The sequence below is a fragment of the Canis lupus genome, chromosome X (assembly GCF_003254725.2).
Source record: "Canis lupus dingo isolate Sandy chromosome X, ASM325472v2, whole genome shotgun sequence".
In the NCBI taxonomy this organism is placed as follows: domain Eukaryota; kingdom Metazoa; phylum Chordata; class Mammalia; order Carnivora; family Canidae; genus Canis; species Canis lupus.
This window is the reverse complement of record NC_064281.1, coordinates 83,164,083-83,308,261: the sequence shown is the minus strand read 5'-3', so window position 1 is coordinate 83,308,261 and position 144,179 is coordinate 83,164,083. Positions and strand designations below refer to the sequence as shown.

General features: G+C 40.9%; 2 protein-coding genes and 2 pseudogenes across 5 annotated transcripts; 3 read left to right on the top strand and 1 right to left on the bottom strand.

The window, feature by feature from the left end:
• The first annotated feature begins 32,736 nt into the window (after window positions 1-32,736).
• On the top strand, window positions 32,737-112,328 carry ACSL4 (acyl-CoA synthetase long chain family member 4). 4 transcript variants are annotated; one of them, XM_025431460.3, is made up of 16 exons: window positions 32,737-32,954; window positions 60,165-60,215; window positions 72,273-72,512; window positions 72,761-72,938; window positions 74,111-74,220; window positions 74,341-74,479; window positions 79,596-79,746; window positions 79,901-80,024; window positions 84,007-84,078; window positions 88,357-88,496; window positions 89,411-89,583; window positions 91,831-91,905; window positions 94,680-94,871; window positions 96,099-96,213; window positions 100,221-100,378; window positions 109,397-112,328. In XM_025431460.3, exons 3-16 carry the CDS (start codon window positions 72,285-72,287, stop codon window positions 109,552-109,554), a joined length of 2,013 nt encoding a protein of 670 aa, XP_025287245.1. In that variant the 5' UTR covers window positions 32,737-32,954; window positions 60,165-60,215; window positions 72,273-72,284; the 3' UTR covers window positions 109,555-112,328. The 4 variants fall into 4 exon arrangements, with proteins under 4 accessions (XP_025287245.1, XP_025287246.1, XP_035567432.1 ...); XM_025431461.3 differs by lacking the exon at window positions 32,737-32,954 and having other exon boundaries at window positions 72,276-72,512; XM_035711539.2 differs by lacking the exon at window positions 32,737-32,954 and having other exon boundaries at window positions 71,982-72,512.
• A 17,062-nt stretch (window positions 112,329-129,390) lies between these two features.
• On the top strand, window positions 129,391-130,416 carry LOC112649513 (N-acetyl-D-glucosamine kinase-like; annotated as a pseudogene).
• An 866-nt stretch (window positions 130,417-131,282) lies between these two features.
• KCNE5 (potassium voltage-gated channel subfamily E regulatory subunit 5) lies at window positions 131,283-132,745 on the top strand. The gene has a single exon (XM_025431378.3). The coding sequence runs from the start codon at window positions 131,442-131,444 to the stop codon at window positions 131,856-131,858; it is 417 nt and encodes a 138-aa protein (XP_025287163.1). The 5' UTR covers window positions 131,283-131,441; the 3' UTR covers window positions 131,859-132,745.
• A 4,479-nt stretch (window positions 132,746-137,224) lies between these two features.
• On the bottom strand, window positions 137,225-138,001 carry LOC118353783 (40S ribosomal protein S6-like; annotated as a pseudogene).
• Between the last annotated feature and the right edge of the window lie 6,178 nt (window positions 138,002-144,179).

The following is a 144,179-nucleotide window of genomic DNA, read 5'->3' as shown; positions in this document are numbered from 1 at the left end:
AGAGAGAGAAAAAAAGAGTACAGGGGCGAGGCAGGGGGAGAGGCAGAAGAAGAGACGGAGAGAGTCCCAAGCACACTCTGCACTAAACTGGTGGGCGGGGAGGAGCAGAAGGAGAGAGAGAATATTAAGCAGGTTCCACATCCAGCACAGAACCCAATGTGGGATTTGATCCCCTGACCATAATATCACAACCTGAGCCAAAACCAGGAGTCAGATGACCAACCAACTCTTGGGCCACCTTGACACACCTCACAGGTTGTTTTTGTAAATAAATTTTTATTGGAACACAGCTATGCCCATTTATTTACATATTGCCTGAAATATATAAATGTCTCACAGCAGCAGAGTTGAATAGTTGCAACAAAAACTGTCTGTCCTGTGAAGCCTCAAATACCTTCCATCTGCCCCTTTATAGAGAAATTTTTGCCAACCCCCTTTTTTACAGCAATGCATGGGCTTTTTTTAAAGTTCAGTACTGAGTTTAACTTACTTATTGCTGGATTTCCTACTTATACATTTTTTAAAAGATTTTGTCTGTCTATTCATGAGACACACAGAGATAATGAACTTAAAATAACCAGTGTGTTGTTGGTGTTCAATTAGTTCTTTTCTCCTTTCCAAATGTACAAGAAATCTCATTTACAAATTCATTTTTTTAAAGATTTATTTATCCATGAGAGACACACACACACAGAGGCAGAGACATAGGCAGAGGGAGAAGCAGGCTCCCTGCAGGGAGTCTGATGAAGAAGGAACTCGATCCTAGGACCTCAGGATCACCCCCCAAGACAAAGGCAAATGCTCAACCACTGAGCTACCCAGGTGCCCTCTAGTTACACATTTATAATGACCACTGTGTATGAGGCTTGACACATGGATTTCAGGCAACTAATAGTCTTACTAATCTTCACAAAAGAAGATACTCATTGATTTGTAGCCAGAGTTGCCCCTTCTAGACTCTCTAAATTTTGAGATTTTTGCATAATAACAGTTAACATTTATTGAGTGCTTTCGATGAACCAGACTCAGTTCTAAGCACCTTACACGGGGTTATCTCATTTATTCCTCTCAACAACTCTATTATGCACAGATTATTATTGTTCCTGCTTTACAGATGAGGACAATAAAGCCCAGGGAAGTCACACAACATGCCTATGTCACACAGCTTATGGAAGTACCTGAGCAAGATTTGGATTTGGAGGACTCTGACTCCAGACAGGACCTGTGCTTTTAACTACTCTGCCATCCTGCCTGTCTGGATCTTTCACTCCAAAGAGTCATAGTTTCTGATTTCTAAATATGAAGACAGTTTATGTGCTGTTGTTTCCACTTATAATTTTGAGGTTGGAAGGCAAGACATGGAAAGGCTTTTAAAATTCCAGTGCTTGCTTGGCGGGATGAGCACTGGGTGTTATGCTATATGTTGGCAAATTGAACTCCAATTAAAAAAAATAAAAATAAAATTGAAAAAAAAATTCCAGTGCTTGGCAGAGTACTAGACACATAAAATTCAATCAATAAATGTCTCTGTTTTTGTTGAGCATGAGACGATGTTGAAGAGGAAAAGGATGAAGACAAAGAATTTTCTAGTAGGAGTTTCACTCCATCCTAGGTCATGGTCAGTGGGTGAAGATATAGTTTTAGGTACTGGAGTCACTGCTTAGGGATCTGGCTACCTCAGAGCATGTAAGAGGAAGTAGAAATATTAGCTCTTTATTGTCGACAAAATGGAAAACAGAAGCAAACAGTAATCACAGTACTGAGTCATTAAGTCATACTCTATAAAATTTAAAAATAAAGAGAACATAGATACAGAGAACAGATTGGTGGTTCCCAGAGGAATTGGGGAGGTAGAAGAAATGGGTGAAGGCATCAAAAGTTACATACTTTTAGTTATAAATAAGTCATGAGGGTATAATATATAGCATGATGACTATAGTAAATAATACTGTATTGCATATTTGAAAGTCGCTGAGTGGACCTTACAAGTTCTCATCAGAAGGAAAAGATTTTGTAGCTGTGTATGGTAACAGATATTAACTAGACATTATGGTGCTCATTTTGCAATATATACAAACATCGAATCATTCTGTTATAGATCTGAAACTAATATAATGTTATGTTAATTACACCTCAATTAAAAAGAAAGAACACGCTTGACTAAATTAAATGTGACAGCAAATTCTCACCTATTTTGTTCAGTTTTCTTTTTTTAAAAGATTTTATTTATTTATTTATTCATGAGAGACACAGAGAGAGAGGCAGAGACATAGGCAGAGGGAGAAGCAGGCTCCACACAGGAAGCCCGATGCAGGACTCGATCTCAGGACCCTGGGATCACGACCTGAGCTGAAGGCAGCTGCTCAACCACTGAGTCACCCAGGTGCCCCTCATTCAGTTTTCTGACATGATTTAACAGACTTTCTCAAAATAGTTCTGTCATGACCACCTCCACAATGCATATCTCTAATTTTTTTCTTTCTAAATCTTGTTCATTGTTCTGATGATTGCTGGTTAGTTCTGTGATATACTCTGGCAGACTATCCCCTCCTTTATATGCACTTTATATGTAAAGTGCTCATATGATCCCAGACATGGGATCATTTAAAGAACAGATGCCCAAGTTCCAACAAAATTGAGATTCACCCCATCAACTGATAGACCATCTTGTGCTTCAGCTCATGCACAAAGTTTGCCTCTGCCTTCTGTGATAAATGCACCATTTGGAGTGAGCATTGGCAGCAGTACATATCTTCTCTGGTTTGTGTTAACGATGAACTAAGACTGTTTCAATGCCAGTAGTCTGATAGTATTCCAGGACTTGGTTATTGGTGGTTCTATCCTGACCATTAATGCTAATTATAGTTCATAGCTGACCCCAACACACTTTATTTGATAAGGTAATAAACTGAGGGGACACTTCTGTGGGCCCCCACACTGTTTCAGTGATGGGGAACTTCTGAACCCACAGGAATTTTCAAGGCAACCAGGTTATTCAAAAGCTGCCATAGCTCAGTACTTTTGATGCCATCACGGGCTTCTGTTAGGTCCAAATAATATAACACGGGAGATATTGATGTTTCTTTCTATATTTTTCACAATCAGCCAAATGGTCATGCGCACAGAAGTATCCTGCTGCTTCACATCCCATTCTAATTCCTTGAGTCCATGATGGTGAGGTACTACATTACAAAGGATTTTGCCAGCCAGAGGAGCAGTAGATACATGGTTTTTTCATTCCTTCAATTCAACAGCTCTCTATCGTGTGCCTTCTATGTGTCAGACTATGTTCCAAGCACTAAGGATACAGCAGTGGATCAAACCAGACAAGAATTCCCTACTCTCATGGAGCTTACATTTTTGTTGGGAGGAAAACAGAAAAGCAAACACAGGATGTCAGGTCATTGTAAGTGATGTGAAGCATAATAAAGCAAGTTGAGAAGAAGGAGAAAGAGAGACGTGGGTGATATGTGATAGGGCTATGTGCTACTTTAGGTAGGGTGCTTTAGCCAGTTAAATAGGGTTGTGGGGAAGGCCTCCCCATTCACTGAGACCTGAATGAAATGAGGGATGTCACAGGGAATTGCTTTCTGAGTCACAGCACTGCAAAGGCCTTGGGGCAAGATAGTGCTCGGATTATTCAAGGAATGGCAAGGAGGCCTTTGCTAAAGGGCTAAACCAGAGTGAGGGAAGGTGGAAGTGGTATAAGATGAAGTCACAGAGATAGGTAGGAGCTAGATAATGTAAGGTCTGGTAGGCTAAGTCAAGGACTTTCAACTCGTATTATGATAAAAACTAACCTTCCTTTTGCATTTTTTTTGTTTTAGAGTTTTAATTTGTAAACTGGAATTTTGATGAACACAACCATGTTTCATTTAGGTTATTTTGATATTTTGTTGTGGCAGTAGAAGCAGCTAGCATATATCTCAATAGCTCAGAAGCCCTTCTTTTCAAAGGAAACATGATTTGGACATAAGACGGTTAGAACAGAAATTGATATATGGATGATGTAACAAAGTTGTATCTTATGCAAGGACTAGCTTTTGGGGTTGATGGCTTACTTTTTGGCATGATAATGTCTGACATTTTCAAAATGCTTTCAGATCTGTGATTTCATCAGACTCTAATAACAACCCCAAGAGATAGGAGGAGCAGGTGGTATTACTGATAAGGAAATGGAGGGAATTGATATGGTTTACCCCACAATCATCCAGCATATGAGTCAGTATCAGAGCCACAGACTCCTGACCCTGAATACACCCCCCTCATCACCCACTGTAAGGATTATTATTTTTTGAGGAGGGTAAGAATTATTGAGTAACTGCTTGACTCAGAGGGCAGAATGTTAAATCAACCAAGTTATTAGCTTGTTCTTCCCTCCCAGCTCCCAGGGGCATAAAAATACATACTACAGAACTGAGCAAGGTCTGGGGGGGGCAGTCTTTGTTTTTTCTCTCTTTCAATCTCTCTCTGTGTCTCTGTTTCTCTTGGAGCAGGGTCATTGAAAAGAAGCCCATGCACTTTGAAGGTCTAGCTCTACTCTCAGAAAATGGCTACGCATGTAGGACCCGACCACCTTGAAGATCATAATAGTACAGACAGGAATAGGGCTCAGTACTCTACCAAGTTCAACTTCTGCCATCATATTCTCTTTTTTAAAAAAGATTTTATTCATTTATTCATGAGAGACACAGAGAGAAGAGAGGCAGAGACAGAGGCAGAGGGAGAAGCAGGCTCCATGCAGGGAGCCATGTGGGACTCAATCCCGGGACAATGGGATCAGGGGATCACGCCCTGAGCTGAAGGCAGACGTCCAACCGCTGAGCCATCCAGGCATGCCATCTGCCATCATATTCTCAGTTGAACAATAAATTTACCAACATCGTCCTAATGGTATTTGTTAAAAAGTAAAAATGTTCCCTCACAAAATTGGTCTAATCCCCTTCAGCGGATGGAATACTGATTCAAAGGGGAGAGGAGTTATTTTTTTGGAGTTATCAAGTAATGAAGTGGCAAAGCCAAAGGAAGAAACTGGGATTTCGGAATTCTGGAAATAGATAACTCATGTATTTCACAGCTACTTTTTCATTACAAATGTTGACTTTTGCTGAGGCTCAGCGCTCAGCTGCCTTCCATCTCACTCTTTTCTCTCTGTGTGCAAGCTCACCCACATCCACAGCTATCATGTGCTCCCCAATTTCAATGTCCAGCCCAGGCCTCTCATCTGACTTTCAGACCAATATATCCAAATATTCACTGGATCTCTCCTCTAGGGTGTACCATAGGCCCCCTCAAAACTCAGCTTGCTCCCCATACCTGGTCTGCTTCTAGCCTTCCCTATCTCTGTGGATTGTGGCCCCCAATTCTGTCCAGTTGTACTTAGAAATCTTTTGATACCTCCCTGTTCCTTTTTGACTTTGAAATCTGGTTTGTTCTGGGTTTTTTGTTTGTTTGTTTTGGTCAAATTTTGTTTATTTTATCCCCTAAAAATCTCCAGAATCCATCCACTTCTTTCTGGCTCCATTAGCACCATCTTTCTGTCTATCTCTTCTTTCCTAGACTATTGTGATAGCTCCTAATCTACCCACGTATACTCTGGGTCCCTTCTATTTGTTCGTTTTTTTAAGAGATTTATTTATTTATTTTAGAGGGAGGGAGGAGCAGAGGGAGAAGGAGAATCACAAGCAGACTCCATGCTGACTGCAGAGCTTGACGCGAGGCTTGATCTCACGACCCTGAAATCATGACCTGAGCACAACCAAGAGCTGGACTGCTGACTGTGCCAGCCAGGTACCCCCTAATTTGTTCTTTTGGTTGCAGAGAATGGTCTTGGCATAAGGAATGCCATATCACCCCCATGTTTAAAAGCTTTTATCGCTTGCTATCGCTCTTAGGATATACACAAAACTTCTTAATGTAGCCTACAAGGCCCTGTGTGGCCCATAGTTATCTCTCCAGGCTTATCTCAACCCCTCTCTCTCTCCACTCTATAACCACATTGGTCTACACTCTCCATGTCACCCTGCTCCCTCCTGTGGTGGGGCCTCTGCATATTTTGTTTTGTTTATTTGATTTCTTTATTGTTCCTTCCTTTCTCACCTCTTATTCATCCTTCAGATTTCATTTGGAATAAGTCCCTGGGAGTAGCCTTCCTCGATTGCCCTGACTATTGCTGCTATAAGGTGTCACAGCACTGGGTACTTGCCTTTACCATACTTCTCATGGTTCCTTTTGACATTTGTTAGCATGGTTACTTGTCTATCTCTCCACTAGATTATTAGTTCCTTGAGAGTGAGAGCTTACCATAGTACTCTTGGCACCTAGAACGCGCTGTGTGCCTGGCACATAGCAGACACTTAATAAATACGTGTTGAATGAATAAGTATGTTTAAGCACATTGGGTGATACTTCTTTTCCCTGGAGAAAACATACCAGACCTTCTCAGTTTTTTACATTCTTTGAACTACTGACTAGATTCTGTAGCCATGCCAAGTTCGGAGGTCACTTATGTTTTGTTAACAGTACATTCAAGGGTGGCAAAGAATAGAACTAGTTATGGTCCTTAAGAAGATACATGCCAGTGAGATAAAAGGGATCGAGTCTTGCACCTGGAATTTCTGATGTTAACCATTGAAAAGAATGCCACCTTATTGGTGCTACTAGAATAATTAATTCCCTTTTAACATTTTGTCCATTATGATTTTCTCCCCTTTGAAATAGATGATTTTTTTAGAGCAATTTTAGGTTCGTAGCAATATTGAGTTCCCATATACTCCCCGCCCCCATGCATGCACTGCCTCCCCCACTATCATCATACTGAACCAGAGTGGTACATTGGATACAATTGATGAACCTACATTGTCACACTATAATCACCCAAAGCCCATAGGTTACATTAGGGTTCACTCTTGGCATTGTACATTTTTTGGGTTTTGACAAATGTATGGTGACAAATATCTGCCATTGCGGTACCATGCAGAGTATTTTCACTGCCCTAAAAAGCCTCTGTGTTCTGCTTATTCATCCCTCCCTCCTCTGCCACTCCTGGCAATCCCTGGCATTTCTACTGTCTACAGTTTTGCCCTTTCCCGACCATCACAGAGCTGAAATCATACAGTATGCAGGCTTTTCAGATGGGCTTCTTGCACTTAGCAATATGCAGTTAAGTTTCATCCACATATTTTCATGGCTTGATAGCTCCTTTCTTTTTAGCATTGAATAATAATTCCATTGCCTGGATGTACCATAGTTTATGTACCCATTCATCTACTAAAGAACATTATTTTAAAAATATTTTATTTATTCATTCATGAGAGACACAAAGAGGCAGAGATGTTGGCAGAGGGAGAAGCAGGCACCATTTGGGGAGCCCAATGTAGAACTCGATCCCAGGACCCCACGATCACAACCTGAGCTGAAGGCAGATGCTCAACCATTGAGCCACCCAGGTGCCCCTACTGAAGGACATCTTGATTGTTTCCAGGTTTTGGCAATCATGAATATAGCTGCTATAAACATCCATGTGAAGTTCTTGTGTGGACGCAAGTTTTCAACTCATCTAGATATATATCAAGGAGGGCAAATGCTCCATCTTATGTTAAGAATAAGTTTAGTTTTGCAAGAAACTGCCAAGCTATCTTGCAAAGTGGCCATATCATTTTGCATTCCCACCAGCAATAAATAAGAACTCCTATTGCTTCACATCCTCACTAGCATTTGGTATAATCAGGGCTCTGAATTTTAGTCATTCTATTAGGTGTATGTGGTATCTCATTGTTGTTTTAACTTTTATTTCCTTAATAATACATGGTGTTGTGGCACCTGGGTGGCTCAGTTGGTTAAGCGTCTACCTTTTGCTCAGGTCATGATCCCAGGATCCTGGGATCCAGCTGGCATCTGGGCCCCCTGCTCATCTGGGAACCTGCTTTTCCCTCTCCCTCTGCCCCACTCCGTGCTTGTGTGCACTCTCTCTCTCTTTCTCTCTCTCTTGCTCACTCTCTCTCACAAATAAATAAATAAATCTTTATTTATTTTTAAAGAGATTTTATTTATTCATGAGAAACACACAAGAGAGAGGTTAGAGATACAGGCAGAGGAAGAAGTAGGCTCCTTGTGGGGAGCCCAATGTGGGACTTGATCCTGGAACTGCAGGATTACACCCTGAATTGAAGGCAGAGGCCCAAATGCTGAGCCATCCAGGCATCCCAATAAATAAATCTTAAAAAAATAATAATATAATACATGATGTGGAGTATCTTTTCTTTTTTAAAAAGCCTTTCTTTCTTTCTTTCTTTCTTTCTTTCTTTCTTTCTTTCTTTCTTTCTTCTTTCTTTCTTTCTTTCTTTCTTTCTTTCTTTCTTTCTTTCTTTCTTTCTTTCTTTCATAATCTCTACACCCAATGTGGGTCTCAAACTCATGACTCTGAGATCAAGAGCTACATTCTCTTCCAACTGGGCCAGCTAGGTGCCTCTGGAGCATCTTTTCATATGCTTATTTGCCATCTGTGTATCTTGTTTGGTGAGGTGTCTGTTCAGATCTTTTGTCCTTTTTTTTTAATTGAGTAGTTCATTTTCATGTTATTGAATTGTAAGAGTTCTTTGTATATTTTGAACAGTTCAAAATATACAAAATATACAAAGTTTAACCCTATTAATAATAGTTTAACCTAATAGTTTAACCCTATTAAATAGGGTTTTTTTTTTGAACAAATACTTTCTCCCAATCTGTAGCTTGTCTTCTTATTTTCTTGACATTGTCTTTCACAGACTGAAGCTTTTCATTTTTTAAAGACTATATTTATTCATGAAAGACACAAAGAGAGAGGCAGAGATATAGGCAGAGGGAGAAGCAGGCTCCCTGAAGGGAGCCCGATGCAGGGCTTGATCCCAGGACCCTGGGATCACGATCTGAGCCGAAGGCAGCTGCTCAACCACTGAGCCACCCAGGTGCCCCTGAAGCTTTTCATTTTAATGAAGGCAAGCCTATCAATTATTTCTTTTCTGGATGTTGACTTTGGTATTTTATCTTAAAAAAATCATCACTATACCCAACATCCTCTAGGTTTTCTTATATGTTATCTTCTAGGATTTTTACAATTTTGCATTTTACATTTAGGTTTGTTATCCATTTTTTTTGTTATGTTATCCATTTTTAGTTAATTTTTGTGGAGATTGTAACTAGATTAATTTTTTTGTTTTTTGTATATAGATGTCCAATAGACCCAGTGCCATTTGTTAAAAGGATTATCTTTGCTCCATTTTATTGCCTTGCCTTCTATGTCAAAGATCAGTTGACAATATTTTTGTGGGTCTATTTCTGGATTCTTTATTCTGTTTTATTGATTGATTTGTCTCTTCTTTTGCCAATACTATACTGCCTAGATGCCCGTAGCTTTAAAGTCTGGTAGTATCAGTTCTCCAACTTTGTTCTTCTTTAATATTTTGTTGGCTATTCTGGGTCTTTTGCCTTTCTTTAAAAACTTTAGAATCTATTTGTTGATAGGCACAAAATAGCTCACTCGATTTTGATCGGTAGTGTGTTGAATCTATAGATCAATTTGGAAAGAACTGACATTTTGACAATATCAAGTCTTTCTATCTATCGAGTCTTTCTGAATATGGAATATCTCCATTTATTTAGTTCTTCCTTGATTTCTTTTATCAGTTTTATAGTCTTCCTGAAAGATTTTATACATATTTGATTAGATTTAAACTTAAGTATTTCATTTTTTTAGGTTATAATGTAAATGGTATTATGTTGGGTTATTTTTTAAGATTTTATTTATTTATTTGAGGAGAAAGAGCACGAGCAGGAACAGAGGGAGAAGCATACTCCCCACTGAGCAGGGAGCCTGATGTGGGGCTCTATCCTAGGATTCTGGGATCATGACCTGAACCAAAGGCAGATGCTTAACAGACTGAACCACCCAGACACCGCTCATGCATTAATTTTGTTTTTTTTTTTAAGATATCATCTATTTATTCATGAGAGACACACAGAGAGAAGCACAGACATAGGCAGAGGGAGAAGCAGGCTCCCCACAGTGAGCCCGATGTGGGACTAGATCCTAGGATCCTGGGATCACGACCTGAGCCAAAGGCAGGCACTCAACCACTGAGCCACACAAGTGTCCTGCCCTGGTATTAGTTTTAAATTTTACTTTCCAAAAAATAAATAAAAAATAAATTTTACTTTCCACTTGTTCATTGTTAACATATAGGAAAGTCATTGACTTCTGTATATTATCCTAGTATCCTGCAATCTTATTAGTTGTAGGATAATTGCTTGTAAGTTCCAGGAGGGTTCTCTTTTTGTCAAATCAGATTTTCTACATAGACAATCATGTCATCTTCAAACAAAGACAGTTTTGTTTCTTTTTCCCAACGTGTATACATTTTATTTACTTTTCTTGTCTTAGTGCATTAATTTGGATTCTAATACAATGCTGAAAAGGAGTGGTGAGAGTAGACATCCTTGCCTTACTTCTGATGTTAGTGGGAAAGCTTCTAGTTTCTTACCATTAAGTATGATAGTAGATGTAAGATTTTTGCAGATGTTCTTTATCAAGTTGAGGAAGTTCCTCTCTATTCTTAGTTTGCTGAGAGTTTTTACCAGGAATTTACTTTGGATTTTGTCTTATGCTTTTTTTGGGTATCTATTGATATGATCATGTTATTTTTCTTCTTTAGTCTATTAATGTGATAGATTCCATTAATTTATTTTCAAGTGTTGAACCAGCCTTGCATGACTGGGATAAATATCACCTGGTCATGGTGTAGAATTGTTTTTATACATTGTTAGATTCAATTTGCCAGTGTTTTGTTAAGGACTTTTGCTTACATGTTCCTGAAAGATATTGACCTGTAGTTGTCTTTTCTAATAATATCTCTGCCTAGCCTTGGTATTACAGTAATGCTGGCCTCATGGAATGAGTTAGGGAATATTCTCTTTGTTTCTATCTTCTGAGACTGTAGAGAATTAATGTGATTTTTTTCCTTAAATGCTTGGTAGAAGTCATCAGTGAATCTATCTGGCCCCAACACTTTCTGTTTCAGAAGGTTATTAATTATTGCATCAATTTTTAAAATAGATGTGGGCCTATTCAGATTGCCAATTTTCCTTGTGTCAGTTTTGGTAGACTGCATCTTTCAAGGATTGGTCCATTTCTTCTAGGTTATGAAATTTATGGGCATAGTGTTGTTCATATTATTCCTTTATTATCCTCTTAATATCCATAGGATCTGTATTGATGTCCTTTATTTCATTTTTTTCCTTATTTCATTTTTAATATTAGTAATGTATGGCATCTTTCTTTTTTTCTTAGCCTAGCAAGAGGCTTACTGATTTTATTGGTCTTTTCAAAGAACTTTTTATTTTCTTTGTTGGTATCATGTTTTCAATTTCAATTTCTGTTCTAATTTTTATTGTTTTCCTCCTTATGCTTGCTTTGGGTTTATTTTGCTTTTTAGTTTTGTAGGTTTCTATTGTCATGTCATCAAGCTCAGAGATTCTTTCCTCAGCCATGTCCAGTCTACTATTGAGCCCATCAATACCATGCTTCATTTCTGTTACAGTGTTTTTGATGTCTAGAGTTTATCTTTTATGCTTTTTTGGAATCTCCATCTCCTTGCTCAACATTATGTATCTGTTCTTACATGTTGTTGACTTTTTCATTAGAGCCTTTAGCATATTAATTATAGTTGTTTTAAATTAATAGTCTGGGGGGGGCACCTGGGAGGCTCAGTGGTTGAGCGTCTGCCTTTGACTCAGGTTGTGAACCCAGGGTCCTGAGATGGAGTCCCACATCAGGTTCCCCATGGGGACTCTGCTTCTCCCTCTGCCTATGTCTCTGCCTCTCTCTGTGTGTCTCTCATTAATAAATAATAAAATCTTAAAAAATAAATAGTATAATCCCAATATTCCTGCCATATCTGAGTCTGATTCTGACGTTTACTTTGTCTCTTCAAACTGTATTTCTGAAATTTAGCCTGTCTTATAATTTTTTGTTGAAAGCCAAACATGATGTACCAAATGAAAAGATTTCCAGTAAGTAGAACTTTAGTGATATGCTGGTAAGGTGTGGAGCAGAGAAAGTCTGATGATTTATAGTCTGATTATTAAGTTTCAGTCTTTTAATGAGCCTGTGCCCATGAACCATAAACTTTACCAGTGTTTCTCAGTCCTTTTCCCTCATCTTAGCTATAACAAGATGGCTGGGGTTGGGGGGGGGTGCTGGTGTTGGGTACTTCCCTTCCCCTAAGTGGAAGGCAAGAACAAACTGAAATGGAATATTTTCTTTCTCCCAAGTCAGTCAGGATCTGATAAAACCCTAATGGGCTAGGCTCTAGTAAAATAGATTCTTAGAAGGCAGGCATTGTTAAGAGGAACAGAATGTTCTGGCCTATTTAGAAATGGTTACATTTCCCTTCCCCCTACTGGAAGCCTAAAGGGCTTTTCCTCTTTTCTTCACTTTAAGAACTGGGTAGAGCAGGACACCTGGGTGGCTCAGTGGTTGGGTGTCTGCCTTCGTCTCAGGGTGTCATCCTGGAGTCCTGAGATCGTCCAGCATCGAGTTCCCTGCAGGGAGCCTGCTTCTATCTCTACCAATGTCTCTGTGTCTTTCATGAAAAAATAAATAAAATCTAAAAGAGAGAGAGAGAGAGAGAGAACTGAGTAGATCTCCAGGAGGTAAAACTCATAAAAGTGTAGGATCCCCTCTGGGATTTTTAACTCTCAGACTTGTCCATACACTAAGCCTCCGGTTATTCATTAATTGCAATTCAGGTCTTTCTACCCCAACACTGGTTCCTGTGGAGGTTTCTGCTTTGCATATCTGTTAGGTAAATCATGATTCTCTGTATCTGCCTATCTGTCTCTCCAATTTGGAGGGCAGCATTTTGCCTTGAGATCTCACTTCTTTTGTGCATCTAAGAATTGTGGATTTTTCAGTTTGTTCAGCTTTTTACTTTTTGTTAGAATGGAGTGGTGACTTCTGAGCTCTTACATGCTGGACTGGAAACCAGAAGTGCCTGTTGTGGTTTTAATGCCACCTTCAGTGTAGGTATTATCTCTGCAGTGTGTAGATAAAATTTTAAAGACAAATGAAAGTAATCTGATTTGCATTAAAGAGTGAATTGCTTACTGAAATATGGGCAGGGTAAAGAGATAGGCATTTCACTGGTATTAACTGTACAATTGATCAAGTAGCTATCATTCTCCCCAGGCAAAGGTTAAGTTTTCTGTACAAAAATGACTTCAACTTTATTTGATGACACTGTTGGCAGAGTCTTCCATGTGTGGAAGGGTGACCAAAGAGTCTCATACGTGATACAGTCCTCTCTACACTCATATGTGTCAGGAAATCTATCTGCCATTTCTGGGGGCATCCACAGCTCATAGCTCTAAAAGTCTATCCCACTTTGCATCCATCCTTCCAAAACTTCCTTCCAAACTCTTCCCCAACATGAATCTTCTGCTCCCATCAGGCCAGTCTCCAGACTCTCCTTGACATACCATGTTCATTTTCAGTTTCTGCGGGCACTCATATTGACTCTGCTTCCAAGGAGGCACTCTGCTATACTCTCTGCCCTCCTTTAGTGTCTGTCTTACTCAAATCCAGACTTCTTAAAAGTCTCCATTATGCTGGCCTTTCTGGACTTGTTCTGACACCACTGCATTTAGCCCATCTGTTTTCTTTTATAGTTTCCTCTGCTTTATGTATGCAAGTCTTGTCTCCACAATAAGGGATCAGATATCCTATCTCTTTCACACCCTCCATAGCACCTAGTACTGTGAAAGGCACATAGCAGCTTCTGCTCATTGATGACTTGCTTGTCATTTTCCACATTGGCGTGCCTAGTGCTGTGGATATCTGAAATTCTATAGTAATGGGAAGGTCCTGAGAGCTCCGTTTTATTTTGACTTTATGGCATTTTCTTGGGGAGAGGGGCTGCCTACAACTTGCACTTGCTATGTGGAAACTGTTGGAATGTGCATTGGGTTTAGTATAATTCCACTTACTTTCATTCTATGACCTCTTTTTTTTCGTGACCTTGGTGTTTCATCTGACTTAAGGACAATGATGTTAAGGCGTCTGCATGACTCAGTTGGTTAAGTGTCTGCCCTCCGCTCAGGTCATGATCTCAGGGACCTGGGATGGAGCCCGGCATCAAGCTCCCTGCTCAGCAGGAAGTCTGCTTCTCCCTCTCACTCTGCCTGCTGCTCTCCCTGGTTGTGCTCTCTCTCTCTCTGTCAAATAAATAAATAAAATAAAATAAAGACAACTGTGCTATAGTTTATTAAAGAAAGCGTAGACCCTGGACTCATCTAAAGACTGATGTTTCTTTACCACCATTTCGGCTTACGTAATCTCCCAAGATATCAATTTTAAAATCTTCATTTTCTGCTTTCTCTAGATAGCAGAATTTGTCATTAGTTTTTGCTTGTCTATCACCACAGATGTCTTAGGATGTTTTGTAACATGTCTGTGATAAAGTCTGGTATATGACCTCAGTACTGTTCCTATTTTCTTCATGCTTTGCATGTCGTCTTGTGAATATTTTCCAGTTTGCACCCACAGACTTGGATTTTGGATGAATTACACGTTAATTGAGAAACAGATTAAAAAGTTATTCCAAAGACATGTTTTGAAATTCCTCATTGGGTTGTTAGTCCTGGTTGCAAAAAAATAAATGTGAACCCACTACACAGCCTTTCATATCCTTAGTGATAGAGGAAAATTGTCAGAATACCAAAATCTACAATATAACCGACCATAGTATTATGAAACCTTAAATGGATCTTACATGAATCAGCAACAAGATATGTGGCTAGGGTCCAGGAAATTTGTGCTAAATCTTTGGTCAGTTAATAACATAGTCTAGAAATCTTGATGTTCACTTAAATTTTTTCTGCATCTGCCACAATGCAAAGAGCATGAATACTTCTATTCCATGTTAACTAAACAGTTTTCAAAAATGAAACAAAGAGGGACACCTGCGTGGCTCAGTGGTTGAGCATTTGCATTCAGCTCAGGTTGTGATCCCAGGGTCCTGGGATCAAGTCCTGCATAAGGCTCCTTGCAGGGAGCCTGCTTCTCCCTCTGCCTCTGCCTCTGCCTCTGCCTCTGCCTCTGTGTGTGTGTGTGTGTTTCATGAATGAATAAGTAAATAAAATATTTTTTAAAAATTATATGAAGAGCAAATAATGTCATAGTTATCCAAGAGTTACAAAAGTGTTTTTTATAAGTCTTTTTTTAAATTTTATTTATTTATGATAGTCACAGAGAGAGAGAGAGAGAGAGAGAGAGAAGCAGGCTCCATGCCGGGAGTCCGACGTGAGACTCGATCCCGGGTCCCCAGGATAGCGCCCTGGGCCAAAGGCAGGCGCCAAACCGCTGCGCCACCCAGGGATCCCAAGAGTTACAAAAGTTTAGATTTTCAGTAAAGTAGTGGTTTGATGAGACACAGTTTCATAGAAAGGATCACTGGTCATTGAAAGAAGCAGGTGGCTCCCTGTGGGAAGTGTTTATAAAGGGATATTTAGAGCTTACCAAGGTGGATAAAGCTAAATGACTCTTCTGAAGGAGTATCCATACTGACTTAAGACAATCTCAGGAAGACTAACTCCAGGGAATTTACAGAGGATGAGAGCTATAGCCAGTTACTATGATGTTAGATAAGACAGCTTTAAGGACTCAGTAGAAACCTCAGTAGAATTCTTTTAGATCTGAGAGAAGACTGATAGCTGAGGCATGGAGCAGTGTTCTTCTATAATGGAGGTAGGCTTAAGAAGTCCCAGTTCTTATTAGAAGCGAGCTCTAGAAAACAGGAATTATGTAACATTCATATGGCAGACTTTTCCAGCTGGTGAAATGAGATCACATGAACTCTACTATCCAAACTTCATCAGCTGCAAGGCTCCACCTGCTCGCAAAGGAATTTAACCCCATTCCAAAGACTGTCCAGTTATTTCTGACCATTCTCAGTAGGGTGGCAGGGAGTAGGAGGGGTTACCACATGTGCCTATAAAAATCTCCCTCACATTGTTATAGTCAGGACTACTAGTCAAGGCACCTCATCATTGCCTCCATTGCTAATGCCCTTTGTGCAAATAGCACAGAAGTTCTAGTCCTCATGGTATTGAGATCTGGGCCCTTCACCCAACTTTATATAAATTTTGTCACTTTGGCTCGAAACAGCAGAATTTGAGCCCAGAGTCACAGAGGGGCCTTCATGAAAATGGTGCCTTCAGCTTTTGGCTCTCCCTTTCCGACTGGGCCTTGAACCCAAAGGGCTAGCCAAAGCATCCACAATCTACTTTCCCTCTATTCTTTCCATATCTTTCTCTTTTCTGTGTGCCCCAGAAAAAAAGAAAAAAAATCCAACTTACTATTCTTCCTTCAACCCAAATTCTAAAGTCTCCATGCATTGGAGCACCTGGGTGGCTCAGTGGTTGAGTGTCTGCCTTGGCTTAAGTCGTGATCCCGGGGTCCTGGGATCAAGTCCCACGTCAGGTTCCCTGCATGGAGCCTGCTCCTTCCTCTGCCTATGTCTCTGCCTCTCTCTGTGTCTTTCATGAATAAATAAATAAAATCATTTAAAAAATTAAGTCCCCATGCATACAGACTTATGCCAATAGGTAAAGGAAAGGGGGGAGGCAGCCTGGGTGGCTCAGCGGTTTAGCGCCCCTTCATCCCAGGGTGTGATCTTGGGGACCCGGGGTCGAGTCCCTCGTCAGGCTCCCTGCATGGAACCTGCTTCTCCCTCTGCCTCTCTCTCTCTCTCTCATTCTGCCCTCTGTGTCTCTCATGAATAACTAAATAAAATCTTTTTTAAAAAAAAGGAAAGGAGAGGGGAAACAATCACCTAGTCTCTTTCAGATGAAGTTCTAGCACCAGCTTGAGCCCAGCCAAGATACTCTTTTATGCATATAATAAAAACATAGGCTATATTTCCATCATGGCCTGAGTGGGAAGGGGAAGAGCATATTGGAGGAAGGAAACAGTGATATTAAAGGATCCACCAGGGCACCTTGATGGCTCAGTGGTTGAGTGTCTGCTTTCCGCTCAGGTTATGATCCCGGGGTCCTGGGACCGAGTCCTGCATCGGGCTCTCAGCAGGGAGTCTGCTTCTCCCTCTGCCTATGTCTCTGCCTCTCTCTGAGTGTCTCAGATGAATAAATATAAACATTTTTTTTTAAAAAAGGATCCACCATTTTGGAAAGAGAATTAAACTTTGGAAGAGTCGCTGACTTTCTTTGTCATCCTTTCTTACTGCTCTTTTTCATTTTCTCAGGCTTAATTTCAATATTGAGCCCAAGTCTTTTGCTCCTTCGTCTTTAGATCCAAAAGAGGACAGCAATTAATTAGTCTTCATGGCAGAATAAACACTAAGGTGAGTTCTCATCACCAAATACTATGAAAAGTGATTGATGATGTTAAGTTTGGCAGAACCCTTTATCTTAAATTAATACTATTTCATAGCCAAAGCTGAAGCCTTTTGTTCCATAAATCAGTGGGATATCTCACCAGGTGAAGCAGCCTTAAAAGGAACACAATATCACTTCCAAACTACAGTTATGACAATGGCGAAGACGTGCAAGTCACCCTTTTTAATTAGTCATTTCACAATGAAGATTTTCAAACAGTGAAAACCATTAAAAAATAATCAAATAGGCCAACTATTGAAGGAGAAGAATTTATAGACCTGATTTATTAGATACTGTCACCCATGAGGAAAATTAAAACGAACCCGACTTCAATTGGTGTGCCATGAATTGCCAGACAAAATTAGAGACGAGGAAATTTTTGGAGGCTGTGGGTGGCAACTCAGGAGATCTTGACATCATAAGAAAATTCCTTGATCCTCAAGAGTTGCTGACACCATGGCAAAGAACCTGGAGTTGGTAAAATATAAAGGCTGGAAAGTGCTGTACTGAGAAAGCAAACGGGTTTCATTGACCTAGAACAGTGGCTCTCAACTGGGGGGAGATTTTGCCACCTAGGGGACATATGGCAATATCCGCAAGCATTCTTAACAATAATCTTTTTAATTTTCATAGTTTTAGAACTATAAAAAGTTGCAAACTCAGTACAGAGACTTCCAAATACCTGACCTCTATTCTCTCTATTGTTAACATCTCACATCAGCACCATATATTGTTATAACCAAAGAAACAACATTGATACATTATTACTAACTGAAGTTTATGCTTTATTCAAATTTCCTTAGTCATTACCTAAGATCCTTTTCTGTTTCGAGATCTCATCAAAGAAACCATATTGTATTTAGCCATCCTGACTCCCGAGGCTTCTCTTGGCTGTGCCAGTTTCTCAGACTTTCCTTGCTTTTGATTACCTTGACAGTTTGCAGGAATATAGGTCCAAACTTTTGTAGAATGTTCCTGAATTGGGATTTGTCTGATGTTATTCTCTATTCTCATGATTAGAATGTGGCTATGGGTTATTAAGAGGAAGGATAATAGAGGTCAAGTGCTGTCCTCATCGCATCATATCTAGTGCTATCAACATGACTTATCACTGATGGTGTTAATCTTGACCACCTGTCCAAGAGAGTGTTTATAATGTTTCTTTGCTCTAAAGTTATTTTTTCCCCATTCCATACTCTCCTCTTTGGAAGCAAGCCACCACACGCAGCCTTTATTTGCAGGGTGAGTAGTTATGCTCCATCTCATCGAGGGGGGGGATACATACATAAATTATTTGGAATTCTATGCGGAAGATTTGTCTCTTCTCCCATACTGATTTATTCATCTTTTTTTTTTTAAAAAAAAACTGTATTTAGCATTCATTTACACTAATATGAATGCCTAAATATTTATTGCAGATCTTTTAATTTGTTTAAGGTTTTATTTTTTTAAATGATCTCTACACCCAGGGTGGAGCTTGAACTCATAACCCCGAGATCAAGAGTCATATGCTCCACTGACTGAGCCAGCCAGGCACCTTCCCACCCCCATTTTAATTTTTATAATCGGGTCTGGGGAGGGTGATTATGGCATCTAGTTGGCAGAGACCGGGGATACTGGTCCCATAATCTGCCGGATAGATCATCTGACCCCAAATGTCAATGGCACCAAAGTTGAGAAACCCTGCTCTAGAGCCTCTGATGTTCTACTCTGTTAGATGTTGCATATGGAAATACAATTCTAAGTTTATAATTGAAGTCAGTGAATAAAAGTTGTGTTTTCAGAAAACTTTATTGGAATGCATAAAAAGAGTAATTCTTTTGGTGTCATATAAACATAAAGCAAAAGATTTAGACCCTCTGAGGCTCCACATAAACAAAATGAGCTGAAAGTTGAGGCAGTGACCCAGATTATTCAAATGCAGTGGTATCCTCTCCTTACCACTGTGCCGTTGAAGAAAAAAATTTGTTCAATGTGTATGTATTGGTAGTCTGCATTGAATGAATTCACTGAATATTTACTTAGTGCCAGTGCATGAGTTCAGGGAATCAAGAGAGGCTTTGGAATGAGTCTGGAGGTAGTGGGAAATGTGAAATAAAAAAGAAAGTGCCATTTTCTTCAAAATCTGCCTTCTCTGTACATGGTACCTTTTCACTTCCTTGTCCTGTACTAGAACAATGGTACTCAACCAACACCAATGTCACTATTTCACACACACACACACACCCTAGACACTTATCAACATCTGAAGATTTTTAGGAGCAGTCACCACCTTGGGGAAGAGAGGGGTGCTACTGGCATCTAATGGGTAAAGACCAGCTATGCTGTTAAAGATGCTATAATACACAGGACAGCTCCTCAAATAAAGAATTCTCCAGCCCCAAATGCCAATAGTGCCAAGGTTGAGAAAACCCTGGACTAGATGGGAAGAAAACAGTCTTCCAGGTTGATCGCATTAATTTCTTACAACCAGAGAGAGGCATAGTTGTCTTGGTATATCCCCTTTTAAGGTGTGTGTGTGTGTGTGTGTGTGTGTGTATGTGTGTGTTTCAACAACCCCTTTTAGCTACTGTTTTGGCCAAGTTACTATTGGTGTTGAAAGACATTTCTTATCATAGGTGTACCTGAGTGAAATTAAACTTTTTACCCTAGCCTATAAAACTCTGAAAAATCAGGCCTTCCCTACCTTTCCATCTTCTTCCCATGCCCCTCTGCCCTTGGTTCTCTTGACCGATCCAGCTGCCCGAGGCCCACGGCCAGATTGGTTTTGTGTCCTTTGCATGTGATGATCTCTGTCTGGACTACTCATCCTCCAGCTGGGTGGGCAAGGCTGGCTCTTTTTCATCATTCTTATCTCAGCTCAAACATCATCTTCTCAGCAAAGCTTATCACCTAAATCTAAAGTACAGTCCCTTCCCCCGCCACACACATACCTACTCTTGATGTCATAGTTTTATGTTGCCCATAGCACTTAACACTTCCTGAAATTATCTTGTTTGTCTTCTATATTACCATGTAAGCTTCCTAGGGGCAGGGACTTTGTCTCTTTAGCTCAGCTTGAATCTGTGCGCCCACACCCAGTCTGGCACAGAGTCCGACTAAATAAATATTTGTTGAATGACTGAATGGATGAAGGCAAGAGTGGGGAATAAATATTTAAAATTTCTGGAAATTCTGAATTTATAGGGAATGTTTTACATTCCATTAATCTCGTAATATAAAATGGAAATCAGGGAGTAAAACTTCAAAATACAGAATTTTTAAAAAGATTTTATTAATTTATTCATGAGAGACTCACAGAGAGGCAGAGACAGAGACAGAGGGAGAAAGGAGCCTGATGTGGGACTCGATTACAGGACCCCAGGATCATGACCTGATCCGAAGGAAGTCTGCTCAACCACTGAGCCACCCAGAACACAGAATGTTTTAAAAGAGCCATTTGTAGGGGATCCCTGGGTGGTTCAGTGGTTGAGCGCCTGCCTTCGGCCTGGGGCGTGATCCTGGAGTCCCGGGATCGAGTCCCGCATCGGGCTCCCTGTGTGGAGCCTGCTTCTCCCTCTGCCTGTGTCTCTGCCTCTCTGTGTGTGTGTCTCTCATGAATAAATAAATAAAATCTTAAAAAAAGAACCATTTGTAGTTTGAATGCCCCCTTAATTAGGAACGCACTACATAGTATATTAATGTCATCAAATCATAAAATGGTTATAACTTGCTATATTGCATGTCAATGAAGATTTTATTCAAGTAGTTCTGAATGTGGTGTTGCAGTAAAACCTAATTTAAATTTTCTTCCTAGATTTCTTTCCTATTTAAGAGAACCAGAAAAACTCATGAGGACGGGTGAAAACACCTCTGCTAAAGCTGTTAGGTTTTAGGACTTAGGCTTTCAGGCAGATATAGAAAACATTAAGTCTTAGGAAACAAGCCAAAATGGGATGAACAAGAAAAACACCCTGCAACTCACTGAACATAAATTTTACCTCCAGGGAGCTTTGTGTACTCAATTTTATTTCCAGAGATATTACTATCAGCAGTGTCTTCTCCAATGCTTCATTTCATGAACTTTTAAAAACAGAAAGCTCATAGGCTTTGGCTTGGTTCTTTCAATACCATGTTCTTTGGTTCTTGGTTCTTTCAATACTACATGGAAAAGAAGATTTTCCATGATTTATGGAGGTGAAATTTACATAGAATGAACCATTTTAAAGTATATGATTCAGGAGGCACTTAGTATGTTCACAATATTGTGCAGCCATCACCTCTGTCTAGGTTCAAAACATTTCCATGACTTTGAAGTAAAATCCTGTACCCGTTAAGCAGTGTCCTCTCACTCAGCCTCTGGCATCCAGTATTCTGCATTCTGCCTCTATAGATTTATCAATTCTGGATGTTTTGTACAATGGAATCATCTCATATGTGGCCTTTTGTGTATGGCCTTTTTGACGTGTACCAGTGTTTCATTATTTTTATGGCCAGATAATATTCCATTGTATGGGTGTGCCACATTTTGTTTGTCCATTCATAAATGGATGGGCATTTGGGTTATTTTCAGTTTTTTAAGCTATTATAAATAATGTTGTTATGAACATGGGTGTACATGTGTTTGTTTGAGTACCTGTCTTCAGTTATTCTAGATCTACACCTTTGGAGTGGAATTGCTGAATTATATGGTAACTCCATGGTTCATTTTTTGAGGAACAGCTGAACTGTTTTCCACAGCACCTGTACCATTTTGCATCCCAGCTGGCAGTGTGAAAGATTCCCATTTTTTCCCATATCCTTGTCAACACTTGGGATTTTTCTTTTTTTTAAAGAGCTTTTCTAGTGGATGGGAAATGGTACTTCATTGTGGTTTTGATTTACGTTACCCCAAAGACTAATGATGCTGAGCATCTTTTCATGTATTTATTGGTCATTTTCAATGTAGACTATTTCCGACTTCAGAATATTTCTGAACTTTTATGGTTTCTTTTAGACAGTGTGGAAGATAGAAAGATCAGAAGCAGACAGGAATGAGAGAGCTAGCGTCACAAGATTCTATTTGGCAGATGCCCCAAATGCCTTCCTGGCCCCCACCCCTGAGAATGTCACATTTTCCACAACAACGGAAAGTTCCTTTCTGATAGCAAGTCTCACAGACCTTGAATATTTGCTGATACAGTTAAATAAAAGAGTGGGAATGTCATAAAAGTAGTGGACAGGAAATAAGGAAAGCAATCATAGACAGGACAAGTTGACTATCAACTTCATATGTCCACTAGGTAAGGAGGACATTCCAACCCGGAAGGGACGTTTCTAGAGTGGGCTGAACACATGCAGGTAATTAACAAATATATTAGAAAAGTTTGTGGGGTTTTTTTTCTTTAACAAAATAAGTAAAGGAGAAAAAAAACCCACCTTTCTCATCAAAATTTCTGCTTGCTTTCTCAGATATGTTCCACAAAAATTAAACAGATCATATTTTCCTGTTTTCTTTAGTTATTCCTGACTTTTTTTTTTAATCCAAGCAACTCAGAGCCCTTTAATAGGTGTGGTTTGGGTAACTGTGCTACAGTTAGATTATCAAACTGCTGGGAAACGGATATGAGGTAGACAATGTGGCAAAGTAGGATGAGCTCTGAGCTGATAGTCAGGAGGTTGGTGACCCAACCCTCTTGCACTGAAATGACTAGTTTTGTAACCTTGAATAAATGTCTTAACCTCTTGGAGACCACAGTGTCCTCATTTGTAAATACGTGAATGACTGGACTCTCAGTGATCTTCCCAGTCCTTTACAGCTCTGAACTTCTATTTGAGAAGTTCATGTGTTATGTACTTTAAATTTCAAAGGCAGATGCGTACCCTTACTTTGTTTGTGCGTATAGAAATGAAAACTGTTGCCTCAGTTCAAACCTTTGTATCAACAGAACAAGTTTAAAAAGGAACAAAGAAAAAAAGGCCCAGGGACACAGGCTTCTAAGTTCTGAAGCCAGGCTTCTCTTTGTGTATTGGCTGAGTGCCTCCGTACACTCGTATGTGTGATGATCTGCCCTCTGCCCTGAGGTTTCTTAATCTCCGTTTTGCAATGTGTGTCCTAGATGTTTGTTTATCAAACTGTGTAACTGACTCAGACAGGGCATTGCACTGTTTCCTAGTCAATGGCCCAAACATTTCTCATCAGAACTTTTTCAGTCTTTGGTTCTGTAACTTTTGTGAGTTCACATGAGGGTACCTTGACTTTCACTTAGTCTGATGGTGCATTTTATTTTCTGCCAGAGGATACTGGGTTTTGAAACTTTCCCCCCTCTTTACTTGTCGGGAATATTGTTGTAAATGGTTAAGGTGATTCTGTCCTGCCAGCACAGGGGCCTCCCTCCAGCCTGTCTAACACAGGTTCCGAGGGAGCTCTGGGTCATCTCATTGTCAGGAGAGTACAATTCACTACTTCAGTCCCTGATGAGGAGTCAAGAATTTAAGATCTATCTGAGAAGGGTTATGTTACATTTAGGTACCACACAGCATGAGCTGGTTTATAATCTTCGGATTAAAATCCAGAGGCAGAGGCAGAGGCAGTGCACTTGTGATGAGCACCAGGCATTGCATGGAACTATTGAATCACCATATTGTATACCTGAAACTAATATTACACTGTTAACTGGAATTTAAATAATGATTTTTAAAAAAAAAGTAAAATACGGACATCTGGGTGGCTTAGTGGTTTGCCTTTGGCTCAGGGCGTGATCTTGGAGTCCCAGGATCGAGTTCCACATAGGGCTCCCTGCATTGAGCTTGCTTCTCCCTCTGCCTGTGTCTCTGCCTCTTTCTTTCTGTGTCTCTCATGAATAAATAAATTAAAATCTTAAAAAAATAAAAAATAAAATACATACATACAGAGCCAGTGGAAACAATGAAGGCATGGTCTTTGCATTAATATTTATCTCCAATGCTAGAGGTTTTTCAGGTTAAAAACAGTAGTAGGTAAGATAAAGGTCTTATTAAAATTTATGATCACAGAACTCAATCAGGGAACTGATCTGATCTGCATTATCTGAAGACCTGCTTTTGATATTTTTATTACCTTTTGGCTATTTCTTTTCTGTTAATTTACAGGCATACTTTCCTTTTGTGCTTTCCTGGGGTTTCTGTGTTTTGTGTCTTTCTCTCAGCCCTGGGTCAGCTTGTTTATTTCCAAAAAGCAGCCGCTTCTGCAAAAGGCTGGCAACAGGGGGTCTGAGCGAGGGAGATGTCATTGCAGCTGAAGAGACTCTTATCTTAGGTTGGTGTGTTCTCTTCAATTAAACGCTCCATCTCCGACATTTTTTTCTCCAGTAGGAGGTCAGAATATTGTACTCCTGCCAAAAAACTCCCCAAACTTGAATCCTAAACAAAAGAAATAACCCCTCTACCCTGAATAAAACACTATTTTGTGTTGGTGACCTATTTCAAAAATCATTATATTTAATTTGATTCAAAATTACTTTTACAATTTTACAGCATTATCAGTACATGCATTTGTTTTCTTACTGGGGTCTATTTATCAATGGGACTATCACTACAAATTATTCTTCTCAGCGTCTATCAAAAATCAGAGGAAAACTGTTTTGGCAATATGAGACAATTACCTTTAAATGGATCATTTGATTCAGCAAGTCAACATCTAAGAGCTATTTAAGAAACTAATTAGAGAGACGTGCAAATTTATATTCATAACAGCATCACTTATAGTACTAGAAAAATTTAGAAACCAACCTAAATGCCCCACAAACAATAGGGCACTGGTTACATAAATTATGTACTATCTATATGCTGGAATATTATGCAGCTCTAAACATGGTTTTAAAATAATTTTTAGGGACACCTGAGTGGCTCAGCAGTTAAGTGCCTGCCTTCTGCCCAGGGTGTGGTCCTAGAGTCCTGGGATAGAGTCCCATATTGGGCTTCCTGCATGGAGCCTGCTTCTCCCTCTGCCTGTGTCTCTGCCTCTCTCTCCGTGTGTCTCTCATGAATAAATAAATAAAAATCTTTAAAAAATAAAATGATTTTTAATAACATAGGGGAGAGCCCACTTTAAATGTCAAGTGAAGAGAAGCACACAATACTATACTATTGAGCCCTGAACAACATGGGTTTGAACTGTGTGGGTCCACTTATAAATGGAATTTTTTCGATCAATATGGCAGAGCACTATAAATGTATTTTCTCTTCTGTGATTTTCTTAATAATGCTTAATTTTCTCTAGCTTTATTGTAAAAATATAGATGTAATACATGTAACATACAAAATATGTGCCAACTGTGTTATCTGCAAAGCTTCTGGTCAGCAACAGGCTGTTAGTAGTTAAGTTTCTGGGGCATGAAAAGCTATTTGTGGATTTTTGACTGCATGGGGCATCAGCCCTCCTACCCCCCCCATACTGCTCAAGAGTCAACTAGATGTATAGAATGGTTCCAATTTTGGAAAATATATGCAAAATAAAGAACTGGTAAGAAATACATCAAAATATTCATAGTACCTCACTCAAGGCAGTAGAATTGTGGATTGAAAGAGCACTCTTCAGGGGTGCCTGGCTGGCTAAATCGGTGGAGCACATGACTTTTTTTTTTTTTTTTTTGAGCACATGACTCAATCTCAGGGTCGTGAGTTCAAGCCCCGTGTTGGGTGGAGAGTCTACTTAAACTTAAAAAAAAATAAAGAGCATTCTTTATATATTTTTGGTGCTTTCTATGTTTTCTATAGTGAATAGTTATTACTTTTAGAAAAAATGTAAAATTATCAAACATTTTAATGAAAGGAAATGAAACAATAATGAGAGTATTGTTTGCCTATTGGATTGGCAAGATTTTTAAATATTGATAATATTCAATGTTTTCAAGGATATGAGGAAAATGGCACTCTTACATATTCTAAGTAGGAGTATGCATTGGTTTAGTCCTTTTAAAAGACAACTTGACAGTGTCTTTTAAAATTTCAAATGCACATAGCCTTTGACCCAGCATCATTTTCACTTACAGGGCTTAGCTACATAGAGATGCTAGAGTAAATACGCAAAGATACATGCAGAGGGATATTAATTGGAGTATTGTGAAGAATTAGGGGAAAATCCTGAATGTTCATTAATAGGGATATGATGAATACATCATGATACATCCATGCTATGGAATATAGGGTAGCAGTAAAAAAGAAAGGATGGAGCTTAATTACTTAGCTACCTACATACAAACATAATACCATGGAATGAAGTTTGTGATATATTATTAAGTGGATAAAGTGATTTTAGAGCAATATGTATAATATATTCTCATTTTGAAAAATAAGTATATATGGAGCACTTGGGTGGCTCAGTCAGTTAAGCGTCTGCCTTTGGCTCAGGTCATGATCCTGGGGTCCTCCTTGCTCAGCAGGGAACCTGCTTCTCTCTCTCCCTCTGCCTTCTACACCCCAGGCTTGTGCTCTGTCTCTGTCAAATAAATAAATAAAATCTTTAAATAAAGAAAAATAAGTATAGTGACCATATATGTGCATGGCAAACATTTGGGAAGATGTGTATCATTGTCTACAGCTGTCATTATCTGTGTAGAGCAGAATCAGAGACTCTTTTACTTCATATACTTCTATTTGAACAAAATAAGTGAACATGTGCTTCTTTCGTAAGAAAAATAATAATAGAGATAAGCTTACCATATGAAAATTTGCTTAAAAATAGTCTTCCAGGAACGTATTAATCCATAGACAGTGATGCATAGTTACAAAGAGTTTGGACAATTTTATATAAGGCCTAATTTGCATCATGGCTCAATTAAGAGAGAAAACTGTTTCATAAACTGATCTGGATCACCATATGTAATGTTTTGCCCAGAGGCAACAAAATCCAAGTTGTTGAACTCTTTCATAAATACTTGCATGAGCTTGCAGAAAGTTGAGGTTAGGCGTACCTGGGTGGCTCAGTCAGTTAAGTGTTGGCTTTCAGCTCAGGTCATGATCTCAGGGTCCTGGGATTGTGTCCCACATAGGGCTCCCTGCTTACCCGGGAGTCTACTTCTCCCTCTCCCTCTGCCCCTCTCCCAGCTTGTGCTCTTTCTCTCTCTCTCAAATAAATAAATAAATAAATAAATAAATAAATAAATAAATAAATAAATAAAATCTTTAATAACAATTGAGGTTAGACCCTGATTCTGAAAGCTACCCATATAGATGGTCTGGATTAGATACATAGCTAAAAGTGACTCAAAATCTATGAGTTCACCTTCCAGGTATTCGCTTTAAATGTCTTTTTATAGGAAGGGTTCCCTCTGTGTCTAATATAGAAGTAGGATATTCCAAAATGAGAATCTGTTTCTATTTTAGATGGGCTTATGTGATAATGAGATTGATATGTGAAATATTACTTGTTCAGCCATACACACGTTTTCCTCTGAAATAATAATAGTATCTACCTTGTAAGCTTACTGTGTGGGTAAAATGAAATAATGCAGGTAAAGTGTTTGGGGCAGTGTCTGGCACAGAGTGAGTATTTAAAGCTGGTGGTCATTGTTATTTAAGCACATTGCTAAAGACTTTCCATTTGAATGACAATAAATTGGCCTAGACCCGGTGCCACATACATCCAAGTGAAGTAGACAGTTTTATTACAGCATTTTAGTTGGGAGAAGGATTGCTTTGAATAAATGTTCCAGGCTTAAGCAGAGTGAATATGTAGGTATAATGAAGGGGTTTGTCCATTTCACAGAAGGCATTAGCAAAGGGCATATTTAGAGGATTGAAGGGAATGGAGGTTAGCGGGCAGGTCAGAGTGATTTAGTAAATGAAAGTGAATGTGGTGGTTGTAGAACACTTAAGGAATTTAGCCATTGGCTTTAAAGAAAGTCATTCCATAAACAGGAGAATCTGAAGAAAGGTTGATGTGGTGCAAATGGAAGGATGAGAATTTTGGTACCGGCTTCCTTTTTTTCTCATCTGTAAAATGAGGAGGTCGAAGTTGGTAATTAACGGCCACTGTTTTCTCCACACTTATCATAAACCAGGCTTTTTACAAGCATGGTTTCATATAATCCTCCCTCAGAAGAGCCCTGTGAAGGAGGGACCATTATTAGCTCCAATTTACAGATGAGGAGGCTGAGGCTTCGAAAAGATTATGTAACTTTGTGTAGGGTGGTCCGTGTCCAAAGTCCACATGGTTTCCATGATGCTAGTCTGCGCTCTGAGGGGCCTCCCGGCTCTAGTAGTCAGAGATTCCTAATAAGGGACATTTGAAAATGTTGTCTCTATTTGCTTTGTCTTTTAAGAATGGGAGATGAGGAGTGCCTGGGTGGCTCAGTTGGTCATCTGCTTTGGCTCAGGTCAAGATCTCAGGGTCCTGGCATTGAGCCCCACATGAGGCTCCCTGCTCAGCAGGGAGGCTGCTTTTCAGTCCCCCTGGCTCCCCTTTCTCTCTCTCTCAAATAAGCAAATAAAGTCTTAAAAAAAAAAGAATGGGAGATGAATTAAATATTCTTGTATGTGAAACGGCAAGGAAAATGAAGAGAGGTCAAATATGAGTTATGATACTAATGACCTTTCTTTTCCCCTGACATTATTGGGCTAGAATCACTGCAGAAAGTGTGCAAAAATACACTAAAGGTAATGTCCACTCAGATCTGATGACACCCACAGCCCATTTCATTTGCCTTTGGCGTTACAGATAATCTGAATACTTTGTTCTTTCTGTCCCTTTTGGGAATGTTGCTAAAGCAATTTGCAAGGACACTGTGAAGGATTTTATTTAGAGGGGACAAGAGTTCACTTTGAAAAGACCCAAGAAAGAATTAGTAAGAGATACTGAAGTCAAGTTCCATTAAAAAAAACCCTGCTGGGATTCTGATTTGGACTGTACCAGCTTTATCGATTCATTCAGGAAGAATTGAGTCTTTACAACACTATCCCCTTCCATTCAGACATGTTGGGGGACTTTCCCTTTATTTTGGTCTTTAGATTAATATAAAAATCTGGCAAATGTGCTAGACTGAAAAGAAATAGTTGTTTGAAATGATAAAAGGATCATTTCTCAAATGACATTTAGATCTAGATACTATGCCTCTGAACAGTTTTGAATGGGGTAGCTTGGGTTATTATTTATGTTCACAGTAAGATCATCTCCTGTCTAGGTTTCTGATTTCACTAGTTGTTTCAAACACGCCATCAAAGACAGTATTTGGCCTGGTGATCAGGCCTGAAAAAAAAATAAGGCCTTGCTAATGGCAAAACATAACATAGCTTGTCTGTGCAAATATTATTGTAAAGTCCTGCTGCTTATAGTTGGACCACAGGGGGAAGTCATTATTTCACAAACCTGTGAAGTATGTTTAACACACAAAAGCTCGTTACACGGTCAATGAAGAACAGTTGTTTTCTGCCCTTCCATAAATAACTAATGCCAGGAGAAGCTTGGCTATCTGTTTCAGCTTCTTGTTACAGGAGAATAAAATGAGCAAGGCCTAAGTATCAGTACCTACAAACAGAGCTGTCACGTTCAATGCTACTTGGTTTCAGACAGCTTCATTTTCATGCTTTTAGTGCTTTTTATGTCGTAATTTGAATCTGTCGACCACACTGTATATGTTTCCGTTTTCCATTTCCATATGTTTATCTATTCTGTTTCTTTTTTTTTTTTTTAATTTTTATTTATTTATGATAGTTACAGAGAGAGAGAGAGGCAGAGACACAGGCAGAGGGAGAAGCAGGCTCCACGCACTGGGAGCCCGACGTGGGATTCGATCCCGGGTCTCCAGGATCGCGCCCTGGGCCAAAGGCAGGCGCCAAACCGCTGCGCCACCCAGGGATCCCTCTATTCTGTTTCTAATTGGGTTGGCAGTCCTGGGTAGGACTTAGGACCAAGGACGCCTGATGTCGTGGCAAATGCTGTAGTCCAGGAGTCACGAGAACTGTGGTAGGCGATCCAAGCTCTAGTTAGTTGTGGGACACGGAAAAGTCATTTCACCTGAATCTACTTCTCCACCTGTAAAATAGGGATAATTATCCCTTGTCTTCCTAATTAGTAAACAATTGTGGAAGTGTTCTCCTTAAAATGTCAGGCAGCTGGCTGGGGGAATGTTTTGTTCCTGGGTAGGAGTGCTGGAGGGTTTCTGATGACAAGAAGTTTGACAAGGTTTGTTTTGGCCTTGAAAAGATGAGAAAGCAAAGTTAGAAATTGTATGGATCCATTTGGTTTCCTTTTTGGAAATGTAGCTCTTCTTCCATCTTCGTCCTGGGTGTGGTTAACTATAGAGCAAAGGGGAGATGGAGTATATGATTAAGGTAGCCAGGACCATCTGCGTTAATGAATAACTTAAGTGATAAAGATTTTAAACAACTGAAGTAGTTTCTGGGTCTGATAACTCAGTCTATGTCATTAGTACATATATATATGTATGTGCATAGTATACAGAGTCATACATACCAATAAAAGCTGAAAGCTTTGGGCTCTTTATACCTTGTAAAGTTGGAACAACTTCACTAAGCTAAGGAGATTACGTAGTTGAAGAGGTCTGGGCTAAATGACAGATTTGGTAGAGATGGACAAAAGTACCATTTATTTATTCATCCATTCATTTAGAGAGGGAGAGGGGACTGAGAGAGAATCCTCAAGTAGACTCCAAGCCCAGGGGCCATCAACAGGCTCTATATCATGACCCTGAGATCAGGACCTGATCTGAAATCGAGTGGGAGGCTTAACAGGCTGAGCCACCCCAGGGAGGGGGGCCCCCTGACAAAAGTACTCTCTAATGACAAGTGCTTCCTGGTCCAACAGATTGACTTACATGCTACACGGGGTCTGTCCCGAGTCTGTGTTTTAATTCCCTGACTAAACAGTAAATTTGTTGAGGGCCGGGATGATCATTCCTCCAATTTTATTTGTGTTAACACTGCGGTGGATGACAGTGTTCTGTACCCTGCAGGTACCCAGTGAATTATATATCTGACAAATGATTACTTATTTCTAGTATTACAACAAGATCTCATAAAATAAACACGACGAACTTGTTGTTTGAAGTCCCGAACTTTCTAGGTCAATCTCGAAAAAGGAAGTTCATGAGTGCTATAGTAACATTTGTAGATATATTATATGTAAGTGGGTGAGCCTGTTGTAAATTGGCTAAGTAATCCCAGTTCAGAGTAAGTAACACTCAAGAGCTGTCTGTAGCACTATGCTCTCTAATTGTGGGCCCCTGACCACGCATAGTGTCACCTGGGATGTTTATTTAAAAATCAAATTTTTCAGCCCCACTCAGATCCTAATCATGGTATCTGGAGGCTGTTTGGAATCTTGCAGTCACCCATATTTTAACAAGCACCCCAGATGCTCTGGATGCATAATAAAGCTTAAGAATGACTCTCGTCTATAATCTGGAGGGGTGACAGACACGTGTACTTCTATGGGAAGATGGAAAACAGCAGGAGAAATGAAATGTCCACCACCAGCAGGAAGAGGAAGTTAGTCCTCCATTATGCATCAGGGAACTTGGAAGAACGTCGGTGTTTTACTTCTTCTGGTGATAAATTCTTGGCAGTTTGTCGCGGCTCATTTACAATTGTGGTCTATCCGTTTGGCAGTCCAGAGACAGGTCACCAGAATCTTAACTTTTAACAGCAATTTCTCAAATCTCTTGGGAACGGTCTTTGTAGGACTTGCCCCTAGGCTACGATCATGGCCAGGAAAATGTCATCGTGCTGCAGTGACTTCTCCTTATCAATTGTGGGTCTTTGGCCATGTCACCGCGGTGGAAAGAAAAGGCAGCCAGTGAAACACAAGCGGGAGGGAGCGGGTGGGGCGGGGGTCTTTTAACGCGGCGAGAGGCGAGGTTAAAGGAAAGGAGGCAGTAGCTCCGGCTTGGAGGAGCAGGATGCCTTTAATCAAAGAACAGGATCTTCGTCTGCAGAAAGAGCAGCAGTCCAGAGATGAGTATCTCTAAAGGGCAGCTGGAAGATGACCCGAGGGGAACTTTCCTCCCGGGGCTGAGTCCTAGGAAGCGAGCACAGGTGCGGGCGTGGGCGCGCTCCAAGCCTCGCTGTAATCAGATAGTTGCTGGGCCCTTCCGAAAACGCAGTAGATAACGCGGCTGGCCCGCCCGCCCAGCGGCTCGGAAGCCGGAGCGCGAGGCTGCGGCGAGCCAGCAAGGAGCCGTTAGCCGACTCGGGGAGCCGGCAGCGCCCCTCCCCTCGCCTTGGGAAGCCCGCTGGGCCCCGCCTCCGCGGCTGACGTCCGGAGCGAGCGGAGGCGGGAGCGTGGGTGGGCCGAGACGTCGGCCGCCCGCGATTCGGCCGGCTCAGCCACACCACCGCGCGCCCCCGCTCCGCCCGCCCCTCCGGGCGCGTCTTTTCCGGGCTCGCGCCGCGGCGCCTCGTCCTGCCTCAGCCGGCTGTCCGGGTACGCGCGCGCCGCTGCGGCTTTTTCTCCGGCCTCCGCGGCGCGCCCCTCTCGTCCCAGCCAGCGCTAGCGGGCACGCGGCTCTTCCGTGGGCTTCCCGAGTGCCAGGCGCCGGCCGGCTGCGAAGACACCGCGGGCCGCGTCTCGGGTGAGTAGCCCTCGCTGCTGACCCCCCGTCGTAATTAGCACCCGAGCTCCGGCCGCCCTACTGTCCCACACCTGAGCCCTGCCGGTGAGGTGGAGGGGATGTCCCAGTTCCCGGAATACGCTCGCTTTTTTCTGGAGCCGGGCCGAACTATCGGCCCGCCTCCTCCCCGCCCCAACCCCAGTCACGGGGCCCGGAAAGATTTCCTAGGGTCTCTGCATCTTCTCCGCAGAGGTCCAGGGGCCTTGAGAACCCGGCCTGCCTCTCTTCCTGCCGCCCACCGCTCCCCACCCTGCGAGGGCCAGAAGCATCCTCCCGACAGGGCTCCGGTGCTTTGCCCTGATCCTTTCCGAAAGAGCACCTCAAGTACTTGCCAGACCTCCAAACGACCTTTAGGGCGCCTCTAGACTTCAACACCATCTTGTCCCCGCTGCGTTGCTCTGGCTCCGAGGGCTAGGGAACCTATCTGGCCTTAGCAGCATCCGCCCTTCGGATTTGAGGGATGCCCTGGCTTCTGATCTCCCTTTAGCTTCCGTATCTTTAGGTATGTTGGAACACGGCTGAATTCTAGCAGAAGCACGCTCATATTTCTTCCTGCTTTTTTTTCTATCTACATCCCTGTCCTCATGAACGCTGTATATTTAGCATTAGCTTTAATCACTTCCTCTTCCTCTCCTTTGAGTACCCTACAGAAAGAATTGCGGCCGATGTCTATAGCACAGAGAAAAATCGAGGAGAATATGATTCATTGCCTAACCCCCATTAAGGGGTTACATATTTTAAATAGGACGTCATTTCTCCTCCGCACTCCAGCATCTCCTCCTTCAAAGGCATTTTTCCACCCTCTTGAAGTGGGTTTTGCTCTAGCGTCTCACCTTAAAAATAATCAGCCATCGCTCCCAGAAACGACGGTGAGATGCAGAATAAGGGCAAAATGGCATTTGAAAAATGAATCTCTTTGAAAGAGCAAGCAGTCTGCTTTATTGGTAAATGGCTTAACCGAAGCCTCAGTTCATCTACTAAAATGAGGATGTTAGACTGGAGCACAATAAGGTTTCTCTAGTGTTTTGATTCTAGGACTTGACAAATTCATGCTCAGTCCCATATTACTGCATAATGGAGGTTTAACCTAATTAAAGCCCCATTTCCTGGTAGTTGCTGGTCACTTTAGTTTTCCTTGGATTTTGCCTCTTAACAGTTTTTACTATCCTTCATACATAGGCTGCGTGCAAGTGGAGATTCAATTACAGGACCATCATCAAACATATCGGTCAAGCTTTTTATGGCATAATACCTTCTTCCTTGAATTGTAAAATAGCTTTTTCAATTGGAGCCATTAAAGTGCAAGACATATAAGTCTCCTGTTGGAATTAACACCATCTCCACCATTTAGGTGGAGGATGAAACATCAGACCGTTAGTATACTTGCACCATAGAATAAAGTACCATTTGTTCTGATGTGGGAAGAAATTTGACACCTAAAAGTTCATGGGAAGGTGTAATGCAACAATTAAAAGCTTTCCCCCTCCCTGAAAACCCTATTAAAACAAGTGATTCAGATGAACATTTTTGTTTGGGTTTCAGGTAGCGGTGGGATGGGTGGAGGAGAAAGGAGAGTCTTGCCCAATTCAGTAAAAGGAGAAATGGGACCCTGGAGAGGCTCTGGATCCAGCTGTAGTGAATTGTATGACCCTGAACAAGTCACTTAACCTCTCTTCATTTTTGCATCTGTCAAAGCATTGTGATGATTGGCAGACTGAGCCATAAGCCCCCTAATTTGAATTCTTTGTTCTTATACTGAAAAAAATTACATAATGAATCTGTTATGTGATAATATGATATAAATTGCATTAACGCTCTGCCATAAGTCCTTAGTTTTACTGCTTGTTTAGAATGTTTTCCTCAAAGATCTGCATATACTTATTCTAACATATGTGTGCATAATTCTTAATTCATCCTTATCCAATGAGTGAAGATGATATGTGGAAGTCTGTAAATCGGGAAGCATTTAACAAAGTCAGGTATTGTTAGCTTCTGCTTGCAAGTGAAATGTGTGCATACCACACTTTTTTTTTTCTTAACGTTCATGGCTTTTAGAAGTTGGAAAGTGATTGTGTACATACCGCCTACTGCCTTGTAACTGTAATTGACTAGGAATTTTAAAGAATATGCTGGCATCCCATTCATTCATTGTATCACTCATTGAATTTATCTCATTCCTTCAGCTGTCACTTATTTTGTGCCAGGCCACCAGGATACAATAGTTAAGAAAACCATCTTATGACTTTATAGTCTGGGATGGTTCTGGCGGGAGTTGTGAAGATATATATATATATATTTTGTATTAATTAATTATATGATTATATTAATTGTAGCCTATAGCTTCTTTTCCTGGCATTACTTTTTCTCCCCCTTCCTTGACTTTCAATCCCTGAGATGGTAGCAAAAATAAGAGCTTTATTTTTCCATTCTTATCACTGGCTGGTGTTCTATACTCTATTTGTCTTTTAACTCTTCATTTTGAGGTAGCTATATATATTTTTTAAAGATTTTATTTACTTATTCATGAGAGACACAGAGAGAGAGGCAGAAACACAGGCAGAGGGAGCAGCAGGCTCCATGCAGGGAGCCCTATGTGGGACCCAATCCCCGGTCTCCAGGATCACGCCCCAGGCTGCAGGTGGCGCCAAACTGCTGCGCCACTGGGGCTGCCCTTGAGGTAGCTATAGATCTCCTCCACTTCTAAGAAACAATACCCTTTATCTAATTTTCCCCAGTGGTGACATCTGCATAGCTGTGGTATAATATCACAATAAAGAAATGGAAATAGATACAATCCATCCACCTGATTCAGAGATCACCAATTTTACATGCACTCATTTGCGTTTGTGTATTTAGTTCTGTGCAGTGTTATCACATGCATAAATTCATGTAACCACCTCCAGGGTGAAGATACAGTTGCATCACCACTAAGATCCCTGGTGTTGCCCTTTTATAGCCACAGCTGTCTCCCTCCCTTGCTGACCCCAGGCAGCTGCTAATCTGTTTTCCAAGTCTATAATTTCATCATTTCAAGAAAGCTATATAGATGGAACCCTACATTATGTAATTTTTTTATATGGGCTTTTTTTTTTTTTTCACTCAGGGGAGGTCCCTGGAAATTCTTGTGGGGAGAATATCTTGTATCCAGTTAGTTCCTTTTCATTGCTGAATCCTATTCCATAGTGTGGACCTACCCCAGTTTGTTTCAGCATTTACTGATTGAAGGACATCTGTCGTTTCCTGTTTTTTGTTCTGAACCAATTATAAATAAAGCTCCTATGAATGATTGTGTACTGATTTTTGTGTGAACATAAATTTCCATTTCTCTGGGATGATATACTGGTTGTAAGGTAGTTGCATGTTTCATTTTAAAAGCAACTGCCAAACTGTTTTCCAGAGCGCTGGTACCATTTTACATTCCACCAGCGATGTATGAATGCTCTTCACCCTTGCCAGCATTTGCTGTTGTTACTATTTTCTGTTTTAACCATTCTGATTGGTGTCTATTGATATCAATGACTTGTCATCTCTATGTCTCCGTAAGTGACATGTAAGTTCATGTATTTTGTCCATTTTCTAGTTAGATTTTTTTTTTCTGTTCTGAGACTTCTTTATATATTCTAAATACTAGTCCTTTGTTAGGTATGTGGTTTGCAAATATGTTCTAGTCTGTAGCTTATCTTCATCCTCTTCATAGGGAGTTTCAAAGAACAAAAAGTCTTTTTGCTCTCAAGAGGTCTTATATGCCTTTGTTATTTAATTTTATTCCTTGCTATTCTGTATAAAATTCAATATTTCTGTAAGCAGTTGAACAGTTTTTTCAACAATCCTGGAGCTCAAATGTATTCTGTGAACAAATGGCCTTGATGGCTGAGTGTGAATACGTACTCACATGTGCTCTCACTATATTAAAATGGCTGCCATCTTTTGTGCCTTAAAAATATAATTTCTGCCTTACCAGGCTGTGAAATGTTAATATTTTAAAATTAAGTAGCTACGATGTGCCAAGGAGATTTTTGGTTTCACTTTCTAAATTTAAACTATTTTTGCAAAACTGTATAGTTTTTTTAAATCAGGTTTTTGGTAAGTGATCCAGAGAACAAATTTGTGTTCTCATTTTAAATGTACTTTAAAAGTTCCTTCTCTGTTTCGAGTAGTGAGCTCATGAATCATGACTGTATTTAATTTACTAGGCTATTTACACTCCGTGTCGATTACCAGAATAATGAATAAAAGACTTGAATTTGTACATCTAAACTGTATGTTTTCCTTTTATAGTACTTAGTGTTCATTTTCTTTAAAAATAAGCATTAGCTCTGAGGGGACTTAAAATTTTATATTTTGAAAAATGGATGTGTTCCTTTTATGAGAAGAACTTACAGGAAAAGGTTAGTGATTAATTTTGAGAATATTCATTTCTGTAAGATGGTACTGAAATGATTACCTGTCCCTTCAGTGTCACCACATTTGCTCAAATAAGTGTACAGCTAGGGTAGTGGATTCCTGTTTGATGAAGATCAATCATCGGTATAAGGCAAGGGCTGGCAAAATACTGCTGGTTTCTAAACTGCCCACCACCTGTTTTTGTGTGGCTGCATTCAAAATACATTATTAGAGTTAAAACAGAGAATGTATGGCTCCAAAAGCCTATTTACTCTTGATTCTTGACAGAGAGAGTTTACCCAGAGATAAAGCAACCTCATAAATTATTGAGTCTCTGTGTTATAAAGGAAATTTAACAAACTTTACCTTGACTTTTAGGACCTTTTAGTTATATTTCCATGGGAAATTGTGGTTCAGAAGAGAATATTCATTTTGTTTACTAAGTCTGCAAGGCGCTGTGGTCTAGGAACAGCATTAAGGAATAGACGGAGGGTTGGAAAGTTGATTTTGTTAAGTGTGGGCTATTTCAGCATGATGTAAATTTTCAGGTATGGCAACTGGTGAGATTCAGAAAGTGGTCTACGCATTTGTGATGTCCTTCGGAGATCCTAATTGTAAGCTAGAGTGCTAATGATAGAGCCAGATACGGCAGTGTTATTGCTCCTGCTCCCAACACTATTCTCCAAACTCTAAATACATAGTAGTCTAAGCCTTATGAAGCTGCAATTAGACTTTTGGTTTACTGTTTTGTTTGCATAGCTTTGTTTTGTTAGTTCAAAGTTGACACTTCAGTTTTCTTAAATGTCCTATGGGTGATGTTGAAAATGGAAATTGAGGGGATGCCTAGGTGGCTCAGTGGTTGAGCGTTTGCCTTTGGCTCAGGGCATGATTCTGGAGTCCTGGAATTGAGTCCCACATTGGGCTTCCTGCATGGAGCCTGCTTCTCCCTCTGCCTGTGTCTCTGCCTCTCTCTCTCTCTCTGTGTGTATCTCCTGAATAAATAAATAAAATCTTAAAAAAATGGAAATTGAATTGGGACAGTTGGCTCTACAATGAGGAAAAAATAGACCCTGCCTCCCATCATATACAAAAAGAAATTAAGGGTGTATTTTAAATATTTAGGTATATATTTAAAGAACTTCTAGGAGGCATAAGACCACCATAGCAGAGTTAAAATGGAAGTGACAGACTAGGGGAAAATACCATTTACCTATGCAGTAGAAACTTTAACTGGCTCACTATATTACATGATATTCTTTGTTTCCTTTGTGAAATAAACTGCACTAAACATTTGCTATTAGTAGGTTGGTCTCCAGTATGCTAGTATGCTTGGGGACCCACCATTAGAACAGATGCTTTTGGTACTTAACCTATAAAAATTTTCAGATGAAATGACACATTGTCTGGGATTTACTTCAAATTTTATGGGGACGGGGAGGAGTTGCGGAATGCATAGAGATATAAAAATTTAAAATTAGCACATGTGAATAATTGTTGAACTGGGTGATAGTTACATTCAAGTAATTAAAACAAATCGAGTGTCTTGGAGTTGATGAAAGCAAGTGACTACTGTCCAGGTAGGTGTGGGTAAGATGATAAAAGATTTGTACAAATAAGAATAAAAATCTAAAGTTTTCTTCACTTATAGTGCTTAGTGTCTTAGTCCTACATCTTCTAAGAGTTCAGCTCAAATTTCTTCACAATCAGTGGGCCTGGAGTTAAAGGTCTTGGTCTCTTGGTCCTCTATCAGAAGTTTGAAGAACATGTGCACATTGTCCACTGATGAAATGAAGGTAAAATGAAACGTTTGTCATGTGAATGCTTTTTATGATTGTTTACCTTAATTGACCTTTTCAATTAATCAACTGTTCCAAATAACATTATCTACTATATACTCTGTTTTTTTTCTTCAGATCGCATAAATCTTATGCCTTTTATGAAAAAGGCTTCTACTATATATAATATCCATGATATATAAAGAGCTGCTACACATCAATAAGAAAAAGGCACACATTAGAGAAAGTAGCAGAGGGTTGTGAATTGGCATTTCCCAGAAAAGAAAAATGATGAATAAGAGGAGATGCTCAAGTTCCCTATAGTAATCTGGGAAATAAAAACCATTTTTCACCAAATAATTGGCTACACTAAATATAATATCCACTTTTAGCAAAGAAATGGGTACTATCATACCCTGTTACTGTGAGTGCAGATTGTATAGCTTCTTGATAAAAAATACTCAAATCCTCTCATTTTAAAATGTACATATATTTTGACCCAGGAAACCTATTCAGAAACTAGGGAAATATCTGTGCATGTATAAAGATACCTATAAGGCTTCACTAAAGTGAAACTGGTCATAACAGTGAAAACTTCACAGCAACCTGAATGTCCATCAATACGGGAATGATTTAAATAATAATATGCTGTTCTATGGCATACCATAGGGCTATTAAAGAAACCCTCAGATTGACCTAGACAAACTGACATAGGAGTTCTAAAGTACACTGTTGAGAGAGGAGGGAATCAATACTGACCACATCCCATGATTCCACTTAACCTAAAAACAACGGCAGAACCTTACTGTATGTATGGATAATACAAAAAGGTCTAATTGATACACACCACGCGTAGTTATCTCTGGGGGGAAGAGAGTGTTGTTTTACCCAGTACAGATCCATGGTGAGTTTCTAAATATGTGATTGCTATTTTGACAGTAATTATACAGATTAATAGTATGAAACATTAACACACTGGAGGATATTTATAATACGATCCTGATATTATGAATTACATGATGACACACTGCTAGAAATGTAGTGCCTTCGTTTAGTGAGTGCTTGGGTATTTTTTTTTTTTTGGTAATTTCTCTCTTTGTTAAAGTACTATTTGTATTTCTTAGATTTTCTACACTAAAAATATAAGTATAAAGAAGTATAAGGGCATTGTAATTCCATACCCAGAGAGATCTGTTGCCAACTTTTGGGTATATATGTTTGTTTACACATGTATGAGCATTTGCATATACACATATGCACAAGTGCAAACATGTATCATTCTACAAAAATGGGTTCTTTTTGTTTATATCGATTTGTAACTTGCTTCCTTCAACTTGGCATTATATTGGGGCATCTTTCAGGATTGGTAACTGAATAAGTGAAAAAGACCTCCTGGTGGGAAAGGAAACACACTGCCATGTAAATACAGTGTTCTAGTTAAAATAACTGGTTTCTAGGGCAAACTGTAATCTTACAAAAAAGAAAAGTCATGGCCACCAAAAGTAAATAACGAAGGAATTTAAAAATTCTCAATGGTGAACCAGTTCAGGTCTGTTTTGAATTTAACAATGAGCACGTTCTTTAAATTGTAGTTACTAGTAATGATGTATAAGTGCAATATATCAAAATGTCATTAGCAATCTGTTTTGAATTAGGTTTTTTGTGTTTGTTTCTTTTAGAGGAGGACTGAGGGATGCGGGGCAGGCACAGAGATAGGGGGAGAGACTGACTCTTAAGCAGGCTCTATACCCAGCATGGAGCCCGAAGCCCAAAACAGGGTTCAGTCTCCCAACCCTGAGTTCATGGCCTGAGCCAAAATCAAGAGTTGGATGCTTAACTGACTGGACCACCCAAGCGCCCCAAGGAGTTTGGTTTTAATAAGGGTTTTAAAGCTGAACTTGAACAGTTGCTTTGATTCAGAGAACAACCAACTGTTCTAATTTTTGGTAAAGGTGTGAGCATAATTGTATGATTTTACAAGTTCTAAAAGTGAAGAAAATCTAGGTTATAGCCACATGGCTCTTTGTCTATGGTATCTTCATCTGTAGTATATAAAATTGAATATTAGAACTGTGTTGGAGGATCAAATTTGATTTGGGCAAGTATGTGTGCATTCTGCTCTCTCATGTCTTCTAGAAGCATTTTTAAAAATTTATTAAAGTAATCTCTACACCCAACATGGGGTTTGAACTCACAACCTGGAGATATCAAGAGTTGCATGCTCTTCCAACTGAGCCAGCCACGATCCTGTCTACAAAGCATTTATTAAGCACATCCACTGAAGGTTCATTATAACCTCTTCTGGGTTTATGCTGTGAACTTGGAGGTGAAAATTTTACCTTACTTTATGTTACACTGAATACATTTTGATACTGTAACCATTTTTAATAAATTCAGTAGAGTACCAAAAGAAGAGTCTACTTTGCAGACAATGGTGTGAATGTGAAGACCCATTGTAGCTGCTTGTGTTTTTTGCTACGGTAATTGATACATCATTCATTTTCTCCAAAGCTGTGCACCTTAGGTTATTGGGAGCTGATTTTGCAGCATGAGGATTTTTCTCTCATGGGTTCTGTCAAGGCAGCAGATTTTACAGAGGAGTCAGGATAGAGGTTCTGTATTTCCCACTTGATTAGTGAGAAGGGCATGTGAGATTTACTGAGGAAGCATTGAAAACATTACTGGTAGATTCTAGTGGTTGTGAAGTTAATGCAGTGGAATGCTGGTGAAACACCTGTTTTCTTTTAGGGATTCTGTTTATTGCCTTCCATATGTGGTTAAAGGATTTTAATACAGTAAAATGATAGGGTTTTCGAAGGACCTCTCCCTGGAGGTACCTGAGTGATGAGTCGTCAAAGAAAATCTGTAGAAATGAGCAGAGCTGCTACCGTTGAGATGGTGTTCATTCACTCTGTTCATGATATGTTAGTTTCTGCTTCGCAGATGAACTGAAAGCTGAGCATTTCCCTCAGACAGGAAACAGGAACTTGGTGAATGAACTTAAAATTCAGTTGTGGCTTTGAAAACCAAAGAAGACAGAAGCAGCACTAATATCTCATGGGATAAAGCCAAGTAAAAGACACTATGTTCCACATGACCACCGAAGATACCGAGAAGTTGCTTAAAACAATAGTTGAAAAATCATAACTTGACTGAGGGGTCAAACTGGACAGAGCTAGCTATAAAGAATGGTCAGATGAATGTGTTTCAGGCAAAATAGAGCAGGAAAGAGAAAAGCAGGCCCGGGAAAATGGCATTCTTATACCTAGAACCACAGAAGCCTTTAGGATTTGGCCAATTAAAAGATTGGTCTAGTTTGGCTTAAAATCTTTGGTAAAATATTTGGGATTCCCTTGGTGGCTAGGCAGTGCCTTATAAGAGTAGGTTAGAGTTTCTGTGAAGTAAGTCATTTCCATAATCAGGAAACTAGAAAAGGAGTAGAGTTTAGACTCATTGTTGGTGAATTATAGCAATCCACAGAAGGGAAGCTATGTGGTGTTTATTTCCCCAAATAGAAATGTAATCATTAACATATTCATTCAAATACAGTTAAATTACACATTTTTAAAATATTTTATTTATTCATAAGAGAGGCAGAGACATAGGCAGAAGGAGAAGCAGGCTCCCCATGGCGAGCCCAATGGGGAACTCGATCCCAGGACCCCGGGATCACGCCCTGAGCTGAAGGCAGACGTCTGCTCAACTCAAATTCTCCCCCAGAAATTTTTGGATTCCTAGGTTTTGTCATTAGTGTCAAGTATAAAGGCCAGGAGTTTTATGTGGAAGCAGATTTTTAATTTATATACATATTTACATTAATTTTAATGTTCGCTTGACCACTGACAGATTGTTGAGTATTAAAATGTTTGTAGGTTAGTTGTTTTCTTTGGGAACTACCAGAGAATTTATTCTTTACAGGTGGTATCCCTTAAAGTAGTTGGAGAAGACTTCTTCCCCCCGCCCCCCCCCAAAAAAAGTAGTTGGAGAAGAGACAGCTGCAAAATGGAAACCCTCTCGAACCCCCTGCTGTTGTTTTTATTCCTGTTTTGAAATGGAGTTCCCCCACCTCACTCTCACGGCATGTATTTTGGGACCACATGAGTAGAAGTGAATGGGGGATGATCCTTGACCCCAGGCGTACAGAATATTCACTGGGTTTAGAATGACACTTGCACCAGTCCTGCTCGCTGTCTGGAATCCTAGCTGGGTGGGGCCTACCCTGGATCTGCCATAAGCCTAAGTGCGTGGCCAGGGCGCCACGGTGGAAAGAACATGGATCAGTGCCCAGATAGCTCCCCAGTCCCTGTTGCCTCTCACCGGTGGCCTGCATTTACATCCTGGTTCTTTGCTAACCTGAAACTTTTGTGTGGAGTGAGATTGACCTACGGTTGTTGCAGTGATAACATTTGGTGAAATGAGAGAGCTGTCTCTCACACAACTCTCGGTTGATCTTGTTCTCAGAAAGCCTCTAACCCTAAAGATGGCAGGTTTTCAAATCTCTTAGGGAGAAAGTGCTTGCGTACCATCTTGTTCTCAAATGAGGAAGACTGATCACCTCCCTCTCTGCCTTTGATTGAAGGGATGTGTTGCTTAAGGCACAACAGGCAGGAAAGAGGAAGTGGATGCTATACTGGGGCATTACCAAAGGAGTAGGAGGTGGCAGTGAATATATGATCTGTACCATCTGTACCCAGAACATACCTTAAAGTTTGAAAACCTGGAATCTCACCTCCAGTTTGTGCTATAAAGACATATTTTAACAACAGAATGTAGCCTATGAGGTTCCTTAAGCTAAGAATATATATATATATATATATATAGTATACTATATATATACTTTACCGGTGCTGCCCAATTGCTTATAATATATATAAGCTAAGAATATATATATATATGTGTGTGTGTGTATATATATGTATATATATGTGTGTGTGTATATATATATATATATATATAGAGAGAGAGAGAGAGAGAGAGAGAAGCCCTGCCGTGTTTAATTCAGTGATATCCGCAGTCTCCAGTGGACATCTGCAAAACTGAGTCAAAACTCTTATCTTTTTCAAAGGTAGGATTGTTACATAACATGTGTTGCTTTACTGATCTTGAGATGGAAGCAACTCATTTTTATTGAATGGGTAATTAACCAAAGACTTATCCTTTATTTTGTTGCTTTTGTTTTTCTATTGAAGTATAGCTGACAACATTATATTAGTTTCAAGTGTACAACATAGTGATTCAACATTTATATGCATTGCAAAATGATCACCACGATGTCTAGTCACCATCTGTCACCATGCATAGGCAACTCTTTCTGAAGCAGGTAATTTTGGTTGAAAGAACTGTTTTTCAACCTAGAGTTAATTTCTCTAACTTTGTACCCCTCCAAGCTAATGTAACACTGCAGTAACTTTCTGTGTACCTTCTCTTCTAGATGTTACAACATTTTGTCATGAGATCATGAGAAAAAGTTTTTGCATTGCATAGAGCAATTCAAAATTTGCTTAGGATGCAAAATTGCTTCTTAGATTTGTTGCCTCTGATGCTGACCTCCACCTCTGGTGTGAAAAAAAAGCAGTGATGTTTCAAAGTAGCACAGTTACATATTTGGCTTGCATAAAATTGTTCTGTGGGATGGTCATCTAAACTGTGGGAATTTGTGTTGAGTTTGGTACTTGGCCAAGTCTGGGGCTGTGTCCTGCTATTGCTAGACCTTTAAAATCATTTTTTTTCTCTTGCCTTTACCGGTGCTGCCCAATTGCTGCTGAAAGATCAGGACGTTGCCTGGGCTTGGTACCAGGCACTGACCCTCAGTGCCCCTCTCTTCTACTCGCTGGCACAGCAGTCCTGGGAACCCTAGGATGGAGATGTTTGAAATGTTTTGATAATACCTTTTCTAATTCTTTAAAAATCTGGCCGGTAAACCACTGCCCCATAACCATCAGTCCTGAAGATGTATAGTAAGTAAACAGAGAATTTTGGCTTTAAAACCTTCCACTGGATTCGCCTTGGTTTTGCTTTTGAGGAAGAGTAAGAAGCAGATTATCCCATATACCTCTAAAATCAAAGCGCCTTCTTAACCTTTTACTGCTCCTCACCTGGTTGCAGATGCTTCAAGGAGGATTGAATTGCAACCTACTTTATTTTTTTTTGTAACCTACTTTAAAGGTGATATATTTTAGATTGAACGTTGACAGAAATAATTGCAAAGGGGCATCTTCTAGGCAAATTACATTGCCGTAGCTGCAGAAGTTCAGTGCTTCGGGGATACATGGGCAATATCTGCTAGTAGTAAATAGCACAGTGTTGACATTGTAGCAAGTTTCTTGGCTGACCTTTGTATGGTGCTTACTCCTCCTCCCTTAAACAGCAGTGGTTCATGGCTGTGGGAAGAAGACTCCAGCTCTGCTTGGAAGTTTCTAGTGCTCTGGTGCTTCTCTTTGAATCAATTTTTTGAAATTCTTTTTGTGGGTCTCATCCTGTGCAAAACTGTCTTATGTTGAGGCATTTTAAATACTGAAGTAACAAAACCTCTAATTAATAAAAGCTCTGTTGGAGAGGCACCTGGGTGGCTCAGGGGTTGAGCGTCTGCCTTTGGCTCAGGGTGTGATCCCAGGATCAGGGATCAAGTCCTGCATCCGGCTCCCTGCGAGGAGCCTGCTTCTCCTTCTGCCTATGTCTCTGCCCCTCTCTCTATGTGTCTCTCATGAATAGATACATCTTAAAAAACCCACCTCTGTTGGGTATGTTCTGCAATGGAACTAGCATATTCCAAATTTATGCTTGCCATGGTAGTGGTGTAACCCAAAGGCAATGCTACTTGTAATACCTGGCTAGTGGTCTGCAGGTGAAATTAATTGTGATATTTTCGCTCTGGGTTTGTCTTCCAGCTCTGCACTAGTACTTTATTGTTTTTTAGAGACTCACTTTCATTCTTTGGCTTTGGAGACTTTGCCTAAGTATTTGAAGGAAGTTTTTAAAAAGTACATTTTAGACAAGCCAACTAAGACCTAAGCAGTAACAGGTATATAAATGGGTAATCTCAGAGGGTAGCTGTTGTTTGTAGCTTTTAAAAAAGTATATACTTGTCTGGTTGGGCTGTTATTATAGGGTTGAGGGCTGCCTCATGGGTGACCCTCCTTTCCTATTCTACCTATATGTCTGTTCTTTGTGTTAGTCCACTTAAATATTATTTACTGAATAGTAAGCTCCACAAAGACAGGGCATAGTATGTGCTCACTGAATATTTTTTGAACAAATGCATGCACACACACCTGTAATGGCCCAGGATTTGGGAGGCTAGGTTTTAAAATATATGACAAAGGGGATCTCTGGGTGGCGCAGCAGTTTGGCGCCTGCCTTTGGCCCAGGGCGCGATCCTGGAGACCCGGGATCGAATCCCACGTCAGGCTCCCGGTGCATGGAGCCTGCTTCTCCCTCTGCCTGTGTCTCTGCCTCATTCTCTCTCTCTCTCTGTGACTATCACAAATAAATAAAAATTTAAAAAAAATATTAAAAAAAAAAAATAAAAAAAATAAAATATATGACAAAGGAAATGAGTTGTTACGGGCTGTACTTATTTTTAATTCCTTTCTTCAAATAGAAATGTTAGTATGGTGGTGAGTCTTCAGCAATGATGATATTTTTTTAAGATTTTATTTATTTATTCATGAGAATACACAGGAGAGAGAAGCGGAGAGGCAGGCTCCATGCAGGGAGCCCAATGTGGGACTCGATCCCGGGTCTCCAGGATCACGCCCTGGGCTGAAGGCTGCGCTAAACCGCTGAGCCACCGGGGCTGCCCCAGCAATGATGATATAAAACCAAAAAGAAGAGAGACTTAACCATTTGTTTCCTGCTTCTATGCCCAATAGGGTGACATCACTTTTACATTTAGGGGAGGCCATATTATATGACAGTCTTTACACCTTTCTGTTGTCATGCTAGAGGGCACAGGAACTTCCTGTCAAAGTTGTTTTATTTCAGCATGTTCTCATTTATATGTAGGGCTCTTTTTAACCAAATATATTCCTTGTTCTAGAGTTTTCAGATGTGATCTTAATATGGCTTATTTTGCAAAATAAATGCTTCAGTTTGTAATAATTTTAGATTTGCAGCAAATTTGTAAAGATAGCTCTTACATCCTGTACATCTTTTCCCAGGTCCCATTTAATGTTAACATTTTATGTAACAGTATAGTACTAAAACTATACTTATGGTTTATGGTTTAAACCATAAAATTTATTTTGATTTCTCAAGGTTTTCTACCAGTCTTTTTTTTTCTGTTCCAGAATGCAAAATTGTTATACATGTTTCTTTCTTTTTTTACTTACTTATTTATTTATTTGACACAGAGACAGAGCGAGCAAGCAAGAGAGCAAGCACAAGCAGGGGGAGTGACAGGCAGAGGGAGAGGGAGAAGCAGGCTCCCCGCCCAGCAAAGAGCCCGACTTGGGGCTTGATCCCAGGACCATGAGATCATGACTTGAGCCAAAGGCAGATGCTTAATCAACTGAAACACCCAGGTGCCCCTATACGTGTTTATTTCAGAAAAGACAAAAAGATAAAAAAAGACAAAGTATGGATAATTCCCCTAAACGGAGCCAGCTACTGATATTTTTAATACATATCCTTCCACATTTTTTTTTCTGTAGAGAATAGAAATCCATTCCCCCTCCAAATAAACCTTTGGATTTCCCTAAAAGACAGGTCACAAAATGTGTTTTATATACTGTTTTATAATTTGATTTTTTATACACTTAATAGAGCATTTTTTACATGTACATCTTCCATTGTCTGATATTTTTAATATAGATTAATCTGTTCCCTTAAGACATTTTGTTGATTCCATTCCTGAACTTAGTTAATTCTTCATAACTTAAGACCAAACTATGCATGTGTTCTCAAACCGCCTCCCCCCATAAACCTGAGAAGAATTTTTCTCAGTAACAGTGGCTCATTAAGCCTGTGATTCCAAATACCTGTATATTAGGTTGGACCATTTGAAATTGCTGTTTTCTGGCATGTAACAGGATTTTGACTATTGGCAATTTTGTATAGGTCATCCTAATAGTTTGAAAAAGCCTTCTAGATTATTCTGATCCCTTTCCTCACCATTCTCATTCCGTTGAGAATCCCTGGCCTCTCACTGTACTGCGTATCTTGGCATTTAGAATGGTTAGCTAACACAAACATTTTGTCAGGCAAAAATGTTGACAAACTCCCCTTCCAGGTGTTGCTGATTAACAGGATCCTTAAGACCTATGCCCGTGTTAATAACATATGCCGAAAACTTGAACTCCAGTGAATTGCATCTGCCCATCTGTATAAGGAAAATAGACTTCTGAACTTTTAACTCAAGCTATATGTAAGATCACCCGATGGCTTGGTCTCCTAGTTCCATATCTGTATTGGATAGCCAGGGACACTGGTGCCACCCAGTGGTACCTTATAGAGGAGCAGCTAATGATGCTTTACCACTCTCCAACATATCAAATTCTTTCATTTTTTCCCCTCTTTCTTTTATGAATTTCTATGTTCATGGTCTCTCCTTTTCTTCCCTTCACCTATGCCAGGGCACTTATGGGTTTCATTTACCCCAGCTGATAATACTCAGGGAGCTACACTAGCCATGTAATTTGCTGTGATAATCCTTATTTAAATAAAGGCTTTGGAATACGAGACATGAAATAATAAGTAACACACCAAACAGTTATTTGCTCTGTTTATGAAGTCGTGGTTCCTATCCAAAAAGGGCATCGAGTTTGTATTCTGTCAGAATATGGCACTTGTTTAATTTCAAGTTTCTCCACTGTGTGAGAGGGAAACATGTTTATATAGCTCAGATGGGAGGAGGCATACACGTCTACCTAAGAGTGAAAGATTTAACTTGGAAATCACTCTTTGGCTTCCTTTCTGCTTAGTATGACTGGTTAATTCACTTCAAACCTGTTGGGTAAGCACCTACAGTGTCTCTGTACTGTGCTAGGTTCTGGGGAGTAGAGCAGGAACCCAGATAGACATGGCCTCTGCCTTTAAGGAGCCCACTGGCCCAGCAAGGGAGCAGGAACCTGAACAAGTTTAAGTGCTGTGCTACATGGGTGCTCACAGAGCAAAAAGTGGAGGCACCTGCTCTAACGTGGGGGAGGTCAAGGAAGGCTCTTTAGAAGTGTCATTTTAACTTTAAGACCTAAAGGAAGCCAGGGAAAGGGAGAAGAGAATGTTCTTGGCAGAAGGAATAGCATGTGCTAGACCCAGAGGTGAGAGATTAAGCTTGGTGCTTTTGAGAAACTAAAAGAAGTTTATAATGGCTAGAGCCAGGAGATCAGCTCCACTGAAGCTTCACAAAAGTCCTCACAACAGGAGTAATAGTATTCCCTCCATTTTAGAATTGTGGCAAATGAGGTAAAGAGGGTAAATAACTTGCCTGAGGTCACCCAGTGCTGGTAAGGGGCATAGCCAAGAGCTGGACCTAGGCCATCTGGCTCCAGCATTTTGGCTCCTAACTACCACGGCCAACTGCCTCTCAGCAGGGCACTGTGTTATATTGGAGCTTCATTGTCTGTTTCTTTAGCCTTATCTGGTTAATCTGTGGTCTTTTCTTCAGATTGGCCAAGTTAAACAGTTTTTCTTAGCAAACTGAATGTTAGGCTGTCCTAGGCACAGACTATTCCAAGAGCTAAAGCTAATAAATATGTAAAAAACTCCTTAAGCTTACAGCATCTGGGGTAGCCCAAGAAACTCTGCAGTTTCCTTTGGTCTTTTGTCATTGATTGGAAATCAAATGCTTCATTTGATCTGCAACTCTAAGGTTGCTAACCCGTATTTTCCAGAAACATCATAGATGGGAAGTTATAGTTGTATATTTTTTTTTGTTAAAAAATGAGTAATATGTATTCCCTGCAAAACTGGAGTTTTTCCCTGATTGCTAAAGTTAATTTGGCAATTATCTGTTTCTCTGACTTTTAAATTAGTTAAAAGGTAAACACAACTTTTTAAAAACTATTTATTTATTTAGAGAGGGTGCGTGCATGCAAGTGGAGAGGGTAAGGGGAGGCAGAGAGAGAGAGAGGGAGAGAGAATCTCAAGCAGACTCTTCACTAAGCATGGAGCCTCACTCGGGGCTCAGTCTCATGACCTGAGCCGAAATCAAGAATTGGTTGCTTAACAACTGAGCCACCCAGGCACCCTGGGTAAACACAACTTTTTATTTTTTTAAATTTTTTTAAAAAGATTTTTATTCATTTGTTCATGAGAGACAGAGAGAGAGACAGGCAGGCAGGCAAGCAGAGATATAGGCAGAGGGAGAAGCGGGCTCCATGCAGGGAGCCCGATGTGGGACTCGATCCCAGGATTCCAGGGTCACGCCCTGAGCCAAAGGTAGATGCTCAACTCCTGAGCCATCGAGGCATCCAGTAAATACAACTTTTTAAACAGAATAATAGTCTTTAAAAGTTTTATAAATTGAGAGCCTGTAATGGAGATCTTTTCTTACAGGGGATCTGATTTATCCTTTTATGTACTTAAAATGTATAAATGTGTTTTGTAAGATGAGGAATTGACCTCAATTTGAATTTATCAGTTAAGGCTTTTTAAAGTTTATTTATTTTAGAGAGAGAGTGTGTGTGAGTGGGGGTAGGGATAGAGGGAGAAAATCTTTAAGCAGACTCACTGTTAGGTGCGGAGCCCAACACTGGGCTGCATCTCACAACTGGTGAGATCATGACCTGAGCCAAAACCAAGAGTCTGATGTTTAACCTACTGAGCCACCCAGATACCCCTCAATTATGGTTTTAATCTAGATTTTAGAAGTTGGATTATGAAGACTCAGTTGTACGTAAACTAAAATTGTCATATTTTGCATTGTTGAAACACTTGGAATAAAGAATTGTGTGTGTGTGTGTGTATCTGTATGTATGTTTAATGACACAAAGCTGGTACTTTCATTTACTTGCCCATTTGTATATGACAGTGGATTCAGTCAAGAGTTAATGTTTCTCACCAGGGTGAAGGTTGGATTTGCCAATGTAGCCAGCCATACGTTCGTGCCTTGTTCTCTTGTGGGACTAGAGTTAGGGTTATTACTGGAGTCCTCACTAGAGATGTTTTGCCAAAAAAGGGATGGAGACTTTGACAATAATTACACCAGGCCAAAAGGTAAACCAGGGGACAGACTTTGTCTAACTGGCAAGTGTAATCACTGTCATTTTAACCAGTTCATACAGGAATCAAATTTGTGAGCTTAGCTTCCGAAGCACTGGCTCAACCCAGCTGAATTAACCAGCACCCACAGATGGATTTCCCTTCACTTTGGAGTTAAAAAATTGATTTTCAAGTGGATGTATTATTGTATGTTGCAGTGGAATCGCATGAAATCAGCTGTATTCTTTCAGTAATTTTTAGTACTGTGAACTCTGTGCTGCTGGGCCCTTTCAAGGTTATTACAGGACACGCTCATAGCTGTCTGGAATTTACAGGAAGTAGATTACTTAATGATACTTTACTGTTACCCGAAGCATTTTGAAATGAAAACTTGGAGGGAAAGAAATGAATCAACCTTTCCTGCCCACTCCTTTCTGAAGTTAGTACACATTTGTAATGTGATATCACAGTTGATTGGAATGTCTGAAGCAAGACACTCTTAGTCTTAGGTAAGATGATATGCTCTGAAGTTCAGAGTCATTGGTCCCAAAGTTGAGGTTGTAAACAAGTGGATATTGATGGAGAATTTACTTCTGAAATGCACTCCCTTTAAAATCCTTCTTACCACCTGGGTGGAAGGCAGAGAGATGATACCCATTAGGTGCCTTTTGCTTGTGATACTCTTTCTGAAGGAAGGCCTTGATTCCCACCCCCCGCCCCGGGTTGCTGATTCTGGTCTTTTTCCTTGTGGGACAGAAGCATTGGTGAGTATGACCGATGAGGTGCCTATTAAATCTTAGGCAGATATCATCTGGCATTTGAGTTCCTGTTTGTTGTAATCGGGTGAGTGGAACTCCAGGCTTTAAATAAATTATTTGTATTTTAATCTGTGTAGAACCCCTCATGATTGTCCAGCTTTTTGATATCATCTATTCAGTTTCCAATAGTAGTCAATTTTTCTTAGTCACATTTTGGCAGAGGAGACAGCAAAGACAATTGTTAGTTTTAGGAAACCTTTAACATTGAAGTTATAGCAAGAAAAAAAACTGTTTTATTTTGCTTTGGAGATTATATTGCATTAGCAAAAGAAGTTTCTTTTACTTTGAGTCTAATTTAGAAATAGAAGTGTCTGATCTTTACATAGTGCAGGTAAAGTCAACTTTTGGATTCTTTTACAGTGTCACTTTGTCACTTAAGTAGTGTTGAAAGCCTTAGGGGTGATGTTCATTGTCACTTATCAACACACACAAACACACACTAGAATGAACTGAAAGCCTCGTGCTGTATTTTCTACTTAATTATTAATTGATGGTCACTGCATCAGCTTTAGGAAGCATAGGAAAAATAGAAGGATAAAATTAAAAATTACCAGTAATTCTACAACCTAAGGGCTACCCATTTCAGCTTATAGCCTGCATATATTTGAAGAAGTTGATATTCTTTAAGTTACCTCTTCAGCCAATTAAGCTGTGCGCATCTTGAACATTTTCTTGCATCCTTGAATATTCTTTGACATTGCTGCATTTGATGACGGTGTAGCATTTGATCATACGGATGCATCGTTATTTTACCAGTCTCCATTTGGGCATTTGAAATTAGTTCTATGTCTTCTGTTCTCTTTGTAACAGTGATGACTCTTATCTCTGTGTGTGTGTGTGTGTGTGTGTGCGTGCGCGCGCACGCTGCTTTGTTTCTTAGGATATTCTAGAAGTAGAAAATGGAATTACTGGGCTGGGAGGTATGACATAAGAACTCTTGATGCATATTGCCAAATTGCTTTCTAGGAGGCTTGGACCAATTTACACTTCTGTCAATAGTATATAAAGTGCCTTTTTGTATATATTTGGCAACACTAATTTCTTGATTCTTTTTTTTTTTTTAATTTCTTGATTCTTAATTGGCACTACTTTTGATGGAACTTCCACGCATTGCCATTGTAGTAAATAAAACATTCCTGGTAAATGAAAGCGGGAATGTAATATTAACAGTAGCACTGCAGGGAACTGGTGGGCCTGGATACTTCAAGAACCATCAAAACAGTTTTAGCTCTGGGAGTCTGTGCTTCTCAAAATATATTTTTCCTTTCTCGAGCAGTTTATTAATCTCAACTTTAGGGGTAAGCGCTAGTTTGTTTTTTCTCCTAAAATCATTGCTCCATGAGAGCTTAATGTTTATGACTCGGGCCTTTCTGTGCATTTATTAAGACTCATGCTTTTATTGTTTTTAAAAACAAAATTAACTTTTGGCAAAGAATACCTGAATTTTGGAAAGTTTTGGTAGTTACACAGGGTACTTTCTGGTGAGGATTACTCAAAGTAACAAGCACTTGTTTGATTTTTGTTCAGGTCTTTAGTATTATAATAAAAGCCCTATAATTTCAGAATCATCCACATATTAATGTGTTTTTTGAGTAAATTTGGAAAGAAGACAATTTGGTAAGTCCAGTATTTGATATGATGCAAACTATTTGGCCAAAATGTTTAAAACTCAGTGTCCTATGGGCACCTGTGTGGCTCAGTGTTAGTGTCTGCCTTTGGCTCAGGTTGTGATATACCAGGGTCCTAGGATTGAGTCCCATGTCAGGCTCACTGCAGGAAGCCTGCTTCTCCCTCTGCTTATGTCTATACCTCTCTCTGTGTCTCTCATGAATAAATAAATAAAATCTTAAAAAAATCAGTGCCCTAAGATTGTTGGTCCCAAATCAAGAATTACCAGTGTGGCAGCAATATTCATCTGTTAAAACTTTCTTCCACCCAGTGATTGTTTCATAATAGCAAAGCTATACCTTAAGCAGACCTTACAAGTAGGATATATTGATGTTTGTGACTTGAGAACTTTAAAAGAAAATGTGGGGACACCTGGGTGGCTCAGCGGTTGAGCATCTGCCTTTGGCTCAGGGCATGATCCCGGAGAGTCCTAGGATCGAGTCCCACATTGGGCTCCCTGCATGGATCCTGCTTCTCCCTCTGCCTGTGCCTTTGCCTCTTTCTGTGTCTGTCATAAATAAATAAATAAAATCTTTTTAAAAAAAAAGAAAATGTGTTTTTTCCCTCTTGATGCTGTTTTTAATTTAATCCTGGGTAACAGAAAAAACAGCAGTAGTGTACTTTTTTGCTGTTTTCTAATATTCTTTTTCTTTAAGTTTTTTTTTTTTTAAGTAATCTCTATACCCAGCATGGAGTTGCTCTTTTGACTGAGCCAGCCAGGTGTCCCTGTTTTCTGATATCCTCATAATTACTCATCTTAAGAGTAAAACTGATCAATACAGATTAGGAAGAAATTTTTTTTTATTGGAGTTCAATTTGCCAACATTTAGCATAACACCCAGTGCCCATCCCACCAAGTGCCCATCACCCAGTCACCCCAACCCCCCACCCACCTCCCTTTCCACTACCGCTTGTTTGTTTCCCAGAGTTAGGTGTCTCTCATGTTTTGTCACCCTCACTGATATTTTCACTCATTTTCTCTCCTTTCCCTTTATTCCCTTCCATTAATTTTTATATTCCCCAAATGAGACCATATAATGTTTGTCCTTCTCCGATTGACTTATTTCACTCAGCATAATACCCTCCAGTTCCATCCACGTCAAAGCAAATGGTGGGTATTTGTCGTTTCTAATGGCTGAGTAGTATTCCATTGTATACATAAACCACATCATCTTTATCCATTCATCTTTCAGTGGACACCAAGGCTCCTTCCACAGTTTGGCTATCGTGGACATTGCTGCTATAAACATTGGGGTACAGGTGTTCCGGCACTTCACTGCATCTGAATCTTTGGGGTAAATCCCCAGCAGTACAATTGCTGGGTCGTAGGGCAGATCTATTTTTAACTCTTTGAGGAACCTCCACACAGTTTTCCAGAGTGGCTGCACCAGTTCACATTCCCACCAACAGTGCAAGAGGGTTCCCCTTTCTCCACATCCTCTTTAGCATTTGTTGTTTCTTGTCTTGTTAATGTTCACCATTCTCACTGGTGTGAGGTGGTATCTCATTGTGGTTTTTATTTGTATTTCCCTGATGGCCAGTGATGTGGAGCATTTTCTCATGTGCTTGTTGGCCATGTCTATGTCTTAGGAAGAAATTCTTAATTCTACCATATAGGGAAGCACATAAGATGCTTTCCTAATGTTCTAGAAAGTAGAACCTATTATAGCTCCTGTGGTCATTCGGAGGGGAGAGAGGGAGAAGAGTTTCCTTTTAGAAACAAGTTAACGACACCCATTTTAAACTCTATTTTTTGGCTCTGAAAGTGTACGACTTTATAAGTAAAGAGTGGAATTTATATACATCTAGTTTATTTTCCCATCCCAAGTGAAACCTAGTACTTACATCGTAGGTTAGGTACTTGTTATTTTTACATACACTGTTTATATATATATATATATAACTATACTAATGGTAATATTAAATGTGTATGTGTATAAAGATATTAATTACAGGGGAGAGTTTATATAACAAAATGGGTGGTGAGATAATTCTAGAGTTAGGATTATTTTTGTTGGCACTGAAACTAGACTATGTCTTTGAGCTTTGGTAAAGACAATGGGTGTAGCATAATGGTGTATGTAATTTGGGCCAGAATACCTTATGTATTTAGCATAAGCAGGCTCTTACATTACATTTAGTTATCATGTCTCCTTAGTCTCTTTTTGTAACTTTATTTTTATATTTAAATTCCAGTTAACATTAGAGTTGTATTAGTTTCAGGTGTACAATATAGTGATTCAAAATTCCATACATCACCCAGTGCTCATCATTACAAGTGCCCTCCTGAATCCCCATCACCTATTTCCCCCAACCCCCCACTCCCCTCTCTCTGGTAACCATCAGTGTGTTCTCTAGACTTAAGAGTGTTGACTTGTTTGTCTCTCCCCTTACCCCCACCTTTGCTTGCTTGTTTTGTTTCTTCATTTCCACATGAGTGTTATCCTACCATGTAACAATAGCTAGCATTAATATTTGGTGCATATATTGCTAATTTTTCTATGAATATGTACCCACTCAAATATATGTATATATAATAGAGTCATCCCTACTGTTTTGTACCTGTGTTGTTTCTTGATTTCAACATTTTTTGACCTTTGGACTGTATTATATAGTTTGGCAGTTTTCATCTACTAGTCAATATGTGACATACGTACATTTATCGGAAGCAAGACCTGTAAAAAGATCATTGCTTAGGAGATTGTTTTATATTGGACTCACCAGAACTGACTTTGAGATTTGCACACTAAGTGCTCAGGACTTTAATATTTCCCACTCTTTTTGAAACATTCTCTTTTAAACATACGAAGCTTGGTCCTTGAGACATTAATTACAGGAGGAAGATTGATCATGCTTTAAACCTTTCTAGCAGATGCTATCACAAGTTCAGTATTGACTTTACTTCCGGAAGAATGTTTTCAAAATACTGGTGGCTAACCAGTTAGCAGACTAACTTATTTGCAAGAGGGCAAAACTTCATTGTTTTGAAGTAGGTCTCAGAACATGAGGGTTGTCTGAAGTTGAACAGCCCTGCCTCATATTTGTGGTTGCCTTGTCCTTAATCACCATCCTGCTAGCTGCCTGGACACTGGTTTGCTCCCTGGTGTTCAGTGAGCGAGGCTTTCTCAGGGCTGGCTCATTCCCTAATGGAAAGATGATAAACTCTAGATGCTGTATTCTTTTTTTTTTTTTCATGCCACCAGTTGATCATTAAGTAGAAACAAACTATGTCATATGCTTCAGTCTATTAAAAATTTGCCTTGTGAAGGATTTCCAACTTCCTTGCTTTAACAGAAACTTGCATATACGCATGAAAGGGTGAAAAATGTGTCCCAAATTTGCAGTTCTCATTTCAGCATTTGTGTTTCCCTGATGGCCAGTGATGCGGAGCATTTTCTCATGTGCTTGTTGGCCATGTCTATGTCTTAGATCATCCCTAGTCGTAGCCATTTGTAAATCTGAAGCTTCATGGTGATAATCTGCTTAGTTCTTTAATATGAAATTATTTCTTTGATTTATTGTAATAGAATGACCTTAAGAGGGCCTATTTTATAGGGGGGAGACTAGGGGAGAAGTTAAATTAAGGTTCAGTTATTCTGTTGTATAGGAAAAAATTAGGCTAGGAAATGTGATTTAGTTCCTTTTATCTGGTGGGCTGTGCTTTTTGTTGTTTTTGGTTTTTCAAACAATTAAAGTGAGAGGCGCTGAAAAAGAATCATGTCTGTTTCTTGTATTTAAGAACCTGTGAGAGTTGTTTTGTCTTAACTGATTGATGGAGGGCTGTGAGAGTGGAAATGAGTAGAAGGTTGAAGCTGGGGCTCTCATCCAGCTGAGAGAATTCTCTTGACACTTTGGATTCTCCTCCCCAGTTTCTCCCTCCGTAGTACCAACAACCCAAGTGTAAACTATCCTTCACAAATATCTACTGATGAAATTATTTTCCAAATTAAGCAAACTAGTGGATAGTTTTATGTTTTTCCCTGCCACCCACAGGTCTTCAAATGACTTTGTTGAAAGTTGGTCTTTGTTGCTTATCAGTTACCTGAAATAAACTGGGGGAAATCTGTGTGTGTGTGTGTGTATGGATGGACGGATAGATAGATAGATAGATAGATAGATATAAATATATAAATATGAAGTCTTTTTTCCCCAGCATTCGCTTTTTGAGCTCTTTGGACTTTATTGGAACATGTATATGCAGAGATTTACTTTGCCTATGTTAATATCAAATGTTAGCTCTTTGGGAGAAAAAGAAGAAAATGTTAAGTAGCGTGCCTTCTGTTTTTAAGAACTCTTAACCGCCTGTGTTCATGCATGTACTGACACTGCCCCCAGCACCCTAGTCCCCAAAAGTAGATTGTGGATATTCATTTGAAGTGGAAAAGTAGTTCAATTTAAAAAAATAACACAAAAGGCATGCTCTGTTAATTATCAGTCTGGGTAAAAATCATTATTTCCTTCATCGTTCTGATAGTAGCAAAATAGAATGAACTTAGTTAATACCAGGTAGTTAGGGTAGTCATTAATCATATGGATGATTGTAACTTCCACTGGGGTGTCTAGATTTTTAAAAAAAAAAAAAGCAGTTTGAAGGGTTTTTCTCCTAGTTATTTGCAAGTAGTACCTGATTATTGCTGCATGGAAATAAGAATTCATTTCTTCTTCAAAATCATAGTCGTGTCCAGGACATCCCTACAGTGTTGAAATGTAAGCAAGCAATGTTAAGTTATGGAAGGGCCTTATTTTACCATTCTGAGCATTCAAATGCTAAGTCGTTTTCTCCTGCAGTGTACAAAATAGGTTAATCCTCAGCTGTAAACTGACCCTAAGCCTTCATAGCATATGTTATCTTGAAGAACATCACAAAACTGATCTGTGTATTCATTGAGGGAAGATGAAAATATCTCTAGGTTTTTGCCTAGAGAAGTGCTGTATTTTAATTTGGAAAGAATCTTGCAGTGTTTAAGGGACATTATTCATTTTGGGTTTTGATGGGAAAGTCACTAGGCGCCTGCAGGCACTTGGGGTGAGGATGTCTGGGTAGATCGATTGGTTTCCTCTGGTTAGACTTTGTCCCTGAACTTGGCTCCTGTCCTGGCGGGTTTGGGGGGTGAAGAGGTACAGATAAAACGAGTAAGAGCATGACTCCTGCTTCTTGCCATTTTCTTTTTATTTTTACTTTAAAATTTTTTTATTGAGAAATAATTGACATATAACATGTGCAAGGTGTACAACAGATTGATTTGATACATTTATATATTGTTATGATTACCACCATACCTTTAGCTAATGCCTCTATTGCATCACGTAATTATCATTTCTTTTTTTGTGGTAAGAACATTTAAGATCTAGTTTCTTAGCAGTTTTGAAGTATATGACACAGTATTTCAACTGTGATCACCGTGCTGTGTATTTGATCTCCAGAACTTCCTCATTTTCTAGTTGTAGTCTGTACCCTTTAACAACATCTCCCTGGTTCCTCCTACTAGCCCCTGTTAACCACCATTCAACTCTGGTCCTATGAGTTTTAGCTGTTTTACATTCCCCATATGAGTGACATCCTGCAACATTTGTCTTTCTCTGCCTGGCTCATCTGACAAAGCATAGCATCCTCAAGGTACATCCACGTTGTTGCAAATGGCAGGCTTTCCTCCTTTCTCATGCTGAATATATTCCACTATATGTATATACCACATGTTCTTTATCCATTCATCCATTGGTAGACACTTAGGTTGTTTCCATATCTTGGCTATTGTGAATACTGCAGCAAACATGGGAGTGTGGATATCTTTTTGATAACCTGTTTTCATGTCCTTTGACTATGTTTCCAGAAGCGGGATTGCTGGATCATATGATAGTTGTATTTTTAATTTTTTATGCAACCCCCATACTGTTTTCCATAGTGGCTACACCGATTTACATTCCCACCAACACTGTGCAAAGCTTTCCTTTTCTCCACATCCTCGCCAATGCTTGTTATCTCTGGTCTTTTTGATGACAGCCATCCTGACAGGTGTGAGGCGATATCTCATTGTGGTTTTGATTTGCATTTCCCTGATGATGAGTGATGTTGCGCACCTTTCCATGTGCCTGTTGGCCATCTGGATAACTTCTTCAGAGAAATTCAGCTCCTCTGCCCATTTTTCCAATCTTGCCATTTTCGCACAGTTTTGACTGCTGTTTCTTAGGCTGAGTTACTTTTCTGTGATCCCAATAGCATTACTTCTAGCCATCCAGTTATCTCTAGTCACATCTTTGTTTTCCTGTGATACCTGGCTCATTATGAGCTAAGGTGCATAGGTGTAATGTGAAACAGCATTTGAGTTTTTTTTTTTAAAGGGGTTATTTTTTCATGTCCATGTACCCATAAATGTTGTCTTTTATTACAGATTGAAATCACAAAAGATATACGTGCTCTTCTTAAGAGGAAAAGGGAATCTGTAAGTATTCTTTGAAAGTTCTAAGTTTGTAATTTTATCAGCTCTCGGAGGAAATGAAGTTTTAACCATACTAACAGTCACCCTGATTCTGTTTGTAGTGGGAAAACCCTGCCAATCTCCATGTTTGTATTAAAAACGCAATATCCAGATAAGTAAAATGGGAAAACTTTTTACTCTGCACAACCTATAAAATTTAAACCATCACCACTAATTTAATAAAAGGGGGAGTGATCATTGAAATCTAAGTAAAATCTTTTTCCTTGAGCGGTGACCAAAATCAGAATCCCAGTGTTCGCATCTTGGGCCTTCAAAATTACTTCGTCCAGTGTTTCCCAAACATTGATTTTTTAGACCAATGGTGGTCAGTCAGGAGGTTTTAGTGGTCCAGGGTGAAGTGAGGACAGCAGGCCATGAGTTTTTAAGGCTAAATTCTTCCCATTTAAATGATTAGTTGTTATTATAAGATTTGTCCATCTAATTTGGGGGTATTAAATACCTTCTATATCTTATGAGATGATGGTGATAGCAAATGGTAGGGTTTTTGGTTTTTTTTTTTAATGTCTATACCCCTTTACCCGCCCCCCCCAAAGGCCGCTGTGTCCATCCCTTCACTATTCTTCTTTGCTTTTAAAACTTTTACTGGCCTGTGTTCTCTTAAAATAAGAATCCACTTTTCTCATTTTGCAGATGAGGAAATAGACAAGAGGTTATTTGTTCTAGAACCAAAACCCTGCATACAATGCTGTCTCTCTAGTATTTCTGGTCTTCTGAGAGTCACCTTAATTATAATAGGTTATAAACTTGAAACAGAAGATCTAATTCTTTTGAGCTAATAACTATTTTTGAATTCCAAGCATAAAGAAATTCGAGACTTAATGTTCTTATGTAGCTCAGGGCTAAGTTCTCCTGATTAGCCTGTGTTAGAAAAATCTTAAACCAGAAATTTTCATCAGCAGGCCCAAATTAGCCATCCTGAATTCAGCTGCTTAGCACACTATCCCATGATTGATAACCGAGGTAAGGGTTCTATCAGTGAGGTTAGTGTTTCCTTTGGGAAATAGGCGGTGGTGCCATCCTGAGGGCAGTAGTATTCAGGCTTCTACAGTTGATTTATTGATCCACAGAGTCTGTTTCCTCCCTGCTTCCCACTTGGCATCCCTTCTCTCTCTCTCTCTCTCTCTTACACACACACACACACACACACACACACACACATACCCTACAAATATAAACATTTATAGCAGTTGGCCTACAGCCCATCTAGATATGTAAGAGAAAAAACAACCAAGGCAAAGAATCAGAGTTGCCAAATGCATTGGCAGAAACATATGGCCAGTTGTGTTCAAAAGTTTACAGATACTTTGGAGTGCCTTTGACACTTCAGAGGGTCCTCCTAGATTGGCATAGCTGGGCCTCGGCTATCCCAAAATACACTTCAAAGCAGAAATACCTAATTTCTTTATTCCCCTCCTTCCCTGCCTCCCTCACCTTAGTGAAGCCTACGTGGGCCAGGGAAACGAATGAACGTGAAGAGAACAGAATGGAAAGTAATCCTCATCCCTAGTATGGGGACATGAACTCTAGGAGTGCTTTTCCACGGCTTCGTGTATTTAGTGTCATGTGGCTTCCTCCTTTAGTGAAGAACTCTTTAATTTCTAAAAAAGTCAGGCACGCCTATAATGAAATGCTAAGAATTGAAAAAATAACTTTTTGAGTCTTCTGCAGTCTTCTGAATGTGTGTACCCTTCTCTTTACTAGTGCTAATATTTGAGAGTTGACTGTATGGCTACAGGATGTCAATCTTAGACAGATTTATCAGTCTTTGAGTTCTTATATTAGTCTCACTTATAAAGGTATATTTAATACTGAAGAGCAGAGTGGTTTTTTTTTTTTTTAAACGAACAAAAAAAACCCCCCATAACTCAGTTTCACATGGTGGCCATTTGGGTGAATTGTAGTGACTTATTTGGCCATTTTGTAAGAAATGACATAAGACTACATTGTTGCATAATTTGTAACAATATAAAGTACTGGGAAACAACATTAGCAAAGAACTAACCTGTTGGACTGGCTCCTCCTCTAGCAAATGTGGAGGGTAGGTCATGTGGCAGAAAAAGGTATAGTTGCAAAATTCTCCCTGTTACACAAAGTTGTACTTGGGGAAGTATTACTGCTGGTCACAGTTATTTTTTTTAGACCTATACTCCTGATTGGCAGCCTGCAATTTGTGTTACTTTGTTATTTATAGGTAACATGACAGGAAAGAGATACAGTCTCTCGGACAAAATACATTTATTATAACTAATTTAATTTGAAAGTTAAGTTCTGTAACCCAATTAGTTTTGATTAGCTTATATTAAAACCATAACTGTGTTCCCATAGAGAAAACATACTTAGGAAACAGGAGGCTTTACAGACAAAATTAAAGTTTAAACCATGGCACAATGTGCCCTCCCATTGAGCAGCGGCAGTTAATCCTCAGCAGTAGCCTAGGATGTTGAATTTGGCATTGTGCTATCTACTCCCCTTTTACGGCACCAAACCCTTTTTTATTTCTCTCCAAATACATGCCTCCCAGAACTTATTTTTTTCTCCCTTCCTCCTGATGTCTATTAAAGTTGGATCATAATATGCTTTGTCAGTAGGTGCCATTTCTAGCATGGTCTGTCCCCAAAGTCTATACACCCGTTTCCCAACATTTGGAAGCTTCAAATTTAAAAATCAAGTGTGTTGTGAGGACTTAAAATGAGGAATAGGTACCTAATTATACACAGTGTATGTGAAGTGTGTAGGCAGCAGCATTGGCTCCTAGATCTCCTCATTTCAACACATATAGATAGGATCCCAATTATAAGATCCTATGACCTAGAAAAAACATTATCTGATGCATGCTGGGGGATGTTCTTAAGGCATTATGGGAGGGGACTCTAGCTACAGTGTGAAAGAGCATCTTCAACATGGCAGCTGAGGTGCTTTCTTTGCTGGGAAAAGCTGGGAAGAGACTGGCAGGATGGCGACTTCAGGGGTTAATACCTCTCCAGGTGATGAAGTAGACAGGCTTGGTTAAGCTTGTTAGAGACGCACCCAAAGATCAGTCCTAGTTGTGAGACGCTTCTAGTCAAAATAGCTATGAGCTCATTACAGGTGCAGTGTGCGGAGAGAGGGCATTGTATGTGTTCACCCAAGGTTTTTGCTTTGTTTTGCTTTTTTAAGTTTTCAAATGTATTTAGTATAATTACTGTGGTTTGGGTTTAAAGTTTGTACAAACTATACCATATTGATTAGATTGGTTTGTCAGTTTGAATCAGAGGAGACTTACAAAGGGCAGGTGAATATATATTTCACATGATTATTCAGTCTTGCAAACTAACCACAAAAATCCTATTTCTAATGCCTTTTATTTTCTTAAAATAATGACATTTTTAAAGTCTTAATATGAAAATGTGAAGTATGTTATATTATAAATATATCTCCTACAAAGTTTGATTTCACTAAACAAATGCAACCATTCTGTTACGGTCATATTTGAGCTTCCTCCTGTATATTTTAAAATCATTTGGAATTTTTTAATAGTGTGTGAGAGAAAGTAAGATTTTAAAAAAAGCACTCCACCCCTTTCCAAAAATCTTAGTGATGCAACATCTATGTAGAAATATGATCTTTTAAAGTGCCACAGGTATGTTATCTCTTTCATCTCTTGGAACTTTTATAATTGTTTTCTGATTTGATGTTGAATAGATACAGCTAACCCCTTTCAGAAGGCAAATTGTCTCTTTATTTGGTATTTAAATCACCCTTAAATGATGTGTGACTTGAAAATGCAATTTCTTGAAGTATCACGCAGTTAATCATTGATTTTCAAATTGATTCCTTTTACATTTTCATAAGGTTGTTTGTTAGGGACAGATGACATCAATCTGTCCTTATGTGTTTCAACTTGGCAAGTGCATGGATCCTTGCTTGATATAGTCTGTTTTCTCAGACGTTGGGGAGAAAAAGTCTTGGACTTCAGTTTATCAGTTCTTTTTCATTGACAAATTGATGTTGCTGTGTGCTTCTGGGGGAGATGATTCCTTCTTTTAAATTCAGACTAGTCAATATGTAGTGTTTGTTTACTTTGTGTACTAGAGCTTAAATGTATCACTAATGCTTTTTGTGTTTAACCTAACTGTCTCAGAGCATTTGAAGTAACTGGAATGAAATACTTCACATTAAACTTGACCTCAAGACAGAAAGTAAAAGAAAATTTTATCTGATTTCCCATTAAGATTGCTAGGACTTACTAGATACCTAAAGGGTTTTTTTTTCCCACCTATAAAAATGCCTTAGGACACAGGAAGGATCAGTGCTCGAAATTCCTGCCAGTATTTCTTCATACATGGAGTTTGTCACTGTCACCTATTTACTTATTTATTCACCTATTTAGATGATACCAGTATGACCAGGGTCACAGACAATAGAGCGGGAAGCATAGCTTTAAAATCTATTTAAATCTATTACAGTCTGTTTAAAGTCTATTAGCCTTGGATCAAAATTCTGATTTCACTGTGTCACCTTGGGGGAATTGCCTCTCTGAGACTGGTTATATCATCAGTGAAATGAGGGTACTACTTCAAAGGGGTTTCCTGAAGGATTCAATGAGATAATGTGTCTAGAGGACTGAGCATGGTGCCTAGCTCAGAGTAAATGCTCAATGGGTGGTTATTAATCTGATCTCCATGCAGAAGGGTAAACTGCAACAGGAACCGAGAACTGTTTTATGACCAAAGATGATGGCCTGCCCCTTCCTGGCAGCCCTACAAATAAATTCCTTCCTTGATTTCAAAGAAGCACAATGTAGAGTTCATGTCCTCCTAATGGGTAGAGCAGCAGGTATCACTCTTCATTCAAAGGACAGCATACTTTTACAAGAGGCATGGGTGAAAAAGCATGTAGTACCAACTACGTAGCCTTTGTGCTTTTAGAAGAGCAGTCTTATACTTCTGGGCAACAGGTAGTTTTTCCAGTTTTATATTTTCTGTTAAGCAACTAAAAACAGGTTCAAACTTATTTTAGGGATTTTAAGACCGTACCCTGTTCCAGAATGTTGACACGGACAAATGACTTTTTTTTTTAAAGAAGCCACCTTAGTTGGTGGCTTCCAGGCTGTTGTACTTGCATACATTTTTACTTTATTGTTCAGAGCAATGCTTTATCTGTTCTTATTTCAGTCACCAGGTTTACTGCACTGCAAATGGGTGGAGGGACTGTTGTCATTGCTGAGTGTTCTGCAGCAAACTGTAAACTCTGTCTCATGGAGCTTATGTTCCAATGGGGCCATCGATAACAAATATGAAAAGGAAAGCAGGTGTTGTATTGGCGATAAGTGCTCAGGAGCAAAACAGAGCAAGAAAGGGCCTGGGTGCCATTTTAGGATTGCTGGAGAAGGTGATATTTGAATAAAGACAAAAAAGGAGGTGGAGGAATAGGCTCTGCCTGTGTCTTGGAAGAACATTCCAGGCAGAGAGGAAAACATGTACAAAGGCCCTGAGGCAGGATCCTGCCTGGTGTCTTCCAGAAACAGTAAAGAACAGGTTGAACTAAAGCAGAATGAACCAGGGCAAAGCCTGGGAGATAAAGTCAGAAATTTCAGAGAGAGTGGAAAGATCCCGTAGTCTCATAGGGCAGAGTGAGGACTAACTTCTGAGTGGGGCGTACAGGGATCCTTTGAAAGGTTTTGAGCAGACGACTAATATAATCTACCTTACCTTTTCACTGGAGCAGTCTGGCTGCCAAGTTTTGAATTGGTTATAAAAGTGAAAGCAGGGAAATCAGACTGGTAATTGCATCTATTTAGGTGAGAGATGGTAGCGGCTTATACCAGGATAGTAGCAGTGGAGGTGGTGAGAAGCAGTTGAATTTGGCCTGTGTTTTGTAAGTAGAGCTGGTAGGATTTGTTGCTATGAAGTTGGGTGTGGAATGTGTGAGGAAAAGGATGCAAAGGAGGGAATCTCTAAGGTTTTTGGTCAGAGCAGCTGGAATTACAGAGCCAGGCAAAACTGGGTGGGATAGGTGTATGGCAGGACAGTCAGTGGCTCAGCTTTGACCATTCTAAGTCTGAGGTACTTGACTGAGGGATCTGTTGAGGAAGAAGTTGGATCTACAAATCTGGTGTTTGAGGAAGACTTCCAGGGTAAGGGGGAGAAATCTGGGAGACCTCACCATGTACATGCCATCTAAAGCCATGGAACTAAATGAGATCACCATGTAAGTGAGTGAGAGAAAGCCAAGAGGGGGTTCAATGACTGAGGGCTGTTGCATTTAGAGGTCAGGAAGATAAGGAAGAAGCAGCAGAGAAGACTGAGAAGGAACAGCTCGAGAAGTCAGAAGAAAACAGGAAGAAGTGCAGGTTCCTGGAAGCCAAGTGAAGAAGTTTCAGTCAGGAACAGAGCGTCAGCTGGGTCAAAGGCTGATGATGAGTCAAGGGAGATCAGGGAACCTTAACTGACCTTGGGACGTGAAGACATGGAAGTCACCTTGATCAGAGCAATTTGTGGAGGAGAGTGTAAAAGCCTGATTAGTAGGTTCAAGGGGAAATAGGGGGAGAGAACTGAGAGAGGAAGAACACAGGTGATTCTCAAGGAGTCCCCAAGAGAAGAAGAAATGGAGCTGTGGCCAGAGAACATATAAGAGAGGGAGTGGTTTTTAAGGTGAGAGAAATAATAGCCTGTTATGCTAATGGACATGATTCAGTGGAGCAGGGAAAGTTAATGGAGTGTGAGAGGGAAGAGTCCATGGAGGAGCATCACCAAGTGGGGAGGGGGGGACACGACAGGGCCGTGGAGCACCAGTGGAGGGGTTAGCCCTAGCCGGGAGAGGCACTGGTCCGTGTACATAGTCTTGGGAGAGAAAAGAGCACGTGGCCACAGATGCAAGAAGGTGGGTGGGTACAGTGGTGGGAGCATGTGCAAGTTCTCAGACTGTTGCAATTTTCTCAGCAAAACAATAAGCCAGCTCAGCAGCTGAGAATGGGGATGGAGGAGGAGCAAGTGTTGGTGGTCAGAAGAGCGAGGAACCAGCACGAAACACAGGAGGAGAGCAAGCCAGTGAATGGAGTGGTATGGTGCAGTGGTTTCCTCGCAGCATTGAGGGCTGTCGTGGGTATAAAGCAGGTGGAGGGGGGGGGAGCAGTACTCCGCACAGTCCAGTTTTTCTCCAGCCAAATTCAGTTGCATGGGTGCAGGTGCAGACTCCAGAGGAGAATTGGATTTAACCAGGTTGTAGTTTTGCCCAATAAGGACAACAAAGTGAAAGGGGGCAGGACGGTTGAGAGTGTATTCCAGGGACTGATAATTATCACCTGTGGAATGTAAGCTGGCTGTGGGGAAGGATTCTGCCAACAGTGCCACAAAGTAGATAATGCAGGTAATATTCCTGTGTTTATACATGATGCCACTGACTGAGAGCTTTTATGTTAGAGGTCATAAGACTTGTTCGGAGTCCCACTTAACAGCACATGTGAGGTTGGACCCAGACCTCCTACCATTTCCCACCCAGGAAATCAGATTTTCTCTTCTGTAGAGAACAATTCACTCCCCCTTAATATAATAGGCAGGTGTTGAATCTTGAGTTGCTAAATCATCATACACATGTGTCTGTTATAGAACTGCATGCTAGTAAATCTGGCTCTCAAAAATTCAATTTTCCCACTAACTTAGATCCCGAAAGTGGAGCAGCACTTGACATGGAAAGCATTAAAGCATCTGCTACACTACTTGCTGCTTCTCACGTCCATCCTGCACTCTTTGGCCTCCATCTGTTCATTCATCACTTTGTTCTCTCTTTTAGGACTGTCCTCTTGTTCCAGTCATTTTCTTTGTCTTTTGAAAACATACTATCCTTCATGCCTACCTCAAGTACTATGTTTTTTTTGTGAAACCTTTCTGGATGGTTCCACTTCCTCCTTCATCTCTTTTTTTTATCCCTCCCAAACTGGATGCAGTATCCCCCCTCTTTTGAATATGTTTAGCATTTTGTTCTTAAGAGAGATATATAGCTTATTTTTTTTCAGTAATCTCTACACCCAACATGGGGCTCAAACTCAGGACCCTGAGACCAAGAATTGCATGCTCTTCCAACTGAGCCAGCCAGGCACTCCTTTTATGGCATATATTATATTCTATATATTTGTGAACTGATCTCCCTGTCCTCTACCACACATATGAACACATGTGTACATGCATATAAAATATTGGGGGCATGCTTTACTCATCTTCGTATCAAGTGCTCAAAACTTACACACGGTAGGTGTTCTCATCTTTAAAAAAATGAATTTATCAATGGATGTGAGTATAACCCTGGAAAACCTTTGGCAAGGAAAGATTTTCAAATGACAAGCAAAACTGGGCAGAGGCTGGCCAGTGGGCTTGCAAGAGTACCGGATTTATGGACGGGCCTTGGTTACAACGTGCACTCTGCTATTCATTCACCAATATCAGTGGTTCAAACATTCAGCTGAACTGGGGGCTCCAAGAAGTCCTGTCAGGGGCTGCCAATCCTCTCCCACCAAAGCAGCTCTGCTTTTGGCTTTTGTCTCTCTATATTTGTGTTTTCCATATTCGCATAAGATTTTATTCCAATGGATTACCCATGCCCCCCTTGCCACTACCAGAAAGAATTTCAGAATGGCTGGAGTAAATAATGTCTCTGATCTCTCCTCACCTAAATGTTCTTCTCGGCTTGCCTATTGTGTGTGTGTGTGTGTGTGTGTGTGTGTGTGTGTGTGTATCTGTATCTCTATATTAGGATTAAGTGGAAGATGTTTCCTGACCTCCAAGGCTTAAGGCAAATATGTGTAAAAGAGTAAGTGTATATACCATGAATGGCTAAAAAAATGTATAATACAGTTAATCGAATTAGGTTATAAGCCCTTTGAAAACTGTCTTCTTTATATATCTTCAGCCCCAAGTCTGACAATTTCTCAATTGAAGGCAAGACTTTTTTTGATCTTCTGGTATTGTCTTTGAGAATTTATATATTGAAATAAACATTATTTTGTCTTGAATTATTTTCCTTTTGGTACTCCTTTCTATCACTAGTAGGGAATTATTTTTTAGAATTATGCACATAAGTAGGTTATCATATGTGACTACTCTTTAAGATTGTAAGAGCATTACAGAATAAATGTTCTGAGAAAGGTGTGGAGTTTGATAGGGTTGAGAACTACTGGTCTCTGCCATATACTTAGGTGCTTAGATGTTTGGTAATATAATCAAGGATCAAAATGAGTGGTAGACATTTCAAGTGATGTAGCAAGTTAGAAAAAGGAAGGATTATTGTGAATTTGGGTTGTAATGAAATGGGTGACAGAGAGAGGTTAGAGGGGACCTGGCATACTGAGGACTTGGACACCATGATAGACAATTGACATACCTTATCTTGAAGAAATGAATGGCCAGAGTTGTCAGACTGAGGAAACAATTTCTACCTAGGGTAAATCACAAAATTTAAAGTTGGAAGGACCCCGAGAAATCATCTAAGCCAGCAGTTCTTACTTCAGGGTTGGTATCACCCTCTGCGGTTTGTGGAGGGATTTTCAGGAACCCCCCCTCCAATTATATATACCATTTTGCATAGCTTGGGTATATAGGTCTCATTGGATTCTTTTTTTTTTAAGATTTTAAAAAAATTTTTTTTAAAGAATATGAGGTTTATTTTTTTAGAAGATTTTATTTATTCATGAGAGACAGAGAGAGAGAGAGAGAGAGAGATGCAGATATGCAGAGACACAGGCAGAGGGAGAAGCAGACTCCATGCCATGCAAGGAGCCTGATGTGGGACTCCATACCCGGTCTCCAGGATCACACCTTGGGCTGCAGGCGGCGCTAAACTGCTGCGCCACCGGGGCTGCCCCAAGATTTATTTATTTATTAATGAGAGACACAGAGAGGCAGAGTTATAGGCAGAGGGAGAAACAGGCTCCTCGCAGGGAGCCTGACGCGGGACTCGATCCTGAATTCTGGGATCATGACCTGAGCTGAAGGCAGGCATCCCCTCATTGGATTCTAAAAGGGTCCATCACCTCTGTAGCAAAGGGCTACTGATCTAGTCTGATATTAAGCTCCATTAGATTGTTTGGCTCAAGCTTACACAGCGAGTTTTAGTGACAGAGATGGAGATCGAAACCCAGGTCTTTCCACTAGTAGTTTCTTGCTTATTTTACCCCCACTGAGTTTAAGGACATGCACAAAACCTGAGGCAGGATTAAGCTACCACTTTATGGTAATTGGTGTAAAAACAACTGCCCTGGGTTCAATAGTCTATTCCCACAAGAGTTGCAGAAGGATGGGCTTCAATTTGTCTCTTCAAAGTGAACTATTATTTTAATTTTTATAGTTGAAATACGCCGCCATTCACCAAAATAGCTTTCTCAGTTGAAGGAAGGCCCAGCCCCCTGTGAATTATTATTACCCCTAAGGCCATTGCTGTCCAGTTGGCACTATTTCTCTGACCTGCAATAGCCCCTGGTTTTGTGCCCAATCAAATCAAAATTACTTTGTCTGATCTGTCAGATCCTGTACTACCATAAGCTCTTTAGTCAATGTGCATGCACTTTGTGCCCCATTCAGGCTAGTGAGTGCCTCCTTATTGGCACTCTCCAGCCCCTCAAAGCCCTTTCACTCCTACCTCTGTGTCTCTCCATGTGGCTTCCCTGCCTGGAATGCTCTCCATTCTTTCTCTCCTTTTCTGGGGCCAGTTTAATAAGTCTCCTCTCCACAGAGCCTGCTTGCCCTCCCTCTGAATGCCTGTTGCATTTATTGCATGTACCACACACCATTGCACTTCACTCTTTCTGCAAGGCTCTTCCCTGGAAATGTTTCAGCGGTGGTTGCTCTGGGAGTGGGGTTCCTGGCAGTCCAGGGTGGGGCCCTGGACACCCCCAGGCCCCAATTAAGCCAGAGCAGTTCTGCTTTAGTCACCTAGGTGGGAAGTCTGCATGAATTTTTATTTGAAGAAGTGGTTTAGCTGCCCCCCCCAGCCCCTGCCCCACCAAAAACAGTTTGAAAAACACTGGATCTGACTTGTGTGCTGATTGCCTCATAAAGTGCTGACTGGTCATGAGCAAGGGCTGGGGATGACACTAGTTTGGACCCATGCTTCTGCTGTTCCCAGGCACTGGGTGCAATTCTGAGCACAAAACGAACACTTAGGAAATGACTTGGCCATTATACTGCTTAACAGTTGGGGACGGATAGGAGCTAGTGAACAGCATTACCTCAGAAATTGACCTTAACGAGAGCTCAGAATAGCATTTCTGGGTTGATGGTTGGGAAAAAAGCATAAATCGGGGGGGGGGGGGAAGGGGAGGTATTTCTCCCATTTCAGGTACAAAACCTAACCCTACTTAAATCTACCCAGTTTATCTACATATTTAAGAGAAACCTCATTATTGGCATTCCCAAGGTTCAACCAAACTTTACTATCCCTGCCATATGTTTGTATAAGCATGAAAGTAGTGTCACTCAAGTGACTTGCAGAGTGATGTTCAGAGTAGAGTATCCCTAAAAACCCAGACAAAATTAAATTCAGAAGTTTATGGCAATGCTTAAAAATGGAAAGTGCCAGTCTTTCAGACCAGTTATTTCAACTTTCTGTATCAGATCAATGATATAAACTACTGAAGACCTGAGTATTTAAATCAATATTGCTATCAACTTGTTAATGCTCTTGTTTTGTTTTGTCTTTTTTTTTCCTGCTCTCTGCCTGGTTCATTGTCTTCACCTACAGGTGTACTTTATTGTCAGCTTCCAAAGATTACTAACTTTTATCTGTATCATTAAAATTGAACTGCCTTGGCTATACTGCTACTCTTACTGCTGCTTCCGTTATTGCCTTCTTCAGCAAAATAAGGCTTTCTGCAGCCAAAGAATAACAAGAAATAAACACCACTGTAGAAGCCTTGCCACTATGAAACTTAGGCTAAACGTGCTCACCATTATTTTGCTGCCTGTCCACTTGTTAATAACAATATACAGTGCCCTTATATTTATTCCATGGTATTTTCTTACCAATGCCAAGAAGAAAAACGCTATGGCAAAGAGAATAAAAGCTAAGCCCACTTCAGACAAACCTGGAAGTCCATATCGCTCTGTCACGCACTTCGACTCACTAGCTGTCATAGACATCCCCGGAGCTGACACTCTGGATAAGTTATTTGATCATGCCGTGTCCAAGTTTGGGAAGAAGGACAGCCTCGGGACCAGAGAAATCCTAAGTGAAGAAAATGAAATGCAGCCGAATGGAAAGGTTTTTAAGAAGGTATGGCATCTTTGTGCTTTATAATTTTTCTTTGAAGGGGAAGGTATGCTTCCCTGTAGCATACATCAAACGCATTTTTAAATATGCTGCTATTCCATGTAAATATGCTGTGTAACCAATTCACAGAAGGTGCTCACAGCTTCTGTATATTTACTTAAAGGCAGTTTTAGAGTTCTATACTTTGAATAGCCTTTTAATTGCTTGTTTGAATAAATATACTCATATTAGAGCATGTCTCCATTTAACAGTTAATTCTTGGGAGTTATAAATGGATGAGCTATCTTGAAGTGAACTGCAGAGTGAATAATTTTGGTAGTGGACTCACTGCACTGGGACTGAAACCAAAGAACACTATTGCCATTTTCTGTGAGACCAGGGCCGAATGGATGATTGCAGCTCAGACCTGCTTTAAGTACAACTTCCCTCGTAAGTGCCTTACATTTTTGGAAGGGGAGGAAAGAGGTTTTTAGTAACATGTGAAATTGTCCTGCAATCCTATTGTTTTCATGGTAGGTGGTCTTTAGCAATTTTTCTGCATAAGTTCTATACATAAAACAGTACATGCTGAGGTGAAAAGCTCTCTGATGATTCCTGTTAAAGAAAGTTAATTTCTTAGAGCCAGTATGGGAATTGGCAGCTTAATGGACACAATTTAGAATTTTACTTTTCAATTGGAAGTGAATTATACCTGAAAGATTTGGGATTTGGGGGTATGATTTAGGAAGCGACACACAAAATAATGATTAAAACAAACAATCATTGCTTAGGATTATTCTAGTTCACTGCTTCATTTCGAGGCCTCCTCTTTGACTTATTCCATTTTACATGTGAAATGAGCACATAACAGCTTGAACTGACATTAGATATGATTGCCAAATTTTTATCATCCCTATACTTACTTTTACAGTTTTCTGGGTTTGCAAAGTCATTTATCCAACTCCAAAGTGGAAATTATTATCTCCCACAGGACAAGGGTAGAGCTGAATTTCCAATCTGATCTAAGTTTAGCAGATGTCCCTTGATTCTAACTGATCTTGGTTTCAGCTTAGGTTTCCTTTGTCTGGTAGCTCCAAAATATAGGCCCACCCACTTACAGCTTGAAGGTCACCAATCAACTTGGACACTGGGCCCACTAAAAAAAACTCCCTAAAAGGAATGATAACATGATTCTGACTTAAGATCCTCAGTCTGAAGATTCTCAAGGACTTACCCATTTTTTGGTGCTATGACCAAGGAAAGCGCTTGTCACAGGGTAGTTCTAGGTGGGCTTGGTCTGACCTAAGTTAAGAGTTCAGCCAGAAACTTATGGGCCTTGAGAATCTTGATTGACTAATTTTTGAACAGTTGTAGCACTTCCAGTATTGCTGCATTTCTTCAGGTTTAGGATGTTAGAATCCTGAGAATTTATTTGTAAGGAGAAATTGGGGCTACCAGGAAGTTTCAGGCAATATTTAAAGGTAATAGTGGAGACTATGAAATCTAATGACATTATAAAATGTTTTTGCATCCATGAGTGTACCCATCACAAAAGGCTGACTTAAACAATGTACCTCATAAATGAGTATCAGTTAACATGTGTTTTATTTTTTGTTATGTAGTTGTGACTTTATATGCCACACTTGGCAAAGAAGCTGTAGTTCATGGGTTAAATGAATCTGAGGCTACCTACCTGATTACTAGTGTTGAACTTCTAGAAAGTAAACTTAAGGTAAATAAAATTTTTTCTTTGAATTCATGGTAGTGTTCTCTGACAGGACATGAAAATGCCCAATAATTGAGTTTATTACAGGCCTGCATTTAATAGCTGAATCTTTTTTCTGCTCAACAGACAGCATTATTAGATATCAATTGTGTTAAACACATCATTTATGTGGACAATAAGACTATCAATAAAGTAGAATACCCTGAAGGATTTGAGATTCACAGCATGCAATCAGTAGAAGAGTTGGGATCCAAGCCAGAAAACTGTAAGTAAAGCAATGAAACCAAAATGTATTAGTCTACTTGAGGTTTATCTCAGTAGATTAGGAAAAGGAGTAATCGAAGTGGAAACTAAACTTCTTTGATTTAAAAAAAATTTTCTTAAATGTTTATCAAGGCCATATATGATTAAAGTTTTCTCTTCTTTTCTCCTCAAAGGTAAACAGTCTTTTAAAATTTACTAAATAGGAATAACCTGGGTGGCTTAGTTGGTTAAGCATCTGCCTTTGGGTCAGGCCATGATCCCGGAGTCCTGGGATCGAGCCCTGCATTGGCTCCCCCCCAGCCCATGCTTGCTCTTTTTCTGTCAAATAAATAAAATCTTAATAAAATAAAGTTTACTAGATAGTTAATGTATTCAGTGGTTCAGACTTTATGGCAGTTGCTGCCAAACTTCTTTTTTCCAAGTAACCCACTAACTTTCCAACTTGGACCTCACGTAAAGAAAAGATCTCAGGCCTTCCACTCAATAGCCTTTCTTCTTTTGAATTGCTTAATGCTAGTGATTTTTTAATGATGTATCAGAGGACACAAAGCTGTTTGCCAAGCTCATGCTCAGATTTATGCCACCACTGAGATGGCATTTGATACTTCATTTGAAACAAGTAGATGTGCCTTGTGGCAAAATGTCAATTGGTCATCAGGACAGAGGGTTGAGGAAATTAAAGACTCCGTTTATTTATTTTTTAAAAGATTTTATTTGTTTGAGATAGGGTGAGAGAGAGAGCACAAGCAGAGGGAGAGAGAAAGGGAGAATCAGATTTCTCACTGAGCAGAGAGTCCAACATGGGGCTTGATCCCAGGACCACAGGATCATGACCTGAGCCAAAGGCAGACACATAACCAACTGAGCCACCCAGGCATCCCTAAAGACTTCATTTAAATAGTTTCTTTCCTTATGTTTAATGTGAAGATCACAATAGTCTACTAGTTGAGAAAAGGATTCATTTTGATAGGAAAAAATGTTGGTTGAACCCCTCTTTACCTTCTGAGTATATGACCACTAGGGACCGAACATGTTTGCAATAACAGAGAGAGACTCTAGCTTTTTACCCAGTGTGGAGAATAGCATGGAGGCTGAGGCTCTACCCTACTTTGCAAGCAAACGAGTGAGCCAGCCACAGCTTCTTGGAGGTCCAACATTCCTGAGTCAGAGATGAAGGACAGTTTTTTAATTCACAGCAAAAGCAGTAGCCAGACTGTCAGCATTTGTGTTGCTTCCCCACATTCCAGTTTTCATACAGCAGTGTGAAGAGGGTGGGATGATACCCATACCCGCAGTCAGTCGTGCTACAGGAGAACAACCATGAGATCAGGGAGCCCAAATATTTTATAGAGGGCAGTATGACTGCCCTTTGCCCTAGAGAGAGAGATTATTTTTATTGTACTGGGCAGGAAGCACATCTACTCTTTGGCTCTGCAGGGAGACACGGTCTCCATTTTCCAAAGCTGTTTATTCTGCACATATCCTTGAAAAGATAGTCTGGCACCCAGTCACTGTCTCTGTTCACAAGATACGCAGAAACTCAAGAGACCCATAGAGAATTGTCTATCAACACCAGACTGACCCTGCAAGATTGAGGTCAACTGGGAGGTCCTTATTGATACAGATCTGTTGCCAGTTCTGTTGATTCACCAAAGGATTTTGGTACGAAATATAAGGGGTATTGGTCCTTTTTTTTATGATAGAGAGAGAGAGAGAGAGAGAGAGAGAGAGGGGGAGAGGCAGAGGACACAGGCAGAGGGAGAAGCAGGCTCCATGCACCGGGAGCCCAAAGTGGGATTTGATCCCGGGTCTCCAGGATCACGCCCTGGGCCAAAGGCAGGCACTAAACCGCTGCGCCACCCAGGGATCCTGGGTATTGGTCCTTATAATTTTATGTAAGAAATAACCTGATAGACTACATATCCCACCTAGTTCTGTTTCTCTCTTTAGTAATGAGACACATGTATTTTTTGGTGATACTTCACCTTAGTAGGTTATTATGATAACAGGAAATGAAGTGTCACATGTCTTGAGAGTGAGAAGCCTATCTACTGCTATGGCTTCCATTAGTCATCAGAGAAAGGCGGCGATTCTTATTTGCTTGATTTTTATAAACTGACAGTAGAGATATTTTTTTAAGTTTTATTTATTTAAATCACCTCTATACCCAACATGGGGCTCAAACTCACAAGCTCAAGAGTCATGTGCTCTTCCTACTGAGCCAGCCAGGCACTCCGACAGTAGATATCTTTAAGGATATTAGCATTACCCAATTTAAGTAAAACTTTATCTTTGGTTATTGTGGTGGTAAATCACACTTTAAATTTTTAAAGTTAACTGGTACATAAAAATGTAATTCATTTTTGTTAACGGATTTTTAAAAAATAGAGTTTATTTTGTAGAGCGGTTTTAGGTTCATGGCAAAAGTGGGGAGAAGATACAGAGGTTTCCCATACACTCCCTGCCTCTACAATGCATAGGCTCCTCCATTTTACCAGCATCTCTCATCAGAGTGGTACATTTCTTACGATTGATGGATCTACTCTGACACATCATTATCATCCAAAGCCCATAGGTTACATTGGAGTTTACTCTTTGTGCTGTACTTTCTGTGGATTTGGACAAATGTATAATCTTTGGTATCACCATTTTAGCACCACCACTACAGGATCACCATTATAGTACCACAAAGAATATAAGCTGATTTTTATTTTATTTTTTTAAAGATTTAATTTATTTATTCATGAGAGAGACACAGAGAAAGAGAGAGACAGACAGACAGACAGAGACAGAGACACAGGCAGAGGGAGAAGCAGGCTCCAAGCAGGTAGCCTGACATGGGACTTGATCCCAGGTCTCCAGGATCATGCCCTGGGCTGAAGGCAGCACTAAACTGCTGAGCCACCCAGGCTGCCCTATAAGCTGATTTTTAAAAATCTACCAATCTTATAAAATGTTTATTTAATTTTGATAATGTGACTGTGGATTCTTGGCCATTTTGGTGTATCCTGCAATTGAAAGGAGGTTAAAAGCTTACTACAATATACTACCTTGAAAGTGGAAGGCTCAGTGTGCTGTTTAAAATTAGCATGTTAGAATTGTGGAGTTGAAGTCACCTGACAGATCAAGTCAACAACAACAATGGAACACAAGGAAATGGAGGGAAGTGATGGATGGAGAGGTCTGTTATCCTGATCATGGAGATGGTAGCACAGGTGTTTGCATATGTCCAGATACCAAATTGTATGTGTTAAATATGTGCAGTTCTTTGTGTATCAAATATACTTCAATAAAGCTATTTTTAAAACATAGAAGCAGTTTAGATAAACATTCTCATCCACATAACACTTGTCAGCCCATAGTAGATAAATTAACAGCAAGAAACAAATTTATGTCACATTACAGTTTTAAAATACTGACATATCCAGCATTTGCTTAGAGTGTGCATCTAGGCACTTAATAAACAGGGAGTTTCAATTTTACTCAACTGTTAGTATCGTAGAATGACAAAAATGTAATGTTGATAATATCAGTTCTCTTTACTGGTAGGCTAGAAGATACTTTCAAGCAATATTTAGTTTTTCTAATTCACTTTCTCTGTGTATGACTATTCTAATTGTATTTATTGAAATGTAATGTGTTGTCTGTTTTTTTTTAATCTAACCTTTTTAAGTGCGTATGTTATCTTAATTTCCTTTTCCCAATAACACATTTTTATTGTATTTTCCAAAAGCATCCATCCATAAATTATTGGGGGGGGAGGTCCTCACAACACATAGTTTGAGAAGCACAACTTTAGCATAGAGGTCAGTAAATTACAGCCTGCTGTCTGTTTCTGTAAATAAAGTTGGACTGGAACACCATCATGACTATTTAACAAGTGTCTATGGCTGGGTAGTTTTGGCAGAGTCTGTATGGCCCTCAAAGCCTAAAATATTTACTGTCTGGTCCTTTGCAAAAAGAGTCTGCTGACCCCTGTTCAAGATGGCTGTGTCTAATAAAGACCTCTCTATTTTCCTCTTCCAGTCATTCAGTAAGCAAAGATAGCACTGGAGCTCAGGACTTCTAAGATGATTAAACACCCCTGCTTTCAGACAGAATGAAGCTTAGATACTATCTAGATATTACCTTTGGTAGGGAGTGAAGTGCTTATAAACCCCTCCACATGGTCTCTCTCTCCCTTTCTCTCTCAGTATCTGAAAATTCCCATCTAATTTTGATTAAACAGAATCAAAGTATAATCCAATCCCGATAGGGCAATAGGCACTAAATCTGGAAGACCCAAAAGAGTCCCAAAGCCAGGCACATGACAAGTGTTCTAACTAGAGGCATGAGTGAGCGAGTGAGTCAGAGAGAAAGGACCTCTTATACCATTCTTTTCATCTAACTGCACATTCAGTACTTTGCAAAAATGATTTCCTATAGAGATTTCAAGAAGCAATGATAAAAACAGTAGAAAAGGTTAATTTTGGTTTGGTGTTCTTTGGATTTTACTTGTTGCTTGGAAGCTAATCTTAAAATAATCTGTTAAATGTATAATGATTATCTAACTCAGTGTCCATGGTTCAGTTTTTTAATAAAATACAATTATTTTTATAACCAGGTAAAAAAAAGATCAGGTCCAGTGGTTTCCAATCAGGCATGTGTATGTCACCTGTGGAGCCTTCACCCCATTCCAGACACAGAGTTTTCAGAGCTAGGGACCAGAGATAGAGAGTGTTTTTGTTTAAGTTCCATGGGTGATTCTCATGCCCACCAGTAGTTAAGAGTCACAATCAGGTCCAGCCATCACATTTTAAAGATGAGAAGACTGAGGCCTGAGGAGTTTGCACACAATACTCTATCCTCCCGATTCTTCAAAGTCCTGGATAGCTTTCCTCAACACAGTGGAAAGGCAGGAGTAGACAGGAATTGGGTTGAGCATCCAGAAAATGGGCCAAATTGAGTTTGAAATTCTCATTGCAGGTAACCACAGTTTGATCGGTACTTTGTGTGATTATCAGGAGAGAGTATTCTACGTAGTTTATCATGATGCAAAAAATCTTAAAAATCTTCATCTTTGTTTAGCAATCTAACTTTTAAACTGAAGAAAATATGGTTCTCTTTCATTTGTTTAGTGAGCGTCCCTCCAAATAGACCAACTCCTTCGGACATGGCTATTGTCATGTATACCAGTGGTTCTACTGGCCGACCCAAGGGAGTGATGATGCACCATAGCAATTTGATAGCTGGAATGACAGGCCAGTGTGAGAGAATTCCTGGACTGGGGTAAGAGAGAATTCTTCCACTTTCTTCTTAAAGATCAGAGCTCATGTTTGGCATTCTCTAAACTCGATCTGTATTAAAATGGCAAGATTATTGATGTTTCTAATTATCACACCTTTTTAAGAATGGCTAAAGTGTTTTTCTCATTTTGTTTTAGACCAAAGGACACATACATTGGCTATTTGCCTCTGGCTCATGTACTAGAATTGACAGCAGAGATATCTTGCTTTACCTATGGCTGTAGGATTGGATATTCTTCTCCACTTACACTCTCTGACCAGGTGACAAGCTTTTCACTATACTGGCATGATCATATTAAGTGGCATTGTTTGGCTGACAACGAATTACTGAAACTGGAGATATTTTAATTCTGTGAAAGCCTTCTCCCTGACATCAGAAATAGCTCCCATGGGCAAATATGTAGCTGCAGAAAATAATCTTGTGGATTTGTTAGCATCACTATACATCTTTTTAAATGATTTGAAACTAATTCATCTTGTCTTTATTAGATGTTGATTCTGGATAGCTAGGATAGAGAGCATGAATGCACTGAACCTTTTTGATACATGATCTGCAAATAGTGGTAGGTTTTTTGGGAGGCGATGTGGTGGGAGGATTGGGGCCCAGTTTGACTCTGCGGTTTCTCTAGCACTGTGGTATTCACTAGCCACATACTGAAGAAGAGATCATCACAATTAGATGAGCAGAATTTCACCACTCAGTTGCCCTAGCCACATTTCAAGGTCTCAATAGTTACGTGTCACTAGCAGCTCCCACACTGGACAGCACAGGGACCAAGCATCTCCATCATCGTGGAAAGTAGTGTTGCATATCCAAAGGCAATGCTTGGCTTTGTGCCCTGAGTCCAGGTTCTCCCTTCTCCCTGCTGTTGACAGTAGGAAGGCCAACAATGGTAGAGCTCACTCCTGTATTGGAAGCCCATTCGAAATCACACATCTAGTACCTACTGTCCACAGTTACATGGAGTTTGTTCTTTGGATGAGTTGCTATAGAAAAGTGTCAGCCAGACATTGGGGCAAAAAAGAGTTTCTAATGTTGCTGTGAGGTCCCAAATGCTGAGGGATAAACTGAGTGTAGGTGGAATGACTTGATTCTTGGGGCAGCTTCTGACACTTCTGCCCGTAGGGGCCCACTATGATTTAGGCAGTGCTGTCTTTTATTTGGGAGTGTCTGTAAAGCATGCAGTTGGCAAGAAGACGTGGTCCTTGATGCTCACAATTAGAAATTATTATACTTTTTTTTGGTAGAATTACCATTTTAGGAGAGATTAGGTTAGTTATGTAATATTAAGGCAGAAAGGTTAATTGGATGTGTCTGAATTTGAGATTCCAACCATCTTTTTGAAAATTTGTTTTTGGATGTATAACTTAACGTGCACAAATCTTACATGCGCCACTTGATTGGATTTAATATACACATAGAGGCTTCTGTGGCCATCAGTATCTAGATTAAAAAAAAAAACACTGGGGCACTTGGGTGTCTCAGTTGGTCGAGTCTGACTCTTGATTTCAGCTCAGGTCATGATCTCAGGGTCGTGAGATGGAGCCCTGCATCAGGCTCCATGCTCAGTGGGGAATCTGAGATTCTGTCTCTCCCTCTCCCTCTGCCCCTCTCTTCACTCTAATATAAATAAATGAATCTTAAGAGAAAAAGGACATTTCTAGGATTCCAGAATATCCCTCATGTCCCTTCCTAGTTATGACCACCTCCCCCCAACCCCCAGGATAATCCAACCACCTCTTTAAAAAAAAAAAAGATTTATTTATTCATGGGAGACACACACAGAGAGAAACAGAGACATAAGCAGAGGGAGTAGAAGCAGGGTTCATGCAGGGAGCCCGATGTGGGACTCCCCCTGAGCTGAAGGCAGATGCTCAACCCCTGAGCCACCCAGGCATCCCCCAACCACTGCTTTTAAGTGGCTTTTTCATGAGAAAATGTTTTGTGTTCTAAACAGCTACATACTTGATACTTTAAAGAACACAACCTGTTTGTAAGTTGGAAAGCTACTGGATTAACCACTCAACAGAAAGTTCACATTTAAGATCTGTTAGAACAGGGTGGAGAGAATAAGTAATGAAGTAAACTAATAAACCAGACTTGCTCAAGTTGAGTTTAAAATAGACCTGTGAATGAAACTGCGGCTTGAATTGTAAAACAAAATTTGTAGGGGACTTTATAATGGTAAAGAAAAAGAAAAATCTGTGGTGATTACATTTCAATGCACTGCAGTGGGTTTTTCTTATGCTTAATATATTTTGAAAATGTGAAAAGAATTTCAGTAAGTTTTGAGTGTGATTCACCCCCGCCCCCCCAGGAAAGTTCGGAAGCCCGGGACTAGCAACCCTTGTTTTCACTGCCTTTCTGAAAACAGTTGCCTCGATGTAGGGAAGTGGGCAGATGGACTGAATGTCCCATCCACCCTTTTCATGAATTTTATAATAAAGAGTCTCAATCTCAAGAATCTAAAACCCAGGAATCTACATCACATCAGAAATCAGAAAGATGGGGGAGGCTTGAGGCACCCCATATGAAGCCAGCAGATAATTGTGATGTTGTCATAACTAGGGTTATTGCAGTTGTGATTAAGACAAGAGAACTAGGGATGCCTGGGTGGCTCAGTGGTTTAGCACCACCTTCAGTCCAGGGTGTGATCCTGGAGTCCCGGGATCGAGTCCCACATCAGGCTCCCTGCATGGAGCCTGCTTCTCCCTCTGCCTGTGTCTCTGCCTCTCTCTCTCTCTCTCTCTCTCTCTCTCTCTCTCTCTCTCTGTGTGTCTCATGAATAAATAAACTGTTTTGTTTTTTTTAAAGAGACGAGAGAACTAACTGATACCATTACCCAGAGTAATAAAGATAGTGAGGAGGGGCTCCTTGTGGCTACTGCTCCCTGGAACAGCTCTCTAAAGCAACAAGTGGTCAGGACCACAGTCGGGGCGGGGGGAGACAGCTCTTACTCGAAGGACATAAGAGTCCATCTATGTCTCCACAGGGCAGCTCTCCCTTGTGTGGTATGTATGTGGGGATGTAGGTTTCCACCTGCAAATGTGCACACGCTTGCACATACATGAAACAAGTAGTTTTTTTATTTCCCTTATCCGTCTTAAAGTAGGATAAAAGCAATTGAGTTCTGCCAGCAGAACCTTCTAAATGACGAGGCTGGTGCTGCTGGCAGATCACACTGTTTCTTAAGAGTTGGTTTTCTTCCTGCCTGTGTCAACATGACTCACAGAGCCTACATCTGAACTATAGACTAATGAACTGCATTACAGCAGATTCTTATTTTCACTTGTAAATTTTATTTATTTAAATTGTTTTTAGGGAGAGGGGAGCAGAGGAGGAGGGAGGCAGAGAGAGAATCTTAAGCAGGCTCCACACCAGCTATGTGAGCCTGACATAGGGCTCGATTTCATGACCTGAGATCATGACCTAAGCCAAAATCAAGAGTCAGAAGCCCAACCAACTGAATGACCCAGGCACCCCAGCCAGTTTCTTATTTTAATCTCCCTTTTTCAGTGGGCTCCCTTATCAGTGGTTCCACCTGCTGACCTGACATTTGAAATCCCAAAGTATTTGTGTGAGAAATAAAACACAAGAAAGACATAATACATACACATTTACATATATATACATATATATCCATATATATACATATATATACATATATGTGTGTATATATATATACATATATACACACACACATACATACATATCCCTACATGGTCACTGGCAGTGTCTTCAATATTCTGTCAACCAAAATGTTATCAAATGAGTGTTTTTGTATGATGTTAGTTGATAGCAGTGACTTTGAGAGGTGGCTTTACCATTTGGGTAATCAAAGAACATTCAATTTTGTTTTAGTGCTCAATATACCTTAGTTGAGGGTTTCTGTTTTTCTTTCCTTTTTTTTTTTTTTTTAGATGGATGGTTTGTGCTGTGGTCGATATGTCATAAATAAGAATGCTCAGTTTACCAAAATATCTCATTCTCCTTTGTTCTGAATCAACATTTCAGCTCACAGGAAGGCTGAAATCGTGCTAGAAGAACTAATCTACAGGCTAAAACACTTACGTTCTAGACTTTTGTAGGTTATGAAAATTTGAACCGGTAAATCCCAGGGCAGTAGAGGAGCAAATTCCATGTGTGAATTTGTCACTGTCAGTGTTAGTCCTCAAATTACAGCATTTTTTTTTTTTGTGAAGGTTGGCTTTCCTGATTGTATTTACTTTTTCTTTAATGTAGTCCAGCAAAATTAAAAAAGGAAGCAAAGGAGACTGTACTGTACTGAAGCCTACACTCATGGCAGCTGTTCCAGTGAGTATAGATTGTAAATATCATTTACTGCTCCCACTCAGACTTTTTAAAGAGTAATACTCTAAGGGACTTGTGTATGGTTTTAAATTTTGATTTTACTTTGTTGGGAATTATGGCAAATGTGTTCATCTAAATCTCTCATAAGCATTGGGAAGGATTAGATGGCAAGCTTCTGAAATGTATGCCTGCTTAAGTGGTGCTGATACTTGACAATCAAGGGCTAAAAATGACCTGAGTTCAGATCACCTCATGTGAGAATCAGTCATAATGTTTCAAAGGAAAAAAAATGTTTCAAAGGTAGAAGAGATTCTAAAGATCATTTTTGTTTCATGATTTTTAAAAAAAAAAAAAAAAAAACATGAAACGTAGGCCATCCCAGAGAACCAACACAGCATATCCAATGTTATGGAACTGAGTCTCGGATCTGAGCCTCCCAGCCCTTAGAGTGACCAGGAAACTGGCACTGAAGAGAGCTTCCAGAGAAAAAAAGATAACTTCTAGATATTTAAAATCCTTATGTGAAATAGTGCCTTTTACGAAAAGATGATACAGGTTGTTGGCCTTTAAAAAAAAAAAAGATTTTACTTATTTATTTAAGAGAGAGGAGGGAGGGGGAGAAGCAGGCTCCTTGCTGAGCGGGGAACCCGATGCAGGGCTCAATCCCGGGACCCCATGACTGAGCCCAAGGCAGATGCTTAACCAACTGAGCCACCCAGGTGTTTCATTTTTTGGCCTTTTACTAATAAATTCTGAAATACTTAACACCATGTTTCATACTTGCATAATCAAATATATTCTAGTACTTTTAGGCTTGGGAACTCTAGTGGGACTGTGTATCATGACTTGCTTATATTATGATCAGATTTGAAGTCTTATCCCAGTATCTTTCTCAGAACTATTTTTGCACATGGAAAGTCAGAGATTAGATTGTGATTAGATTAGAAAACCCAAGTTTTCTAAGAATTAGAGATGGAAGTAACTTTTTTTTAAGCTTCTAACTACAGAATTACCAAATGACCAAAGAATTAAGATAGGTCAGAGTAACCTTTGTCTTTTTGTTTAGAGGTGCTGTAGAATTCAGCAAGTTTACAAGCTTCAAGAAGCTTCTCATTAAAGCATAAGAAAGTGATGCTAATGATAGCACACCTGCTTACTGTGTTCTAGGCACTGTGCTAAGTGCTTTAGATGAATTCTCTCATTTAATCCTCCCTAAGACTCTTCTAGGTGGATCCTGTTTTCCCAGTTTCATAAAGGAAAAAACTTGCCTGAGGTCACAGAGCCCATAGATGCTAGAGTTCAAGTGTGAACTGAGTTGTCTTAATGACTATGTCTGTCTGCTTAGGATTCTTTTGGTTGGGGAAGCAGTATTTTGGGTTTATTACCCAAAGTGCAGGGGTCCCTAGTAAACCGTATCAGAGAACGTAGGGAAAAAAAGGGGCCATAGACTATAGGAAGTACTATCTGAATTTAGGAATGAAGAATAAACAGGAGTTAGCTGATAGGCTGTGTATCTTCTAATTGGACATTGGCCATTCTTCTTTACTTTGTGTCTTAGAAGGCTAACTTCTGTGGATGAGTTACCAGGGCATTGCTTGACTTCCGATTTCTGGTTGGGTTCAGCCAATTATTTGGCACTCAGGAGAGATCACAGGACAGGAGGAGAGAAGGGGGTATTCTGCGCACTTAGTGCCTTTTCTCCTTCCCTTCTGGGCTGTGATTTTTGGAAAGTTGTCAGATGCCCATTGGACAATCTCTTTACCCTTGGCTGTAACCAGGCCTTGCCCATAGCTGTTGTCCTAACCAGGTTCCAGTAATACTTCTCTCCACTTACCTCTTCGGATCTAGGGATAATAAGCCATCTCCCATATTGGTGGTCACTGATGCTTCACCCAACTTTGTTGGTTCCCTTAGCTCCTCCTCCTCCTCTGTAGATAGGCCTTAAAAAAGGCCTATATGTGTGTGTGTGTGTGTGTATATATATATATATATATATACACACACACACACATATATATACACACACACCAAGAATTGATAGATTATATTTTCTTTACTGGGTCAGAATAAAAGATTCATTTAGTATCACATATTCACATAGTCAAAAGAGGGAATTTAGAATAAATCACTGCTTCTTATAAGCAGTGACTCAGTTGAACATCATGTAATTATCAGGTTGAAGTAGAGGGTGACTTCATGTACTAACAATAAATTCTGCCAACTTATTGTAACTGTATCATTTATGTTCCTTACTCACTGAGGCCTTTCTGTGCCTATGACTTGCATCTACTGGAAGGAGCAGTGGAGGTAGTTCTCACACATCTGTCTCATTCCCATATGCTTTTTTTCCCACCCAACATCCTGTTCACTTTTATAAGAGGGGTAGTTACGGGATATTAAAAGTCTTTTAGGGAACTTTTGGAATTTCTCAATCACAGATCTAGTCAAATATTTCAGTTATATAATAATGATTCCATCTGTGGAAATGGACAGAACTACATTGTACTATGCTTGAATCCTGTAGTAGCTTCTCTGCACCCCCATTAGTTTTATTGAGATACAATTGATGTAACATTGTATCAGTTTAAAGTATACAATGTGATGATTTGATATATGTATAAGTTGTGAAATGCACCCATCACCTCACATAGTTACCATTTATATGTGTGTGTGATGAGAACATTTAAAACCTACTCTTAGGGGATCCCTGGGTGGCGCAGCGGTTTGGCGCCTGCCTTTGGCCCGGGGCGCAATCCTGGAGACCCGGGATCGAATCCCACATCGGGCTCCGGTGCATGGAGCCTGCTTCTCCCTCTGCCTGTGTCTCTGCCTCTCTCTCTCTCTCTCTGACTATCATAAATAAATAAATAAAATTAAAAAAAAAAAACCTACTCTTAGCAACTTTCAAATATACAATACAGTGTTAGCTATAGTTACCATGCTGTGCTGTACATTACATCCCCAGGACTTAACTAATCTTCTACCTGTAAGTTTGTACTCTTAGACCAATATCTCCTATTTCTGCCACCCTCTTGCTTCTGGCAACCACCAGTCCACTCTCTGTTACTGAGTTTGGCTGTTTTAAACTCCACATATAAGTGAGATCATACAGTATTTGTCTTTTTCCGTCTGTCTTATTTCGTTTAGCATAATGTAAAAGATGGTTTTGTTGTCTTCATTTGTGAACAGCTCTATTCTCATATTGGAAGAGCCATTCATAAAGTTATTCATTGTAGCACAACTGAATTTACCCTAATGGCTACTTTAAATATTTAAAACCAGATATTTATAAATAGATGTGCTTTGTGCAATAATTCTTGTTAATTTGTGATTAACAAAAACATTTCTAGAAAACATTTAGTGATAGTCTGGGCTTTTTTGCTTATCTATTTGTTTAAATATATTATCTTGGGAGTCACTATCTCCCAAACCTTGTCCTGCTTTTAGTTTTCCAAGGAGCTGTGAGCAAGAATCCTATATTCTTTTTTGTTATCTTAGTTAGGTTCTATGGAAAGGGAATCAAAATGCCTAAATTATAGGGACCTAAAACTCTAGAAAACTCTGTAAGTAAACTTTTTAAAGAAATACTGTAAATCAAAAAAAAAAAAGAAATACTGTAAATCTTTCTGCCATGCACTGAGTCACAAGGTAGTAGTGAAAAAAAGCCATCAGGATTAGATTCACCCTAGTTGGGTGTTCTGGTGCTATTTGAAAATAAGTGAATATATTTGAAAGAAAAGAATTAAAAAAGGTTTTTATGGGGGAGGTGAATGAATTACAGTCCTGTTAACATTAAAAAATTTTTATTATTTTTTTAAAATTATTTATTTATTTATTTACGATAGTCACACACACACACACACAGAGAGAGAGAGAGAGAGAGAGAGAGAGAGAGAGAGAGAGAGAGAGAGAGGCAGAGACATAGGCAGAGAGAGAAGCAGACTCCATGCACTGGGAGCCCAACGTGGGATTCGATCCCGGGTCTCCAGGATCGCGCCCTGGGCCAAAGGCAGGCGCTAAACCGCTGCACCACCCAGGGATCCCACATTAAAAAATTTTTAGATAAAGTTAGTGTATAGAACTGAAAAACCCCTATACTTGTCCCTAGTCTTTTTGAAATCATGAACAAGTAAATTTAGTAAAATTAATCATATAATAAATATATCCATTGTGCTGAAGACTTTTACCTAAGATGACGTAAACAAGGTATCTTCACCTAAAGACTGTTTCAGTGTTGGTGTAATTCTTTTCAGATTATTGAATATTTTGCTTACCTTTTAGGAAATCATGGATAGAATTTATAAGAATGTTATGAGCAAAGTCCAAGAGATGAATTATATTCAGAAAACACTGTTCAAGTTAGGGTATGATTACAAATTGGAACAGATCAAAAAAGGATATGATGCGCCACTTTGCAATCTGTAAGTACATTTCATAGACTCTGTAGTGTGAGCCTTTAAATCTTCTTGCGTATGTATATCTGGAAACTGAATAAGTAACTGGCAAGTTAATTTAGTTTGAGCATCACCACCATCATCATAAGGCTGCATTTCTCTTTTATTTGCTTCTAACCCTCATTGCTTATATAGCCAACACAGAGGATCCTGAGCTCTGATCTTGGCAATTTAACAAATTTTAATAATCGAGTAAATATTTAAAATTCAATGTTAAAATCTGGCCTTGTGAAGAAGAACTAGACTTTTGAATCAAGACATTTGAGCTTAAGGGTCATTTCTAACTAAAAGTGGATCAAGATTTTATTATGCATGAAGGATTCTAATTTATTGTATTCATAAAACAGTATAATAAGTAGATGAATATAACAGCTATTTAAAATGCAGTGCTGGGGGTGGAGACAGGGAAACATTTTCCATTAAGAGAGAAATAATATCGATAATGTTCTAAAGAGAACTGTAACTTATTTTCCTTTGACATCATCGTTTTCTTTCATTTACTATATGTGAAAGCAATTTCCTGACACTGCACTCTTTTTTTTTGCATTTTTATGAGTTTTTCTGGCATTTTGAAAAATTAAAATATAGTTGACATGTAACATTCCCTTAGTTTCAGGCATACAACAGAGTGATTCGACCCCTCTGTACATTATGCTGAGCTCACCACAGGTGTGACTACCATCTGGCATTTTCTGGCATTTTTTTTCAAAGCGTTTTGTGAACATCTCACTTTGTTAACTTCTTGTTAATCACCACGATGGTTCTCAAACTTAGGTGTCCAACCAAAGTTGAGAAATCTTACTCAGAGCTTATAAATTAAGATGTCACCAAGAACAATGTATGCAGTATTAAAATTATTCCCCCCTCCTCTTTTTTTCAAGGTTACTATTTAAAAAGGTGAAGGCTTTGCTGGGAGGGAATGTCCGCATGATGCTGTCTGGTGGAGCACCACTGTCTCCACAGACACACCGATTCATGAATGTCTGCTTCTGCTGCCCAGTGGGTCAAGGTTATGGACTGACAGAATCATGTGGCGCTGGAACAGTTACTGAAGGTGAGTGTTGGTAACATGGCAAATAATTCGATGTCAGTTGCCACCAATAAAACCCATTTACACTAGCTTTGGGAGCCATGGCACTTTTATATCTCATAAGTAATATCAGATTCAGGGCAAACCTTGAATAGTTGGAGTTTTTTGAAATTTTTATTTGAACCATCATTTGTGCCCTTTATTTTGGAGCCCTGTAAATATTGATGCCACTCAGTCCTCAGAATTCTTCACCCTGGGCCTTTAATCTTTACTCTCTAAATGATTACTTCCTGGGAGAACTACACTCTTGGAATAAAGTATCATTCTTATGCTCCCTATTGAATGCATATCCCAGTCCTGACTTCTTGTTTGTTTTCTCTTCTGGTATTTTCATCATCCTTTGGCAGGGTTTCTCAACCCTGGCACTACTGAAATTTTGAACCAGATAGTTCTTTATTGTTTGTGCTCTCCTGTGCATAAAGATGTTTAGCAGCCAGATGGATACCAAGAGTAACTCACTCCTCCCAGTAGTGACAGTAGAACAACTGGAAACATTACCAAATATCCCCTGAGGGGCAAAATCATCCTGGGTTGGGAAATACTGGGTAAAGTAATATTTTGGGGATTATCCCACTTTTACTTAAACTGTGTCCAGAATCAGTGCCATCATCCCATACCATCTCTCCATCTCACAGATTGTTTGCTTGCACACAGTGGTATTACCATCCTTAAGGTCATTGAAGGCATTAGCTTTGAAGTCATCTGTTTATTTTTCAGTGTCTTTAACTTCTGTTGGGTCCTCCCACTTCTCCATTGGATTGTTCCTCCCCCCTGCATGCTGACTTTGGCATTGAGCCTTTTATTACTTCACACTGCTCTGAGGTAACAGCCTTTGGACTGCTGTGCCTGACTTTATGATATCACTTCTGACTGATCCCGTGTACTTGTGTTAGACACCTCCACCTCAAAGCCTGCTTCATCCCTGGCAAACCTAGCTTTCCAGGCATCCTTGATCTGGCGTCATCATCCCCATCCATTATTTCCCACATCTCCACATACATACCTGGCTCTGCTCTCCAGACAAGCCAATCTCCTCATTCTTTCTCATGTGGGCATTCTTGCTCTCACCTATCTATATTTTCTCTTCCCTTCTCATAGAATGCCCTTTTGGCTAACTGGTCACAGCTGCCTTTTTATGCCCAACTCTTCAATTAAGTCTTTCCCAATGGTTTCTTTAAACAAAGATTTTATTTATTTGACAGAGAGAGAGAGAGAGAGTGAGAGAGAGCGCCACACAAGCAGGGGAACAGCAGAGGGAGAGGGAAAGACAGGCTCTCTGCTGAGCAGGGAGCCTGATGTGGGGTTCAATCCCAGGACCCTGGGATCATGACCCCAGCCGAAAATAAATGCTCAACTGACTGAGCCAACCAGGCATGATTTCATTTTACATTGATCTTTCTAGTCTCTGGGGTGCTGTTGTGCTCACTGCCGGTACCGTGCAAGTGACGATTTAAATGTGTTCTAAGTTGTTTCACGTGCATTTTGGCCCAGGTTGTTTGTAAGTTCACTGAGGGCACAGTCTCCTTCTTTAGATGTTTTCTCTTTTCAGTGCTTAGTTTCACGCTAGGTACAATATTGATGATCTATAATACTTGATGATGCATAACAGGGCATCCAGATTTCAAAAGGAGAGTATCATCATCATCATCATCCTCCTCATCATCACCATCATCATGTTTGGTAATAACAGCTAATGTTTATGGAAAACTTATTTTGTGCCAACAAGTGTTAAGCACCTTCCAAGCATCTTCTCATTTAATCCCTATGGCATATCCCTACAAGAAGTAGGTTTCCTTACTTTCTCCATTTATTAGATGAGGAAATGGAGGCTTTGTGTGGGGTTAAGTAATTTGTCCAAGTTACATAGTCCATCAGTGAGTGGTAGAGAAGGAATTGCAATCTGAATCTGTCTTACTGGAATCCTAGGTGGATAATGGTGGAGCCAGCTCCCCTCCTTTAACAGAGGATTTTGTACTTAATTATCTGAAAGACAGCCTGTTGAGAAGCAAAAATGATGTAACACTGCAATTGACTGCACTGTTGAAATGAAGTTGAAATATTGAAATGTTGACTACACTTTGCTCTGCACTCACAATGGCCTCTTTCTTGTCATCTGTGAGACTCCGGCTCTGACTCCAGTATTCCTGGTTTCCCTTGGGCACAAGTCTGAAATGTGGTATGCTAACGTCTTTGTTACATTTTCCCTCATAGTTACTGACTATACTACTGGCAGAGTTGGAGCTCCTCTTATTTGCTGTGAAATTAAGCTGAAAGACTGGCAGGAAGGTAAGAATTTTATGACAAGCTCTACTGCTTTGACAAATGCTGAAAACCACTGTGAGCCTCAACATACCCAGGCTTTAAAGTGTTAGGTTGTCTGTGGTAGCAAGTGAGCCTCTCCTTCTGCTTATTCCTTGTCCTTTCTTTCTCCTCAGTAACATCTTCAGGTTCCGAAGATGAAAAGAAAATCTCTAGAATCTAGGCACAATGATTGTGAACTTGAGAATACTTGATGGTAAAGAAGAAAAACTTTCTTAGTGGGGCATTCCCTGGGTTTGGAGAAGGAGATATATCCTAACATTTGAAGCTCAACTTTGCTAGTTGGGCCAGGAAATGAAATCCCATGTGTTTTTTTTTTCTTTTAAGATTTTATTCATTTATTCATGAGAGACACATGGAGAGAGGCAGAGAGATAGGTAGAGGGAGATAGATGCAGGCACTCCCTGCGGATAGCCTGATGCGGGACTCTATTGCAGGACCACAGGATCATGCCCTGAGCTAAAGGCAGACGCTCAAACACTAAGCCACCCAAGTGCCTGGAAACCCCAGGTTTTTAGGGGATAGACTGATCACACACACACACACCCCAACCCCTTAGCTCTTGATCCCAGCAAACATTTTCACAGTTGAGACTCAATTCTCCTGCTGTTTGGATAATTTTATTTGTATATGTAATTGCAAAGGGAAGCATGCACTTTATATACATGGGTAATACACCTTTTGACAAATCAGCTAAAGACATTTAAAGCTCTTGTTTCTTTGGAGATATTGTGCTTAGAAGATCTGTTATTATGCTATATGTTGGCAAATCGACTCCAATAAAAAATGTACAAAAAATTTTTAAAAATCAGCTGAAGACAAAAATACATCAGTCTTCCTGATGAAAATTGTGAAAAGCACGAAATGTGTGCATTGACCACAAAATAATGTAACAGCCTGGCCTTGCCAGATAAAGCAAAAGCAATTAAAAAGCTAATCATTTCAAAAGGGAATTACTCACCTTGGGATGGAGCCATAGACAGAAAATTTAATTGACCTTCTAGGGACAATTTCCTTAAGTTGTTCAAACCCAAGAAAATGAATGGGCTCTATCTGACATGAACTCGAAGTCCCTAAAATTGTTTCTCCTCTGTGACTTTCTTATGATGTGTGTTATTGTCAGTGCTCCATGAGCAGACAGCCACTTCTTTATAAAAATGGCATTTGAAAAAAAAAATGGCATTTGAAATCCAGTTGCATTCCCAAGAGTTTTACATCTTGGGCGTAAGCCCTCCTGATTCTTCCTATGGTCATTGCTGTTCCAGTTCTAGGATAGAAATCCGCAGAGAACATAGGCACTATGGGCATGGCTGTATTGAGCCTCAGCATCACAGTTGTTTTATTAGATGAGTTATTTATGAGGCCGTGAAATCAGAGAAAATAACAGTATATCATTACAACTTGGTAAGACAAATTTTGCCTCTAATCTTCATTTTCTGATTTTCTGGAATTGTGCTTTAATGTCCGTTTTGGGGAGTGGGTCCATTTTTGGAAATGTATTTGGAGATTTCCTTGCTAAGAAGGAAACTTTGCTTCCTTTTTTTGTAATATTTTACTTAAATTCAATTGCTAACATATAGTATAATACTCGGTGCTCCTCTCATCATATCTCCTCCCCTTCTGCAACCCTTCATTTGTTTCCCAGAGTTGGGTGTCTTTCATGTTTTGTCTTCCTCTCTGATTTTTTTCCATTCAGTTTCTCCTCCTTCCCTTATGGTCCCTTGCACTCTTTCTTATATTTCACATATGAGTGAAACAATCCAGTCATGAAATGGGCAGAAGACATGAACAGACATTTCTCCAAAGAAGACCTACACATGGCCATCAAGCACATGAAAAAATGCTCCACATCACTTGCCATCAATCAGAACCTGTGCTTTCTATAATAGGAATGAGCTTAATGTTTTACATACAGTGGGTTTTGTCCAACTGCAGTGTTGTCTAGTGTAAAAATTTAAAAGCAGCTAACAGATGAAAGGAACTCTGCTTTAATCCTTTTAGGACATAAAATCCAACATTTCAGGTTGTGGATTCAGGTTTTTTGTATATTTCCCTTAAAGTAAGCTTTATTCAGTAATGAATAGGAAACAAATAGTGGTAAAATACTTTAGAGTTATTGTCAATTATTTCAGTGTTCTCTTATTTTTTTAAAGATTTTATTATTCATGAGAGACACAGAGAGAGGCAGAGACATAGGTAGAGGGAGAAGCAGGCTTCCTGTGGGGAGCCTGATACGAGGCTCGATCCCAGGACCCCAGGATCATGACCTGAGCCAAAGGCAGAGGCTCAACCCCTGAGCCACCTAGGTGCCCCAATAAAAATTTAAATAAAATTTAATAACAAAATAATAAAATCTCCTTAGGAAAAAAATCTGAAATGCATTAATATCGGCATATTAGTAATTATAACAGCTTCAAGTGTTAACCTTCTTGGGGGTACTTTTGTCTTAACAGAGTTCTGTGAAGCCCAACTTCTAATGATATTCTAAGTGTGAAATTTTTTGGTTGTTGGGAATGTTTGCATAGGTGGTGGTTGGTGATCATCATTGAGCCTTCCTTGGTACTTCTGAAAGTACAGTTACCCATGATCCTCATGTCAATGTGAATAAATATAAACTAATATTCTCCCATAAAGTGACATAAAATTTGATACGCAGAAACCTATTAGCATAGGAGTTTTGAGAATTAATGCAAGTACTTTTTGTGTTACAACAGTAACTAATTTCATTTCATGGCTTCCAGGTGGTTATACAATTCATGACAAGCCAAACCCCAGAGGTGAAATCGTGATTGGTGGACAAAATATCTCCATGGGATATTTTAAAAATGAAGAGAAGACAGCAGAGGATTATTCTGTGGATGAAAATGGCCAAAGGTGGTTTTGCACTGGTGATATTGGAGAATTTCATCCTGATGGATGTTTACAGATTATAGGTCAGTATGTTCTTTTTGTGAGAAAACAAAGATTGTTCAGAGGTGGTATTTTTTGGTCAGCTACACATGGTGTACTATATAACCATCTACTGTTAACATACCCTACCTAGTATATCATAGAATAGAATTCCTCACCATTTACCTCCCCACTCAAGAAGCAGTGTGGACATGTTACTTTCCCTAGAGGCTATTTTTATGGCTCCAGCGATCCTTGAGCCTTGGAAAATTATAAATCCTTAACAGCAATTCATTCTTCTGAGAATGTCAGTTGGTTTGGCACTGCCCTTATTGAGCCTACAGAAATAGACTTTTAACTCCAAGATAGCCCTATGCTTATTCACTTCAAGCAGGCAGAACCTAAAATAAAAATGTGACTAGTTAGCTGGAAAGGACCATTCTGTAAGGTGCCAGTCAGGTCCTTCTTAAGCCATTAAATTTCCTCAGTCCTATCCTAGTGGTCCATTTAAATCTATCTCTGGACCCATATCTGACCTGAATATAGTTAGTTCCTGGGAAAGGTGGTTCTTCATCTAGAAATTAGATCTGCTGGGGAAATCCCCATAGGACCAGTCCCTTTCCTTCCCCCACCCCTGCCCCCCTTTTTATGGGTCCTTATTTGCACTGGAATCAAAGGCAGTTTCTGTTGGCACCTAGAATGGGTTACCAGGCTACGGATAGGCAAGTTGGCACTCAACTCAAAGTTGTAAGGCAACCAATTCAGGCTGTGCCATCCTGTGCCAGGAGCACTGTCATTTTAACAAGATCATGTCGTATATGGAAAATGGAGAATGAACGTTTATTACCATGTTCTGTATACCAGACATGGTGCTACATGCTTGTATGAGGTAGGTATCAGTATCTCTGATAAAATTGAGGATTGGGGAGGTCACCTGACCTGCCCAGGCTCACATAGCTTGTAATGGGCAGAGCTGTTATCCAAAAATTATGCTCCAGGATCCTGTTCCTTCTATTAAGTCTATTATGGTATTTAAGATTATAATAAGATATTGAAGCATTCTGTATGGGGTAGAACATTTGAGCCAGTACTTCTTCAGCTAGGTATTTTCTTTTTAATTGATGTGTATGGACAAGCATTATATATAACATGATTTTAGGAGAAGTATCTTTGTGAATAAATATTAAGGCAGTGAGACTGAAAGAAAATCAGAATTGTGCACACCTTAAGAAAACAGACTGTGGATAACATTCTTCACAACTGACGTCTAGATCGTAAGAAAGATCTGGTGAAGTTACAAGCAGGAGAATATGTATCTCTCGGGAAGGTGGAAGCTGCACTGAAGAACTGTCCACTCATTGACAACATCTGTGCTTTTGCCAAAAGGTAATTTTAAAAGTTGCATTTGTGCTTCCTTATACTTAGAGTAAAAGGACAACTGGAAAACATTTTGATCACTCATAATCATAAGATAAATAACATTTCATCAGCTTTGGGGAATGTAACATATTTATGAAAGTTCAACAGCTTGAAGATCATTTGAGATGATTCAGACATTTTCACTAATTCTTTTCTTTTTAAGATTTTATTTATTTATTCATGAGAGACAGAGAGAGAGGCAGATATATAGGCAGAGGGAGAAGCAGGCTCCATGCAGGGAGCCTGATGTGGGACTCGATCCCGAGTCTCTAGGATCACACCCTGGGCTGAAGGCAGGCGCTAAACTGCTGAGCCACCCATGCTGCCCTTCACTAATTCCTTGACACCAACTGTGTTTTGCCATAAATACTTAGTTAGCCATGCCAGAAAACTTACTTCACTTAACATCCTTAACGACTGAGATAAGTTGTTAAGTAATTTTCCTAAGAACATAGCTGGTACAAGTTTTCTAAATCAAATACCTAAGAGATTGGGCCATTTTCTTGATATGTTAATAGAATTCATATTTATGGGCTTTATCACACCCTTTAAAAAAACCATAATTGTAAAAAAAATCCCACAGAACATAAAAGTCATCTTTTTTTTTTAAAAAAAAAAAGGTTTTATTTATGTATTCATGAGACACACACACAGAGAGAGAGAGAGAGAGGCAGAGACACAGGCAGAGGGAGAAGCAGGCTCCATGCAGGAAGCCGGATGTGGGACTTGATCCCAGGGCTCTAGGATCACGACCTGAGCCAAAGACAGACGTTCAACCACTGAGCTACCCAGGCATCCCTAAAAGTCATCATCTCAGCCATTTCTAAGTATACAGTTGACTAGTGTTATGTATGTTCACATAATTGTGCAGTTAGTATCTGGAACTTGTTATCTTGCAAAACTGAAACTCTAGCCACTAAACAACTCCCCATTTTCCCTGGACCCAGTCCCTGGCTCCCACCAATTCCTTCCTGTTTCTGTGAATTTGACTAGTCTACATGCCTCATCTAAATAGAATCCTACAGTTTTTGTCTTTTTGTGACTAGCTTCTTTCACTCAGTATAATGTCCTTAGGGTTCATCTGTATTGTACCAGGTGTCAGAACCTCCCTTCCTTTTTTGAGCTGAATAATGTTCCATTGCATGTATAGACCATATTTTGTATATCCATTCATCCAATGATGGACAACTTTGGTGGCTTCCACCTCTTGACTATTGTGAATATTACAGCTCAGAACATGGGTATACAAATAATTCTTTAAGGTTCTACTTTCAGTTCTTTTGGGATTTTTTTTTTAACTATTCAAGAATTTTATTGGGGCTGCTCTGAGCCCCTCACAGTGTTACAGGAGCCCATAGGTCTTGATGTTGCCTTAGCTCCCTGGGGATTCAGGGGGTGGAGAAGGCAGGAGGACCAGCCTTTCTGGGAGAGAGAAGGCCCTTTTTGGGGGCTAAGACCAGATGGTGGAGCAGTGGGAGACTGAGGATGAACAGGGCCTGCTGGGAGCTGGAAGGGGATGAGGCCCACTTTCTGGAGTGTGGAGGTCATGGACTGTTGGCTTTGTCATGGGCAAGTGGCAACGGGAGGCACTTGAAGTCAGGAAGAGCGGATGGGTGGTGTCTCCTGGGCACTGAACATGGAGATTGCCAGATATGGGATTGCCAGAGGATACAGCAGTTCTACTTTTATTTTTTTAAGGAACCGCCATACTATTTTCCACAGCAGTGGCACTATTTTTTACATTCCTGCTAGTACTGCACAAGCATTCATTTTCTCCACATCCTCACCAACACTTGTTCCTATTTTTTTGATAGGAGTCACCATAATGGGCGTGAGGGGATATCTCCCCACTTAATGATTTTTTTTCATATGCTTGTCATATTTTTTCATATGCTTGTTGGCCATTTCTGTATCCTCTCTGGAGAAATGTCAAGTCCTTTGCCCATTAAAGATTTTTTTCTCCCTTCTTTCCAGTTATACAATATAGTGTTACCCACTGTAGTCACCATGCTTTACATTAGACCCTCAGACCCTATTTATCTTCTGGCTGAAAGTTTGTACCCTTTTATCAACCTGTCCCTATTTCCCCCAGCCCCTGGCAACCACTTTTCTACTCTGTCTCTGAGTTTCACTATTTTTTTCGGTAAGATTCCACATATAAATGATACCATGCAGTATTTATCTTTCTCTGATTTATTTCACTTAGTATAACACACTCAAGATTCATCTATGTTGTCACAAATGGCAGGATTTTCTTCTTTCTCATAGCTGAATGATGCTTCTTTGTGTGTGTATATATAACACATGTCCTTTATTCATTCATCTATTGATGAACACAGGTTGTTTCTATATCTTGGCTTTTGTGACACTTGCTGCAGTGAAGTGGGAATGTAGATATCAATTCAATGTCTTTTCATATCCTCTGGATTTGTATTTCTTTGTCCAAACAATTGGATTGTTACATCATACATTAATTCTGTTTTTAATATTTGAGGAACATCCACACTGTTTTTTATAATGGCTGAGCCAATTTCCATCTCCACCCAGCAGTGCACGAGGGTTCCCTTTTCTCCACATCCAAGCCAGGACTTATTAGCTCTTGTTGTTTTGATGATAGCCATTCTAACACATGTGAGATGATATCTTATTGTGGTTTTGAGCTGCACTTATTTCCCTGATGATGAGTGATGTTGAGGACCTTTTCATAGGCCTGCTGGCCATTTGTATGTCTTCTTTGGAAAAATGTCTACTCAGTTTCTCTGCCCATTTTTTAATTGGATTTCTTTCTCTTGAGGGACTTTTTCATATATGTTGGATATCAACCCCTTATTAGATAAATGATTTTCAAATATTTCTCTCCCATTCTGTAGGTTGCCTTTTCATTTTTTTAAAGATTTATTTATTTATTTGAGTGAGAGAGGGTGGGAAGGGGCAAGAGAGAGGGAAAGAGAGACCCTCAAGCCGACTCTGGACTGAGTGTGGGCCCAACACAGAGCTCAGTCTACGACCCTAGGATCATGACTTGGGCCAAAATCCAGAGTCGTATGCTTAGCTGACAGAGCCACCCAGGCACCTGGGCAGGTTGCCCTTTCATTTCATTGATGCTTTCCCTTGCTGTGCAGAGCATTTTAGTTTGAAATAGTCCCACTTGTCTGTTTTTGCTTTCATTGCTTTTGTTTTTTGGTGCCAAATCCAACAGTACACATTGTCAAGATTGATGTCAAGTGCTTACCCCATACTCTTTTAGGAGTTTTACAGTTTCAAGTGTTTGTTTTAGTTGGGTTACTTGGGGTTTCTTTTTTGTTATTGAGTTACAGAAATCCTTTATATATTCTGGATAATAACTTCTTATCAGAGAAGTGGTTCACCACTCACTATTTTCTTCAGTTCCACAGATTGACTTTTCACACTATTGACTGTATCCTTTGATATGTTGAAAATTTACATTTTTGTTGTACCCGCATTTATCAGTTTTTTTCATTTGTTGCCTATGCTTTTGGTGTCCTATCCAAGGAAGCACTGTCAAACCCAGTGTCATGAATCTTTTCCCCTGTATTGTCTTGTAGACATTTTATAATTTTACCTCTTACATATTTAGGTTCTTGATCCATTTAGAGTTAATTTTTGTGTATGGTATGGCTAAGTCTACCTTCACTCCTTTGTATATGGATATCTGATTCTCTGAACACCATTTGTTGAAGAGACTGTCCTTTCCCCATTGAGTTGTGATGGCACTGTTATTGAAGTTCATTCAACCATATATATATGCAGGGGTTTATTTCTGGGCTTTCTGTTCTATCCATTGGTTAAATGTCTTTATGCTAGTACAGTGGGTTTTATTACATCTTAATGAAACTGTAACACACAAGAGAATTATGTATTTGGAATTATGTGTACTGTTCCAGTCAATAACTTATAAATAATTGTTCTCAACATTTTAATTTCAATTTTGTGGTTTTTCTCTAATTTTTTAGCGATCAGTCCTATGTGATTAGTTTTGTGGTTCCTAATCAGAAAAGATTGACACTTTTGGCACAGCAGAAAGGTGTGGAAGGATCTTGGGTTGATATCTGCAATAACCCTGCCATGGAAGCTGAAATACTGAAAGAAATTAGAGAAGCTGCGAGTGCCAGTAAGTAAGAAATTGCTTGTCTGTTGAAGTCCCTAGAAGTCATTTTTTAATGATGTTTTGTGCATTAGGCTCTTTGAGGTGTCTATTTAATTATTTTGTTTTAATAATAAAATACAGGGTTTTTAAAACCTGCATCTTGAAAAAAATTATATATGTAGAAAACGATCTTGTATAAAATTATATATATACACATTCTATGTATTCTATGTATTCTATATATTATGTATATTATATATAATGTATATATTATATACATATATATTATATACTATATGTTATGTATATATAATGTATATATTATGTATATATTATGTATGTATTCTATGTATTATATTCTATATATAGGATATATTATATTCTATAGTATATTCCATGTATTATACATGAATTCTATGTATTCTATGTATTATATAATTATATGTTCTATGTATGTACATATATATATTATAATTGTATGTTGGAAAGATCTTTAAATGTTGTATAGTAGAATAGCCTATCCAGTTCTTCATTGCATTTTACAACATCCCTGCTAACTGGTCACCCAGCCTGTGTTTGGAATGGGCTATCTTTGTCCTGCTAGTTGATAATGAGGTGCCCTGGTGCAGAGCTCTAATGGCTTGTCATTATGTATACCAACTTGATATGGGCCCTTTCTATCCATAGATCTCTGTCCTTCAGTTCTGGGAAATATCCATTTATCTTTGTTTGCTTGCTCTTCTTTTTATAGATTTTCTCCCCCAGGTTTTGTGTTTGTGTCTTTATCTGGGACTCCTTTCACCTGACTGTGGGAGCCTCCTGCCTTCATGCTCTAGTTTTATTACCTTTTATCTTCTTTTGTTTTCTCTCTCATCCTTTTTGTTTTACATTCTGGCAGAGGCCCTCCAGTTTCTCATCTCTTCTGTTTGTTGAAGTTCCAACTTCTAGAATTTTGAAAGCTCTTTCCTACCTTCTCCATATTCTTTTTAAAAATTTTTTTAAAAAAAGATTTTAGTTATTTATTTATGAGAGACACACAGAGAGAGGCAGAGACATAGGCAGAGGGAGAAGCAGGCATCCCCATGGGGAGCCCAATGTGGGACTGGATCTTAGGACCCCGGGATCACGCCCTGAGCCAAAGGCAGATACTCAAACATTGAACCACCCAGGTGTTCCTTCTCTGTGCTCTTCTGATCACATCCTGTTGCTGTCATGAGTGCGGTCGGTGTGTTGTCTCTGACTCCCCCGAGGGTTTCAAGGGGCTCCTGTTCTGAAGCATTCTTCCCCTGTTGTCTGTTCCCCCCAAGTCCTGTTTCCTGCGTGCTTGGCCACAGCCTCTCCTATACCTGTGCCCCCTTGTCTGGCCACTCATGCTTCAGAACGAACCATTAGAACCCTGTTTGGAAAGCTTACTGGGCTTCACTGACAGGTGATTCAGTGTCTTAAATCAACCCATTTCTGCCAAGAAGACTTCTTGAGTCTCCTGCCTGGAGGCTCTTAGCCTGACCTGCCCCTTCCAGGAGCCAAAAACAGGACACTGGAAAGACACTGGGTGTGGGGTGGGTGGCTCTTACCCCACAACCACCTTGTTTTTTCAGCTTTACTCCCTCTGGTATTCTCAGAGTCCAGTCTCTCTCTCGAGGTCAGCCTTCCCAAAAACTAAACCTGCCTGCCTGCCTATCTGTCTGTCTATCGGCAGCTAGCTTTTAGCTCCCTCGACCCTCCATCAGTTACTGCTATTCTCTTTGCTTTGGATATTCCAAAATTTTCTGTGAACTCTCATCCAGTGTCCCCTCTCTCTCATTTCAGCTATTTCCTTGCTGTTAATACCTTCTTTTAATTTTAAAAGTTATCTTAAACTGTGTAAATTATTTTCTAAGGGAACAGAGAGAAACGGTGAGCTCTTCATGTTTAAGAGGATGCTAGCGACCTAGTTTTAACCTTGTTGCTTCCCCTCCTAAAAAAATGAAAACCTCGCTTTTCTGATGAGGTGTTATGTTACATTCATCATAAAATACTAGACAGTGCAGAAAATCAATAAAGGAGGAAGTAAAAAAAATCACTTTATAGTACTAGTCTTTGGGTGTTAATGTTACACTCTTTCCAGTATCCATACCCAACCCATCAGCATCAGTGACATGTTTCTAAGTCTGTAGATACAGAATTGCATTGTCATTTTTAATAGTTTTCTGGTATAGGAGTAGCCACTTGAGTCTTTGTTGGACTTTTTTTTTTTTTTTTTTTTTTCTCTTTGTTGGACTTTTAAGGTGAGTTCCTTTCTCTGGGCCCCATTGTAAACAAATATAACACATATCTTGCATATTCACTTATTTACTTATTTATTTTTTTAGTATGAATCCCTAGTAAGGGAATTTTTGAGGCAAGGAAAATGTATATTTTAAAGGCTTTTTTCCCCGCTCTGTTGACACATAACTTTCTTGTCCCCCAGAAAAGCTAGTTTATACTTTTATCAGAGATACACAAACCAACCCCTATTTCTCTAACTAGGCTACTAGAATTTATTCTTTTAAATTTACTATTTAGGTTCCACTTATTAGTTTTTAATATTAGTTACTGGGTTGAAGTTAAAAAACTGTTTTTCCCCAAGAAGAAATACTTTTTAAGATTCTATTTATTTATTTGAGAGAGAGAGAGAGAGAGAGAGAGAAAGAGAAAGAGCACGTGCAAGTCTGAGCAGGGACAGAGGCAGAGGGAGAAGGAGAAGCTGACTCCCCGCTGAGCAGGGAGCCCAAAGTAGAGCTCAATCCCAGGATCCTGAGATCATGACCTGAGCCCAAGGTAGATGCTTCACTGACTGAGCCACCCAGGCACCCCCCCAAAACAGAACATTCTTATAGTTAACTTTGGACACTATAAAGGTTCAAATAACAGATGCCTATTAACATAACCAGATTCAAAATTAAGTTACTTTATGATCATAAAGACAAGGGCTTAATGTTTTTTTCTTAAATATGGCTTTATCAGTTATAGTACCATTGATAAACCATAATTTTTATATTACTGTCACCAGGCTACCAGAATATTCTTTGATAGAGATCTTAATTTTTTAATGTGGTATTCCAAAAAGTATTTTAGCCAATAGGCTGTTATTCTGAGTCACTCTCCGAATGTACTAATGGGTAAAATGCAACTTGAGTAATTTGTCCTTGTATGTTTCACTGTAAAAGCAATAATGGGGAAAGTCAAACTGGATCACAATCAGGTGAAAAATGGAGTAAAATTCTAGGACCTGTGGGGTCCTCATAACTTTCTTAGACTGAGGCACGAAATCAAACAATGATTTGGATAATATACAATAATTATGGGCTTCAACATATAAGTCCTAGTTGCCCTGTGCCACAAAACACTTACCTTGCCAATCTTTTGCTTCCAATGATTATTTCAGAGACCTAATGCAAAAAGAATAAAATAGTCTTGATTGTGTTCAGCTAAATCTGCCTGTAAGCATACATTTTTAATAGAGGGCCTCTTCATGTTTCAAGAAGTATGAGCTACCTAACCAGACCCAACTTTGTGTACCATCACACAGCAAAGCCAATCACTGAGACATTGAGTATACAGGAAGAAAAGGGTTGATTTTCGAGGCAGCCAAACAAGGCTGCCAAGAGGCAGGAGGGCAAGCCTCAAATCCACCTCCCCGAAGGGGGAGAGGACAGGGTTCTCTCTTTTTTTCTTTTTGTTTTTGGGTTTTTAAAAATATCATAGTGGTTGGAAATACACAAATATTGATGAAAATGGCAGGAAAACATAAGACTTAGGAAGGATGGAGCACACACATTGAGCAAACATATATGTAATATACATCCCATATTCACTTAGGTGTGGGAACTTAACACGAAAATGACCTCCTGCCTTCAGGAGGTCACCTAAGGACAAAGTTAGGAGCTAGGTGCAAGCTCTGTGAACCAGTATAAACTGAATGGGGTCTGGGGTTCCTTATCTCTGGGGAAAGAATGCAGAGCCTTGCTTGTTCATAGGCTGGAACCTTACCCATGACCTTCAGTGTATGTCTCTGCACAGGGGGCCAATGGATTCATTAGTGGGGTCTGGAAAGAAACAGTAGCTCATTAGGGAGAAACAGGTCCCTGAAAAACAAGCTTTAAATTTCCTGCTAGTTTCAAACTCATTGATCTCTTGGGCATGGTTTCACTTTCCCTAGAGTTCTGGTCTGCCCTCAATCTTGAAGGAATTGGGACAATGACCACTCTGGCTACTTCCTGCTGGAAAAGAGCACAGTTTAGTGATTGGAGGAATGAAGCAACTTTGTACTTTGTTGGAAAAATTCCTTGTACTTGGCTTAATATGGACATTTGGAGTGACCAGAATATTAGTTCCTTTTTTGATTGTTTTACAATAATATTGGAACGCGAATTTGATTTTTACATATCTAACTAATGTAAAGTACAATAATGTAAAGATAACCCAAATCTTATTAGTCCCTGGAGAATTGACCTCATCTCTTCTAGGATCCAGGGAAAGAGTCCAGTAAAATTTGATTTCTCAACACACCTCTTGGCAAATTCACTGTAGCCAAGTGTCATGCTCTCTGATTTTTATTTTATCTAAATGAGTTCTTACTTTAGAGGGATTATATATACACTGCAATTGTGTAGAAATGGCACATATCCTAGCCTGTTTTGCAAGGATAATATAGTCCAGAACAATACAGTTATCAAACACTACCTTGGCTAACAAATCTATTTTCTTTCTGTTGGGCAACAGTGACGAGAGCAGTTTTGTCAGTGAACGCACCTAAGGTGATAGTAAGATTCTCAATCATATGTTCATGAGCCTGGATTCTCTACCAGGATAAAAATGTTCTCCCAAACAAGCGTCAGATTCTGTCCTCCTGGTAACCAGGCACGTTAACTCCAATGATTCCCATTTTGTTTGATAATAAGGTTTTTTTCATATTAGTATTAGAGTTCAATTTGTCAACATATAGCATAAAAAGGTTTAAGAGGGTTAGTGCAGTGACTGGTTTCTTTATGATTTCCTTGGGGTAGAGAAGGGCGGGGGGGGGGGGGAACCAGATCTTTAAATCAGTAGATTTCTCTTATTTTCCAGCTGCCAAGACCTGGCTCCCTCAGGGCTGGTTAGGAGTAATGGGGAGATCTCCCTTTTGGCCAAGACTTTTCTTAGAAAAACAGCACACAGATCAACGTTGTTCCATTGTAGCTGGAGTTGACCTGTTCTGTTCTGTACCTTGGGGAAGAAGTGTACCACATATCTCATGCACAGTCTGAGTCTTGAGGTCAGTTCAGTTAAGCAGCTATTTCATTTCAGGAGGTGGTCTTGCAGGTGGGCTCTCAAATTTAGGCCTATGTTATGTAAGCAATCAAGTAATTAATAAGTGACATTTCTATGGAAACAAGAAAAACACATGTTAATGGTTGGAGCCAATTATGAAGCCAGTGTCTAAGTCCTGAGAGCTGCCAGTGAGAAGATTTCTAGATGTCAGGCTTGAAGCATCTTTAGCTAGAGTGATGGCAGGCAGTGGCCATCTGACAGATCTCCTGGATTGTAGTTTAGTCCCTGGTGTTCTCTCCGAGTGGCTCACACGGCAACATGCAAGAAGATTGTATTGTCTAAACATCGGTCGTTGTAGCAGTTTTAACTTTAAATGATTTCAAGTCAAGGGAAGCCAGGAGAATTCAGTACTCAGCCTCATTTTATAGGAAATGACAAACACCTAGAAATAGTTCATTAGAACTAGCATCTAACATGCACAAAGATTACCACTTTAAAACTAATTTATTTGTAAAATGAATTCATTTTTAACTTAGCCTAATTTTTTACTTGAGTGCAGCAAGAGTAGTGATTGGCCATGTACGTTCTTTTAAATCTCTATTGCTGGAACTTTTCATAAGGAATTTTAGAACTGAACTTTTAATAGCCTCTTGAGACTCAGAAGCCAGGCCAAATATTTGCTATCAGACTCTCCTGCAATATCTATAGATCTGGGTGAATTCCTCCCTTCTTGAGGTCCCTGAGATATCCTGAGGTTCCTGCACCTGCCAGGAAGTGACCTCCTTTACTCACCTGGAATGGCTTCTGGGTACTCTGGAAGCAGGATATCAGGCTGGTATCTCCAAGGGGCTCTACTGGATCCTTAAAGTTGACCTTCGTTCCTGAAAGCTATCTGGTCACATTTGGGTTGATGATGTACATTGCCCTCAAATAGGACATTTTGATCTAAGCCTTAGTGATATAGTCAGTGTTTCCAGTGTTGTCACAAGGAGAACAGGTTTTTGTCATCTTAACAGGGAGAAAAACCAAATTCCAATCTTATTCCATTGTACTTTTAATATTAAAACTAATATTAAAAAATAAAACTAGTATGATCCTGTAGCTTAACTATCCTGGGACTAAAATAAAACTGAAAAATAAAAAAAAAGGAAATGAGAAAAACAGGTATGAAGAATGATAATTTGTTTTTGTTGAAAGATAATTATTTAGTCTTACAATGAAACTGGTTATTTGAAAAAACTGAGGAACAAATCAATGTAAAAAATTATAGAGAGTTTATGAAGGGAAATCTTTGAAAAAAAATTTGGTCAGTCAACAGTTGGACAGTTAACTGACTCAACCACCCAGGCACCAGAAACTTATGATTCTTAAGATGGAGCATGCACATTGAGCAAACCTATATGTAATATACATCCCATATTCACTTTGGGGTGGAAACTTAACACAAAAATGAGACAAAATCTGGCCCCTGCTTTCAGGAGGTCACCTAAAGACAAGGTGAGGGGCTAGGTGTAAGCTCCATGAACCAGTATAAACTAGATGGGGCCTTCCTTTGGCTCTTTACCTCCGGGGAAGGAATGCAGAGCCTCATTTTTTTCATAGACTGGAGCCTTACCCATGACCTTCAGTGTATGCCTCTGCAGAGGGGGCTAGTGGATTTATTAGTGGGGGGTCTGGAAAGAAACAGTAGCTGATTAGGGAGAAGCAGGTGGCTGAAAAATAAGCTTTAAATTTTGTTTTAACCTCATTAACCCTATGGACATGGTTTCAGGTATAGGTAGTATCTATCATAAGAATGCAAAGTAATAGGGGTGCATGGATAGCTCAGTCACTTAAGCATTGGACTCTTGATTTTGGCTTAAGGGTCTTAATCTCAGGGTTGTGGGATGAATGGAGCCCCTGGTTGGGCTCTGTGCTGGGCGTGGAGCCTGCTTAAGATTCTCTCTCCCTCTTTGCCCCTCCACTCCCCCTTACCCACTCATGACTGTGCTCTCTCTTTTATAAAATAATAAAATCTCATTAAAAAATACAAAGTAGTAGTTTTACAACCAATTGTAAATTAGTTGATAATTGATAATCAATTATTATAATCAATTGATAACTACCAGTGGCTTGAAAAACCAACATTTGCTGCCACCTGCAGGCTATATTTCATAATGTAGGTGTTTCTGATAAAATGCCACGTGTAAAATTCTGTTTATTTTTCCTTCCCCGTGCTCTTTCGTACTTGCTGGCAGCATATCCTGTTTATCAGAAACTGGGTAATTGCCCATTGTTCTCTAAATCTTGTGGCACTAGATATTTAGGAGTTCCCAAAATGAAACCTCTCATGTAGCCTTTTCCCCGCCTTTGAACCAGAATTTAGTTAATAAAAATTAAATACAGTGACTTTTATGAATAGGGCCTATGTAAATGAGGAAAGTCATGAAATAAAAAGGTTCCGGAGCCAGATCTGTACTTAAGAATGTAAAGGTTTCCTTGAGATCCTAGTGTGATCTCAGCAGATGAGCTTTCAGACACCTCCCCATAACTGAGCCGTAATGTGTCAACAGAGTAGATGTGGAGAATTCAAACAAGTTTCATGTTCTTTTACTGCTGGTTCAGGTATTATTTTTAGGAATTTGGTTCTCCATAGTTTGAAAGATTATTTTTCCCCCCTCAGCTTTATATTTTTCTCTCTTTTTAATGAGAAATTCAGTAAATCGAATCAAGCTTTCCTGAAACTCAAAAAAACAAAACAAAAAAGCTTTCCTGAAACTCAAGACCAGTATTAGGTCAAAAACTTCCATGAATTTGAGGTTTTGGCTTGTCACCCATGCCAAGTGGTCTCTCAAGTCACCTAGGTTGTTTAGCAGATTTTACACACACAGATGCATATTCCTTCATAATTGCTGTTTTACATAATTGCATATAAAATAAAGCTCCTCTGCAGATTTACACTGCTGTCAAAAGGCTTTCAGGATACTAGGGATGAGCTTGTATTAATAATAAGTAGTTGAGGGACTATAATTGAATTTTAAATTATCGAAGTGCTCTATTGATTGATTCTGTGGCCTTATTTTCTTGCATCTTTCTCCACATGCGCTGAATTGGTTAACGCAGACACAGGATGTGAGGCCTCAAATTCTTATCCCATCAAAGTATGAAACTCCCCATTCCCCCTTTTGATTCTTATTTGACCGTCTAATAAAGCTCATGCAGAACAGTTGTCCAGAGGTGTAGTTTTCTGCAAACAAATGAATACATAGGTATGTGTTTATTGAGGGTTTGTACGGTGGCCCTGTGCAAGGCAGTGAACAAAGCAAAACCTCGGTTTCATGGACCTTGTGTTTTAGTGGGTGAGGCAGATACATGTAATCTGTTCGGTGGTGAGAAGTATCTGGAAGGAGATGTAGTGCCCGAGGACAGGGAGGCAAAGAGGACACAAGGGCCAAAGGGCCAAGGAAGCCGCTTCCGGGGCGCGGCATTTGAGCAGACACCTGGGTGAAGTCAGGAAGTGAGCCACGCAGCTGCCAACAGGGAAGAGCATCCCAGGCAGAGGACACAACAAATAGGAAGACTCTGAAGAGGAGGGGGTTTGCATATATAGCAGAATAAAATGAGAAACTGCAGGCTAAAAGTACATTCAACTGAAACAATTCATGTACACTTTGAGAATTCTACAATGACATTGTAAGGTACTGGGATCCTTACTAATTAACTGGCCTCTCGCCTCTCCCTTCTCCCCTGTCTCTCCCTCTCCTCCTGCCTTCCCCTCACTTCTCATTTCAGTGAAACTGGAGCGATTTGAAATTCCAATCAAGGTTCGCTTAAGTCCAGAGCCATGGACGCCGGAAACTGGTTTGGTCACTGATGCTTTCAAACTCAAGAGGAAGGAGCTGAAGAACCATTACCTCAAAGACATCGAGCGAATGTATGGGGGCAAATAGAATGCTGCTGCTCACTTACAGCCATACAGGAGGTGGCCTGGTGTTTTTTTTCAGCTCTAGAATTTTCAGCCTTGTTGAGCTGTCAGAATATAAGGCGTATATCATTCTAAAGACATGGTAATTAAAAAAACAAAACCAAAAGTGATTAAAATAGTCGTTGAGTCTACTTTAACTTAGTTTTGCCTAGTTCTCGTGAAGAGTCATTTCCCTTGAGCTGTGTTATTAATTTTAGAACAAAAATCCTGTTTTTTTAAAAATTAGCTGAAAATATATCTGTTTTCTTCAAGGAACATATTTAATGTGGAACAAAATAAATTGGAGTCAGAGTCGAACGTAGTTTGCGGCAATTTGCATTTTCTGATGTCTGTTGTCTTCCTAGTTCAGAAGAAGCTTAAAATAGTAAGCATGACAAAAAAAATATGTTTTAACACTACTCAACGCAGAAGTGCTGTAGGACTTTAAAAGTCTCTTTCCAACCATGTATCTTGAAGGCAAAATTCAGTTGTAATATGATAGACAGAATCAACTAGTAGTACCTTGGAAACCATTTTAGGATTCATAATTGTTGGCATAGGTTAGATGAAGAACCATTCTATTGTGAATAATTACAGTGCCCAAAGTCTGAATACAACAACCATTAAACACACCAAAAATACTTAGTAATATATTTAAAGGGAAATTGAACTGCTTTTCTGAAACTTGGAGGTTTTAAAATCAGCGGCTGTCATGATTTGAGTGACTTAAGGGCAAAGTACATTTTCAAGACTATTGGAAATTGGCCATGTTTGTTCAAAAGAAAGGGCTGAGACCAAGAGTGAGGTGATCAAAAGTGAATCCCATGTTAACAGGAAGCCTTTTCTTCATGCAAAAAGGTGATGGCATCCTAAGTCTTTAGAATTCCAACCCTTGCACAGCACTGAACCTGGGAATGAATTTTAGTTCTGAATTTACCTTTGGTAACAGGGATTGATTTTAAAATATCCTCTTATTCAGTGACTCTTGTAGCTCAAGGTCTGTTTGCTGTTGCTGATTTCATCCTTGATCCATAGTTGATTTCAGAAAGCCTTTCATTTAGCTTTAATTTGAGCAAAGCGGGTTATGAGGAATGACTTCCCCCATCTCTTGTTCAAATCCCTGAATGATGACTTCACTTGAATGAAATTGAGGAAGTGAGGGGGGAAGAACACACCATTACCACTATTTTCCTGACTGTGGGAGGAGTTTAGAAACTGGAAATGCTCGATTTGGGCCAAGGGAGGGTCCTCAATAAGGGACTGATTCTTGGGCAGTAATTTGGCATGTGGGCTTCTTTTTAAATCTTTCATTCAAATCCGGGATTCTGTAGTTGACAGATTATCACACTTGAACCATAGTTACTGTAAAAAGCAAAAATTCTTAATACTGTTATTCTTTGCACTTTTTTCTTAATCATTTTATATATATATATACATATATATATATATATATATACACACATATATATGTTGCTTACATTGCTTTGTACAGATGTGGGCCACCACTGCAACAAAATACATTCTTTTTGCTCTAAGATATTTATAATGAAAATATTTAAATGTTATGTATATGGTGGTGAAAAGGAAAAAAAATAATCCGGTGTTATTATAAGCAAGAATGAAGGTTTTTGTAAAGATTTCTGTTCAGTGTTCTGCAATGTTAAATTCGAGGCAAGCTCTCTCTGAAGTGACAGGTGTGTGAGTATTCTTATTCTTTCCAACTTGCCTTTGAAGGGTGAAGAACCATTGTCATCAAGTAGACTACTATTCAGCTCCTCCTATTCAGGCCCTCCACTGTTGATCCTTTAAGGATGATTTCCTTAGATTTTTTTTAATATGTGAATAGTTTTCCCTTTCGGAATGGTGATTTTAACTATATGAATTGCATGCATACTCCAATATTTGCACCCCGCCCATTCCCATCTCCTGAAAGCTAGAACACTGCCAACTAATCTGTTGTACAGGTCCTTTAGAAACATGGAACTAACACTTAAAGTTGGGTGCTGCTAATTCTTTGTGAAACTCCAAATATTGTTACGGGACCAGGGAGATGCCACTACTCTACCCCCTGATTTTTCATTGAAAAAAAATACATGGTATTATGTAAACCAATCTCTCCATATTCATAGTGACTTTTCAAGTATTTGAGCCTAAAGATTTTAATCCTACATTTTTATACCTGTTGAAATTGTTCACTGTTGTTATGACATGTCAGCCATCAAATGAAATTGTACTTTAAAAATTTACTACAATTCTGTACATTTCTAAGTCGAACACTTGTGACTTTTGCTTTAATGACATGAAACTATCTTGCCTCCTTGATATTTGTATTACTGCTGCTGCTGTTTTTTTTTTTTTTACCCTAGAACAGAGGTTATAATTGTATGGCTTTTCAGAACTGAGATACAGGTGAATGATTCAAAGAGTCAAAAGTTGAGGAGAATAATGTTTCTTTCTGGCATAAAGACTGATTAATAAAAATCCTTGCCTGTGTTTTCCTGATAGCACATGACAAATGTCTCTTAGGTGACAAGATGAGAGAGCAGGTTAATGATTGTGTGGTATTTGGAACTCAGAGAAATATTTTAATTTTCAAATGTAGTTACAAATTAGAACGTATTCATATTTTGTACTTTCTGTTAAAATGCATGATTGCAAGATTGTTACTTCAATTTTTGTGTTTATTCCTAGTGAAAAGCTTGGTTTGTTCTTGTTTTTAAGTTTGCACTCGAATCTTAAAAAATAAATCTACTCATGTTATCAGGGCGATTTGTGCCTAATGATGCGCCAAGACATAACCTGCAGGTTTGAATACTATTAGCCAGACTTTATTTATTTATTTTAGATTAGGTGATTTTTTAAAAAAAGATTATTTAAGTAAGCTCTCTACCCAATATGGGGCTCAAACTCGTGACCCGGCGATCAAGAGGCACATGCTCCTCCGACAGAGCCAGCCAGGCACCCCTATTAGCCAGACTTATTTATATTTACTTTTTTAAAGATTTTATTTATTTGAGAGAGAGGGCACACAAGAGCAGGGGGGGAGGGAGAAGCAGACTCCCTGCTGAGCAGGGAGCCCAATGATGCGGGCATGATGATGTGGGCTCGATGTGGGTCTCAGTCCCAGGACCCTGGGATTATGACCTGAACTGAAGGCAGACACTTAACTGACTGAGCCATCCAGGCACCCCTTAGCCAGACTTTGAAACACATATTTGCAAAGCATTCATCTGTAGGTTTATGGAGTTGCATTAAGCAGTTAACCTGGCCTGTATACATCCTATCCATTGGTTTGGAGAATTTGAACCCAAAACCTTTACGTTGCTACAGTTAATAAAGTAGAACTCCTTTGCACTACCGATATTGTGAAACAAAGCACAGTCCTGGTGTGTGGATCATTAGGAAGTGCTACTAAATGGTAACTGTTACCTGTAGGCTCCTTAATCTATTTGAGACCTATGAGGGTGCATATGAAACAGTGTTAGAGTCCAGGAACTGGATGGCCTCAGGCTATTTTCGGGCTCTGCCCCTCCTCTCTAGCAGTGTGACTGAGCAAGTGTCAGGAACACTGGTCCACTACTTTTTTCCATCTGAGCAAATGGGGTTTGTTGATCATAGGCTCTACCCCATCAGGTGGTCGAGAGGGTTAAAACACGTTAGTCCCCGTAAAGTGTTTGGATTACCTTATGTTAGCCGACATCATCGTTATTGTAGCCAGACGATCTTCACAGGTGAGGTGGTCTCACATATTTGCTTATTAGCATACTCAGGGCTTTAAGACTTCAAGGCTTGCCAGTCCCTGAAGACTGGAGAGTTCTGGATACAGAGGTGAGGAGGCCTGGCTCATTCTATCACTGGCCTTGTAACCCTGGACAAATCGCATGATGCCCTCTTAGCCTCAGTTTCTTCTTCCTATATTAAAGAAAAAAGACAGAACTTCAAAGGAAGATACCCTTTGCAAATAGGGAAAAGTGAATGACAGACAAAAGAGGGAGTGTAATGTTTCCTGGGGCTCATCACATCTAGCTTTCAGTTGTGATTGTGCTGTCTCAGGTTTGCTTTTTTTTTTTTTTAAGATTTTATTTATTTATTTGACAGCACAAGCCTAGGGGAGGGAATGACAGAGAGGGAGAAGCAGGCTCCCTGCGAAGCAAGGAGCCCAACTTGCGACTCCATCCCAGGATCCCGTGATCATGACCCGAGTCCAAGGCAGACGCGTAACACAGGAGCCACCCAGGTGCCTCCTGAGGTGGGTTTTTAATGATGCCCTAGATCCCAAAGTTTCTAAGAAGGATATGAGGCTGTGGATGACACCATCACAAGAAGTGAGGATTCTTCTGGGTATAAGGAGTTTGCCACTCTCTTGTGCTCTCTCTTAAAAAAAAATAGAGTTCTGCCCCTATAATTTAAAAAAGCGTTTTACAACTAAAAAAAAAAAAGATTTATTTATTCATGAGAGACACTGAGAGAGAGGCAGAGACACAGGCAGAGGGAGAAGTAGGCTCCTTGTGGGGAGCCCAATGCAGGACTCGATCCCAAGATCCGGGGATCACGACCTGAGCAAAAGGCAGATGCTCAACCACTGAACCACCCAGGTGCCCACTTTTTTTTTTTAACTGCAATCCTCAATACTGTGTCCACATGCTGACATGGATGCAAAATAATATTCTGTGACCCTGTTTTTGTTAAAACCAGACCCAACACGATGAGATGCTTACCGACTTTCTATTCTAGTTCATTCATTGAAATGCTGATCGTGACCCTCCCCCAGTTGATTTCAGGACCCCTCGGAAGAGCTCCATCTGCTAGAGCTTTCTGTTAAGTTGGAAATGTCCTGAATCTCTCCTATCCCTTCTAGGAGCCACTGGCCCCACGTGGCTGTTGAGCATTTGAAAGGCAGTTAGTGCCACTGAGGAACCCAATCTGTAATTTCGTCCTCCTGCTAGACAGCACACCTCCACAGCCTCTGCAGGCCACAGTCTTGAAAGCACAGTTTTAAATCCCACTGCCCTGCGAAGCCTGGGCAAGAGAGCGACTCCTGGCCCTCACCCCTCCCAGTTTTTCTACCTCATAGACAACCGCTTTCAACTTTTGGTGGTTTGTTTTGGTATTTTACTCTCTTGTATCTAAATAGTGTGGGTATGTTGCTACCTTTCAGCCTTGTCATTATTTATTGACCTCTCGCTTTGCAGAGGCACACTCCCCATCCTGTCAATGTAGGTATGTAATTAAATTGATAAGTTTAAATGATAATAGCTGTGCTATTCAAAGCTAGAAGGCGTATAGGAAAACCATGATTAATTCTCCTTTCCTGCACTTTTAACCCCCTGATGGCAATAAGCCTCTCTCACATTGGCTTGGGTTTTTTTCTGTGTACTTGTCACAAAGGATTTAACCCCAGACCCTCCACCACTAGTCATCCCTCCTGAGATTTGCAGATAGTAAGAATTCGAATTTGAGCAGTTCTTCATCTCTGGAATAAATGTCTTCTAGAACCTTCTGAACAATTTCAAGCTAGATCATCCACCTTCCTTAACTGTAGGATTATCCTTCCAGTATCTTAGACTCTAACTCCACTCTCATCCTTAGAGTTCCCTCCACCTGTTTCCTTAACCCACGTCTTTCTGCTGCTTGAATTATTCCCTCTTTGAAGAAACACATCCTACAGTAGCTTACTGAGAAGGGAGATATGGGAGGTATGTGTGAGATCTTGAATTGGTCATTTGCTCAGGTGTAGCATTCAAGATGGAAAATTCCCCCTCCACAGTGAAAGCATTATTCCATTGACATTAGTAAGCATCCAGTGTTAGCTTGAGCAGTTCAAAGCCATTCTTTTCTTTTTAAGATTTTATTTATTTATTTATTTATTTATTTATTTATTTATTTATTCATTCATTCATTCATTCATTCATTCCTTCATTCATTCATGAGAAACACACAGAGAGAGTCAGAGACACAGGCAGAGGGAGAAGCAGGCTCCCTGCGGGAAGCCTGATGTGGGACACGATTCCAGGACCCGGGGGTCATGACCAGAGCCAAAGGCAGATGCTCGACCACTGAGACACCCAGGCACCCAAGTTCAAAGCCATTCTGATTTCTCCCACCCCTTCTATAAGACTCGATTTTCCTCTCCAAAGCTCATAAAAATCTGTTCTGTGAAATCTCATGACGATGTGCTTTCGTGTGCGTATGTTTTCATCTGTTGTACTAGGCCATTTCAACCCAGAAACCCAAGTACATCTCTTCTGGGGAATTATTTTGAATTATCTAATTGATTTCTTTCTCTCTGTTTCCTTTGTGTTCTCTCTCTCTCTCACTTCTGTTGTCCCAATGATGAATCACTTGGGCTGATCCTTTAATAGTCTTTTTATTCCTATTTTTCATAGTTTAAAAAATTCTACCTTCTGGGAGACTTCCTCTACTGGCTAGTTCAACTCCTGAATGTTTTATTCCTGCTATCATGTTTTGAAGAGCTGGCGGTTTTGTTTGTTTCCTATATGTTCCTTTTTTGAAGCTTTCTGTGGTTGAGCAGTCATTTCTAAGTTTTTCTTTTAAGCTTTCTTTACCCCGCAGAGCCAATTTATTCCATTTGGCTTTTTTTCCCCTGCTTGCCTTTGTCTCTATTCTTTAAAGGCTTGGTCATCTTTGCAGGCTTGTTTAGGAAGAAAGTACTAGAAAGCTGATTGGAAAGTACAAGAGTATGGTTGGAGCTTATTAAAAATGTTTGGCAGTGGGGCGCCTGGGTGGCTCAGTGGTTAAGTGTCTGCCTTTGGCTCAGGTGGTGATCCTGGGGTCCTGGGATCAAGTTCCACATCCGGCTCCCCATGGGAAGCCAGCGTCTCTCTCTGCCTATGTCTCTACCTTCTTTCTGTGTCTCTCATAAATAAATAAAATGTTAAAAAAAAAACCACCCAAATGCAGATTAGTATATTTCAATGTGTACATGCACTTGTAGTTTCAGCAAAGCTTTGTTTGTGAGAGACGTGGCATCTGCGTGTACCTACAGTTCATCTCTTATTCACTCCCCACTCGTACCACACCGATTGAACCCTCAGGCCTTTTCACCTAGAACTACCACACCGACCTCCTAACCAGCTTCTTGCCAAGCCTATTCCTTCCATCACTGCTGGTAGAGAAACCCGCCAAACTTAACCTTGCTAAAATGACACCTTGTTGATATTACTCTTATTCAAATCAAAACGTCAGCTGGGTATTGAGTTCCTGGATCCCAGAGATCTCTTTGCCTGTCTTACCGGATTACTCCAGCAGGAGTCTCCCGTTCTCTTTTACTTCTGTGTTCTCCCGTATGTCAAGCTCATCCCTTCAAGGGCTTCTTCACCCTGGCTGCAACTAAGGATCACATTAGAAGATTAACATGACAACAAAACCCCAAACATACAAAAGCACCACTTTTTAGAAGCAAAGCACAGAATAATTCATAGAGGAGAGGATGGTCTTCCTGGGTCATCAAGGAAGGGGGTTCCCGGCTGGTTACCTGTTGGCTCCCATAACCCTCTCTCTTTTTTAAAAAAATATTTTATTTATTTATTCATGAGAGCCAGAGAGAGGCGGAGACACAGGCAGAGGGAGAAGCAGGCTCCCTGCAGGGAGCCCGATGTGGGACTTCATCCGAGGACCCTGGGATCACGATGCCCTGAGCCAAAGGCAGACGCTCAACCACTAAGCCACCCAGGTGCCCCAACCCTCTCTTATTTGTATGAGATTGATTTTTCTTTCCCTGTGGCAGCTTACTTATTTTGATGCTTGAAAACCCAAGAGGTTCTGAGAGAATGAGATCTAAAACCAGGGTGTTTCTTGGGAGGCATTGCTAAGGGTATCAAGAACCAGAAACAGACTCTTTATGGCAGGGCCACGTGGAAGTGCTAAACATTGACTTTACCCAATTTATATTTTGGCCTTGGGGTCTTAAGAAATAGATCAAAGAAAAAAGTCGAGAGACTCCCAAATCTTGTATATCCCCAGAATGACTTTTGCAGCAGAAATCTGAAAACAGTTCTTTCGAAGTCGGGTATTTCTTCTCATGCCCTTGCTCTTTGCCAGCCCTCGGAGTTATAGGAAGCTCAGAATGGGATATACATATAAACACATGTCTATTACAGACATGTCCAAAGACAATTTCTTCTTCATGGCCAACATCCCCTACCTTAGCTGTAACTTCAACATTCCTTAAGATAGGGCACTCCAATGCCCACATTCAATTTGGGATGGCAAACAGCATACGTGAGCACAGGAGAGTAGTAAGGTAGCTCCCCAGGAGGGGTGAAGGGCAGGGCCAGAGAGGGAAATCCGGGAAGTCTTCCTGCCCAGATAGCAACTGTTGGAGGCATGAAGGACTTGAGGGACTAAGAGATGAGTTAGAATCGGTCTGGTTTGATCCCCAGCCTTCCTGGGGGGTCCACATCATTTCTAATCCACATCTACATTTCATTAGCCTTTGGGATTCGAGATGGTGAGAGAATCAACCTCCCTCAGGGGCTCCGAGGAAATGAGAGGACATGGGGTCTTCTGTTTCATTTCAGTAGGAGACTGCTTTGTCAGCAAGAGGTCCCTTGGGCTCTCTTTGCTTATTAATTCTTCCCTTGTACTTATGATATAAACAAGAGCTCTCCCAACCCCATTTCCCAAGGTTGTGAGATATTTTGGTTGGCCTTTGGTTTTGCTCAGAGAAGAAAAACTCCGAACTAGCCCAGAGCTGTAGGGATTCAGCAACCTGTCTCTGGGAGGAAGGCTTCCTTGGAGCCTCCAGTCCGAGCCTAATGCTGAAGAGGCAGGAGTGACTCTTACCAGCTTTTAGCTAGTAACAAAGAATGTGTATTCACCTGTAGCAGCGTCCCTTCTGTGTCCATCAGCCTGCAAGGACAAAGTGGGGTGAGAGCAACAGCGATCTCAAAGCTTGAGATTACAGACCAGAGATCACCCAGAGCTTCCAAGTGTGCCTGAGATATTAATGCCCTTGGCCCTTGAGGTGTCCAGGGCTTCCTGGTAGGTTGCTTTCTTATTCATTAATTCCAGAGCATCATGGATGGTATCTGTGTGTGCTGTTTCAGTGAAAACTATTGAAAATGCTCTTCTAGATATATCCCCCTTCTTGGAAAGCATTGGCAACATGTGGCCATGATACTTTGTTTTCATGCTTATAGTCCCAGGCAGACTGTTGGTTCTGTGAAGGTAGACGGAGTCTGTCTCATTCACTGCTCTGTCTCCAGGGCCTGCCACGGTGCCTGGCACATAGTGTGTTCTCATAAAAATATTTCAAGCGAGTCAGATCCACAATGAGCTATCACCTCACACCTGCCAGAATGCCTAGAATCAAGAAGACAAGAAATAAAATGTGTTGGTGAGGATGTAGAGAAAAAGGAACTCTTGTACACTGCTGTAAATGGGTACAGCCACAGTGCCAAGCAGTAAGGAGTTTCCTCAAAAAGTTAAAAAATACCATTCAGCAATTCCACTTCTGGATATTTATCTGAAGAAAACAAAACACTATTTCAAAAAGAGAAGTGCACCTCCTTGTTCACTGCAGCATTATTTATGATAGCCAAGATATAGAAACAACTTTAGTGTCCATCGATGGATGAATGAATAAAGAAAATACAGGAAGTACACACACACACACAGAGGAATATTATTCAGCTATAAGAAGAAGAAAATGTTGCCATCTGTGAAAATATGGATGAATCTTGAGGGCATTGCACTAAGGGAAATGTCCAGAGTGCAAAAGACAAATATTGTATGATCTCACCTATATGTAGTATCTTAAAAAAAAAAAAAAAAGCTCATAGATACAGAATGTACTGGTGGTTGCCAGAGAGGGTTGGGTGGTTGTTGAAATGGGTAAAGGGGGTCAAAGTGTACAAAATTCCAGTTATAAATAAGTCATGGGGATGTAATGTACAGCATGGTGACTATAGTCCATAGTACTGTGACACATATTCAAAAGTTGCTAAAGGTATAGATCTTAAAATTTCTCATCATGAGAAAAATATTCTATAACTGCATATGGTGACCTACATTCACTAGACTTAGTGTGATCCTTTCACAATACATACAAATATGAATCATTATGTTGTATACTTAAAACTAACATGTCAATTATGTGTCAATCAAAAAAAATATTTCATGAATGGATGAATGAATGAGAGAGTCTAGACCTTGGATGATGAGTAACATTTGGATAAAAGGAAAGGGTTAAAAGTTTGCAGGGAAAAACAACACAGAGTCATATACCATCTTGGTGTATGCCAGGCACAATTTGGAAAATCAGAGAAGGGGTTGTGAACTGTTCATGTTTGGAGGCAGTGGGAAATCAGTAAGCACCATCATGCCTATTTAGCATAATGCTGGATGAATAAAGAGCCACTGAAGCATTATTGCCCCGAACAAAGCCAAAAATTAGAACAAACACATGGTAGTTGATACAACTGGTCTTGATTTTTCTCTTAGCATCTAATTTTATGTCAAGCTGTGCCTACTCATTGTGGGAACCAATTTCTCATTTGGTCTGGGCCTCAGTTCCAGTGATTCCTAAATGTTCCCAGGTCATGTCCCAGATCAGAGGCCCTCCCCGAAATCCCTGGCACCCCCGGAAGCAAAGGCTGCCATGCCATAACTCACGACGCAGGGGTGAGGGGAGGTGAACCCTGCTGTTCTCATCATATGTTGAGGACATTGCGTAGGAGAGGCTCATTGATGGCTTCTGATAACACAGCCAGCCACTAGGTGGCCAAGCCAGAACCAAAATGCCTATTTGTCTGAGGTTGGAGCGGCTGCTCTTATCCACCATGCTCTATCATTTGTCTCTTATGGGGTCTTTACCACACCACGTTGCAACGGTCTAGGTAGCCCTTAACTCCTTAGAAAGTTAGCTTTATCATAGAAGGTAGGTCTCCTCTCGATCCCGCGGGGACTAACCGGCCTGGCGCAGGACCTGGCAGGGAAGCCCGCCATTAAACTCTCCAGTTGAGGGATCCCTGGGTGGCGCAGCAGTTTAGCGCCTGCCTTTGGCCCAGGGCGCGATCCTGGAGACCCGGGATCGAATCCCACATCGGGCTCCCGGTGCATGGAGCCTGCTTCTCCCTCTGCCTGTGTCTCTGCCTCTCTCTCTCTGTGACTATCATAAATAAATAAAAAAAATTAAAAAAAAAAAAACTCTCCAGTTGAAAAACGTTCTGGGTGCCCATCACCCAGTCACTGAGAGGGGTACTTGATGGGATGAGCACTGGGTGTTATGCTATATTCTGGCAAATCGAACTCCAACTAAAAAAATATAGACAAAAAATTTTTTAAAAGGAAAAACGTTCTGAACGAAGACCTGCAGAAATCCCAGGCTTCCACCAGATGGCGCTGTGGGAGTCCAAGAGAAAAGTGCCCTGGGGACTCTGCCTTTCCCACAGAATACCCTGAGTATCCACTTTGTTTTCTTTACCTTCCCAGAGAGAACTGAGTGGGTGGAAGAAAATTTTTGAGATAATGTCGAGGCATGTATTGACAGAAATTTGACAATTGACTTTCTGACCATGTGCCTTGGCCCAGAAGGAAGGTTGATCTTCTGCCACCCTTTGAGATTCACGCACTGCTTTGAAAGACCTCAAAGTGGTTTGCAGACTCTTGTCACCATTAAAAAGCTAGAAATAAAATCTGAATTGTGCAGCGAATTGAAGGAGGCTGTGCAGTGGAGTGGAAATTCCTCTGGACTGGATTCAGATGGCTCTGCTATCAACTGATGGGGGACTTCAGGCAAGTCCCCTCTCCCTGGACCTCCTATCCTCAGCTGCAAAATAAAGGCAGTGAGATGAGTCTTCCAACAAAGGAGTTTTTTCCCCCCTTACCCTCTATACAAAGGACATTATACAGCAGCATGATAGCATGACAGTAATAAAGATGACCAGTGTGACCACTTGCAAGCTATGTGGCCTTGGGCAAGTTATGTAACCTCTCTGGGCCTCAGTTTCCTCATCTGTCTAACAGGAATCGTACTGTACCTACCTCATGGGGTCCTTGTGAGGACTGAGGGAGATAATGCATATAAAGTGCTTATCCCAGTCCTTGGCACACATAAGCTTTCAGCGAAGGCTGTCCTCACACAGAAGTGACTCTCACATTTTAGCAACTTTATCTACAGTTTGGGTGTATATCTAGCACTCAGCAAAATAGAGGGGAAGGCTTTAAGTAATAAACCACACACCGGCTTTAAGTAATAAACCACACACCAGCTGCGCCCTTTAATAAGTGTAAGGGTAAGTGCATTTCATGGGTACAAGACAAAGGCTAAAAGTAACCACAAACCCTTGGAATCCCCATACATGGTTGGTGGGAGTATAAAATGATACAACCAATTTGGGAAACAGTCTGGCTGTGTCTTCTAAAATATCTTCCTGGTGACCCAGCATTTCCACCTTTATATATTTACCCAAGATATTTACCCATTCGTACAAAGGGATTTGTATGAAAACATTCATAGCAGTTTTCCTTTTAAAAAAAAAAGATTGGGATCCCTGGGTGGCGCAGCGGTTTGGCGCCTGCCTTTGGCCCAGGGCGTGATCCTGGAGACCCGGGATCGAATCCCACATCGGGCTCCCAGTGCATGGAGCCTGCTTCTCCCTCTGCCTGTGTCTCTGCCTCTCTCTCTCTCTCTCTCTCTCTGTGACTATCATAAATAAATAAAAAAAAAAAGTTAAAAAAAAAATAAAAAAATAAAAAAAAAAGATTCATTCTTAAGCAATCTCTACACCCAGCATGAGTGCTCAAATTCACAACCCCAAGATCAAAAATTGCACGCTCTGCCAACTAAGCCAGCCCAGCGCCCCATAGCTTTACTTTTAATGGCCAGAAACCAGAAACATCTCAAGTGTCCATCATTAGGAGGATGGATAATGGATAATCAAACTGTACTATGATCACTACCCAATGGAGTGCTCCTCAGCAATCAGAAGGAGCAAACCGCTGATGTATGCAATGACATAGATGATCCTTGAAAACATCAGGCCGAGTAAAAGAAGTCTTATACAAAAGAATTTATGCTGTATGTTTCCATTTATGTGAAGTTCTGTAGCAGGCAAAACGAACCAATGGGGGGGGGGGTTGCGGATCAGAAGAGTGATTATCTCTGGGAAGGGACAAGAGGAAGCTTTCTTGAGTGGTGATAAGGTTCTATTATCTTAGCCAGTGGTTAAGTTACACAGTCACATTTGCCAAAGCCCAGCAAATGTACAGTTAATGCTTGCACATGTCATTGTATGCGTATTTTACCTCGAAAGGAAAACAATCTTAAGCAAATACTGAATTCAAGTTAAGGGTAGGCATGTGGAAAATGCTTAGCAGTTGGCAACTTCAAAGGGAGGAAAGACAATGGATAGACAGACAGGTGGAGAGATGGCTAGGGAACCGGTAGATAAAGCCCAGATGGGAAACCATTAGTGATGGATAGTAAGTGACAAGGTATCCACTGGAAAATTCTTCCCACTTTGCTGTGTGTTTGAAATTTTGCACAATGAAGTTTCCTTTCTGGAAAAACTATAACCACTAAGTTTGGCATCCTGCATGAAGTGAATTTTTCTTTCAAGCATTACAAAAGAGCCCTCATTGGAGGAAGGCAGACCTCAAACCTAGGTAAATATTTCCTGAGCGCCTATGATTTGGCAGCCACTGCACCATACTAGGTGAGGGATTCAAGGAGGAGGAACACAGCACCTGTCCTCAAAAGGACTGCAGGGACCATCTGACAAGCACATATGTCACTGTTATCCTACACTGGGGATGCTAAGGAGAGTGAAATTTCATCTGGTGGGAAAATGTCATAATTGTTCTCACCACCAAAAAGAAGAAGAAGAAGAGGAAGAAGAGGAAGAGGAAGGAGAAGGAGGAGGAGGAGAAGAGGAAGAGGAAGAGGAAGAGGAGGAAGAAGAAGAAGAAGAAGAAGAAGAAGAAGAAGAAGAAGGAGAAGGAGAAGGAGAAGGAGAAGGAGAAGGAGAAGGAGAAGGAGAAGGAGAAGGAGAAGGAGAAGGAGAAGGAGAAGGAGAAGAAGAAGAAGAAGAAGAAGAAGAGATACATGGGTCAAGTGGTTCAGGTGTTAGCTACCACTGTGGGGGTCATCACATTACAACGTATGCATGTATCAAACCCACACACTGTATATCTTACATTGACATGATGTTGTAAATCAGTTGTATCTCAGCAAAAAGATAATAATTTAAAAAGGACAAGTGCCTGGCATGAAAGACATGTGAATAATTATTGCTGCAAATAGGACTGGAAGGCCTTTTCAAGCCAGAGCAACAGAGAGTCTTGGAGGCTGCCCTAGGGTGATAATTTGGCAATCCAGTGGGGCCCATTCAAGAATTTTAAGCCAACGAGCGATATCCTTGGAAAACTGCTGGGAGAGTGGGGCAGCTGCAACAGATTTCATTGCTTTAGAAGGATTAACAGCCAAGGGAGCTTCTTGTGTACCTGCAATGGGCAGAGAGAACAAATGGATGCACCCCTGGGGAGGAGAGAGGTGCAGAATGATCCAGGGTGAGAGGAGATGAGATCCTCCTCTTTCCCAGCAGATGGGAAAGAGGAAGCCATTTAGTTTGTGCTCCTTTCTTACTTCTTGGCTCCATAATGTTGTGGCTCTGCAAGGCTAAACTGGTTGTTTATGGCCAGCATCTATTCCAATTGGTTGCCTATTCTGAGTGATCAGTGCCCAAGACCTACTACAGCCATTAAATATTTTTGACATCACCCCTACCCAACTCGTAGGGTTGCTGTACAGTTAGTGACTATAATGGAATCTGCCCAGTGCATGTTAAGCATTCAATACATGAGACCAGGTCACTGTATCTGATGCTCCAGTTTGTGGCTTGGATATAGGATGGCTGCAGCATGAGCCCACCAAGATGCCCCAAAGTCTCTAAAGTAGATACCTGAAGCCCCTCGGGTCCGTTCCAACCCACAAATATTGTGACCTTTATCAAACTCCAGTCTCCACCCAACCCCCTCCAAGTACTGCACATATTCCTATAGAACAACTGAGAAGCCCTGGTGGGACCCAGGAGATTTCTCATTTATTCTCCTCCCTCTTTTGAGCATGGACCTGCTGTGGCAGCTGGTGGTGAGCCACAGAATCGAGATGGTGCTGCCGGGAGTGGGTAGGGCACATTGCCACGACAGTGAGTTCAGACCACCTGCGGTCTTCCTTTTTCAAACAAGGCTTCGGACTCTAGTGTTTAAAGCATGTCCCAAGTCCGAATTCTTTCCAAGCCAGAACTCTGGCTAGACTTCATGCCCACTACTCAGTCCACTCCAGATCCTCATGCTCCCTGCTTTCTTGCAGTTTATGGAGTGGCTGCTACAGTTATGAAGCCCCAGACAGTTCACCAATGTGACTCATTCACCTTCATGTCTGTAGGACTCAGCATGGTGCCCTCTACCCAGTGGAACATGCAATAGATATTTGTCGAATGAGTGAATGAATGAATGATTCTTTCTTGGTCTATACTTTGTGTATGAAGAAGCTTTCTCTCTTGCCCTTTCTTGGAGCCCATTGTGGGTCTGCCAGCCTTCTGGACTCTAACAGTGCTTAGCATCTGTGCCTGTCCTTTGGCCACCAGCCAAATTCAACTCAGGTTCAATTCAACCAACTTCCATGGAGCTGCGCTATTGGCAGGAAGCACACACAGTCTCAAGGAATGGCAAAAGTATTTCCTAGCACATGGCACCTCAATTGTACTTTTAAAACAAAGTTGGCATGGAACAGAATCTTTTCCAAGACTTTGTGAAAGTCTAAATACAATATTATAAATGACTTCCCTTTATTGACACACTTGATAACCCTCCAGGTAATAAGTGACGATGGAGAAACAGATGATTATTTGACAGGTACAGGGCAGATTTAGGAGGGGATGGAAGGGTGGGAGGAATGAGATCCAATCCTTGTCTGAGGGATTTGCAGTTTCATTAAGTGTGGTGGGGAAATTGGGTTGGCATCTCAGCCATTCGGGGCTGGCCTCAGACTAGGATTTGAAGGGATACCCAGCAGCCCCTTAAGTAAAAACAAAGCCAGAGTCCCCCACACACACACCTGTTGTTTTTTTGCCAAGGGTTGGGCCTTTTAAAATTTTATGACTAGTCTTCATTCCTAATTCCACCCCCTTTCACACATCTCCTGCTCCCCATGCCAGTCTTCTGTAAATGAGTAATGTGTGCTCTTTCTAGCAATTACTTCATTTAATGGAATTAGAATTAGCTTTGTGTGTATTCATAGAAACATTATTTTGAGGGGCAGCCTGGGTAGCTCAGCGGTTTAGCACTACCTTCGGCCCAGGGCGTGATCCTGGAGACCTGGGATCGAGTCCCACGTTGGGCTCCCTGCATGGAGCCTGCTTCTCCCTCTGCTTGTGTCTCTACCTCTTTGTCTCTCTGTTTCTCATGAATAAATAAATAAAATCTTTTAAAAAAAAGAAACATTATTTTGAATAGCAAAAACCTGGGAAGAACCAGAAATCTTACAATAAGAGCTAACTTAAATATATAATGGTAGATCTGTGGTCTAAAATACTGTGCAGACAAGAAAATGATGTTATTAAAATGTAATTGACATAGGAAAAATTCACAAGATGTGATTGAGTGAAAAGATAGGTTACAAAACAATGATGTGTGTAAGGGGGTGTAATGCATGTGTGCGCCTGTTTGCAGCAGGTGTGCATGCTATTGGTAATTTTTTTCTTGGCCTTTTTTCCATTTTCCAAATTTTCTCTGCTGAGTGCTGGAGTCAGAGTTAAGGCACCACCAGGAAGGTTGCATTGTAAAGACTCTGAGACCATCAACAGGGGTATCAAGCAAGGCTTCCTCCAGTCAGTGGATTTTGAGGAAGGTGGAAGGCACAGTGTATTGGAGAGGACTCCGGGAAAAATCTGTTTTTAAAAAATATTTTATTCATTTATTTGACAGAGAGAGAGAGCACAAGTGAGTAGAAGCAGGAGGAGCAACAAGTAGAGGAAGAGGGAGAAGCAGGCTCCCTGCTGAGCAGAGAGCCCAGTGTGGGGCTCAATCCCAGGACTCTGGGATCATGACCTGAGCTGAAGGCAGATTCTCAACTGACTGAGCCACCCAGGTACCCCAAAAGCTGTTTTTCAAATTCAAGGGGAGGAGATGGTGTCCATCAATGGTGAGGACTTCAGGCCCACCAAAGAAGATGAGACTTCGTTAAAGAAGCAACAGGGAGCGATTCTGGGTTTTTCAACATAGAGGTGAATTGGTGGAAGTGGTGTTGGAAGAGAGTTACAGAGGGTCTCCAACTTAGGATGGCTTGACTAATAATTATTTGACTTTACAAGAGTGTGAAAGTGGTACACATTCTTAGAAACTGTACTTCAAAATTTTCTTTGAATTTGGATCTTTTCCCATGCTGGCTAAATATGCTACAATTTGTTCTCATAAATAACTGATAGGCTTACAGCCATTCTGTTTTCAATACAGTATTCAGTAAGTTACGTGAGACCTCTGACACTTTGTTATGGAATAGGCTTTGTGTTAGATGGTTTTGCCCAACTGTAGGCTAATGGAAGAGTTTTGAGCATGTCTAAAATAGGCTAGGCTAAGCTGCGATGCAGGTCAGGTGTATTAAGTGCATTTTTTAATTAAAATATTTGCTTTTTATTTATTTGACAGAGAGAGCGAGAGCAAGAGCGAGCAAGAGAGACAGAGCACACAAGCAGAGGGAGCAGCAAGTAGGGGGCGAGGGAGAAGCAGGCTCCTTGCTGAGCAGGGAGCCTGGCATGCGGCTCAATCTCGGGACCATGACTCAAGCCAAAGGCAGAAGCCCAACCAACTGAGCCACCCAGGTGCCCATGATTTAAGAAATTTTTAACTTATGGTGGGTTTATCGGGGCATAACCCGATTTTATTTTATTTTATATTTATTTATTTAGATTTTTATTTATTTATTCATGAGAGACAAAGAGAGAGAGAGGCAGAGACACAGGCAGAGGGAGAAGCAGGCTCCATGCAGGGAGCCTGACGTGGGACTCAATCTCAGGTCTTCAGGATCAGGCCCTGGGCCGAAGGCGGCACTAAATCGCTGAGCCACCTGGGCTGCCCCATAACCCCATTTTAAGTTGAGGAAGATCTGTACTCTACCCAAATCAGGGTGGATTGGGTTATAGGCAGGGAGATCTGCCAGGAGACTCTGCCAAACGTTTGCATATTTGACCTGAGGTAAAGAGAGTTTGGATTAAGTTTGTGGCCAAACCAGAAAGGAAGGAGCAGGTGGATGTGACAAAGAATCAGAGCTAGAGATTCAAATTTGGCTAAATATATGCCAGTTGGTCCTCAAAGCCATGTAAGGAGACACTTTCCAAGGAAATGGATATTAAGAGAGAATAGCTGAGGACTGAGTCTTCAGGGATTCCAACAGTTAACAGAGGAGGAAAGAAGAGGAGCCAGCAAAGGAGACAGAGAATGATGGGTCAGAGAGATAAGAGAAACTTGAGAATGCAATGCCATGAGAGCCAAGAGTAGGACAGTTACAGGAAGGAGTGTGTGGTTGATGGTATCAAATTCATCCTTGAGGTCAGAGATGAAAACTGAGCAGAGACCCTTGAATTTGGTCAGGAGGTCATTGGTGAATTTACAGAGAGTGGTTTGGCAAATGTGCTGGATTCTAGAAGGTTCCAGGGAAGGGAGGTGTGGAGAAATGGAGGCAGCTCGTGGATACCATCCATGTGACAAGAGTAACGTGTTAGGACTCTGATGAACAAGGTCAAACTTCATCATTCTAGTTCCGCTACTTAACTACTTGAACTAGTTTCCTCTTCTGAAAATGGAAAGAATCCTCTGAGCTCATAAGGCTGTTCAAAGTACAATAGGAATTTAAATGATTACTTTTATGTGACAGTGAAAGGGATTCTCCCTCACTCCCTACCCCTAGACGCTAGAGATTTCTGGAGCATGATAAGAGGAGCCTTTTAGCTTTTTAGTCCTATCCTTAGGTTGATCTTGTTTCAAGAATTTTCTAGCTGTGTTCTCTGGCATTCTTCATGCTAAGTCACTTTAGTGATTCTTCCCTGAGCCCCACTAAGGTGAGGACATTGAGGCAAGGTGGTTGGGAGGGATTCAGTGGTCAGGGCCATATGGAGTGTCTCTGAGACCTGTGTAGAAGTTGCAAGGCTTTGTTTGAGACTCTGGGTATAGTGCCCTGGGGTTCCAACCTCACCCCAACACACAGAAGGCTGCATTCCCTGAAGGGGCAGCAGGGGGATAGGCACCCCAAAACCCTCTTTTTTTTAATCTCATGGCACCTGTACACTGAATGGCAGTTGGACGAAAGGGTCTCAAAAAGGCAGCTTGAGTCTCAAGGGTGCATAAAGCCCTATCCTCTTTTTTTTTTTTTTTCATTCCTTCTATTATCACTTGGCAACCATGGCCTCATGTTTTTTTTTCTATTCATTGTCTAAAAATCAGCCCTTTGAGCACAGTTCCTTTGTGAAGCCCAGGCTGATTGTGATTTAACATACTGTGGTCTGATCTTTGTCGCAGTGTCTTATTTTCCCCTCAAAGAAGATTCCCAATGGGGGAAAAATGGCTGCCCCACAACCAGCCAGCAGGGCCTAGACCTATTATGAAGCCCTGGAGAGGCATGGGGCTGGGCGCTAGCCTAATGGGATGTGGAGGTGATCGGTGCACATGTTCTCTAGAACTCAAACTTTTCAGATCCCAAGATATCTAGAGACTGTCACAAAGGGCCTTTTTAAAAAAGTTTGTTTGTTTGCTTGTTTATGTATTTATTTGAGAGAGACAGATACAGAGACAGAGATAGTGAGAGAGACCATAAGCAGGGATGACAGGGAGAAGCAGGCTCCGAGCTGAGCCTGGGTTGGATCCTCTGGTCCCTCTACGAAGCTTGGGCCTGTCCCTGAGTGGTGGGATACAGGAGGACGCATTGAGGATCCTGACAGAGGAGCTGAGGGACCGGTTTCCCAACCTGAGTGAAAACTACTTAATCACCACTGACGCCGCTGGCTCCATTGCCACAGCTACGCAGGATGGTGGGATCGTGCTCATCTCTGGGACAGGCTCCAACTGCAGGCTCATCAACCCTGATGGCTCTGAGAGTGGCTGTGGTGGCTGGGGCCACATGATGGGGGATGAGGGCTCAGCCTACTGGATTGCACACCAAGCAGTGAAAATAGTGTTCGACTCTATCGACAACCTAGAGGCAGCTCCTCATGACATTGGCTACATCAAACAGGCGATGTTCAACTATTTCCAGGTGCCAGATTGGCTAGGAATCCTCACCCACCTGTATAGGGACTTTGATAAATGCCGCTTTGCTGGGTTTTGCCAGAAAATTGCAGAAGGTGCTCAGCAGGGAGATCCCCTTTGCCGGTTTATCTTCAGGAAGGCTGGGGAGATGCTGGGCAGGCACGTGGCAGCAGTGCTGCGAGAGATTGACCCGGTCTTGTTCCAGGGGGAGCTGGGCCTCCCTATCCTGTGTGTGGGCTCTGTGTGGAAGAGCTGGGAGCTGCTGAGGGAAGGTTTCCTTCTGGCACTGACCCAGGGCCGAGAGATCCAGGCCTAGAACTCCTTCTCCAGCTTCACCCTGATGAAGCTGCAACACTCATCTGCCCTGGGTGGGGCCAGCCTCGGGGCCAGACACATCGGGCACCTCCTCCCCATGGACTACACTGCCAATGCCGTTGCCTTCTACTCCCACACCTTCTCCTAGGGCCTGGCCCTGGCTCCACGTCTCCAAACCCATTGGACACTGGGTGCTGGAAAGGAGGAGGCTTTTTTTCCTTCTCCTTTTTTTTTAAAAATGGAAAACACATATAAAAGAAAATAAATGCACTTTATCTACAACAAACAAACAAACAAAAAAACAAAAACAAAAACAGAACCCTGGGATCATGACCTGAGTTGAAGGCAGAGGCTTAACCAACAGAGCCACTCAGGTGCCCCCAAAGGGCCTTTTTAATGCCCGTTTCCCGTTTAATGGACGAGCCTGGTTTCATTTCTGGGAAGATGGCTTCCCAGAGGGAAACAGGCTCATGCCATGGATGGTACAATCCCCCTGCTAAAGTGGGTAGGCCTATCTACAAATGGATAGGAGGGCAGGGCAGGGGGACCTCCAAGGAGGCTGGTTTATTGTCAGAAGCCCTTCTGGGAGACCAGGGAGTTGTACTGCGCTTCAGTCACCAGATTTGTCCTGAGCATCTGAAATGCTCTGCTTTGGTGCAGGGGTGGGGAAGGAGATAAGGCTGGAAAGATAGGCCAGGGCCCGTGGCTACCGGAGCCACTGCCATCAGACATCGGAGGAACATGGCCTCGGCTGCCCATTCTGCGGCAGCGCTGGCAGCACCCCGGGGCAGGACTGGCCTTGGGGGGCCAGAGGCTGTCTTTGCACCAAAGTCAAAGCCGGCCCGCGGGGCAGGTGGCCAGAACTCGGAAGGAATTCTCTTCTGCAGCCCAGGGTCCAGGCTTGGCCCCAGCGCGCTGCTACACCAGCCTCTGTCGCCCAGGGCCTCGCACATTCCGAGCCCCCGCCCCTCCGCCCCTCCGCGGGCCTCACCCCCTCCCTGGTCCCCCTCTCCTCCCCCCCTACCAGCTGTCCCCTTTCCCCAGAGCGCCGAGACAGCGGGAGCCTGGGAAGAGGCGGCCTCGGGCCGGAGGGGGCGTGGTGGGGAAGGGGAGGAGGGCGGGGGTGAGGGGATAAGGAGGCCCGCGCTGCCAGTGCCCCCAGCCACTGCCCGCCCAGAAGCCAGGTGCCGCCGCCGCCTCTCTCTCCCTTTCTCTGTCTCTCTCTCGCCTGCTTCCCTCGCCCCCGGGGGAAAGGTCAGCAGCGTCCTGGAGCCACCGTGCCATTCCCCGACAGCCATGAACTGCAGCGAGAGCCAGCGGCTACGCACTCTCCTCAGCCGCCTGCTGCTTGAGCTGCACCATCGGGGCAACGCCAGCGGCCTGGGCGCTGGCCCCGGCCCGAGCATGGGAATGGGGGTCGTGCGTGACCCGTTCGTGGGCCGCGAGGCCACCAGTGCCAAGGGCGACGACGCCTATCTTTACATTCTGCTCATCATGATCTTCTATGCCTGCCTGGCCGGAGGCCTCATCCTGGCCTATACCCGCTCCCGCAATCTCGTCGACGTCAAGGACGAGCCCGCCCAGGCCTGTGCGGTGCACGAGTGGGCCGCCGCCGACGCCGAGACCGCAGCTGGCTCGCCCGCGGAGGGCCCCCACCCGCTAGCCCTCCGGCCGCCGCCCACTCCGGCTCCGGGCACCGCCGAGGGGGTCTAGGACCGCCGCTCCGCTTGCTTGCTTGCGCGCGCCCCCCTCGGCTCCCCACGGTCCCCCAGCGGCCTGCTCCTTCTCTCCCCTTCCAGGAGCCGCCTCACCTGAGGCCCAGACGACGACGAGAGGGCCCGCAGACCCTGTCTGGCAGGTCCTGGAAGAAGCACCACCCTACCCACCCCAGACCGCGTTCTCCCTCCTCTCCTGCCTCTCCCTCCAACCGAGGCCTCTGCTCCCACCCCACACAGCCAACTGCACTAAACTGCCTCTGCTCTCTTCAGACAGCCCTGACACCACGCTCCAGCCGCCTGGGAACTGAATCGCACAAGTCCAGCCCTTGGCATTGAGGTGAAGCAGTGAAGTCCATCAGAACTCTGCTCCGGAGGCTGCCGGGACTGCTCACTCTGCGGAGCCAACGGGCGGGCCATCCTGCCAGGCAGGCCCCAGCAGCTCCAGTTTCTTGTTGCCTTAGGGACCGAGACAGAGACAACGAAGAGACCTCAGACATCTTTCCCCTCCCTCTTGCAGCAGGGAGCTAGCAGGACATTAGGACCCTTTGGTGGGCTACAATGGACTTAATGAGGACTGAAGGGGGAGGGAAATTCCAAGGGCAGGGGAAAGCCTATGACCCCAACTGTATGGCTTTCTTGCATCCAGTTGTCATCCCAAAGGTAACTTGCCTGATTTTTAGCAGCTTTGCCATCTTCCGGAGTGGGTAACAATCGCTAGGTGTATCACCTCAGTACCTCAAAATGACGCCCCCCCGCCCCCCCCCCCCCCCCCCGCAGGTCAATTCAGTTGTTATGGCAGCTGTCTGCTTCATGTATGGAACAGGTGGCTCAGATGTTCCCTTCCTCTGTAACCTGGGTAATCTCACAGGTAATAAAAGTTGTTTAAGCAATAGCCTAAGACTCTTCTCTCAAAGATCTTAGCCTTGAGACCCAGGACTATGTAGAAAAGGAATCCTTTTTGCTTTTTGGAAATGTCTAGATTTGAGGGTTGTGTGGTTGTGGTATTTATATTTGTATATTCAATTCCAATACAGTAGAGGTGAGTGGAATTGGAACTGGAAGAAACAGTTGATACAGCTAAATGGGTTGTTTTTCCAAGGGTTTCAAAAGTTGGAACTGCTTTATAACTACTTTTTTTTTTCTTTGATTTGGAAGCACCTTGAAATATCATGATGCTAAGTGAGGATTTCCCACTAAAGCAGTTCTTCAGGATATACTTTTAAAGACCTCTCATACCCATCACTATTAGCCATTATCAAAGTTAATTTTTAGAAACCACCTTTGTAAGTCTCCAACATGTAGCTTACTAAAAGAGAAAAGCCAACAAATACAGTATATCTTAAGTCAGAGGGACGATGCTTCAACTGAGCAGTCTTAACCAGCAATGGGTAAAGTGACAGATGCATGTTTATTCATTTATTCTCCTTGTCTCAAGAAGGTCATCAGAACTTGCCTGCTTAGGGCTTAAATACTTATTCCTGATAGTGGCTGTTTGGGCTTCATCAAACACACATAAAAATCGCCTCTTAGCATTAAGCCAACTTGCTTAAATGCAGCTGATTTCTGTGACAGCAAGGCAAACATATTATGAGGCACTTAAATGAGCTGATAATATCTGAGCCTCATTCAAGGCGTTGGTTTTGACCTTCTGGCCCATCTAGTATTTTACTGGAGCTGTTGATAAGTTAAATGAACTTCCTTTCATTCCCAGGACCCACTTCTTGAGGATCAACTGGCCTTGCCCCATTGGCTGATCTCCAGTTTTAGTTTCAGCCTTAAGGCAGGTGGGGGCCAGGGATTGGGCAGCAGTCCAAGACAATGACTGGAAGAAAGGGAACGCTGTGAAAGCTACCTCAGGGCCAGGCAGGGAGGCCTGAATGGGATGTGGAGGGAGGGCACAGATACCCAGCCATGTCAGGGGCATGTGGGGGAAATAGTCCTTACCCTGGGAGTCAGGTACAGCAATGTCCCTCATTTATCTGGCATAAATGGGGACACAAGGTTGTTCTGATAGTGAGCATAATCACTGGGTAGGTGTTGACACATTGGTATCGTTTTTCATAGACATTAGAAAAACACATTGCCAAATATACATAAAGGAAGCTGCTTCCAGCCAATGCCCATAGGCAACATTAATGCACCAGCTGTGGGAAAACAAATCCCACCGCAAAACTATTATTTCTGCTTTTAAAAATATTTTAACCTTTTAATGATGATTAGGGTACCTATGAAGAACATGTAGCAAGAGGAGCCACAGAGCTCTTCCAGTGAGAACAGTGACCTGGCCTGGGGAAAGCGGTTTGCTTTACTGGCCAGTCACTTTTTCTAAATACATTCAGGATTACGACTGTTTCCCAGATAATGAATGACGTCTCCCAGAAGCCAGGACACTCTACCAGCCAGTGGGGGTTGTCAACAGCACTGAAGTAGTCATATTGTGGTCAGCAAAAGAGAGAAGAAAGGAAAACCAGGGGTTTGGTGGTTTTGATAATATATTTCTGAGTAGCAGGAGCTAACTAACTGTACAAATTGGGGGAAATGTTAGCCTTCTCCTGAACTTGATTCTAATAAGTTGGAGTGATTCTTTTTTCCCCACCTACCCGGCTGTCTATTTCTCCCTTCTGTGTAAGCAGATCCTGTTTTAGATCAGGTCGAATCTCTTTGCTCAATAATAAGGAAGAAAGAGACCCATGCTTCCTTAATTGTAATTTGAGGCTTCCAACAGAGCACAATCAGGAGATGTTTTGAGTTCCAGGGTCTGGAAGCACGCATCAACAGTGCAAGAATTAATGGAAACTTTTCTTCCATTATGGACATAATGCTGTGCATTATGTTATTATTATTATTATTATTATGTTATTATTGTTCACTTTTCTAGAGGGCTATAAATGGGGTCTTTCATTTGTTTGGAGTTACCACCTTCTCCTTTTCAATTTGCCATCTCTTTTAGAAACCAAAGATCTGCACATGATTTGTATCAACAAAGAGAAAAGGCTCCGGGCTGATTTCCAAATAATCTTGCCCGACAGCTAAAGCAAATGCACTGTGGTGTGATGAAGAGCACAGAACTAGAACTAGGAAAGCCAGGGTCCAGCCCTGGCTTTGCCAATTAGCCTGCTTTGTTTCTCAGAACAAACTGCCTAACCTCACCGGGCCTGTCTCCACAGCTGTGGGGATTTAAGGATCAAGTAAGACAATGCATGGGGAAAAGCTAGAAGTATAGCAGCTCTAAAAAGCATAAGGTGTTAAGACTTGTATTTTCCTTTTTCCTTCGTGGGGGAGTGCCTTTGGGTGGTGGAAGGTGGGCGGCAGGGGGCATAGAAAATTCTCCACTCTTTAGAGTCTGCTATTATTGTTCAGAGAAGAGGATTGTAGGGACTTGGCCTCTAGCTCCCAGGTTTCTGAGCCCATCTCCACCATCCTCAGATTCTTGGATGACTATGAGTCTGTGGGTAACCATCTCACCATCCTACTCATCCCCTCTACCCATAAGCCCACGGTGACCTCTTTAAAAAAAATACAATAATGCTGTACTTTCAGAGTTCCACCAGGACTGGAATCTAGACTTTGAAGACGTAGGTCAAGGATTGAGAGAGGGCAGAAAAGAATAAAGAGAAGGAATCATAGGCTTCATGAGGGAGGTAGGAGGAAGAGCAATCTAAAATTTTAGAATGTTCTGTGAAGGTAAGGGAGCATTACTGAGGACCACCAAGGATCAGTAGCCAACCCTCGGTGAACGAATTACCTATCAAAATGGCTTTGGGAGAAGAAGCCAGATGAGAAGTCACTTTTAGAGCCCCTGTTGTTACTTAACACACCCTACGGCCAGCCCAGGAAGACAATTAGTGTGATTAAAGTGATTCTTCCTTCTGTGCTGGATCTTCGAGCATAGGACATGTGGAGTACCAAGCTCTCAGAGAATACAGCCTCTCTTTTGGCCACCTGTCCCTGGCATTTGTCTTTGGCCTATTTCTCTTGGCCAAAAGCTTAGCATATTCTGCAGGTTCTTCCTCATTTTTCTTAGTACACTGTTTCTTCAGAGTAATATTCTAGTGTTTGTGTTGCAGGACACAGGAAGTACCAAGACACTGAATTTTGCCCACTTTGGTACTAGGTGACCCTGCCAGTCCCTCATCAGCTATGTTCTGAGGGAGGGCAGGGTCTTGGAAAAAGCTGTGGTTTGAGCCTCTTAGTCTGAGGAGAATTTGCTCAGAACAGACAGAGGGATACCTCAGATACATCTTTCTTTTTGTTTTTGTTTTTAATTATGGTAAAACATACAGAAGGTAAGGACGCCTGAGTGGCTCAGTGGTTGAGCATCTGCCTTCGGCTCAGGTTGTGATCCCGGGGTCCTGGGATCAAGTCCCACATCAGGATCCCCACAGGGAGCCTCTTCTCCCTCTATGTCTCTGCCTCTCTGTCTCTCATGAATAAATAAATAAAATCTTAAAAAAAAAACAAAAAAATACAGAAGGTAAAATTTACCTTAGCCGTCTTTCAAAGTGTACAATATTCAGTAGCATTAAGTACCTTCGAGTTTTTGTGCAATGGTGCTTTTTTTCTTAAGTCAGAGAAAAGGCACCAGCATATTGTGGTAAGGCAGAGAAAAAGCACCTAAATGACTTTGTATCGAGCAACAGGGCTTAATCATTGCTTCACATGACACCCCCTGCAGGGGTGTTCACATTTTATAGGAGATCATTGAGGACAACGTAAAGGTGAAACTCAAGGGAAGACTCTCTAGTTGTGGATTTCAATGCAATCTGGAAAGAGTGCTCTCTTGAAAGGTTTGGGTGTGTTGGGGCTGGTGGTCAGGGGAAGGGTATACTGTGCTTCCCACAGATCCTCAAGCCACATCCTCCTCTTACTGTCAGATGCTCTTGCAACCCTGCTGAGGACTAGGGCGGTCACAGAAGACTGGATTTCTGTACAAATTCGCTGAATTCCCTCATACCTGACCCACAAGATGTCCATTCCTGAAAACATGTCAGGTCCCTGAAGAAACAGGGGACCTTCTCCTTGGCTCTTTTAGGATCTCATGATGACCTAGCAGGGGTTGCACCTCCAGCAGGCCTGGAAGAGAGAATAGAGAAAAGGGGCATGTTAATTTCGCTCCTGCTCTCATGGGGCCACTCCTTTGGGGGCACTGTGGTCAGGACCAGCCCTTGGCAGAACTATGGGATCAGTATTTATCTCACATTTTTTTTTCCTGTTCCAAGCTTTACCATCACTCTCAGTCCCAATCTTCTAGAACTGTTCCTTCCCTGCTGCCAGGGGCTGTTGGTCTTATTCACTTACATCTAATCCGCTCTTCATCCCAGTGATGACCCTAATAGTCATCCTTTTGGATGTCTGATCTTATCAATTTGTTACTCTTAGGAATCCTCCATTTGGACGGGACTCAGGCTCCGAGGGAGAAACTCTCAGAGAGGACAGCCTCTATCTCTTGGCAATCTGGTTTTGGCTGTTTTACTTTGGCCTCTTTCATTCTCTTGGCCAAAAGTATAATATATTCTGTGGCCTCTTCCTTATTTTGCTTGGGACACTGTTTCTTCAGAGTAGTACACTGATGTTTGTGTTATAGTACATGTGGAGTACCAAGATGTGGAGTGGTAGGCACTTTGGCCCTAGGCTTCTTGCCTTCTTTGCTCTGGGGCTTTCTCACAATATGCTGGCAGACACCATCTTTATATTGAAGAGTTTGTGGATTCTGTGAGATTTTGGGGGGTGCCCTGGCAATGGGGCACAGCAGTATCAGTGAGTCCAGGAATATCCTTTTCCTCTTCCTTTTATTCTTATAAGAACGAAGTTGAGAGCACTGAGGTTGGCATCCACAAAGCAACCCCCCATGGATTTGTGCCTTCTTCTTCTAATCCTCTTTGGTCTGTAGCAGGAATGCTCCTTACCCAGTAGTGGGTGGACATGGTCAGGGGTTAGGACGCCCTACTTCCTGGAGAAGCCTTGTTTGGCATTGCCACCACTGTTTAGGACCATATAACCCTTCCATTCCTCACTCAGAGTGCCAGCAGCAACTTCTGCGGTCATACACTTCTCATCAAAAGTACGAAGTGTGTGTTTCTCGTCTACCTTAATGAATTTCTGGCAGCTGGTGGCTGTGAAAGTGATGTTCAGCTTCATTTTGAGGCAGCTGACTGCCTCCAAGTTGCCACAACAAAGGGGAGCAGTGCATCTTCAATGGTGGCTTTTGGACGACAATGAGGGTGAGAGGTGTGAAGGCGGAAGGGTTTGTCCTAGATTCCCAAATCTGAGATGGGTAGTCTGGTGGTCCCACCATTGTGGTAAGCTCAAGAACAGCACTTTGGCTTTTTTTTATTCATCTCCACTATTTCTAGGAGTACTTGGAAGATTCAACCATCAGCCACCTGCATTTCCATGTGAGTCTCCTAAGGTGGAGGGTGAGATGGGGGTGGGGATGGGAGTAACTGGGACAGCAGAAGGGAGAGAGAGAAGCCCTTGGCCTGCTCCCCAGTTAGACTCTGTGGGTTGGAAGGCTACCTTAGCAAAAAGGATGGTGGAAAGGAATGGTTGAGAAGACTGAGGGAAGAAATACTAGGATGCAGTCCTTGAGGACCCATAAGGAGGAATTGCTACCATTTTCACTCCATCTTTCTATACATCCGTACCAAACTCTGGCCATACCCATGTGACAAACCCTACTTGGAGTAGGCTGCTCTGGAATCAGCTGGGTTAGTCTCCATTCCATGTCGCAAGTAACTGGCACCATCCCTCAGAGGTTTGGGCTCTACCTCTAGCAAGTTCAAGGATGGGTCAGTTCAAGAACCCCACTTTTTCATGGTCTCCATCATCCACTAATGTCTTCCACTAATGCAGAAGAGTGTAATGCATATGGCATGGACTCTAGAGCCAGACTGCCTGGGTAATATGAGGAACATTACTTAACCTTCTCCAAACCTCCTTTCCTCATCTGTAAAATGAGTGTAAGAAATAGTACCTACCTCCCAGGGTTGTGATGAAGATTGAGTAACTTACATAGTGCCTGGCTCATGGTCAAGGTTCAGTTATGGTAGCTTCCAATCTTGCCCCAATCCACTGCAGTAGGGTTGTTTCCTCCACTGCAGCAATGGGAAGGCTTTGTCATGGTCACTAATGACCTGCGTGTTGCCGATATAATGCTCGATTCTCAGTCCTCATCTCTATGACTGCTCAGCAGCATTTAACGCACCTTTCTTGAGACTTTATTTTGACTTCCACAACAACTCAATCTCCTGGTTTGTCTCCTTCTTCACCAGTCCTTTTTCTTCTTAGTCTCCTTTGTTAGTTCCTCCTGCTGTTGAATTGCCCACGGCTCCATCCTAAGATCTCTTCTCTTCTCCATCTATTCTTCCTCCCGTGGTGATGTTAACTAGTCCCAACATGCAAAATATCTTCTTCATATATAAACATCATCTTAACAATGATGATCCTCAAATTTATATTTTTTTGGAAACCCCCTACTCTAGCTCCAGACTTGTGTGTCTGACTGACTTCTGAACATCTCTACTTGGGTATCTAACCCTGTCTGAAAGTTAACATGTCCAAATCAGAGCTTTTGAGTCCCTTCCCCCCAAAATTTGCTCTTCTACCTGAGAAAGAAAAAGCAGCCCTTGCCATCAGAGAACTGGTCTGACGATTATATCTGGGCCTCATTGCTGGTTAGAAGCTGGCCTGGTGTTCACAGGTCGGTCATTTTATTCTCGTGTTGGACATAAACCATCTCACAGAACACTGACATCAGATTAGTTTAATGACAAGACATGTCTCTGTGATCATGATGAAGTGAGATAAAACAAGGCTACTGTATAATGTTATCTGGATACAGGCAAAAACAAGGTTATTGTGAAACTGGAAAATACCAAACATTCTAATTTCCTAGCTAACTGCTACTTCTCTCCCCCTTATGCCTTTAGTCTTTCTTCATTCTAGATAAGAGTTACTAAGACATTGGATCACAGAATTACCCTCCCTTCCTAATAGCATCCAATCCAGAGAAGATGATCACTTCCTTAGACCCTCTCCCAAATCACCTAAGAGAAGCTCCAATCCAATAATAAGTGCTTTCTACTACCAGTTATCAAGACACCCATGATTCCCCATGGTATGAATCTCCCTTGTTGCCATGAGTCATAAACCCAATTTGTTCAACTACAGGTTTATTCCTGGTGGCCTTTGGCTGGAGGGCATTGCCATATTAATCTTTCCCATTTTTTTTTTTTTTTGGTAAATGGTACTACCATTATTTATCTAGCTGCTTAGGCCAAAACAGGAGTCCTACTGATTCTTCATTTCTCCTCACCATCTCACATTCAATTTAGGGTCCAAGTCCTTTCAACTGTACTTCCAAAAGGAATTCCACATATAACCATTTCTCATGATGGCCACTTCTACCACCGTAGACTACACCCCCATCATTTCTTACCTGGTTTAATAGAACACGTTCTAACTGGTCTTCTAGCCTTTACCCTTGACCCCTTGCAGTCAGTTCTTCACACAACAGCCAGAGCAGTGTTAAAGTATAAAGCAGATCATGTCTCATCTCTACTTAAGGCCATCCATTGGATTACCCACACAATTACAATACAATCCCAACTCCTTCCCATGTTCTCCAAGACTTCTCTAAACCTCATCTGATATCCTTCCCTCTTGCTCACTAAACCAAAGTTAGGCTAATCCTTTTGCTGTTCTTTGAACACATCAAACTCATTCCTGCCTCAGAGTCTTTGCATGAGCTATTTCTCTGCCTGGAATATTCTTCCTCCATATCTTCTCATGGCTGTTTTCCTTCTCGTCATTCAAGTCTCAGCTCGAATGCCACTTCCCCAGAGGCCTCCTTTGACCATCCTATCTATAGTTGCTCTTTTCTCCCAGCCCCCACACTATTCTCTATCCCATTACCTTGTTTATTTTAATTTCACAGTATGAAGCACTGTCTAAAAGTATCATGTTTGTTTACTTACTGGTTTATTATCAGTGTCTCCCACTTAGGCTGTAAGTTCCGTGAAGGCAGGGATTTTCTTCAGGCCAATTTAAAAACTTTAGATATATTTTGTATACCTTGGGAGGAGTATACTGAACGTTAAAAAGCACACACATTTAAAATATATAATGTGACAATCGCCTGGGTGGCTCAGTCTGTTGAGCATCTGACTTTTGATCTTGGCTCTGGTCATGATCTCGGGGTTGTGGGATCAAACCCTATGTTGGGCTGCGTGTTGGGTGTAGAGCCTGCTTGGCATTCTCTCTCTCTCTCCCTCTGTCCCCCTCCCCGACTCATCCTTGCATTCTCTCTCTCTCTCCAAAAAAATGTTTAAAATACATGATGTGATTGATTTTGACTTACATATATACCTGTGAAATCATCACCAAAGTCAAGTTAATGAACATATCCATCACCACCAAATATTTTCTCTTGACCATTTGTGCCTTCTTCCTACTGGTCCAGACAGTTGGTGTCCTGCTTTTTGTCACTATGAATTAACTTGCATTTTCTAGACTTTTACATAAATGTAATCATGCAGTATGCACTTCCTTTTACTCAGCATACTGATTTTGACACTCACTCATGTTGTTGCATATATTAATAGTTTGTTTCTTCTCATTACTTAGTAATCGTAGGATGTACCAAAGTTTGTTTATCCATTCACCTGTTGAAGGATATCAGGTTGTTTCCAGTTTTTTGCAATGATGAACTAAGCTTCTATGAACATTTGTGGGCAAGTCTTTGTATGGATATATGTTGAATGCAAGGAATTTGTGTTTCTGGTTCATTGCAGCATCTCCCATGCCAGCCACTTGCATAATATTTATATAGCATGTGGTAGTTAAATATTTTTTGAATGAATAAGTAAACCTTTTCAGCTCAGGTTGGTGGACATTTCCACTATTCCTGTGCTCATCTTTGAATCCTTCATCACCTTAACTTTTGTCCTATTCCTGCCTTTCCAGTCTGCAGCCCTGGATGACCCCTTGAAGGTGATTGTTTCCATGGTTAGCTTGTCAGAGAAACCCTACTCATCGGGTTCACTGCCAATGCATGCATTCTACCCTAAGCTTGCCCTTCTGGCTGTTCAACAATCCATTCATTCCTCGCTTGCTGACTCCCTATCACGTTCCCTACAGCAGCTGCTCCAAACTTCCTGTGCTCTCCTCAAGCCCCCAGCCCCATGCCTCCCCCTCATTCTCAGGAGATGACCTCACCTCCTTCATTACTGAAAAGATTGAGGCCAGATGACAGCAGCTTCTTCAACTTCCATCTGACCCATCTGCACATAGCCATCTCAAACTCTTCCGATGCTCAGGAAGACGTGCTCCTTCACCTTGCCAAGGTTAAGCTCTCTGCTGGTGTGCTTGATCCTAGCCCCAACTTTAATATTAATAATAACAACAGCAAAAGAAAATGTATTTAGCTCTCAATATGGATGACACACGGGCTAAATACTAAGAAAACAACTCTAATATTTATTGAAAAACTATGTCTTTAACATGTATCCTTTCTTTTTTTCCTCCCAGCTTAAAAACCCATTAATTTCTTTTTTTTACATTTTATTTATTTATTCATGAGAGACACACACACACACAGAGGCAGAGACATAGGCAGAGGGAGAAGCAAGCTCCATGCAGGGAGCCCAATACGGGACTCAATCCTGGGACTCCAGGATCACCTCCTGGGCCCAAGGCAGGCACTAAACCACTGAGCCACCTAGGGATCCCCCCATTAATTTCTTTTTAACAAAAGTATTACAAACATGAAACATCTGGCATATGTTACCTAATCCAATCTTCCCAGCCAGATTGTAGCGTAGTACTGCTTTTTATTATTTTTTAAAGATTTTATTTATTTATTCATGAGACACACACGCGCACACACACACACACACACACACACACACACACAGAGAAGCAGAGACACAGGCAGAGGGAGAAGGAGGCTCCATGCTGGGAAACTGACATGGGACTGGATTCCAGGTCTCCAGGATCACGCCCTGGGCTGAAGGCAGAGCTAAACCACTGAGCCACCCAGGCTGCCCGCATAGTACTGCTTTTTAAAAAACAACAGAGGAGACTGGTGATCAGACAAATTACGGAACTTCCTTTGGGTCATATGGCTAGTGAGTGGAGGAGCTAGGACTTGAAGTATGATCTAAATCTAGAGCTCTTGGGATCCCTGGGTGGCGCAGCGGTTTGGCGCCTGCCTTTGGCCCAGGGCGCGATCCTGGAGACCCGGGATCGAGTCCCACGTCGGGCTCCCGGTGCATGGAGCCTGCTTCTCCCTCTGCCTGTGACTCTGCCTCTCTCTCTCTCTCTCTGTGACTATCATAAATAAATAAATAAATAATAAAAATAAAAAAAAGTTTAAAAAAAAATAAAATAAATCTAGAGCTCTTGCTTTCCTTCTTTCCTCCCCCTCTCCCTCTTGCTTTCTTTCTCCTTGAAGTTCAGAGGGTTCTCCTAATCCTACTCCTTAGTCCATGGCCTATTAACATGCTTGGCCACAGTATAAAGCAACTGTAGGAAGAGGTGAAATACAGGGGAAGAGAGGCACACTAGGAAAAGACATGAAGGGCGAGGCACATTAGGAAAAGACATGAAGGGCCTTGCCAGACTAAGGAGTTTGAACTTCATCTTGTGGGCAGAGATTCCTAACCTTAAAGTAAGCATTCTGCAGGGTTGCTTGTTAGTAGGCATGTCCCCAGGCTCCACCCTCAGACCTACTGGATCAGTGCCTTTGAGGGTAGGCAAAAGTAGAAACATCAAAGCTCACTTCAGAAGCTCTTATTCCAGTGGCCTGCACTGTGGTGGTAGCTATGGGAGTGGAGAGACATGGATTTTTTTTATTGTGGTAAAATACACATAAAACCTACCATTTCAACCATTTTAAAGTGTGCGATTCAGAGGCACCTGGGTGGTTCAGTCAGCTAAGCATTCGACCCTTAATTTCAGCTCTGGTCATGATCTCAGCATTGTGAGATCAAGCCCCATACCAGAGTCCCCACTGAGCATGGAGCCTACTTAGAATTCTTCCCTTTTCCCTCTGCCCTTCCCCCCAACTCATGCTAGTGCTGTCTCTAAATAAGTAAGTAAGTAAATAAATAAATAATTAATTAATTAAAGTGGGCAATTCAGTGGCATTTACTCCATTCACATGGTGTTCAACCACTATCAATTTCAGAACCTTTACATAGCCCAGATTAGAGAATCTGGAAAGGTAGAATTGGTGGGGGTATGTAACCAATGGAATATCCATGGTGAGTGAAAGGGATGGTTTGGATGGCATACTGAGGGAAGAGGCAATCTCCAA

Excerpts from the sequence above, each read along its gene's own strand:
- ACSL4 (XM_035711539.2), top strand. The coding sequence starts at position 72,162 with ATGAAACTTAGGCTAAACGTGCTCACCATTATTTTGCTGCCTGTCCAC. Across the intron at positions 89,584-91,830 it reads CGCTGGAACAGTTACTGAAG|TTACTGACTATACTACTGGC; the intron begins GTGAGTGTTGGT and ends TTTCCCTCATAG. Across the intron at positions 94,872-96,098 it reads TGGATGTTTACAGATTATAG|ATCGTAAGAAAGATCTGGTG; the intron begins GTCAGTATGTTC and ends ACTGACGTCTAG.
- KCNE5 (XM_025431378.3), top strand. The coding sequence starts at position 131,442 with ATGAACTGCAGCGAGAGCCAGCGGCTACGCACTCTCCTCAGCCGCCTG.